General features: G+C 44.8%; 1 protein-coding gene across 1 annotated transcript; it reads left to right on the forward strand.

Annotated features, from left to right (window-relative positions):
• Positions 1–44,622: 44,622 nt before the first annotated feature.
• On the forward strand, positions 44,623–95,017 carry LOC142656403 (lipopolysaccharide-induced tumor necrosis factor-alpha factor homolog). The gene is made up of 6 exons (XM_075831329.1): positions 44,623–44,748; positions 89,012–89,112; positions 92,643–92,732; positions 94,087–94,152; positions 94,241–94,391; positions 94,618–95,017. The coding sequence occupies exons 2-6, from the start codon at positions 89,025–89,027 to the stop codon at positions 94,724–94,726; spliced, it is 504 nt and encodes a 167-aa protein (XP_075687444.1). The 5' UTR covers positions 44,623–44,748; positions 89,012–89,024; the 3' UTR covers positions 94,727–95,017.
• Positions 95,018–115,261: the final 20,244 nt, after the last annotated feature.

Below are 115,261 nucleotides of genomic sequence, written 5' to 3' on the forward strand. Positions count from 1 at the left end.
TGAGTGCTACGGGTAAACAATGCAGCGAAATATGCTTTCTCTGCCTCCCATTGATGTCAAAGGCGTAAACGCCCGAAGATAGGGCATGACGCTTATTTTTACCACGAGACTGTTTTTCCGCTCGCGGTAAAAAAGCGCCTCCAATTGAAATGGGAGGCATTTTCGGCTGTTTTTTGGCGCGGTTTCCGCGTCCACACTAAGTTTGACACGTTTTCGGACAGGGCCTTAATGTCCTTATATTTTTGTTGGCATAAAGATCAGACCTCTTTTACTTGCTTGAACCAATTTTAGTGAGAATTATACAAATAAGGATAGCAGGGGGATAAAAAATGTATGTCCCATTAATACTGCAGGAGCTCCGAGGGACTCATTTCAAGATTTATCTACTTCGAAGGGCAATAATAAAGCATTTCACAGCATCTGCCGCCAAAATGTTTTTGGGGTTTTTTCCCTCTCTGTGGAGCAACCATTATAATATAATTTGATAAATAAATTCTGCTCTGTGATTGTGTTTTTCCTTCCATTAACTTACACCCCAGGTCCTGAGCTGTCTCTTTGTAACTAAACAAAATGGCTGCGGGTAAGTCTTTATGAGGTGTTCTGACATTGACTAGCTGCATTGGAATACAAGATTTAGCAGCTGATTGGTTGATCACATGCTTTGCTGAGGTACACTAAATCTGATTGGTTAGAGCCATAAAGGTATTATGACATGGGCCGTGTAAACGAGCGTTGATTAACGAGACAGCTTGTTGATCGGTGCTCGTTTTCTCCTATCACACAAAATAATGATTGGATATGTATAGGGACGAGCCCTCGTTACTATGATCGCTCGTTCCTATACATTTTCATCATGTCGGCAGTGCATCTCCCTGATTACACCGGTAGGTGTGCTGCTGGCAACAATGATGTTTAATTCTGCATAAAAGAGCAGATAAGCCGATTGAACGAGCGTTTGTTCATTCATCGGATCGTTGCCCATATTACACAGGGCAATAGTAGGGGACGAGAAATCATATATGAACGCTTGTTTGCCTGATCTTTGGCCTGTGTAATAAGGCCTTTACTGCAGCTCAAGCCTTTTCAGGATCATTCAGACACCAGATGACTGTGTTACTTTAATTGGATTATTACACAATTAACAGAGCAATTGTGGGCTACCAGCAAGAGAATTCCAACGTAGTAATCCACTTACTGGCCACAAGGGTCAGCAGAGCTCCGGATCCTCTTTCAAATGAGTGGACCTCATGGGTGCTGGCCGCAGCATCAGCTCCCCCTTCAATAGAATCTAAATGCAAGGCACCGCAGGAACTACCGCTGTAATTTCCAGTCAGCCGGGCTGTAGACACGAAGCCCAATAAGTACACAAATAGAGAGAATAGCCATCGTCAGATGTAATGTTAAGTTCGATACACAAGTAGAAGATCATCCGTGGTCAGATGTAATGCAGTGTTTGGTACACAAGTAGAGAGATCAGCTGTGGTCGGACCAAATGAAGTTTGGTACACAAGTAGAGAAATAGCACAAAAGTGGGATCACTGACAAGCCAGAATATAAAGGCACAAAAAGTACTAGGCTGTGGGTTGATCTAGGGCAGAATTTACTATGATTGGTCACAAGGTAAGTGAAATCCATTAACTAATCACTAGGTGCAGAAAACGCATTTTCTGGCCAAAGGTAGAATGAGAAAGGACTCTTTCTAGCATAGAGGTCAAGGCTGTAAAGCATGATTGCGGAGTCTAGAGATCAAGTGCAGGTAAGTTCAATTCATGACAACTGCTCACACTTGTATTGTAGTATCCGTCTTTATTACAACCGCCATACACAGGATATGGAAACGTGAGTTATACTGCCATTATCTGCTTAAGGTGGGATTCACACGACCGGGTCATTCCCGAGCCCGAGTGTCGGCCGGTAAAATCGGCCATTTTGCCCGGCCGGTTTGCATAAAGTTATGCATCCGTGCCGGGCCGGGCAGATCCGGACAGTGACATCAGCGGCAGCTCCTGAAGGGGAATCCCCATGTGTTCGGGGATTCCGCTTCAGGAGTTTCCCCTGATGTCACTGCCCAGATATGGACAGAGACATCAAGCGCTCTGTCCAGGAGCGGAATCCCCGAAAATACGGGGATTCCGCTCCTTCAAGGAGCTAAAGTGCGGCTAGCACATAGCAGAGCGGGGAGATACCTCCCTGCTCTGCTATAGTGGCGTCGCTGCAGTAGTAGTAGTAGCAGCCGCCGCAGCAGCAGCAGCTGCTGCTACTAGCGGCGCCATCGAAGGTGTCGCCGCGCCAGGGTGCTTTTAACAAGCAGGGGAAGGGAGCCAGCGCAGCGCTCCCTTCCACCTGCTGTACACCCCGGCCCTGCAACACAGTGTACAGCGATGCCATTCATCCGAATGGCATCAACTCCTCCTCCTCACATGCACTCTGCGCTGTGAGGAGGAGGAGATAGAGCGCAAGCGCCGGGAAACCCGGCCATCACCCCGAACACATTCCGGTGATGGCCGTGTAATACCCGGCCCCATAGACTTCTATGGGGGCCGGGTGCCCGGGCAAAGATAGAGCATGTCCTATTTTTTGACGGCTGGATTTCCCGGCCGTCAAAAAATCGGTCGTGTGAATAGCCCCATTAGGGGTCTATCATTCCTAATGCAGCCGGGTGCCGGCCGATTTATGAACGGCCGGCACCCGGCCGGGAAACCCTGCCGTGTGAATGAGGCCTAAAGGTGAATTTGGAACGTCTATATTCCAACAGGACAGCCAAAGTAAAAGATATCATCTTACCGAATATCCAAAAGGGAATAAATAAAAAATGAATACTGATTAAACTCCCAAAATTAGTGACCGATACTTTGACTCGTTAACTGTGCCTCAGCTAGATAAATTGTAAGCAGTGGCTTTAGGTTGTACGCTCCTAATGTAAGGGAACAGAAAAAAAATTCTAAAATCATTGGTGCCTTTTTCTAAGCGGGATCTGCAGATAACCGGTTTACTGCCACATAGACCAGCAATTGTATATACAAAAGTCCCAAATTTTGGTTTTGTTGCACTATGTGCTAGACCCCCCCTAGTGTAAAAAAAAAACAAAACATTTCATACTATTTACGCATAAAAATTGTTTCCTATGGGTACAAAATAGTGAAAGAAAAATCTAAATGTGCTTCCGGTGCTGCCAGTTGAAGTGGTCACGTCTGGTTATCGAACTAAAGGCCCTTTTATACTAGTCAGTTATCGGGCAGACAAGCGTTCATAGAAGTTTCGTTTCTGATAATTGCCCTGTGTAAACAGCAGCGATCAGCAGATGAACGAGCAAACGATCTTCTGATCTTTAAAAAGTAAAAGATTATCGTTGTCGGCAGCACATCTCCCTGTGTAAACAGGGAGACGTGCTGCTGACGTGATGATAATGTATGGGGACGAGCGATCGGAGTAACGAGCACTCGTCCCCATACATAGCTCCTTGTGACAGGAGCAAGTGAGCACCGATCAACGATGTCTCGTTGATCGGCGCTCGCTGCACCGGTCGAGTGTCGGCAGGTGTAAAAGGGCCTTTACTTCCAATGCAATGGCCAGGAACTTACTGTATTTTAATACCTGAAAGTTAACATACGCTCATACATAGACATGGAATATGTACTGTACATAGATAGATCTGCTTGTAGATGTATGTCATGTCAACTGACATGCCTCACGGAGGCAGCATATGGCTGAACATGACCCCCTACACTGCTCCCGCCATCTATTCCTCTGCACTCCATCAGATCAACATATCTAGTACATCTTGTTGCTCCGGCCAAAGTAATCGGTGTAATAGGGTCTTTATAAGAGTCAGTAAACCCCTTTCAAGCCTATTTGTTTGTTATGCAATTGAACTGAAAAAGGCCATACTTACTGATACCAAGTTGACTGGCACCTTATAGAAGCCTTATCTGTGTGCAATTAGAATTTTAGTCAGCCACCCCCCTCCCCCTCCTGAGTGGTAGGTGTGTGAGAGGGGCTGTTCAGGGGTATTTTGCACCTGTGCGACCTCCCTCAGTATGACATTGTGGCTTGCCCACACCCTGCTGAGAAATGCTCTGTATGTATTGCCTTTTTCAGTAATATGTTGTAAATTTTATCCTATTTTCAGTGGCTTCCAATTAACCATTGACCATTATTTCCTTTCTCCAGAACTACATAACTATAAATTTTATTATTCTAGTTAAAGGGGTTGCCCAGGGTTAGAAATAACATGGCTGCTTCCTTCATAAGTGCCACACCCATCCACAGGTTGTGTGTGGTATTGCAGCTTAGCTCCATTCCTTCTTTTTTGCCAGTTTAGGGTTAGCACTAGCAGGGCCCCAGGTTTTCACCAGGGAGAACCGCAAGACAGCAAGGACTTAGCAGGCAGGGACCTGCAGGTTGCTACCCTCTAACGATATCTTTAATGTGGCTATTGGAGATAGATATATAGATAATGCATGAAGAAGCTGGGATCGAAAAGAATAGTCAAACAAAGCTGGGGTCAGAAGCAGAGTCACAAGTCAAGGTCTGGTACTCAAATAGAAAGTCTAAGATACAATGGTTTAGCAGGCTGGAGTCAGGATGGGACCTGATACTCTGGCACCTGTTGGTGCTCAGAAAGAGACTTATAAAGGCAGATGATTTGAATCACACAGAGGGAAGTTTTCTAATTTGAATTTAGTACTGCATGCTCACCACTAGAGGGAGCTCTGTCATGTAGTACGACATTTTAACCACTAGAGGGGGTACCAGCATGTAGTACCGCACGCCGACCACTGGAGGGAGCTCCTTCACTGGAAATGGGTAAAAGATGAGAAGAGGAGACCCTGCTCAGGAGTTATCAGCATCAGATACATAAGCAGGTACTTGGTGCTGCTTTGTTACATCTAGGGACAGGTTTGGCACGGTTTCTGGGAAAAAAAGTAATGTTTTACTAATCCTTGATTCTTGATTTTTAATGTATTTTAAGATTTTTATAGAAGGGTTATCGAATTTATTATTTATCTTACAGTATGAGCACTGAGGCAACAGTTGTGATGCTGCTACCATGAATTACGTTAAAAAGGATCCTAAATGCTTTTCTAGAAAGACATTCTATTCTAATAATTTATCTACATTAAAATGCATGGGATGAGTATTTTTTCCCCCTTAATATGAAGCATTTGTTTGTCCTTCCTTTGGATCAACACTGTAGGATAATAAGTTGGACTTGTTTTTCAGTGTCCACATAACTATTAGAAATAGGAACTATATTAGGCGTCGTTCACATCTGCGTTGGGGTCCCGTTCTGATGTTCCATCGGAGCTTTCCCTCAGAACGGGACCCTGAACAGACACAAACTGACACGAACGGAAACCAGAGGTTTCCGTTTCCATCACCATTGATTTCAATGGTGACGGATCCGGTGCCCATGGTTTCCGTTTGTGTCTGTTGTGCACCGGATCCGTCGTTTTGCCGGACACAATAGCGTAGTCGACTATGCTATTGCTTCCGGCAAAAAGACTGGTCTGGTGCACAACAGACACAAACAGAAACCATGGGCACCGGATCCGTCACCATTGAAATCAATGGTGATGGAAATGGAAACCTCTGGTCAGTTTGTGTCTGTTCAGGGTCCCGTTCTGACGGAAAGCACCGACGGAACGTCCGAACGGGACCCCAACGCAGATGTGAATGAAGCCTTATTAAGCTATTACTCCACATTAATGCATGACCATGGGATTACAGAGCTCGCCCCATTTCGAACCCCTTTTGCTTAACCTTCCATACTCTCCACCCCCTTTTCTGCTTCCAGGCCTTTTCCTTACCTCCCCTGCCACTCTCCCCTCCCCAGTGAGACACACGAGACAGTGGGTTGGAAAATTTCGGCCACAGCAGCCATTTTATTAACAAATTTACATGAACATAAACATAACTTTATAAATAACATTACTAGGAAAGGGGAAGTCCTTGAAGCTCCAAAACTTTGGCGCCTAACTGCCCCTGTATAGCTACTTACCCCCAGCCGTCTCCCTACAGGCTCAGAGGCACCTTTCTGCTCCGCAGTTGGCTTGCCAAGTATGTAAAACCACTCCCCGGGACACCACCCAGCAGGAGTCCAAAATACGCCCATGTCCATGAGCAATTATGTATCTGTTAGGGACCATACTTCTGATGAATCCCCCACTTCAAATTACCACCAACTCCAAGGACCCCCCAATCCGCCAACAATGCCACCGTGACTCCACTCCTACCAGTCACCACCAGCCGACTCCTGTAAAAGAAAAAACACCAGCAGCAACAAAGAATCCACAATGCTAAACAAAACATAACCCTATCTTAAGGGAGGGCGGGCGGGACAAGGCTAACTTCTTTCCTGGGGCGTGAATGGCGCGAACCTGTCTCTCACCCTTCCTATATGCCCTCTGTTAACCTCGCCCCCTCCCCTCCACCTTCCTCCCCCTCCTCCCTTTGAACTTTTGACCTCATTCCTTCTCCCCTGCAACCCTGGTCATGTTTGCCTCCCCCAATCACTTCATGATGTGTCCGGCTATTTCTTGACCATGGGATTACAGAGCTCGCCCCATTTTGAACCCCTTTTGCTTAACCTTCCATACTGTCCACCCCCTTTTTGCTTCCAGGCCTTTTCCTTACCTCCCCTGCCACTCTCCCCTCCCCAGTGAGACACACGAGACAGTGGGTTGGAAAATTTCGGCCACAGCAGCCATTTTATTAACAAATTTACATGAACATAAACATAACTTTATAAATAACATTACTAGGAAAGGGGAAGTCCTTGGAGCTCCAAAACTTTGGCGCCTAACTGCCCCCTGTATAGCTACTTACCCCCAGCCGTCTCCCTACAGGCTCAGAGGCACCTTTCTGCTCCGCAGTTGGCTTGCCAAGTATGTAAAACCACTCCCCGGGACACCACCCAGCAGGAGTCCAAAATACGCCCATATCCATGAGCAATTATGTATTTGTTAGGGACCATACCTCTGATGAATCCCCCACTTCAAATTACCACCAACTCCAAGGACCCCCCAATCCGCCACACGAGCATACTTAGACCACCTTTAAGTATGCAAGCCCCCACCATCCAACATTGCGCGTTCAATCCCTTCCTGAATCCGCAAAGCCCAAAGGTCAATGCCCACCGCATTCAAATGTACTCCATCACCTAGCCAATACTTCCCTTGGCCATCCTCAAAATCGTAGTGCCGCACAAAAAACCCTCCATTCTTTACCACAAAGCTGGAAACCGCCCGATTAACTTTCACCAGGGCCTTGTTTACACGCTCTACCGAACGCGCATTGCACCATACACTCCGCGGCACGATTTCCGACCAAATCACCTTCACCTTCGGAAAACAGGACCAAAGCCGGAGAAGGTCATACTTGACATCCCGAATCAGTTCTCTAAACGGACGAGTACCCAAATCGTTACCCCCCACATGAAGGACCAACAAATCAGGCACCCGATCCAACTAAGCATACTGATGAAAATCCGGCAAAACTCGACTCCACACCATGCCGCGCGTGCCCAGCCACCGTATCACCACCGATGACCTTTGGAACCCCAGTTGCCGACCATCCGGCCGCACATCAGCCCTTAAAGCCCCCCAGTGCACATACGAGTGTCCAAGTATCCACACCAGTGCAGGTGAACCATCTGTAATAGAAGAATAACAACGATGACACCAACCGGAAACAGCATAACAAGATGAGTAATGCAAATCACATAAAGTGGAGACGCACGTATGAATTATACCTCCCAGAATCCCACCGACCTATGCGTTTCACCACATCAGGCCCCAACCCCCATGACGCAGCTTCCGTGGCTGCCCCAATGCGAAAGGAGTGTGGTGAATAAATACACTTATCCAAACCCAACACCTCCAAACACCTACGGAAGACAACTGTAAACTAGCATCGTGACAAGAAGGTACCATCATTATGACATAACAGCGGTCCCCCACTACTCCCTCGCAGTGCGGCGTATCGCGCGTAGCATCATACCTGGCACATCCCTGCCCCAGCCCCCAGAACCACCCGCTTACCTTTACCTCTTTGATCCGATTTTGACCGCCTTACCCAGAATTCCACTCTCTCCCCACCTCTTGTTACATCTTCCGATTGCAAACCCCCCACTCTCTTCTTGCTAGGGGAAATTAACTCACCCACTCTTAAAGCTCAAAAAAACGCCCATGAAAAGGCCCACTGAAACAATGCTACCTCGTAGCCCGAAAAACACACCCTCCCCAATACTTCACCCAATTGCTCTAAAAGCGCGAAAGAAACCGGGCGACGGCCGTCCGGCCGTGCCCTGCCCCCTTTTTCCGAAACCCCTTCAAAGCCTGGACTATCAAGAAATCCTTAGTCAAATCCGCCAACCCCCTCAGTTTAAAACCAAAGGCCAAGGCTGAAATTAAACGATTCACTTTAGACACCGACCAGCCTTCCACTGATACCCATCCCAAAAACCCCAGCACAGCCACCACCTGTTCCTCCATCGACCCGACGTCGGAGGAACCTGTTAACCATGACACCCAGTCCTTCCACGCCGCGTCATACGCCACCCATGTACCAGGCGCTAGAGAGGACTTGATCAAACCTCCTGCCGCTCGCAAACCAAGTCCCAAAGCCATTCCGGGAATGCGACCCCTTCCAGATCCGCCTCCGGTGCCAACAGACGAAACCGCTCCCACTGTAGGCGGGAGAGAGAATCCGCGATGTCAGTCTGCACCCCCGGAACGTGAACCGCAACAATCCACGCATTGAGTGACAAACAACGCAACACCAGACGCCGCAACAACCTAACCACCGGGGGGGGAAGAAGCCGTTACATTATTGATCGCCACCACCACCCCCATATTATCACAGTGGAACCGCACCTTGCTATTACGAAAACGCTCCCCCCAAATTTCAACCGCCACCACAATCGGGAAGAGTTCCAGAAGTACAAGATTACGAACCAGTCCCAAAGATACCCATTCCTCCGGCCACTGCCCCACGCACCATTGTCCTTTACAATAAATACCGAAACCCACACTACCTGCAGCATCTGTACACAATTCTCATCGCACATTATCCACCACCGGCGAGATCAGTAATGACTTCCCATTATACAAGTGTAAAAACTCTCTCCATACTGCCAAGTCATCCCGATGCTCTCGTGTCAACCGCACAAAATGGTGCGGGGCTCTAACCCCCGCCGTTGCTGACGCCAACCTCCTACAAAAAGCTCTGCCCATGGGCATTATCCGACAAGCAAAATTAAGTTTTCCTAACAACGACTGCAAATCCCGCAGCTGAATCTTATGAAGCCGACCCGTCCTGCTCACTTCCAATCGCAGCGCATCCAGCTTGTCACTAGGAAGTCGACACTCCATCGCCACTGAATCCAGAGTAATGCCAAGAAAAACTATACAAGTACTGGGACCAACAGTCTTCTCTGGGGATAACGGAACCCCAAAACGCTGAGCGACCCACTGGATTGCCCCCAGCAAATTGGCGCACACCCCTGGACCCGCTGGGCCCACACACAGGAAGTCATCTAGATAATGTATGACCGACTCTAACCCTGCCACTTCACGAATTAACCACTCCAGGAACGAACTGAACGCCTCGAAGTACGCGCAAGACACTGAACAACCCATCGGGAGACACCGATCCATATAGTAAGCCCCCTCCCAGTAACACCCTAACAGCCGCTGGCTGTCCGGGTGAACCGGCAGAAGCCGGAAAGCCGCTTCCACGTCGGTCTTCGCCATAAGGGCCCCCGCCCCGTACCGTCGCACCCACTCAACTGCTGCATCAAACGACGTATATACCACCGAGCATAGCTCAGGGGCAATGCCATCGTTAACAGACAACCCCCGTGGATGTGACAAATGATGGATAAGCCGGAATTTATTCTGCTCCTTCTTTGGAACAACCCCTAATGGCGATACTACCATGTCCTGAACAGGCCAAGACTGGAACGGCCCCGCCATACGCCCTAACCCCACTTCTTTACGCAACTTCTCTGACACTACCTCCGGATAATCCATTGCCGACTTTAAATTCCGTAGGGAAAGGGGAACCGCGTGAACCGGGGAAGGGATCACAAAACCAAACTGAAAACCATTCAACAACAACTCGCCCTTTACCCTATCCGGGAACCTATTTAAGTACGGCTCCATTTCTTCCCACCTCACCGGAGTCAGCCCCATGACCCCCACCACTCCCCCCTTTTCCTTTACCTTTTTTAAAGCACTTGGCGGACCCGTGCGAAGTCCCGCCGCAAGAGGAGCAAGAATGCTTGAACTTGCATCCCGCCCCGAACTTGCATTGGCCGTCGTTAAACTGCCAGCACAAGCCTGACCTCCCTCCTGTCCATCCCCCCGATTGTCCCGATTGTCCTGAGGGGCCGGCAACCCAAGCCTCCCCCCTTGAAAGGACTGCCCGAACTTAGCGGGGGCCATTACCTTTAACCAGAACCCAATGTCTTTATTATCCCATCTAATGTTGGGACAAACCGCTTTCCTCTGACTAAACTGTTCGTCATACCGCAACCAAGTCTGACCACCATACGAACGGTGCGCCTCACCCATCGCATCCATGTACCCGAAAAAGGCGGAACAATTTTCCGGCGCCTTTTCCCCTATAACACTTGCCAGAATGGCAAACGCCTGTAACCAATTCACAAACGTCTGGGGGATTAAACGATATCGACGCTTCTCCTCCTCCTCCTTTTTACTTTCCCACCTTTTACCCTTGTCTAAATTAAATTTTTCCAACGGAAGAAGCGAGAAAATTTCGACGTATTCATCTTTCCAAATGTTTTCTTTTACTTCAGTCTTTAAATGTGACCCCAACAACCCTTCAAAACAAACGTACACTTCGCCTTTTGCTTTATCATCTAATCTCACCCTATCCACATCCTTATCCTTATCCGTCTGCACCGCAACCGTCACCCCCCCGACCTCCACCACGGGTACCTTCCTCCGGGGTTCCTCCGTTTCTCCGCCCCCCTCCCCGCTGCAGGGACCCACGCTGCGACCGGGGATGTAGCGGGCAACCTACCACCCTCACAACGCGCTAGCAACGCTTTTACACAGCCAAGCAATTCCTGAACATCTCCCCCCCCCCCTAACAGTAGCCATCAAACCACTATTATCAACATTTCCAAATGCCTCCCCTTGGGAACCCCCCCCCCCCCAACCCCTGGGGATCTAAATAACGCTGGAAATGAATGTAACGGTGAGAGTGACTCACCAGACTGCGTGGGCGCGGAGTTCCCACCAGCCGGGGCGACGGGACCCCCACGACGTCCATCCTCGATCGGCACACCTCCGTCTTCGCCCTCCTCCGGACATCTCGGGCCTGACGCCGCTCCGCAGGCCCTGCAGCCGTATGTACCGTCCTGTACTTCGGAGTTACTGCATGACGTCAGGGGCCGCTCCAGCCTCCGCTCACGCTCCACTGCTGCCCCCTCCCTCCGCCTCTGCAGCACCACCGACTGTGGCCTGCGTGACCGACCGGGGACGTCATCCTGCTGACAGGCGGGCCGCCCGACTGGTGCATCGCCAGATCGGCCCACCGCAAAACCACGTGATGCTGACCTGGAGACGGGAGGCTGTCCCTCTGGCCTGGGACCCTGCCCTCCTCTCTCCGGAGGGCCCGACCGGCGACCGGGATTCCTCCCGGACCGGGACCTCCGCCCCCTAGCGGCGGGAGCGGAATCCCGGCCCGATGGGTCCCTCGAGGGGCTCCCAAGCCTGCGTCGAGCCCTAGGCAAATCATCCGGGCTAAGGCGCTCTGGAGGCCACACCCACCGTGACCGCCGGAGGGGGGATATCATCTCCTCTGGTGCTGCCTGCGACCCGGTTGCACTCGTACCCGCTGCCTCCTCAATTCCTGCCGACACCTCCTGCGCCGAGGCCGCCGGACCTGTCCTCCCGAGCTCCTCCTCAAGCCAGGCCATGCCCCGTTCCGCCACAGCCTGCCGCACTCGCTCCATCAGGGCCTGCATCACGCCTCAGGTTAGTCCTGTGTGACAAGGCTAACTGCTTTCCTGGGGCGTGAATGGCGCGAACCTGTCTCTCACCCTTCCTATATGCCCTCTGTTAACCTCGCCCCCTCCCCTCCACCTTCCTCCCCCTCCTCCCTTTGAACTTTTCACCTCATTCCTTCTCCCCTGCAACCCTGGTCATGTTTGCCTCCCCCAATCACTTCATGATGTGTCCGGCTATTTCTTTTTAAAAAATATATATATATTTTACTTTATTTTACCATATATTCAATACATAATCATATAATAAATGTACATATCAAAGAAAGAATACAATCCCTGCCATCCCCCCCCCCCATACCCTACAGTGGAGACACAAAAAAAAATAAATCACAGTTTCTCTTCCTTTTTCTTCCCTTTCCCTTTCCCTTCCCCATTCCCCTCTCTCTTCCCTCCTCCTCCTTTTTACAATAACCCATATATACAATATACATTAGGCCAAAAAAAAAAAAACATTCTCTTTTCAGAGGATAAGGAAAATATCAATTTTTCCCATATTTTTAAACAATCTGAAGTTTTCCCTTTTTCCTGCAATCCATTTTTTCAAACACCAAAATATAATAGATATAGTTACTCCATTGAGTTAAAGTAAGGATGTCCATAGATATCCAATACCTTGTAACCAACTTTCTTGCGGCATATAAAAAACTTTGTATAGATTCATCGTCTATTGAAGGTATCTGTATAATATCTTAGACTCCCAAAATACATAAAGTTCTTTCTGCAAAGATTTTACATCCAAATATCCGGTTAATATTATCAAGAACACTATCCGAAAATCAATATAGCTTCGGGCATCTCCAAAGTAAATGTACCCAATCCGCTTCTTCCAAACGACACATTGGACAACTATTATCTAACCTACAATTCATTTTGAAGAGACGTTTTTGAGTCAAGTACAACTGAAGTACAATATAAATTTGGGATTGTAGGTAAGCCAAACTTGGTGAAAGCTTGGGTATATTTCTAAGACATAATTCCCGTTTCTCATCTGATAGACCTGCCAGGTCTTTTTGCCATTTCAACTTCGATCAATGGGGAATTTTTTCAGATGTTCATTAACCCATTGGTGTAGAATCACGTACATGCATGCCACAGAATGCAGCCATTAGCACATTCCACCGTGCATGTATGTGAAGGAGATCGTGCGAGCACAAAAGCTATGCTTGCACCATCGCCGCGGGAGCCCGGCTGTAACTGACAGCCGGGCTCACGCTGCATCGGCTAGGATTGGTGAAACCTCCAATCCCGACCGTTTAACACCTTAAATGTCGTGGTCAATAGCGACGTGACATTTAAGTTGTTTGACAGAGGGAGGGAGCTCCTTCTGTCACCAATCGACGGTCTGCGAATGCAATCTCCGTGTGCCGACGGGTTGCCATGGCAGCTGGGGCCTAACAAAGGCCCCCAGGCCTGCACTGGCTGCATGCCTTTTAGGCCGTGACAGGCAATATTGCTTTGGTATACTAAGTATACCAAATCATTATATAAGCAATCAGAAGATCACATGGTAAAGTCCCCTAGTGGGACTAATAAATAAAAAGTAAAACCGTTAAATAAAGTGGTTTTATTTACTTGAAGTGCAAAAAAACACAAAACAGACACATATATATGGTATTGACGCATTCGTAAAGACCTGACTAATAAAGTTATTTCATTAATTAAACTTCCCAGTGAACGCGGTACAAAAAAACAAATGGAAGCGTGGCCGGATGCCGAAGGAAGGAGTCGTTTGAGGCAGGAACTCTGTGTAGTGATCATCTTAAGCGGCCCAAACAGCACCTGGTAACCTAACCAGCACATTTAAAAAAAGATCTCAGATACTCACCATCCTGGGGAGATCTACAATCATGACCCGCAGCAAGAAGAATAACATCAGTCCAACGACACTAGAGGCCTTCTTCCTGCCATTCTCCTCCACCCAAGATGGCTCTGGTTCCGGAGCGCGACGGAGACTAGCTCCGTTACAAGCATCAATGGAGGTGAGCAAATCCCCTCCTACACCCAGCCTGGCTCCTTCTTCGACGGCCACAAATAGCAGTAAGTCTGCATGGCATAACCTCTCACCAGAGAACTCCCCCTGGGGCCGTGGCCACGCTGTCTTTTATGCCTCCATCAGATGCTCCCATCTTTTCAGCAGATATGAGACCCTTGCTTCAAGAGCTAAAAGAATCTCTCCATAAAGACCTACATGCAGCCATTTCTCTCATCAATGGTAATATTTCTGAGGTGGGTGAAAGAACCACTCATTTGGAGGAAAAAAATTTAGTAATTTGTTGGGGCTCAAAACTTTTTAGTGGACACTCACAACGACATGGAAGATGATATCTTCATTATAAAGCTGAAACTAGCTGACTTAGAGGACCGCTCTAGAAGAAATAATATTAGATTCAGAAACATTCCCGAATCTGATAGAGCTCACAGAGTTTCCAAGCCCAGAAATCTGCTGGCCAGTGCCTCAAGAGATGTACTTGCACGCCTCCATTTTTATAATTTCAAAGAAGCAGTGATGAAAGTTGTGATTCACAAACAAGAACCACCAGAGAGGTCTCAACAGATCTCTCTACACACAGACCTATCCACTGCTACCCTCTCTAGAAGGAGAGAATTTGCCGTATTCACCAAGATTCTGTGAGAAAACAGTATTGCTATTTGTTTTAGCGGCATTTGTCAGTATATATCATTTTTATTTTTTTCTCTACAGTGGGCAAAAATGGAAAAAAATTCAAGAATTTAGCAATTGCGTCAGTTTATGCCAGCATTTTTCACACATAGTATGGACCACGGACAAAATTAATCTTTCACATTCTTCCACTTCTCCCGTGAATGGGGATACCAAACATGTGTGCTTAATTCACTGTGCGGGCATGTGCCAGGGCTTGGCATAAAAGTGGCTTTTTGGCCTTTTCGGTCCAGGAATTTTGCATTTGATTTTATAGCAGCATACGGTTTTCTGGGGGGCGTAATGCTGCTGAAACATTAGAAACACCCCATAAATGACTTAATTCACACAAGTAGACCCCACAAGGTTTCCTTCAAGGGGTTTATCATATTTTTAGCAAGTCCAGTTTTCTTCTGAAAGTTTCTTGAATAAGATGGAACAAAATAAAATTAGCTTTTTTTTTTAGCAAATGCGTCAGTTTATGCAAGCATTTTTCACACATAGAATGGACCACAGACAAAATTCATCACATTTCACTTTCTTCCACTTCTCCTGTGCATGGGGATACCAAATATGTGTGCCTTATTCACTGTGCGGGCATGTGCCAGGGCTTGGCATAAAAGGAGGCTTTTTGGCCTTTTCGGTCCAGGAATTCTGCACTTGACTTTATAGCAGCATACTGTTTTCTGGGGGGCCAAATGCTGCTGAAAGATTAGAATCACCCTATAAATGACTTCATTCACACAAGTAGACCCCACAAGGTTTCCTTCAAGGGGTTTATCATATTTTTAGACAGTCCAGTTTTCTTCTAAAAGTTTCTTGAATAAGATGGAACAAAATAAAATTAGCAATTTTTTAGCAAATGCGTCAGTTTATGCCAGCATTTTGCACACACGGTATAGACCACGGACAAAATTAATCTCCTTTCACATTCTGCCACTTCTCCTGTGCATGGGGATACCAAATATGTGTGCCTTATTTATCACATAGAGATGTAGGAGGGCGGACGATAGAAGAAGCTTATTTCACAAATCGCCTTTTTTCAAAGCTGGTTTTACACAACTCAACAGAGTTTCTATAACACTTCCAAAATATCTGCTCTTGAAGCAGAGATCCCAAAATATTCATCTAGGGGTATAACGGAAATGTATTTTTTGGGGTTTTCTAAAATAAGAAATTGCAGGTTTATGCAAATGGAGCTATCCAGCAGATGAACTTTAGAAAATATGCAAACATGACATCCACCCCCCCACCCATTCCCTTCCTCACCCTTGGAGTAAAATCATGGGAAAAATAAAAATGTAATGTAGGGCAAATATATTTTCAACTAATTAACAAAAATGTAATAATTCATAAGAGTGCAGTATTTTTTAAAACATGGGTCAATGCACAGGCCTGGTTGTGGGGGACATGATGGACAGAAATATCGGGAATCTTTGCAGTGCCCGTCTTTTCTGCAGACGCGGCACTTTTTCTGGGGGTTGCTTCTAGTTGGTGTTGGGGGAATCCGAGTGATGAAATGTCTTTCAGTCAGTCGCGTGACATCCTCAGACTGGGGGCATTCTCTGGTGTCCTGAACATCAAAAATGAGGCCTTCAATAATTTTCTCCTGGAAATCCAGGTATGTGTCTCTGCCTATGTTTTTTTTGTAGAGCACAAATGAGTTGTGGATGGCCACCTGCAGAAGATAAATGGCCACTTTTTTGTACCAGGTTTTTGTTTTTCGCTTCACTAAATAGGGCTGTAAAACCTGGTCGCTTAAATCCACCCCCCCCCCATGTACTTGTTATATTCTGACACGCACACTGGTTTGTCCTTGTCCGATGTTGCCCCCCTTTCCCTGACTGACACTGTTCCTGCGGTATGAATCGTGCTTAGCACATATACATCTTTACGGTCCCTTTACTTGACCTCCAGCAATTTATCAGATGCATAAGCACAGGAGTCCCCCTTTACCATGCGCTTCCCTACTAATTGCTGCGGAAAACCAATTCGGTTTTTGCGCATTGTACCACATGCCCCAGTCCTTACAGCATGCAAATGCCTAAACAGGGGCACACTAGAATAAAAATTGTCGCAGTACAGGTGGTACCCCTTGTGAAGCAGAGGCTGCATTATCTCCTACACGATCTTACTGCTGGTGGAAAGATCAGGGGGTATCCAGGAACATTTATTGAGCGGTCCCGCCCCTCATAAATCCTGAAGGCGGTTGTTTATCCTGACCCGCTTTCACACAAGGTTTAAAGCTTAACGCCATATCTTGCCCTTTTGGAAGGTAGATATTGGCAAAAGCTAAGTCTGCCATGAAAGTTGAGGAGGGATTCGTCCACGCTTACATTCTGCTCAGGGGTGTAGAGTTGCAGGAATAAATTATTGAGGGAATTTATTAGCGGTCTTATTTTGAACAACCGATCATGGTTTGCATCGGTATTTAGGGGGGGCCTGTGCATTGTCATTGAAGTGGAGGAACCTCATTATTGTCTCATAACGAGACCTGGGCATTACTGCACAATATACTGGGGTGGCTTGGGCGGGTCTTGTTGACCAGTAAGACCTAATGGAGGGCTTTTTGACTACCCATATTTAGGATGAGCCCCAACATTTTTTTTAATTCCTGAAAATTGGTGGGCGTCCAATCTCTGGCATGGGTGGATGAAGGTTTCTGCCTTATATACTGAGCGGCATATAAATTTGTTTCGTGGACAATGATATTTAGGAGGTCGTCTGTAATAAATAAATGGAAGTAATCCATTTGGACAAAATTTGTATTATCCACGGTTATGCCAGGTGTGGCAGTAAATCCGTGGATTCTAGGCCAAAAAGATGGGGCAGGTGCCCATACACGAGCCTGGACTGGAGGGACCAGGCTGTCCCGTGCTACAGCGCTACTTGGCCCTGCGCTTTCATGTTCTGCAGTTTCAACTGCATCAGGGATAACGTCCCCTGAAGATGAACCTGAAGTGACGTTATCATCGTCACTGCCCAAAACAGGTTCCATCTCTGACGCCATCTCTGATGCGGTCTCAGATTCAGACCACAGCATGGCGTTTGCCTCCTCGGCGCTAAAAAAAACTTCCTCGCTATAACGTCACTAACACTAACTAAACAAACTTTTTTTTATTTTTATAAAACACACAAACTAACTGGTATATATATATATATATATATCTATCTACACTACGGCTAACAAAAAAAATAAACCGCTAGTGCTATATATATTATATATATGTGGATATATATAGAATTATATATTCCCTACCTGCCTATTCTAATAGAATAAAATACAGAAAGGTAGATAGATAGAAAAAAAGATAGATGGATAGATTGTATAGATAGATAGAAATCTATCTATACAGAGAATGTTTTATAGTGTAACTGTATTTTTTTGTAACTGTAACTGTATTCTTCTGGCAGAAATTCTCTCGAGTCTCTTCTTCTCCTCACACTGAAACAATGTTTGAGGAGAAGAAAAGAGGCAGGAGATTTACTGCCAGAAATATCAAAATAAAACAAATGTGGTCGCTGTGATAGGTTTTCACAGCGACCACATGTTCAGGGACCATCAGATTGGTCCCTGACATTCTGCCCAGTACCCATGGCTGTTAGCAACAGCCAGGGCACAGAGCTGTGTGCACGCAATCGCGCGTGCACAGTCTCTGAAGTGCCGCCGTAATTAGTCTATACGGCGGACTTCAGAGACCCTGACCGCTGGCCGTAAAAACACAGCCAGCGCTCGGGAACCTGTTAAATCTCCTGACGGTCGTCACTCTCGGGCTACTACCTGAAATCATAATCTTTATACTTCTTGATATCATCTGAGTTACTGCATAGTACTTATTTCAAAATATGTGCCTTATCTCATTATTGCACTTGTTTCCTTTCACTCACCTGCGAGTTCATTTACTATTATCAGTGTTCTTTGATGCATCTCATCCCGGGCGTTGAAGCCCAATTTGCCTTTCATTGGAACTGTTATTTTTCTTTTATATTCGTAACCTCACTCCAATTCAGGTTAGTTCAACTGAAGTTGCCTTGTAGGTTCATCTGAACCTGGACTGTAACTCCTGTTGTGTACTACTGTATACTGTATACTGTTTTAAGTATTAGGCTGGGTTCACACAACCTATTTTCAGGCGTAAACAAGGAGTATTATGCCTCGATTTACGCCTGAAAATACGGCTACAATACGTCGGCAAACATCTGCCCATTCATTTGAATGGGTTTTCCGACGTACTGTGCCGACGACCTGTCATTTACGCGTCGTCATTTGACAGCTGTCAAACGACGACGCGTAAAATGACTGCCTCGTCAAAGAAGTGCAGGACACTTCTTTGAAACGTAATTTGAGCCGTTTTTCATTGAATTCAATGAAGAACAGCTCAAATGTTCGGCCGTCAAAGACGCCTCGCACAATGCGAGGAGGAGCTTTTACGTCTGAAACGACGCAGCTGTTTTCTCCTGAAAACAGTCTGTCTTTTCAGACGTAAAAGCCACTTCTCGTGTGCACATACCCTTATGTTATTTGCTAATGTTTTCCTAGCATTTGTTCACTTAGTTACATCAGTCAATGTGAAAACGTGGTACATTTCATTGTCATGCATATGCACTTCTTGATTCTTGGGCAATGTACCTTGTCTAAAACAATTGTTCTATCTATCTGGGTAACAAATGTGAGGGGCTATACCGTATTCAGAAGGGATAGAAAAGATAAAAAAAAAAAGGTGGAGGGGTTTGTCTGTTTGTAAAATCCAGCCTAAGACCAGTCCTGAATGAAGACATTGGGGGAGACTGTGGCACTGTGGAGTCTTTATGGGTAAATATTCATGGAGCAATTAATAACGGTAAACTGCTAATTGGAGTTTGTTATGAGCCATCGAACATAGCGGGACAGGCAGAGGATGAAATGCTGCAACAAATAGAAAAAGCAGCAAATAATAATGGGGTCCTTATTATAGGGGATTTTATTGAAGGCCCCCAGGTCTGCCATCTTTGTGCTCCTATTAAGTCCTGCCTCTGGCAGGGCTTAATAGAAGCCTGTCAGAAAGACGATGTTCTGCAATACATTAGTATCACTGGTTGAAGTCCACTAGGGACTAATAAAAAAAAAGGAAAAATTCGTAAAATAAAGTTTTTTCTTTTAATGTAATGTAAATTTTCCCCCTAGAGCATTGTAAATAAATAAACATAATTGGTATCGCTGCATCTGTAAAAGTCTGAAATATTACAATATATCATTATTTAACCCGCAAGGTGAACGCCGTAAAAAAATAAAATAAATTAACCGCCAGGAGTATTATGCCTCGATTTACGCCTGAAAATATGGCTACAATAGCCTCTGCTGATCCTCGTAGACCAACTGTCAGAATAACTGTGACGTCACACTGACAGTTGGAATACGTTACACTACCTAGGTAGTGTAATATATTCTAGCAGCAATCAAAGCTGTAGGTCAAAAAAATAAAGTGTAAAAAGTAAAAGAAAAGTTAATAAACAAAAATATAAAGTGTAAAAAGTAAAAAAAAGTTAATAAAAATGTTTTAGAAAAGTGTCAAATAAGTTTTTTTCCCTATAATAAGTCATTTATTATAGGGAAAAAATGAAAACGTAAAAAAAAAGTACACATATTTGATATCACCGTGTTCGTAACGACCCAAACTATGAAACTATAATGTTCATTTTTCCGCACGGTGAACGCCGCAACCAAAATAAACGGAAAACTATGTCAGCATCGCTATTTCTTGGTCACCACCCCTCCCAAGATATAGAATAAAAAGTGATCAAAAAGTCGCATTTACCCCAAAATAGTACCAATAAAAACTACAACCCGTCCCGCAAAAAACAAGACCTCCCACAGCTTTTTTGACGAAAAAATTAAAAAGTTACGGCTCAGAATAGCGTGTCCCAGAAAATAAATTATTTTATAGAAACGTAATTTTATTGTGCAAACGCTGCAAAACTTTAAAAAAAACTATACACATATGGTATCGCCGTAATCGTACCGACCGGCAGAATAAAGTAAAACGTAATTTATTGGGCACGGTGAACGCTGTAAGAAATAAAGAATTTAAAGCGCCAAAGTCACCTTAGCTCTAAAAAAGATCCTGTGGGGTCAAAATGCTAACTGTACCCCTAGAAAAATGCCTTGATTGGTGTAGTTTCCAAAATGGGGTCACTTTTGAGGGGTTTCGACTGTTTAGGTACCACAAGACCTCCTCAAACCTGACATGGTGCCTAAAATATATTCCTAAAAAAAAGGAGGCCCCAAAATCCCCTAGCTGCTCCTTTGCTTCTGAAGCCGATGCTTCAGTCCATTAGGACACTAGGGCCACATGTGGAGTATTTCTAAAATCTGCAGAATCTGGGCAATAAATATTGAGTTGCGTTTCTCAGGTAAAACCGTCTGTGTTACAGATTATTTTTTTTAATTAGAAATGAATTGCGGCAAAAAAAATGAAATTTGTAAATTTCACCTCTACTTTGCCTTAATTCCTGTGAAACGCTTAAAGGGTTAAAATACTTTCTGAATGTGGTTTTGAATACTTTGAGGGGTGCAGTTTTCAAAATGGGGTGATTTATGGGGACTTTCTAATATATAAGGCCCTCAAAACCACTTCAGAACTGAACTGGTCCCTGAAAAAATGGCCTATTGACATTTTCTTGAAAATATGAGAAATTGCTGCTAAAGTTCTAAGCCTTGTAACGTCCTAGAAAAATAAAAGTACGTGAAAAAAAATTATGCAAACATAAAGTAGACATATGGGGGATGTTAACTAGTAACTATTTTGTGTGGTATTACTATCTGTTTTACAAGCGGACACATTTAAATTTAGAAAAATTTTAATTTTTGCAAATTTTTGCTAAAATTTGAAGTTTTTCACAAATAAATATTGAATTTATCGACCAAATTTTTTCACTAACATAAAGTACAATATCAACCAAATATGTAACTCAGCTCTCTACTCACTGAAATATCTCAACAAGGAGATGAACAACCGGAGCAGGTAAAAAAGAGGTGAAATCCTCAACACCACAAAAAACAGAGACAAAATGATTGTTTTTTTTACCGCTCAGACGGTTGTAGATGTACAGTCTGAAGTGTCCATCACTGGGGGAAGGTCAAACCCTTGATGGACACTTCAGACTGTACATCTACAACCGTCTGAGCGGTAAAAAACTATCATTTTATAAAGTACAATATGTCACGAGAAAACAATCTCAGAATTGCTTGGATAGGTAAAAGCGTTCCGGAGTTATTACCACATAAAGTGACACATGTCAGATTTGAAAAAATCGGCTATGCCACAAGGCCAAAACAGGCTGCGTCCTAAAGGGGTTAAAGTAGGTCTGTCACCTCTATCACCTACTTTAGATACCCTAAGTTTATTTCGTACATGGTTATCAGCGACACAACCTTCTCTGAAAGGAATTTCCAGATGTTACCAATTAATAAAACTGGGGGATACTGATCCACTCTCTCAACTGAAAAGCACATGGGAAACTAACTTAAAACGACAAATTTCTGACGAACAGTGGAGATTATCTTTTAGCTACCTCTCTAAAACTTCTAATTGTATTTCACACTTAGAAAAGTCTAGGAAAATATTCTACCACTGGTACTTCACTTCGGTGAAATTACAGAAAATCTTTCATAGATTATCTAATCTCTGTTGGAAATGTAAATCTGGTGGAAATGTAAATCTGATGTTGGAAAATGTATCCAGCTCTGGTGGGAATGCCCTGTGGTGAATAGTTTATGGAATGAGGTATTTGATATGCTGTCTAGGCTATACAGGTTACGGCTTCCACTAGACCCGGCCTTAGTGTTGTTGGGAATAGGCCCTGAAATCTTACCTAATGATCACACCACGATCATCTCTCATGCCTTAATAACCACAAGACTACAAATTGCCCATCACTGGAAAGATGATTGTCATTCAAATTTACAAATGATTATTAACCCCTTAGCGCACCAGGACGCACTGGTACGTCCTGGTGCGGGGGGTGATGTTTGGAGCGCGCTCCATATGCTGCGGGTGTCAGCTGTGTTTTACAGCCGACACCCAGGACTAACAGCCAGGAACAGGAACTGTTACTGACTGTTTAACCCCCAAAATGCTGCGGTCAATCGCTACCGCAGCATCTGAGGCGTTGAAAAGAGGGGGACGGCCCCCTCTGACAGCTCACCCCCCGACGCAACGATATCTGGGTTGACAATGGTTGTTATGGCAGCCCCAGGGATGCCTTCCCTCTGCCTCTGTTAAGCCCTGCCTGTGGCAGCGCTCAACAGATGCCTGTAAAAATTACGATATACTGCAATACATTAGTATTGCAGTATATTGTACCAGAGATCTAAGGATCGGTGGTTCAAGTCCCCTAGGGGGACTAATAAAATGTGTAGAAGAAGGAAGGAAGAAGGGAAATAAAGTTTTTATTCCCTGAGGTAACGTAAAAAATAAAAAAAATTAACAAAATTGGTATTGCTGCGTCCATAAAAGTCTGAACTATTACAATATAGCATTATTTAGCGCGCACGATGAACGCCGTAAAAAATAAAAATTGTAAACCGCCAAAATTTTTTAATAAAAAGTGATCAAAAAGTCATATGTACCAACAAATAGTGCCAATAAAAGCTACAGCTCGTCCCGCAAAAAAATAAGCCCCCACACTGCTCAATGTATGGAAAAATAAAAAAGTTATGGCTCTCAGAATGTGGTGAAACCAACAAATTTTTTTTTTAACAAAAAGTTGTTTTTTGAAAGTAGTAAAATATAAACAAAATCAATATAAATTTGATATCACCGTAACCCTATTGAGCCACAGAATAAAGTTAAGTTGTTGTTTTTACCACACGGTGAAAGACATAAAAACGGAACCCAAAAAATAATGGAGGAATTGCAGTTTGTTTCCAATTTCAGCCCGCAAATAATTTTGTTTCAGCTTCCGAGTACATTATATGGTACTTTAAATGCTACCAATAGAAACTACAACTCCTCCCGAAAAATATAAGCCCTCACAACACTCTATTTACGGAAAAATAAAGACGTTATGGCTCTTAGAAGGCGGGAAGTGAAAAATGAAAAATCTAAAAATGGCTGTGTCCTTAAGGGGTTAAAGGTATCAATAACAGTAAGGTATCAATAACAATAAGGTATCAATAACAATTGTTGGCATGAATTGACCTTTGCAGGAGCCTATTGTAGACGCGCTATCGTATTGACTAAATGGAAGTTGTGGCTTGATCGCTCGTTCAGCTCCTTCCCCTCACCCTTTTTCTAATGGTGACAACCAGTGGCGGATTAAGTAAACCATGGGCCCTGGGCTGTTCCACAAGCTTGGGCCCCCTTCTCCACCACCGCCCTGCCACATCATGTCTATATTAAACACCACCTTTCTGTGTGAGCATTGACAAATGAGTGCACGATTCCCCTTGTCAAAGGGCTGTGTCCCTACACACTGACAGTCTCCAACCATCGCTGATAGTATCACACTGTGTAGGGACACATCCTCCTGACAAGGGGAATGGTAACACGCATTTGTCTATTAGTCCTGGGTGCACAAAGACTTTATGTGGAATACAAGGATTTCCGATAACTGACATGTCAGGAGAGGTGACAGATCTATAAATGCAATGACTCACAGGTGATGTCTTCACTGATGGGTCGTTCTCTTTTCTTCTCCATCTGACACAGACCGTTATGGCGACTTCTCCTGATGACTGCAGAGTTTCCTGATGAGAAATCTCTTCCCCTTGATTCTGTAGCCATTTTCAGCGTCTATAGCAACATAAAAATTCAGAAATAAACACCATAAATTGTCTTATACCCCAGACCCCAAAGCAAATTAAGACCCAGGCCCATACATTAACTCAAACCAATAAATTCAGTCCCCAAGAGGTAACTAAACTTTTAAAAAACATTTGGCGTGTCATAGTGATAGTGATATGTCAGAAGTTTTGATTGATGGGGGTCCCAGCATTGAGACCACCACCGATCACTAAAACAAAGCAGCAGGAGTGCTCTGGTGAGCGCTGTTCCACTTAATTTCTGACTGTCTTTTCTCGGCGCGGTGTACGGACTCATATACTTTCTGTTGTGCCCATAGACCGCATGCTCGGCTATCAGAGGAAAGACGATCAGAAACAAAGTGGCAAAGCACTCACCTGAGCGCTTCTGCCACTTTGTTTCAGCGATTGGTGGGGTCTCAGTGCCCGGACCCCCACCGATTAGAACATTTGACATGTCACTATGACATGTAATTTTTAAAAAAAAGTTTCGTTAGTTACCCTTTAAGCAGTCAGACACCCCTCCCCAGTGCATCTGACTGACTGCTGAGTGCCCTATGGGAGGGTCTAAGTGTCTGACACTTAGGGCGGATTTACACGAGCGTGTGCGTTTTGCGCACGCAAAAAATGTGGCGTTTTGCGTGCGCAAAAGGCACTTAACAGCTCCGTGTGTCATCACCATATGATGCGTGCCATTTCGCGCAGCCGCCATCATTATGACACTCTGTATGTTTGTAGCACCTGGTGCTTTTCTGTTTGCAATCATAGTTATACTGCTGTTGAGCAAATCACGCACGTCCCACGGAGGTGCCTCCGTGTGGCATGCGTGATTTTCACGCACCCATTGACTTCAATGGGTGCGTGATGCGCAAAAAACGCAGAAATATAGGACATGTCATCAGTTTTACGCAGCGGACTCACGCCGCGCAAAAATCACTGACAGTCTGCACTGCCCCATATACTTGCATAGGTCCGTGCGACTCGCGTGAAAAGCACGCGCGTTGCACGGACGTATTACACGTTCGTGTAAATCTGCCCTTATGGCTCTTTGGGGGGGGGGGGAAGGAGGGAAGGAGTTATTCCCCTATAGAACCCTGAACAGTCAATAAAACGCTCTGCCCCCCCCCCCTGCAGTATAATAACTACTGAGGGCTCCATGGGGGAGATTATACTGCAGGGGGGGTTCTGAGCATCTGACTTACTGCAGAGGGCTCTATGGGTGGGAAATTATTTTGCACACAAAAAATGTGAGATTAAACACCCTATATACAATTCACACTAACACCGCACACTATATATTCAAACCACACACACTATATAGACTTACATTATAGACACTATAAACACAGCACACACTATATACACAGCACACACTATATACACAGCACACACTATATACACAGCACACACTATATAGACTTACATTATGACACACACACACACACATAAACACACACACACACACACACACACACACACACACACTACATAGACTTACATTATAGACACTATATACACAGCACACACTATATAGACTTACATTAACTAACACACACACACACACACACACACACACACACACACACACACACACACACTTACTTACCAGTCTCTTCCTCTGCGGTGCTGGTCTCTGGCAGCCTCCAGGACCTTAATCATGTGACTGTGACGTCACCACAGGTCCTTCACCCTCTAGTTTCAGTTTTGTCGTTATCAGGCAGCTGCTGGAGGTTTAGACAGGAGGGACAGTGCACAGCCACACAGAGGAGCAGACTGTCAGGGAGACTCCAGCACCTGCCCATCACAATCTCTGCTCTCTACAGCTGATGTGCTGTGCCCCTGTTCCCTGGCCGCAATTGACTCCCCCTGCACATTCCCCCCGCCTCTTCATCAGCACGTGGGACCGATGATCACTAGAATGCGGCCGGCAGCAGCAGCCCTGTAGAGTTTTGTTTCACTTGTGTGCGGTGTGGGAAGCTATGGGCCCCCTGCAAGCCTTGGGCCCCGGGCGACCGCCCGAAACGCCCATATGGGGATCCGCCACTGGTGAGAACATGTAGAAAAGAAGACAGCACGACACTCACCATTTTCAAAAGGTTTCTCTTTATTCCAAGATTGAGGCAGGCAACACGGGATTCAAAAGACAACAGAGCTTTTTCTAATGGTATCTCTTCTGTAGTTCTCACGTTGATTCTGTTCTTGTATATACCTATACCTTTTATCTCTAAACTTTTAACTGATTACTCAACGGATTTATTCTCTACGGAGTGTATTGTATGTATACTTTTTCCTACTGACAATTACCACACACATGCTGTATATTTTGTTATGATCCCTGTTATTTATCCCCTTCCTTTCTCAATATCAATGTTTTCACAAAGGTGTTCATTATTGGATTATTGACTTGCTTTTGTATTATGAAAAACCTTTAATAAAAACCTAATGGGAAAAAAAAACACAAAAACAATGACGAAAATTCTTTTTTTTCCCATTTCCCACAACAAAAAATGAAATAAAAGTTAATCAATACGTCCCATGTACTCCAAAATAATAAAAAAATTATTTAGGGAAAAGGTAACGAGGGATAAGAGTTGTGGTTCCTATGGAAAATTAAAAATAGTGAAAATAATAAACTTTATTAACAAATTTTATTAAAAAATTGTATAGAAATTTTTTACAATTGTCCAATGTAGGTCAAATTTAATTGCAGTGCAGATGACCCCCTGTCCTACACCATGAGGGCACAATTTTCCCTATGAATAATTGACTATCAATTGTTACTGTCATACAATGACATAGCCAGACCAGCCTGTTATCGTTTGATGAGATTGGTAAGTATATTGCTCTATAATGGGCTATATTGATTGCTCTGTGGTGAGCTATGTGAGAATCTGATAACAGTGGCACAGTGGCCCTTATTCCAAGTGTGCTGTATTGCATGCACTGAGTGTATCGATGCTTGCTGTTAATTAATAGACACTATATCAGTGTCTTAAAGTCCTCACCGCATAAATGCGAGAGACGACAGGCAGTAGCACGATAAGGTATCGGGCTGGAAAAATTGCATTCGCCACTGATAGAACTCAGTGTGCGCCTACCAGCGGGATCACCTGGCAGCCCACACTGAGATGGTATACACCGCTAACCACCGCTACTAAGACCAGCAGCGATGCATTAGCCCGTGTGGAGGTGCACTATGTGAAGTGCCCTGATTGTTGAGTGCTTGCTGTCAGTTCTCACCGCTGATATGGGAAAGACGATAGGCAGAGCACGGTAAGGTATTCGGGCTAAACAGCCTTTGTATTACGCTATAATGACTCAGAGAACGCTGTCAGTGAATTCACCCGGCAGCGTCTACCGAGACACAGGCACCACTCTCCCTGCTAGGAGCAACGGCTACACATGAGAATAGTTGCGAACTAATAGATTGTATTGTAGACAGCAATAGATAGAAACGGGTCCTATTACATTGGTTACATTGGTATGGCTAAACACCCGACGCGCGTTTCGCCGGCATTCCATCTTTACACATGGCGCCGCCCCCCCGCATCGGCGATCGCTGTGATTGGTCCGTCAGTTCAGACCAGCAAATTGCGGCTTTTTGAGGCTATAACCGCAGGGCACAGGTACCGCAGGGCACAGTGATACGTGGGGATTGGTGCTGTCTAGGATGGCACCAATCCCTGCCATGTACTTGTAAGGCAGTAGTGATGGTGCCACCCCCCCCCCCATCGCTACCATTGGTCGGTCTGCATAGGCTGTGTATGAGTCTGTGAACCGAATACTTACCTTTGCTGAGGTCTTCTGTAATGCAATCGTCCTCTTCTGCATCGTGTTGTGTGATCACTGACTGTGATCATCAACATCAACTGTGCTGCTGCTGATTTTTCTTTTTTTTTTTAACAGCAGCACTAGTGATTCCTGAATTTCCCTTTCCCAGTCTGCGGCCACTGAGTGCTGTTGAGAGACCGACATAACTGATCAGCATCTGTGGTAAAAAAAAAATTATGCAGGTTATGATTTTTTCTTTTTCTACCAGCACCATCTCTGTGTGTATGCCTTGCAGCCTCCGAGCGCTGATCATTTTTGCTAATTTTTTGGTACAGTTTTTTTTATTTTCGGCCTGTTTTTACTGCACCATTTTCTTGTGTGCGCCCTGTGGCCACTGAGTGCTGAGTACATAATCAGCCGCAGTGGTAATTTATTGACGAGGGATTTTTGGGCCTTTTTTTTTTCCCATTTTTGTGCCAGCACTGTTTCCGTGTGTGCACTCTGCAGCCCTTGAGCGCTGATCAGTGACCACCATCACTGATCGCATCTGTGCTAATTTTTTGGTGCAGGTTTATTTTTTGGCCTATTTTTACTGCACCATCTTTTTGTGTGCGCCCTGCGGCTACTGAGTGCTGAGTCTATAATCAGCCTCAGTGGTAATATGCTGACACAGTTTTTTTGGGGCCTTTTTTTATATATAAAACTGTAAAAAAAAAAAGTTTAATAAAATATTGTTAGGTGTAGCTAGTACCTGCATAGGTAGGACGTTAGGGTAGCGGTAGTTTAGGGGTAGCTAGTACCTGCATAGGTAGGGCGTTAGGGTAGCGGACGCAGGGCCGGCCTTAGGGTAGATGGCGCCCCGTGCGAAATTATCTTTCATCGCCCCACGCCATTATAAAAAATGCCCCATAAAAAAAGCATAATTCCTCCCCACAGTATAATGCCCTATATAGTGCCCCCACACAGTGTAATGCCCCTTTAGTGCCCCACACACAGTATAATAATATTTAATAACGCCTTCAAGGACACAGTTTTTTGTAAGGCAGAAAAAAAATCTGCTTTTGAATTGACAGCGTTATTTGATGGGGTTTTTTTTGCGTTTTTTTTTAAGCCGTTGAAGCGAATGCAAAAGACGCAGCAAAAAAAGCTCCAAACGAGCGCCACAGCTATTTTCTTCCTACTATTAATTTCAATTGGAGGTCAGAGGTGGAAACCACTTGAAGACCATCAGCCCCCCCACTCACAGTGAAATAACCATAAGGCCCGCCACTCACAGTAAAATGACCATCAGCCCGCCACTCACAGTAAAATAACCATCAGCCCCTCCACTCACAGTAAAATGACCATCTGCCCCCCCCCCCCACTCACAGTAAAATGACCATCAGCCCCTCCACTCACAGTAAAATGAACATCAGCCCCTCCACTCACAGTAAAATGACCATTAGCCCGCCACTAACAGTAAAACAACCATCAGCCCCCCCATCACAGTAAAACGACCATCAGCCCCTACTCACAGGAAAATTACCATCAGCCCCCACTCAGGAAAATTACCATCAGCCCGCCACTCACAGATGCCCCCTGTAGATAGTGCCACACAGCCCTCTTGAAGGTAGTGCCACTCACAGATGCCACCTGCAGATAGTACCACACAGCCCCCTGTAGATAGTGTTACAGAGCCCCCTTGTAGGTCGTGCCACGCAGCCCCCTTGTAGGTCGTGCCGCACAGCCCCCTGTAGGTCGTGCCACACAGCTCCCTTGTAGGTAGTGCCACACAGCACCCCTTGCTGCACAGCCCCCTTGTAGGTAGTGCCACACAGCCCCCTGTAGGTAGTGCCACACAGCCCCCTGTAGGTCGTGCAACACAGCCCCTTTGTAGGTAGTAGGGATGTCACGATACCTGAATTCGGACTTCGATACCGATACTTTGTGTAGTATTTGAGATTTCGATACCAAAAACGATACTTTGCCAACAGTAATAAAATAAAAAAAAGTTCTTCCATTTTCTGATGTGAGGCACGTGATGTGATGCTGAATTTAACCTCCATTTGCCTCACATTAATAGTAATTAACCTCATCATGTTTCTCAGTCATAATGGGTTAATGTGTGAGGTACATGATGGGGCTAATTTCTATTAATGTGAGGCACATGGAGGTTAAATTCATGACACCTCGTGCCTCACATTAATAAGTGAAAGAAGTTTTTATTTTATTTTTTTTACAGCGTACACATCATAAATGACGCAAAAAAATTGTTGTGCAGGTTATTACGGCCGCGCCAATACCGAATATGTGTATATTTTATGTATTGAGACTTATTTTAATGTTTATTGTAAAAAAAAGGCGTATGTGTATTTTTTTAAATTTTAATATTACTTTATGTTTTTACTTTATTTTTAAACATTAATATACTGACATATCTCAGATATATGCCAGTACATTATCCTGTGTATGTATGGTACACAGGCAGTTGTTAGTACATAACTAAGTATGCCCTAACAACAGGAAATATGGTAAGACAGCCCTGGGGTCCTTCAATAGACCCTGGGCTGTCTGCCCATATATGGTATGGCACTCGATCCTGAATGCGGCAGTCAGATGTGATCTCAGCATTCAGGGGAATAGCGGCGGATATGAGAGGTTTCTCTGATCTCCGCCGTTATAGAGCGGGAATGCGGCTGTGTAATACAGACATTGCCCCGCTCCTGACATTAAGTGCACGCGCGGTCAGCATGAGGAGATGCGGCCGGCACTGCACTAATGAGCGGCGGCGCAGACACCGAAGACAGAACACGGGGGTGTTTTGCAGTGCGGCCGCCATGTTCTGTCTTCAGTGCCGCCACTCATTAGTGCAGCGCTGGCCGCATTGCATCATCCTGACGGCGCGCACTTGTCAGGACTCAGGAGCGGGGCAATGGCTGTATTACACAGCCGCAGCCCCGCTCTCATTCATCATGTATTACTATACTTAGCTGTGTGGCCGCACAGCTTAGTATCGAAATACATGAAACAACGGTATCGAACCATTTGGGGATGCACAGTATCGAAGTTTCGATGAATTGTGCATCCCTAGTAAGTAGTGCCACAAATCCCCCCCTTGCCGCACAGCCCCCTTGTAGGTAGTGCCACACAGATCCCTTGTAGTGCCACACACCCGCTTGTAGGTAGTGGCACACAGCCCCCGTGTAGGTAGCACTCCCTTCCTGTAGATAGCGCCACTGTAGCTCCCTGTGGCTGGGAATTCCGCTCCTTGACGGAGTGCTTGATGTCTCTGTCCATATATGAACAGTGACATCAGGGGCAACTAACTCCTGAAGCGGAATCCCTGTCCACAGCGTTGCCGACGCTGTGACCGGGGATTCCACTCCAGGAGGAGCCCCTGACGTCTCTGTCCATTTAGGGGGGGTGCTATCTACAGGGGTTCTGCAAAAAAATCTCCTCCTCCTCACATCCACTTCGCGCTATGAGGAGGAGGAGAGAAAGCACGTCCGTGGTAGTTGTCCAGAGGAGTGTCGCGGCACCCCTGGAGGGTTCTCATGGGAACCTCATGTTGGGAACCACCAGCCTAGTAGATCACAGAGCAGGGAGATACCTCCCTGCTCTGCTATAGTGTTCAATAGTATCTGCGTCTTTAGCAGGGCCGTATTTACAACTCACGCTGCCCTAGGCACTAAGCCTGAATATACCCCCATTAAAGGCCTATTTAGTTTAGCCAATTATCATCATGATTCGCTAGTTTCTGACCAATTATAATGATATTTGGTCAGTGTTACCAAAGGAGAAGATCAATGATAAAAACGTTGCTTATCGTTAATCTCAAATGAGAAAAAAAAAAGTAATACACCCGGCCGTAGTCATAGCGATGTGTATTCTGTTCTGAGCGTAGCCCGGCCTCCAGGGATGACGATTCATCCCATGTGACAGCTGCAGCCAATCAAAGGCTGCAGCGGTCACATGGACTACAGCATCATCGCAGGAGGCCGGGCTACACTCAGAGAGAGAGAGAGGGACTACGGCTGGGAGTATTAGCTTTTTTTTAAATTTATTTCTGCAGTCTTTCCGCCAAAAAAACTGCACCAAAATTTGGTGCAGTTTTTCAGGTGAAATTCCCTGCTGTTCTCAGAACGTATACACTGTGTCGTTTTACGTATCCACCCTATGTGTTCCTACCCTTATAATCAAGTTGTTCTCCCCCACAAATATTATCTCTAAGGGTAAGGCCACACGAAGCGGCCCTGACACGGTCGCAACGCAGCTAACAACCATGCCGGAACCATGTTCGGTGCGGCTGTCAAACAGCCTGTTAGTGGCCGCACGTATTCCGGTTACATTCGCATGCGCACTGCTTCTCCATTTATTCTCTATGGGAGCGCCAGAGATAGCCGAGTACAGTGTTCGGCTTTTTCCGGCGCTCCCATAGAGAATGGATAGGGGGTTAGCTGTTGTAATTTGCAAAATCGTGCTGCCATAAAGGGTGTATTAATTGATGGCCGCACGATTTTGATAAAGGGACGGTTTTCCTCCTCCCTCACACAGCACATCAATAAACAGGGATTAACCTAAAGCTGCTGCTCTTACCTGACACCGGAGCTCCGTGGCGGAGTCTTCACTGTGGCAGCAGCACAGCAGGAAGGAGCTGCGGGAGGCTCTGAGTCTGTGTGACTGTGGAGTACAGGCTGTGCTGATTGGTGGAGCAGACAGAGGCCCCTGCTGCTCCACCAATCAGCGCTCATTTCACACAGCAGGAACATTTCTCCTCTCTGATGTGCGTCTCGTACCCGCTGTAAGGGGGTTACAGCATGGCGGCCGGCGCCCTGTGCGACCGCAGATGTCGCACATAGCTAAGGCCGGCAATGAGCGGACGTATAGGTTAGCGTCCGTTTTATAATAAAAAAAATGACATAGCATTTTAGGTAGTTTTAGCTATACAAATTTTCTAAAGTTAGTGTCAATTTACTGTAGTATATTTCTTATACTACAGTTTTTTTCTAAAATATAATGCTACATTTAGTGTCAGTGGTTACTGTAGCTTTATAGTTTTAGTCTAAATTGACTGCAGTATAATTTTTATATTACAGTTTTCTTTAGCACTGATATATAGCGTTACAGATTTAGCGTCAGTTAGTGACGGACATTTAGTTTTTGTACTGAAGTTAGTTCACAAAATTTTACATAGCGTAGTTTTATAGTTTTAGTCTAAATTTACTGGCGTATAATTTTTATACTACAGTTTTTCTAGCACTAATATATAGCGTTACAGATTTAGCGTCAGTTAGTGACGGACATTCCGTTTTTTTTACCGAAGTTCGTTCACTAAATTTTACATAGCGTAGTTTTATAGTTTTAGCCTAAATTTACTGCAGTAGTTCTTATACCACATTTTTTTTTTTAGAAGATTCAACGTCACTAAATTTTAGTTAGTGTCAGGTAGTCAGGAAATTCTTCAACGTTTTATATTGTCCTAATTGATTTTTTTCTAAACTTTTATTTTCTTTCTTTCTTCTTTTTTTTTTTTTATTCAGCAATTTTGAAATACACGTGTAAGAGCACAACACACACAACCCCCTGTGTAAAAATAAAGCCAGTGTTACACGTGTTCAAGCACTACACCCTCCCCCCTAATAAAAATGTCCCATTCATCCCAAAGGGTTTATTCAGCGTTACAGATTTAGCGTCAGTTAGTGACGGACATTCCATTTTTTTCACTGAAGTTCGTTCACTAAATTTTACATAGCGTAGTTTAAGGCTGGGTTCACACGACCTATTTTCAGACGTAAACGAGGTGTATTATGCCTCGTTTTACGTCTGAAAATAGGGCTCCAATACGTCGGCAAACATCTGCCCATTCATTTTTCATGTGCCGACAACCTGTCATTTACGCGTCGTCGTTTGACAGCTGTCAAACGACGACGAGTAAAATTACTACCTCGGCAAAGAAGTGCAGGACACTTCTTTGCAATGTAATTTGAGCCGTTCTTCATTGATGTCAATGAAGAGCAGCTCAAGATTACGGGCGTCAAAGACGCCTCGAAAATGCGAGGAGGAGCTTTTACGTCTGAAACGACGCAGCTGTTTTCTCCTGAAAACAGTCTATCTTTTCAGACGTAAAAGACAATTCTCGTGTGCACATACCCTTATAGTTTTAGCCTAAATTTACTGCAGTAGTTTTTATACTACATTTTTTTTTTTAGCAGATTCAACGTCACTAAATTTTAGTTAGCATCAGGTAGTCAGGAAATTCTTTACAATTTTATATTGCCATAATTCATTTTTTTCTAAACTTTTATTTTCTTTCTTTCTTCTTTTTTTTTTTTTATTCAGCAATTTTGAAATACACATGTAAAAGCACAACACACACAACCCCCTGTGTAAAAATAAAGTCAGTGTTACTCGTGTTCAAGCACTACACACCCTCCTAATAAAAATGTCCCAATCATTCCAAAGGGTCTATTCAGCATAGGAGGCATACGCCATCCTGACCTCTGACACTGATTCCGCCAGCGAGGGAGAAGAGGAATTTGCCCCATACATCTTGTCATCCTCCTCATCATTATCGGTTGATGAGGAACCCCCGCAAAGGCAACCCAGGACATCAGCTGAGGCAACCCCCCAGATAAGTGATCTCGTGTGGAACCCACCCCCTGAGAATTATGAGCCTCAGATCCCCGAATTCATAGGCAGCTCAGGAACTCATTTTGAGACTGAAGGCCTCACAGATATAGATTTTTTTTTAAGGTTTTCTTCAGTGAGGATTTAGTGAATTTAATGGTGGCCAGCAATTTATTGCCCAGAACCCCATGTCATCATATGCTAGACCCTTCAAATGGACCCCTGTAGATGCAGCGGAGATTCAAAAATTTTGGGGCCTTGTGCTGCATATGGGGCTACTAAAGAAGGGACAGATGAGGCAATACTGGAGTACAGATGTTTTGTACAACACCCCAATTTACCGCATGGCAATGCCCCGGCTCGCTTTGAAGCTATTCTTAAATTTTTGCATTATAATGATAATGCACAGGCACTGCCCCGTGATGACCCCACATATGACCGCCTATTCAAAATCAGGCCAGTAATGAATCATTTCTGCACCAAATTTCAAGAAGCGTATACCCCCAAAAGAACATTGTAATAGACGAGTCCCTTGTACATTTAAGGGTAGGCTAACATTCCACCAATACCTGCCCAGCAAGAGGGCAAGGTATGGGATAAAAATTTACAAACTGTGCGAGAGTAGCTCAGGTTACACCGACAGGTTTCGAGGTTATGAAGGGAAGGACTCCAGGATTTAACTCCCAGAATGCCCCCCCCCCCCCGTCCTGGGAGTTAGTGGGAAAATAGTGTGGGATTTGATGCACCCACGGCTGGATCAGGGTTATCAACTTTACGTGGATAACTTCTACACCAGCATCCCACTATTTAAATACCTCTCCACCAGAAATACTGCAGCATGCGGTATGGTGCGCAAAACACAGAAAGGCCTCCCTAAAACACTGCTTGGCCAACGTGTTAGAAGGGGTGAGAGTGGGGCATTATGCAGCGAGAATGGGTTGTTCATCAAGTATAAGGACAAGAGGGATGTCCTTCTCTTGACCACAATACGTGGGAACAGCAGCGCCCCTGTCCCTGTATGAGGTACCACAACAGTGACCCACAAGCCAGATTGCATCATGAGCTATAAAAAGTACATGGGAGGGGTTGATCTCTCAGATCAAGTGCTAAAGCCCAATAGTGCCATGAGAAAAACAAGGGTGTGGTACAAAAAGGTGGCCGTGCACATGGTACAGATGGCAATGTATAACGCTTACGTGCTATCCAAATGTGCAGGCCGGACAGGGACATTCCTTAATTTTCAGGAGGAGATTATCAAGGTGCTTGTGTTTGAAAACCAGGCAGGGGAGGGCCCAAGCACATCTGCTGAAAGTGAGGGCACCCGTATTGTACCAGGGCAACACTTTGCCAGCATCGTTCCCCAAACTGCAAAAAAGGGAAGATCCCAAAAAAGGTGCAGAGTGTGTAGCAAAAGGGGCATAAGAAGGGACACCACTTATCAGTGTGACACCTGCCCCAAACAACCTGGCCTGTGCATAAAAAATTGCTTCAAGGCTTACCACACATCTATAAATTATTAATTTTAAAATTTATGTACCCTTTTATTATACTCTGATTTGCTCTTCACAACATACACATGCCCCCCACATACATACAGGCCGTCGGCACAGTACGTTGGCAAACCCATTCAAATGAATGGGCAGATGTTTGCCGACATATTGTAGCTGTATTTTCAGACGTAAAACGGGGCATAATACGCCTCGTTTACGTCTGAAAATAGGTCGTGTGAACCCAGCCTAAGCCTTGTAACGTCCTAGAAAATGAAAAGAATGTTAAAAAAACAATGCCAACATAAAGTAGACATATGGGATATGTGAATTAGTAACTATTTAGTGTGGTATTTCTATCTGTCTTACAAGCAGATACATTTAAATTTAGAAAAATGCTAATTTTTACAAATTTTCTCTAAATTTTGGTGTTTTTTTTTTACAAATAAACACTGAATGTATCGACCAAATTGTACCACTACCTTAAAGTTCAATGTGTCACAAGAAAATAAATCTCAGAATCGCTAGGATAGGTGAAAACATTCCGAAGTTATTACCACATAAAGTGACACATGTCAGTTTTGAAAAAAATGGCCTGATCCATAAGGCGAAAACAGGCTTTGTCCTTAAAGAGGCTCTGTCACCAGATTCTCAAATCCCTATCTCCTATTGCATGTGATCGGCGCTGCAATATAGATAACAGTAACGTTTTTTGGCCAAGTTATGAGCTATTTTATATATATATGCAAATGAGGTTTGAAATGGACAACTGTGCGTTTTTTTTTCGTTATGTCCAACTGGGCGTGTATTGTGTTTTTAACTGGGCGTGTTTACGTGTATGATACTGACCAATCAGTGACCAGTCAGCATCATACACTCAACTCCATTGATTTACACAGCAGCGATGTGCAGCCACATAAACAGAGATTAACGTTAATTAAGTGTCCTGATAATGAATACACATGAAATCCAGCCTGGACGTCATGTGTATTCAGAATCCTGACACTTCTGACTCTTTTCTGTGAGATTTCCAGCAAGTGAAACGAAATCTCGTTTACCTCCGTAATCTCGCTAGATTTCGTTTCCCTTGCTAGAAATGTCAAAGAAAAGAGTCAGAAGTGTCAGGATTCTGAATACACATGACGTCCAGGCTGGATTTCATGTGTATTCATTATCAGGACACTTGATTAACGTTAATCTCTGTTTATGTGGCTGCACATCGCTAGTGTGAATGAATGGAGAGGAGTGTATGACGCTGACTGGTCACTGATTGGTCAGCATCATACACGTAAACACGCCCAGTTAAAAACACAATACACGCCCAGTTGGACATAACGAAAAAAAAACGCCCATTTGTCCATTTCAAACCTCATTTGCATATATATAAAATAGCTCATAACTTGGCGAAAAAATTAACGTTTTTAAAAAAAACAAAAACGTTACTGTTATCTACATTGCAGCGCCGATCACATGCAATAGGAGATAGGGGTTTGAGAATCTGGTGACAGAGCCTCTTTAAGGTGTTAATACTCATGGATGACCAGGGGATTTATCAATATTTAATTTGCTCAGACATAGCTGTACTTCCACCTGTGTAAAGCAGGTAATATTTGGTGGGGAACCTTTATTACTGTCCCCCTGTATATCTGGTACTGGCAGCTCATCAGTGATCACCAAGGAAACGTACATGTTTAATATCTCAGCCCTGCCTTTGTCCTCTACAATTATATTCCCATGGTCATCTTTAAGAGGGACAATATTATTAGATTTGTTCTATTTGGCATTAATATATTTATAAAAATTTTGGGGATTTATTTTAATGTCGTTAGCGATTTGTATTTTCTGTAGATAACTTTGCTAACTTGATTTCATTTTTACATTTTCTATTGAGATCTTTGTAAATCTGGAATGCTTTTGCTGAGCCCTCAGCATTTAATGTTTTGAATGCTTTTTGTTTTTGTCTTGCTATATTGATTAACCCCTTAACGCACCAGGACGCACCGGTACGTCCTGCATTGAAGTGCTTTAAGGCACCAGGTCGTACCGGTGCGTCCTGGCTAAAAACTGTCACCATGTCAAAGGACAAGGTGACAGAACTGTGCGGTCAACTGTTTATGACAGTTGACCGGCACAGTAAGAAGGCAGGGGACCAATCACAGCGGTCTCCTGCCGGCGATCGCTGTAATTGGTCAGTCAAAGCAGACTGACCAATCACAGCTCCACACAGCTCCGAAAGGCGAAGCCTAATAGGCTTGCTGTCAGTGAATAGCTGACAGCTCTAATACACTGCACTATGTAGGTAGTGCAGTGTATTAGAATAGCGATCAGGGATTCATGCCTTCAAGTTCCCTAGTGGGACACAAAAAAAGTTAAAACAAGTTAATAAAAATGTTGTAAAAAAGTAAAAAAAAATAAGTTTCATGAAAAAAGTAAGTTTTAAAAAACAGCCTTTTTTTCCTATAATAAGTATTTTATTATAGGAAAAACAAAAAAAACATAAAAAAGTACACATATGTGGTATCCCCGCGTCCATAACGACCCAAACTATAAAAATATCACGCTATTTTACCCGTAAGGTGAATACCGTAAAAAAAAATAATAAAAAACTATTCCAGAATCGCTGTTTGTTAGTCACTACCCCTCGCAAAACAGAATAAAAAAAGAGATCTAAAAGTTGCATGTACCCCAAAATTATACCATGAAAAACTGCAGCCCGTCCCGCAAAAAACAAGCCCTCCCGCAGCTTTTTTGACGGAAAAATAAAAAAGTTATGGCTCTCAGAATATGGTGACACAAAAAAAATAATTATTTGAAACAAAAGTGATTTTATTGTGCAGACGCTGCAAAGCATAAGAGAAACTATATACATATGGTATCGCCGTAATCGTATCGACCCGCAGAATAAAGTAAAATTGTCATTCATAGCGCATGGCGAACGCCGTAAAAAAAAATTATAAAAAACATCAGAATGGCAGGTTTTTGGTCATCTTGCTTGCCAAAAAAAATGAAATACAAAGTGATCAAAAAAATCGCATGTACCCCAAAAAGGTACCAATGAAAACTACAGATTGTCCCGCAACATATAAGCCCTCACCCAGCTCCAGTTTAGAGATAAAAAAGTTCTGCCTCTCAGAATATGGCGATGCAAAATGTGCAGAGTGTTCCAAAAGCGGACAAGATCTGGCACCATTTATCAGTGCGACACTGGCCACATATCTATGAATTATTATTTATTTACCCCCTTATTATACCCTCTTATTATGCCCCTGATGTACTCCGCACAGCTTACATATGACCCCACATCATAAACTGAAATACCAGCAAAACCCCAAACAAAACTACCACTAAGCAAAATCTGCGCTCCAAAAGCCAAATGGCGGTCCCTCCCTTCTGAGCACTGCAGCGTGCCCAACGGGCAGTTTCGTCCACATATGTGGCATCGCAATACCCGGGAGAACCCGCTTAACAGTTTGAGGTATTTGTCTTCAGTGGCATGAACTGGGCACAAAATATTGTGCACTAAAATGGCATATACCTTTGGAAATTTGCAATTTTCACTTTGCACCATCCACTGAGCATTCATTTATTATAGAAAAAAAAACCCTGTGTGGTCAAAATGCTCACTACACCCGTTAATAAAATGCCTTCAGGGGTGCAATTTCCAAAATGGGGGACACTACTTGGGAGTTTGTTTTACTATTTGACCCCAGAGCCCTGCCATTGTGGGCTAATCCTGCGAAAATCACCAAAATAGGTCTCACATGCACCTTTAACTCCTAAGCCCTGTCATATGTCCAGGCAAATGATAAATGCCTTGAGGGGTGTAGTTTACAAAATGGGGTCACTTCTCAGGGTTTTACACTCTACTCTGGTACCTAAGGGAGCTTAGCAAATGCGACATGGCGCCCATACACCAGTCCAGCAAAATCTGTGCTCTAAAAGCCACATGGCACTCCTTCCATTTTGAGCTCTGCCATGTGCCCAAACAGCAGTTTAGGGCCACACATGGGGTATTGCCGTACTCGGGAGAAATTTGGTAACAAATTATGTGTTGTTTTTTCTCCAATTACCCCTTGTGGAAAAAAAAATTGGGTACAAAACGACATATTTTTGGGAAAAAAATTATTTTTCATTTTCACTGCCTAATACACTGCTCTAATACAATCTATGAAACACCTGTGGAATCAAAATGCTCAGTACACCCCTAGATGATTACCCTGAGGGGTATAGTTTCCAAAATGGAGTCACTTCTCAGGGGTTTCTACTGTACGGGTACCTCAGGGGCTCTGCAAATGCGACATGGCGCCCAAAAAACAATCAACCAAAATCTACATGCCAAGTAGCACTCCTGCCATTCTGAGCCCTGTGGTGTATCCAAGCAGCAGTTTATAACCACATGTGGGGTATTACCGTACTCGGGAGAAATTGGTTTACAATTGTTGGAGCGCTTTTTCTCCTTTATTCCTTGTGAAAATGAAAAAAAAATCAACATTTTAGTGGAAAGAATGTAGATTTTCATTTTCACTGCATAATTCCCATTAATTCAGCAAAAACCGTGTAGGGTCAAAATGCTAACTATACCCCTAGAAAAATTCCTTGAGGGGTGTAGTTTCCAAAATGGGGTCACTTTTGGGGAGTTTCAACTGTTATGGTCCCTCCAGGGCTTTGCAAACACGACATGGAACCGAAAACCATTCCAGCAAAATCTGCGCTCCAAAATCCAAATGGCCCTTGTTCCCTTCTGAGCCGTGCCGTGGATCCAAACAGCAGTTTATGACCACATATGGGGTATTGCCATAATCGGGAGAAATTGCTTTACAAATGTTGGGGTGCTTTTTCTCCTTTATTCCTTGTAAAAACTAAAACATCGTATGTTTTTTCAGATTTTCATTTTCACAGACCAGTACCAATAAATTTAGCAAAAAACCTGTGGGCTAAAAATGCTCACTATACCTCTTGAAAAATTCCTTGAGGGGTGTAGTTTCCAAACTGGGGTCACTTTTGGGGGTTTCCACGGTTTTGGCACCACAAGACCTCTTCAAACCTGACATGGTGCCTAAAATATAGTCTAATAAAATAGAAGCCCCAAAATCCACCAGGTGCTCCTTTGCTTCTGAGGCCGGTGTTTCAGTCCATTACTGCACTAGGGCCACATGTGGGATATTTCAAAAAACTGCAGAATCTGGGCAATAAGTATTAAGTTGCGTTTCTCTCGTAGAACCTTCTGTGTTACAGAAAAAATTTATTACATATTAATTTCATTTAAAAAAAAATTGAAATTTGTAAATTTCACCTCTACTTTGATTTATTTCCTGAGAAATGCCTAAAGGGTTAAAATACTTTCTGAATGCTATTTTGAATACTTTGAGGTGTGCAGTTTTTAAAATGTGGTGATTTATGGGGACTTTCTAATATATAAGGCCCTCAAAGCCACTTCACAACTGAACTGGTTCCTGAAAAAATAGCCTTTTGAAATTTTCTTGAAAATGTGAGAAATTCTAGCTAAAGTTCTAAGCCTTGTAACGTCCTAGAAAAATAAAAGGACGTTGAAAAAACGATGCAAACATAAAGTAGACATATAGGAAATGTTAACTATAGTAAATATTTTGTGTGGTATTACAATCTGTTTTACAAGCAGATACATTGCAATTTAGAAAAATGCAGATTTTTGCACATTTTCTCTAAATTTTGTTGTTTTTTTACAAATAAATATTGAATTTAACGGCAAAAATTTTCCAGTATCATAAAGTACAACATGTCACGAGAGAAAGCAATCTCAGAATCGCTTGGATAGGCAAAAGCATTCTGGAGTTATTACCACATAAAGTAAAAAAATCGTCTGTGTCCACAAGGCCAAAACAGGCTTAGACACTAAGGGGTTAATTCCCTATTCATCCATATTGGTCTCCTTTTATTCCTAGACATTTTGTTACCGGTGGTTATAAACTTACAACACGATTTATGCAATAGATCTTTAAAATCTCCCCATTTATCTTTAGTATTCCTATTTACCATTACATGATCCCAGTCAACAAGACTAAGTGCTTCCCTCAGTCAATTGAATTTTACTTTTCTAAAATTCCAGGTTCTTGTTGCTCCCCTTCATATTGATTTATTGAAAATTATATTAAATCTTACCATATTTTGGTCACTATTGCCCAGACCGCCACATCTGATATTGTGTCTGGTCTATTAGATAAGACCAGATTCAGCACATTATCCCCTCTGGTTGGTTTATTAACCAACTGAGTGAAATACTTGTCTTCAATTGTGTATAAAAACTTCCAGCTTTTGGCACATCCAGCAGCCTCTATGTCCCAATTAATCTCATGATAGTTAAAATCCCCCATAATAAGGACCCCATTATTATTTGCTGCCTTTTCTATTTGTTGCAGCATTTCATCCTCAGTCTGTTCCGCTATGTTCGGTGGCTTATAGCAAACTCCAATTAGCAGTTTACCGTTATTAACCGTGCCATGAATATTTACCCATAAAGACTCCACACTGTCACAGTCTCCCCCAATGTCTTCATTCAGGACTGGTCTTAGGCCTCATGCACACTTCCGTCGGCCGTTGTACGGCCGTTAATGACGGATCCGTGAAACACGGACTGTTCACGGGTGGCTTCCGTGTGCAGTCCGTTGTTTCACAGACCAAATCAATGAAAATGCCGAGACTGTTCGGTCAAGAATGGCCAGGAGTAGGACCTGTCTTATTTTTGACAGAACGGCCACACGGTTCCGTTAAAACAATGGAAGTGTGCATGGCCCCATTGAAATGAACGTGTCAGGGTGCTATCTGTTAAAAAACGGATAGCACCCTGACGAAAATAACTGAAGTGGGTATGAGGCTTTAGGTTGGATTTTACAAACAGACAAACCCCTCCACCTTTTTTATCTTTTCTATCCCTTCTGAATACGGTATAGCTCCCCACACTGGTTATTCAGTCATGGCTCTCATCCAGCCAGGTTTCTGTTATACCCACTACATCATAATCCATGTCAGTCATCAGAATCTCCAACTCGTCCATTTTACTTGCAAGACTTCTTGCATTCGCCAGCATATATTTAATCTTACCGACAATATTCTTAGGTCAATATTTATTGCTAGTCACCTCCCTACTCGGCTTGCTAAACCCAGTCCCCACTAAATCCCCATTATCTGTATCCCACTCCCTAGGTACTCTATCTAACCCCACTTGTGTATCCTCATCCCTCCCTCCCCCAGATCCTAGTTTAAAGCTCCTTCAGCCATCTAACCATTCTTTCCCCCAGCACAGCTGCACCCTCCCCATTTAGATGCAGCATGTCCCTACCATAGAGCCTGTAGCTGACAGAGAAGTCAGCCCAGTTCTCCATGAACCCAAACCCTTCCTTCCTGCACCAATTTCTAAGCCCCTTATTGAACTCCCTAATCTCCCGCTGTCTTTCTAGGGACGCTCGTGGCACTGGTAGTATCTCTGAAAACACTACCTTGGAGGTCTTGGACTTTAGCTTCTCTTCTAGTTCTCTAAAATCATTTTTAAGGCCCACATGGGGCTCTATCTCCAGGGACCGCCACAAGGGCACAGGGGGCCTATCTACAGGGAATGCCACATGGGGCCCTATCTCCAGGGACCGCCAAAGGGGGCTCTATCTACAGGGAACGCCACAGGGGGCCCTATCTCCAAGGACCGCCACAGGGGGCTCTATCTACAGGGAACGCCACAGGGGGCTTTATCTACAGGGAACGCCACAGGGGTCTCTCTCTACAGGGAATGCCACAGGGAGCTCTATCTACAGGGAACGCCACAGGGGGCTCTATTTACAGGGAACGACACAGGGGGCTCTATCCACAGGGAACACCTCAGGGGGGCCTATCTACAGGGGGCACTATACAGGGGGCACTATACAGGGAATGCTACAGTGAATGCCACAGGGGGCACTATCTACAGGGAACGCTACAGGGGGCCCTGTCTGCAGGGAACGCTACAGGGGGCACTATCTACAGGGAACGCTACTACCTACAGAGGGGGGAAGAACTATCTATAGAAGTCTCTACTGGGAGCACTATCTACAGAGAGCTCTATGAGGGGCACTATCTACAGGGGGCACTGTGTGTGGTGCATTACTTTACAGTGTTTGACACAATTTTATTCAGGGGCACAGTGTATGTTACTATTAGATTCAGGGGCACAGTGTGTAGCGCTATTATATTTGGGGACACAGTGTATGATACGGAGGCATAGAGTGTGGTACCATAAGCATTTGCTCTTCGTTTATAGGTGCAGAAATGTTGAAAAAGTGAGCTTCCGAAGACATCTGAGCAGCAAATTTACCCATTTCCGCAGAAATAAGTCATGGCCAGGAGGCATCATAGAGTTCTGGACCAGATGGAAAAGTAAAGAGAACGACTACAATAACCGGTGAGTCACTAAATGTAAATGTTTATTCTCCCTGTGACTGCTCAGTACTGTAGTCACTGTATGATCTGCAGCGAGGTGATGTGTGTATCGTTCTTTTTTGTGAAACAGCAACTCCCAGCATATCCTTACCATCATTCTGGCTATACTGGGAGCTGTAGTTTTATGCCGTACAAACTTATATGGCAGGGGTTAAACTAAATTTGCAAATTATCTCTGTACTGAGCTGTATTTGTACTGGTGCTGTATATATGTACCGAGCTTGGTTTTGGTGCTGTATATATATGTACTGAGCTTGGTTCTGGAGTTATATTCATCATAACAACCAAGCTCAATACATATCTATAGCACCAAAGAGAAGCTCAGAACATATATACAGCACCAGAACCAAGCTTAGTACATATGTAAAACATCATAGCCAAGCTTAGTACATCTATACAGCATCAGAACCAAGCTCATACACATATACAATGCCAGAACCAAACTCAGTACATATATCCAGCAATAGAACCAAACTCATACACATATACAACACCAGAACCAAGCTCAGTACATAAATACAACACCAGAACAAAGCTCAGTACTTAAATGCAGCATCAGAACCAAGCTCAGTACATATATACCCACCAGAACAAAGCTCAGTACATAAATACAGCACCAGAACCAAGCTCAGTACATAAATACAGCACCAGAACCAAGCTCAGTACATATATATCAGAACAACCAAGCTCAAAACATATATAATTCAATTCAAAACGTGTCTCTCATATATTCTATAGATTCATTACACACAGGGGGATATATTTCTAGCATTTTTTTCTTTTAATGTTGATGATTATGGGAATAGTTAATGAAAACCCAGAAAATTGGAATATTATATAAGCCCAATTTAAAAAATGATATGATTTTTAACACCGAAATGTTGTCCTACTGAAATGTATGTGCAGTATATGCCCTCAATACTTGGACTGGGCTCCGACTCTGCATGAATTACTGCATCAATGGCGTGGCATGGAGGCGATCAGCCTGTGGCACTGCTGAGGTTTTATCAATTCAGCGTGGCATGGAGGCGATCAGCCTATGGCACTGCTGAGCAGTTATAGAAGTCCAGGTTGCTTCATCACTGACTGTGGAAACTTCACAAAGTAAATTTAGCATTTCATTTGGATCTCGGTCCCAGAGTCTGGAAGAAGAGTGGAGAGGCGTCAATCCAAGTGTCTTGTGGTCCAGTGTGACGTTTCCACAGTCAGTGATGGTTTGGGGGCCATGTCATCTGTTGGTGTAGGTCCACTGTGTTATATCAAGTTCAGAGTCAGCGCAGCGTCTAGCAGGACATTTTCCAGCATTTCATGCTTCCCTCTTCTGACAAGCTTTATGGAGAATGTGATCAAATACTTATTTCCTCCACTGTATATACTGAGCTTTGTTCTGGTGTTGTATATACAGTGAAGGAAATAAGTATTTGATCCCTTTCTGATTTTGTAAGTTTGCCCACTGTCAAAGACATGAACAGTCTAGAATTTTTAGGCTAGGTTAATTTTACCAGTGAGAGATAGATTATATTAAAAAAACAAACAGAAAATCACATAGTCAAAATTATATATATTTATTTGCATTGTGCACAGAGAAATAAGTATTTGATCCCCTACCAACCATTAAGAGTTCAGCCTCCTCCAGACCAGTTACACGCTCCAAATCAACTTTGTGCCTGCATTAAAGACAGCTGTCTTAAATGGTCACCTGTATAAAAGACTCCTGTCCACAGACTCAATTAATCAGTCTGACTCTAATCTCTACAACATGGGCAAGACCAAAGAGCTTTCTAAGGATGTCAGGAACAAGATCATAGACCTGCACAAGGCTGGAATGGGCTACAAAACCATAAGTAAGACGCTGGGAGAGAAGGAGACAACTGTTGGTGCAATAGTAAGAAAATGGAAGACATACAAAATGACTGTAAATCGACATCGATCTGGGGCTCCATGCAAAATCTCACCTCATGGGGTATCCTTGATCCTGAGGAAGGTGAGAGCTCAGCCGAAAACTACACGGGGGGAACTTGTTAATGATCTCAAGGCAGCTGGGACCACAGTCACCAAGAAAACCATTGGTAACACATTACGCCGTAATGGATTAAAATCCTGCAGTGCCCGCAAGGTCCCCCTGCTCAAGAAGGCACATGTACAGGCCCGTCTGAAGTTTGCAAATGAACATCTGGATGATTCTGAGAGTGATTGGGAGAAGGTGCTGTGGTCAGATGAGACTAAAATTGAGCTCTTTGGCATTAACTCAACTCGCCGTGTTTGGAGGAAGAGAAATGCTGCCTATGACCCAAAGAACACAGTCCCCACTGTCAAGCATGGAGGTGGAAACATTATGTTTTGGGGGTGTTTCTCTGCTAAGGGCACAGGACTACTTCACCGCATCTGTTAGGGATCTGCCAGGTACTACGTCTAGGTATACTCCTGGGATTAATCAATCCACACCTGAGGCCAGACCTGTTCGACTGACACCATCTCCCACCAACCAGGGTGGCAGGCTCAGGAGTGGGAGAGCCTATCGCGGCCTGGTCAGTCGGAGTTAGCTCCGCCCCCTGTCCTTTATTACCTGCTGTGTTCTCCTCCTCAGTGCTTGTAATTCTTTTGCATTCCTGGCCCCACTGCTGCTTGCTCCAGCCTGCTTCTGCCGTGCTTCTGCCTTGCTGCTGTTCTGCTTAACCCGCTTTGCTTTGCCTCCGGCTTGCTTCCTCCTCCGTGCTCACTTGGGTATACTCCACTTCATCCTGGTCCTGACAACTCATTCACCGCTCCGTTTCCTCGGCGTTCCGTGGGCTACTGCCCCTTCCCTTGCGTGTTCCCTGTTTGTTCTGCCGTGCACTTAGACAGCGTAGGGACCGCCGCCCAGTTGTACCCCGTCGCCTAGGGCGGGTCGTTGCAAGTAGGCAGGGACAGGGCGGTGGGTAGATTAGGGCTCACTTTCCCTTCACCTCCTTCCTGCCATTACATAATTACAAGCCCGTTACCTAGTCTACCATTTCCCCTACGCTGACGCTATCATGGACCCCCTTGAGACCCTGACCCAGCAGATGCAGGGCCTCTCCCTACAGGTCCAGGCCCTGGCCCAGAGGGTCAACCAGGGTGACGCTGCCGTAGTAGTTCCCCTCACCTCTAGAACCCGACCTCAAGTTACCTGACCGGTTCTCAGGGGACCGTAAGACGTTTCTCTCCTTCCGGGAGAGTTGCAGACTGTATTTCCGCCTTAAACCCCACTCCTCAGGTTCCGAGAACCAGCGGGTGGGTATCATCATATCCCGACTCCAGGAAGGGCCCCAAGAGTGGGCCTTCTCCTTGGCTCCTGACGCCCCTGAACTTTCCTCTGTTGATCGCTTTTTCTCTGCCCTCTGACTCATTTTCGACGAGACTGACAGGACTGCTTTAGCCGAGAGTCAGCTGGTGACCTTACGTCAGGGTAGGAGACCGGTTGAGGAGTACTGTTCTGATTTTAGAAAGTGGTGCGTAGCTTCTCGGTGGAACGATCCGGCCCTAAGGTGCCAGTTTAGGTTAGGATTATCTGACGCCCTGAAGGATCTGCTGGTTAGCTACCCCTCTTCTGACTCCCTTGACCAGGTTATGGCCCTAGCAGTACGACTTGACCGACGTCTCAGGGAACGTCAGCTTGAACGCTTCAATGTGCTCCCCTCTGACTTTTCTGCGATCCCCCCCGAGGTCCCGTCTCCTCGCCCCTCCACGGAGGACTCGGAGGTACCTATGCAACTCGGGGCCTCCATGTCCCCTCGACAACGTAGGGAGTTTCGCAGAATGAATGGTCTCTGCTTCTACTGTGGGGACGACAAGCATCTTCTGAACACCTGTCCCAGGCGCAAGAATAAAAAGCCGGAAAACTTCCGCGCCTAAGTGATCATCGGGGAGGTCACTTGGGCGCACAGGTATTTCCCGTTAATGTGAAACGCAATAAAATTTTGCTTCCCTTTCAGGTCTCGTTTGCTGGCCGGTCTGCCACGGGCAGTGCTTTCGTGGATTCTGGCTCATCTGCTAATATCATGTCTGTGGAATTTGCTATGTCTCTAAAAATGCCTTTTATTGATTTACCTTATCCTATCCCTGTAGTAGGTATCGACTCAACTCCCCTTGCTAATGGTTATTTTACTCAGCATACTCCTGTTTTTGAACTCCTGGTTGGCTCCATGCATTTGGAGTAGCGCTCTGTACTGGTGATGCAGGGATTATGTCATGTCTTTCTGTTAACTCTATTTCTCCCCGGGAGGAGGTAAACACGCTTCCTGAGTTTGTTCAGGACTTCGCCGATGTGTTTTCTAAGGAGGCCCCCGAGGTGTTGCCCCCCCATAGAGATTACGATTGCGCCATCGATTTGGTGCCTGGTGCCAAGCTTCCTAAGGGTAGGATATTTAATCTTTCATGTCCTGAACGTGAAGCTATGAGGGTGTATATCCAAGAATGCCTGGCCAAGGGTTTCATTCGCCCCTCGACTTCTCCTGTAGGTGCTGGCTTCTTCTTTGTGGGGAAGAAGGATGGTGGTCTTAGGCCGTGCATTGACTATCGTAACCTGAATAAGGTCACCGTAAGGAACCAGTACCCACTTCCTTTGATTCCGGATCTTTTTAATCAGGTTCAGGGAGCCCAATGGTTTTCTAAGTTCGATCTACGGGGGGCATATAACCTTATCCGCATCAAAGAGGGGGATGAGTGGAAAACTGCGTTCAACACACCCGAGGGTCATTTCGAATACCTGGTCATGCCCTTTGGGTTGTGTAATGCCCCTGCTGTCTTCCAGAATTTTATTAATGAAATCCTGAGAGATTACCTGGGTAATTTTCTTGTTTTGTACCTTGATGACATACTAGTGTTTTCCAAGGACTGGTCCTCCCACGTGGAGCATGTCAGGAAGGTGCTCCAGGTCCTTCGGGAGAATAATCTGTTTGCTAAGACTGAAAAATGTGTCTTTGGGGTACAGGAGATACCATTTTTAGGGCAAATCCTCACTCCTCATTAATTCCGCATTGGACCCTGCCAAGGTTCAGGCTGTGGCGGAATGGGTCCAACCTGCCTCCCTTAAGGCGTTACAGTGTTTTTTAGGGTTCGCCAACTATTACAGGAGATTTATTGCCAACTTCTAGGTCGTCGCTAAGCCTCTTGCGGACCTTACTCGCAAGGGTGCTGATGTCCTCCATTGGCCCCCTGAGGCCGTCCAGGCCTTTGAGACCCTCAAGAAGTGCTTTATCTCGGCCCCCGTGCTGATTCAGCCCAACCAAGAGGAGCCATTTATTGTGGAGGTTGACGCATCCGAGGTGGGAGTGGGGGCCGTCTTGTCCCAGGGTACCAGCTCCCTCACCCATCTCCGCCCCTGTGCTTACTTCTCTAGGAAGTTTTCGCCCACGGAGAGTAACTATGATATTGGCAACCGCGAACTTCTAGCCATTAAATGGGCTTTTGAAGAGTGGCGGCACTTCCTGGAGGGGGCCAGACACCAGGTAACGGTCCTTACGGATCACAAGAATCTGGTTTTCCTAGAATCGGCCCGGAGGCTTAATCCTAGACAAGCTCGGTGGGCACTATTCTTTACCAGATTTAATTTCTTGGTTACCTATAGGGCTGGGTCCAAGAATATTAAGGCTGATGCCCTGTCACGTAGTTTCATGGCCAATCCTCCTTCCGAGAAGGATCCTGCTTGTATTTTACCCCCTGGTATAATCGTTTCTGCCACGGATTCTGATTTAGCTTCTGATATCGCGGCTGATCAGGGTGCAGCTCCCGGGAACGTCCCTGGGGACAAACTGTTTGTTCCCCTGCAATACCGGCTAAGGGTACTCAGGGAAAACCATGACTCCGCTCTATATGGTCATCCTGGCATCTTGGGCACCAAACACCTCATTACCAGAAACTATTGGTGGCCTGGGTTGCCTAAAGACGTTAGGGCTTACGTCGCCGCTTGTGAGGTTTGCGCTAGGTCCAAAACCCCTAGGTCCCGACCTGCGGGCCTACTACGTTCCTTGCCCATTCCCCAGAGACCTTGGACCCATATCTCCATGGATTTTATCACCGATTTGCCTCCATCTCAGGGCAAGTCGGTGGTGTGGGTGGTAGTAGACCGCTTCAGCAAGATGTGCCACTTTGTGCCCCTTAAGAAGCTACCTAACACCAAGACGTTAGCTTCTTTGTTTGTGAAACACATCCTGCGTCTCCATGGGGCCCCAGTCAATATCGTTTCTGACAGAGGGGTACAATTTGTTTCCTTATTTTGGAGAGCCTTTTGTAAAAAGTTGGAGATTGATCTGTCCTTCTCCTCCGCCTTCCATCCCGAAACTAATGGCCAAACGGAGAGGACTAACCAGTCCCTGGAACAATATTTAAGGTGTTTCATCTCTGACTGTCAATTCGATTGGGTCTCATTCCTTCCCCTTGCTGAATTTTCCCTGAATAACCGGGTCAGTAACTCGTCAGGGGTCTCCCCGTTTTTCTGTAATTTCGGGTTTAACCCAAGGTTCTCCTCCGTCTCCCCTGGTTGTTCCAATAATCCTGAGGTAGAGGAGGTTCATCGGGAACTGTGCACTGTCTGGGCCCAGGTTCAGAAGAACCTAGAGGCGTCCCAGAGCGCACAAAAGATTCAGGCGGATAGTAGGCGTTCTGCTAACCCCCGGTTTGTCGTCGGGGATTTGGTCTGGTTGTCGTCCAGGAACTTGCGCCTTAAGGTCCCGTCCAGGAAGTTTGCTCCCCGATTTATTGGGCCTTATAAGATCATTGAAGTCCTCAACCCTGTATCCTTCCGTCTGGAGCTGCCCCCATCCTTTCGCATACATGACGTCTTCCATGCCTCCCTCCTTAAACGCTGCTCCCCGTCCTGGTCCCCCTCAAGGAAACCTCCTGTTCCCGTTCTCACCCCTGAGGGGGTGGAATTCGAGGTGGCCAAGATTATGGACAGTAGGATGGTCCAGGGCTCCCTCCAGTACCTGGTCCATTGGAGAGGGTACGGGCCGGAGGAGAGGACTTGGGTACCTGCCCGTGATGTTCACGCTGGGGTATTGATCAGGAGGTTCCACCTTCTCTTCCCTACTAAACTGGGTCCTCTTAGTAAGGGTCCGGTGGCCCCTCATAAAAGGGGGAGTACTGTTAGGGATCTGCCAGGTACTACGTCTAGGTATACTCCTGGGATTAATCAATCCACACCTAAGGCCAGACCTGTTCGACTGACACCATCTCCCACCAACCAGGGTGGCAGGCTCAGGAGTGGGAGAGCCTATCGCGGCCTGGTCAGTCGGAGTTAGCTCCGCCCCCTGTCCTTTATTACCTGCTATGTTCTCCTCCTCAGTGCTTGTAATTCTTTTGGATTCCTGGCCCCACTGCTGCTTGCTCCAGCCTGCTTCTGCCGTGCTTCTGCCTTGCTGCTGTTCTGCTTAACCCGCTTTGCTTTGCCTCCGGCTTGCTTCCTCCTCCGTGCTCACTTGGGTATACTCCACTTCATCCTGGTCCTGACAACTCATTCACCGCTCCGTTTCCTCGGCATTCCGTGGGCTACTGCCCCTTCCCTTGCGTGTTCCCTGTTTGTTCTCCCGTGCACTTAGACAGCATTGGGACCGCCGCCCAGTTGTACCCCGTCGCCTAGGGCGGGTCGTTGCAAGTAGGCAGGGACAGGGCGGTGGGTAGATTAGGGCTCACTTTCCCTTCACCTCCTTCCTGCCATTACAGCATCAATGGGAGAATGGATGGGGCCATGTACTGTCAAATCCTGAGTGACAACCTCCTTCCTTCCACCAGGACATTAAAAATGGCTCGTGGCTGGGTCTTCCAGCACGACAATGACCCAAAACATACAGCCAAGGCAACAAAGGAGTGTCTCAAAAAGAAGCACATTAAGGTCATGGAGTGGCCTAGCCAGTCTCCAGACCTTAATCCCATCGAAGCTGAAGATCCGAGTTGCCAACGAGAGCCTCGAAATCTTAATGATTTACAGATGATCTGCAAAGAGGAGTGGGCCAAAATTCCATCTAACATGTGTGCAAACCTCATCATCAACTACAAAAAATGTCTGACTGCTGTGCTTGCCAACAAGGGTTTTGCCACCAAGTATTAAGTCTTGTTTGCCAAAGGGATCAAATACTTATTTCTCTGTGCACAATGCAAATAAATATATATATAATTTTGACAATGTGATTTTCTTTTTTTTTTTTATATATATAATCTATCTCTCACTGGTAAAATTAACCTAGCCTAAAAATTCTAGACTGTTCATGTCTTTGACAGTGGGCAAACTTACAAAATCAGCAAGGGATCAAATATTTATTTCCTTCACTGTATGTACTGAGCTTGGTTCTGGTGTTGTATTTATGTACTGAGCTTTGTTCTGGTGCTGTATATAAGTTCTTTACTTTGTTCTGGTGATGTATATATGTACTGAACTTCTGTTCTGGTGTTGTATTTAGGTACTAAGCTTGGTTTTGATGTTGTATATATTTACTGAGCTTGGTTTTGGTGCTGTATATATGTACTGAGCTTTGTTCTGGCGCTGTATTTATGTACTGAGCTTGGTTCTGGTGTTGTATTTATGTACTGAGCTTGGTTATTGTGTTATATTTATGTACTGAGATTTGTTCTGGTGTTGTACTTATGTACTGAACTTGGTTCTGGTGCTGTATATTTGTACTGAGCTTGCTCCTGGCACCGTATCTGTGCATTAGCTGGGAGAGTTGTCGCAGCTTACTGCGCACTCCGCACTGTACTCCACCCTTCTCATGTGCACAGCCTAACTAAATGGGCTGAGCATGCTTAGGATATTGAATGTGCCCATATAGGCCTATACGTAATGGGTGTGTTTAACATAATGTGTGGGTAGGTCTGTACGCTTATGTAATTATATACATAGTGTGGCAATCTACACTAAAGCATTCTGGACAGGGAATTTCTTTATTTAGAGTCCACTTTAATGTAGGGAATATTTGGAATATTGTAATTGTTTTATTCTATTATTAGATTCATTTTCAATGGCGCGATACACCGCAAAACACTGTGACACCCCCCCTCCTGCGGCGCATATGTCTTCGTCCGAAAAACAGGGAACCTGTTGTTAAAAATTTGAATCCCACCCCTGGTCAAACATATATCAAAAGGGGGTCTTTTGGCCCAAAGAAGCATGTCATAGGATCCGTTCACATTACATGTGTCATATAGCTGATTTATACTTTTGTATACCAAAAACAAGGATAAAATGTTTTATGTAACTTTCCATTCGTTGGGGCAAAGGAATGCCAAAAGATTTTTCATTTTGCGTATATGTCTGACAGGTGTATGCAAAGCAGCCTTCACTTTCTCTTATAGATATTCTGTGCTGCTTGATGTCCAACCATCAGTTCATAAGGGGAATGACTCCTATATTTAGTTTTATTTTGGTCTTATTAATTAAATGTAAGTCTGCAGAAGAGAATTTTGAAAAAAAAAGTAGCTATCTATTTTTTATTTTCTATAAACTTCCCTCGAGCGGCCATATTGGAAATACACACTTCCTCCTTGGACTGTTTGTATAGAAAGATAGTCAATTGACAGAGAAAAGTCATAGATTATTATACTCAATAGGAAGTGATGAAGTGCAGCCCCATTCCCTATAGTGTGACAGTAAAAACGCCGGTAAATACGGGCCGTAACTACGGCCCGTAATTACGGGCCCATAGACTTCTATTGGCCACCGGTAATCTTCCGTTTGCTTACAGAACATGTCTTATTTCAGGCCGTAATTAAGGCATGGGCAGGCCCACAGAAGTCTATGGGGCTCCCGTAATTACGAGTGGCTACGTGTGTGCACCCGTAATTACGGGAGCTTTGCTAGGCGACGTCAGGGGATAGTCACTGTCCTCCAGTCCAGCCTCCTGGGATAACGTTTCAACTGAAATTAATAGGAGGCAGAAAATACCTGCGGCGCTCGTTTGGTGTTTTTTTGCCTGCGTCTTTTGCATTAGCTTCAACGGCTTAAAAAAACGCAAATAAAAGGTCAAACAACGCTGACAATTCGAAATCTGCTTCAAAATTCATATATGGACAGTGACATCAGGGGCAATTCCTAAAGCGGAATCCCCGTCCACAGCTTTGCTTACTCTGTGACCGGGGATTCGACTCCAGGAGAAGCCAGTGACGTCACTGTCCATAAATGGACACAGACGACAGGGGCTTCTCCTGGAGTGGAAACCCCGGTCACAGCATTGGCAACGTTGTGGACGAGGATTCCGCTTCAGGAGTTGCCCCTGTCATCTGTGTCCATTTATGGACAGTGACCTCAAGCCACAGGGGGATTCTGCTCCTTCAGGGAGCTACAGTGATGCTATCTACAGGAAGGGGGTGCTATCTACGAGGTGGCTGTGAGCTGTGTGGCACTACCTACAAGGGGGCTGTGTGGCACTACCTACAAGGGGGCTGTAAATTGAAAGCTGAAGGCATGCCTGGAAAGAAATAAACCAGCCAAAAATGTTTGGTACATAACTTCCCTTGATCAGACAAAGAGAACTGAACTTTATTCAGAACAAAGAAACACACAGAGAAGACACATGCCCCTCCCTATAGATGTGGGACTTGCTTAAATCCCATTGGCTCCTCAGCTGTAAGTTTTCCTGTACATTCTTCCGCACACACAATATCCTGCTGGCCTTTGAAGCAGCTGATTGGCATGCAGTGTCAATCAGCTGCTTCAAAGGCCAGCAGGATATTGTCGTGTATTAAAAGAGGCATGGACTCGCGGGACAGGGATATAATATTACCACTTTACAAAGCATTAGTGAGGCCTCATCTAGAATATGCAGTTCAGTTCTGGGCTCCAGTTCATAGAAAGGATGCCCTGGAGTTGGAAAAAATACAAAGAAGAGCAACGAAGCTAATTAGGGGCATGGAGAATTTAAGTTATGAGGAAAGATTGAAAGAATTAAAACTAATTAAACCTATTTAGCCTTGAAAAAAGACGACTAAGGGGGGACATGATTAACTTATATAAATATATTAATGGCACATACAAAAAATATGGTGAAATCCTGTTCCTTGTAAAACCCCCTCAAAAAACAAGGGGGCACTCCCTCAGTCTGGAGAAAAAAAGGTTCAAGCTGCAGAGGCGACAAGGCTTCTTTACAGTGAGAACTGTGAATCTATGGAATAGCCTACCGCAGGAGCTGGTCACAGCAGGGACAGTAGATGGCTTTAAAAAAGGGTTAGATAATTTCCTAGAACAAAAAAATATTAGCTCCTATGTGTAGAAATTTTTCCTTCCCTTTTCCCTTCCCTTGGTTGAACTTGATGGACATGTGTCTTTTTTCAGCCGTACTAACTATGTAACTATGTAACACTCCTCTTTGCATTCCAGGGGGCGGTGTCTTCCAGAGGCGTGTTATGCAGGCTCTTTGTGCTCCATGAATCCAATATCTTTGTGTAATATACTGAATATATATATATATATATATATATATATATATATATATATATATATATATGTAAGGATAATATTTTTCAAACAATATACATGGTAATGATCCCTGACAGCACTACCTACAAGGGGGCTGTGTCGCACTACAAACCAGGTGGCTGTGTGGCACTACCCACCAGGGGGCTGTGTGGAGTGGCACTACCTACAGGGTGCTGTGTGGCACTACCTACAAGGGGGCTGTGTGGCACTATCTACAGGGGGCTTTGTGGCACTACCTACAAGGCAGCCCCCTTGTAAGTAGTGCCACACAGCCCCCTTGTATGTAGTGCCACACAGCCCCCTTGTAAGTAGTGCAACAAAGCCCCCTGTAGTTGGTGCCACACAGCCCCCTGTAGGTGGTACCACACAGCCCCATGTAGGTAATGCCACACAGCCCCCTTGTAGGTAGTGCCACACAGCACCCTGTAGTTGCCCCTGATGTCACTGTTAATATATGGACAGGGACATAAAGCAGAGAACTCCAGGAGCAGAATCCCTGGCCACAGGGGGATTCTGCCCCTTCAGGGAGCTACAGTGGCACTAGTAGATAACAGAGCAGGGAGATACCGCCCTGCTCTGTTATTGTGGCGTCGTTACCGCTGTAACAGCCACAGCGGCTGCTAGCCGCGCCGCCGGCCATGGGGGGGCTTGTCCCACATGGGCGGCACGGGCGGCCTGATGCCCAGTGTCACTGCTAGCAGCCGCTATGGCTGCTACAGTGGTAACAACACCACTGAATGAATAAGCGCTCGGGCGGAAATGTGGCTGCTGAGTCGCCGGGCCCGGGCGATTCTGAAACAAGCAGGAGAAGGGAACCAGCGCAGCGCCCCCTTCCACCTGCGGGAGTGATGCACCCTGTGTAATAGCACAAATCACAACCCCATAAGGGCAGCCCTGGGTACAGAGGGAGCCCCCTCCCTCTGTCAACCAATTCAATGCGGCGGACGCCATTGACAGCCACATTGAAGGGGTTAAACGGTGGCGATAGGCGGTAACTGCCATCGCCGCCATTGCAGAGGGATGTCAACTGTAAATTACAGCTGTCACCCGCTGAAGATGAAGCGCGCACAGCTCCTGTGCCCGCTTCATCTGCAGGGCATGACTGTACGCCCTATTGCGGGAATGCACTGTAAATCGGGACGTACAGTCACGCCTAATAGCGGGAAGGGGTTAAATCCCCTTCCCTCTGCTGACCCTGCCCCAATCTGCACAGCGAAGCTGACAAGTGAGCAGCAGAAAACCGAAAATGTCAGCCTATTATGTGTGCTCTAGTGTCCAGTGTAAAAACAGGAATATTTAAAAAACAAACAAACAATGTTCTTGCTAGTCACAAAAAAAATATCACCAAAAATGTTAAAAATATGTTAATAATAAAAACCTGATTTAAATAATATGTAATTTTCTGATAATACATTCCTTTTACAGTTAAAGTTTTTTTGCCACTAAAACTGGACATTCAGTAGCAGACATACAATTGGTGCAACCTGTGCAGCTACACACAGGCCCAGTGGGTAAGGGGGCCCAATGTCACCTTAAAGCAGTCTTCTTCTGTATATTAGATTGAATGTAAATTCCTGAGGTCATACATTTTATGGATAACAATTACTGATGTATTATTAGAGTGACATATGTTGGTGATATATGATAAGATAGCCAGGGGCCCATGTACTGTTCTTGCACGGGGACCTCAAGCTGTCTGTGTCCGTCCCTGCAATAAGTATACATTTTAAAACAAATTGTCCCACATTTCTTAATATTAGAGAAGGCGGTTGGTGAGAATTGTGTCTGATTTATGAAAAGGCGCACGTCTTTTAATAAATCTATTGCATTTGGAATTGTCGACTGAATGCCCCTACGTATAATTCCCCCCCATAGCTGGCCCCACAGTATAATGGCCCACCATAGCTGCCCCCCACACAGTATAATGCCCCCCATAGCTCCCCCCACACACAGTATAGTGCCCCCATAGCTGCCCACCACAGTATAATGCTCCCCATAGCTGCCCCCCGTACAGTGTAATGCTCCTATAGCTGCACCCCACACAGTATAATGCCCCCATAGCTGCTCCCACAGTATAATGCCCCCATAGCTGCCCCCCACACATTATAATTCCCCCATAGCTGCTCCCCTCACAGTATATTGCCCCCCCCATAGCTGACCACCACAGTATAATGCTCCCCTTAGCTGCCCCAGACAGTATAATGCCCCCCATAGCTGGCCCCCACAGTATAATGCCTCCATAATTGCCCCCCACAGTATAATGCCCTCATAGCTGCCACACACAGTATAATGCCCCCATACAGTATAATGCCCTCCATAGCTGCCCCCACAGTATAATGCCCCCCATAACTGCCCCATACAGTATAATGCCCCATAGCTGCCCCATACAGTATAATGCCCCCATACAGTATAATGCCCCCCATAGCTGCACCATACAGTATAATGCCCCCATACAGTATAATGCCCCCATAGCTGCCACATACAGTATAATGCCCCACACAGTATAATGTCCCCATAGCTGCCCCATACAGTATAATGCCTCCATACCGTATAATGCCCCCCATAGCTGCATCATACAGTATAATTCCCACCATAGCTGCCCCATGCAGTATAATGCCCTCCATACATTATAATTCCCCAATAGCTGCCCCATACAGTATAATGCCCCCCATACAGTATAATGCCCTCCATAGCTGCCCCATACAGTATAATACCCTCCATAGCTGCCACATAAAGTATAATGCCCCATTCAGTATAATACCCCCCATAGCTGCCCCATACAGTATAATGCCCCCTATACAGTATAATGCCCCCATAGCTGTCCAATACAGTATAATTCCCCCCATACAGTATAATGTCCCCTCAGCAGCTACAATATGATCGCCCCTCCCATACCCAGTATAATGCCCCCATATGTCCCTAATAGAAAAATAATAACAGAACTACTTACCTATCCCCGTTCCCACAACGTGTGGAGGATCCTTCTCCTCCTCTGCACTGTGCTGTCAGTGACTCGGCACAGACAGGCGCGATGATGTCACTGTGCTCGCGGCACAGTGAATGCTGAAGCAAGGCTCCAGCATTGAACCCAACTGAATCTGCGTCCTGCGGATGTAGACTCAGTTGGAAGCGGGACCAGCGCAGTCAGCGCTGTGTGGCAACGGGAGCACTGAGAGCACCTGCCCGGGTTCGCCGGGTGCTGACGCCGGCCCTGAGTTCTGCCATGTCTATAGTTGCATTTTTGGTCAAGGGTACAGTTCTGGCGAAAACTACAATGTGCTACCAGCTGTGGTTTTTAAAAATGTTTTTCAATTCTGTTTCTTTTCTCATTGAATTCAATATAGGAAAGCTTCAGCACATCTGCAACATTAAAAAAATGCAGCATGCATGGAAAACTGTGCAGGTTTTGACTACATTGTATGACGGGTAAATTTAAAAATCCAATTCTCAAGAAAAGCGCTGCAGTGAACTAACACAGCGATCAAAACATGACACAAAGTAACTCAATAAATTGTGTAATACCCAGTCACGCTTTCCATTCGTTATTAAGTCATTTAATTAGTTGGTTAAACTTTGACTGGCCTCTCCCTTGCTTTATGGTATGAAATGTTTGACTCATCTAATCATTCAGAAGCCAGCTTGGATAGAGGATCTGAAATAAAGTAGGTGCAAATCTTTTTGTAATTTATTCATTTAAAGCGATTGTCTTATGTTTTCTTAAATGTAGCAAACAAGTAACAATAGTTATAAATTACTGTAAATAAGTGACTGATGTTATAGGAGACTATAGCTGTCTATAGCCGGTCCACTTTGTTTAGTGGGTCTTTTCCAAAATATAGGTAAACACTGAAAAAATTACTTTAGGTGCAATCTATAGACCCTCCTATATAATTGAGGAGATGGAAGGTCAGCTATATAAACAGATGGAGCGGGCTGCACAGGCGGGTACTGTAGTGATAATGGGAGATTTTAATTATCCAGATATTAATCGGGGTCATGGTTCGGCTACAACTGCCAAGGGGAAACATTTCCTCAACCTGTTGCAGGTACATTTTATGGCACAGACAGAGCAGAGCTTGTTGGGAATGTCAATGTTCGTGAAAACCTTGGTAACAGTGATCACAATATAGTTACATTTTACCTATACTGTAAAAAACAAACGCAGGCTGGGAGGGCAAAAACATTTAATTTTAAGAAAGCCAATTTCCCCAGGATGAGGGCGGCAATTCAGGATATGGACTGGGAAGAACTAATGTCAAATAATGGAACAAATGATATATGGGAGATCTTAAAGCCCACTTTGTATAATTGTAAAAGGGGGTGGGGTGATAGCGGGGTTCACTTACTAGTGTTACCCACTAGTACTACCTCCTTTATATCAGGGTCACTAGGATTATGCCCAGCTTCCCAACCTTTTTCCTGTATTAACGTTAGTCTAATTGCTTTGCTACTAATTAAGGGAAAACTATGGTATTAATAAATATTACCTTTTATTTGCTTACAGTATAGTATCAATGTATCCCAAGACACATAAATAACTTAAAGAGGCTCTGTCACCAGATTATAAGTGCCCTATCTCCTACATAATGTGATCGGTGCTGTAATGTACATAGCAACAGTGTTTTTTATTTTGAAAAACGATAAATTTTGAGCAAGTTATGAGCAATTTTAGATTTATGCTAATTAGTTCTTAATAGACAACTGGGCATCTTTTTACTTTTTTACCAACTGGGCATTGTAGAGAGAAGTGTATGACGCTGACCAATCAGTGACCAATCAGCGTCATACACTTCTCTCCATTCATTTTTAGCAGTACTTGCAACACAGTGTGATCTCACAAGATCACACTGTACTGTCACTGAGAGTGAATAGACATTGCCTCCAGCCAGGACGCGATGTCTATTTACACTCCTGACACTTCAGTAATGTTTCTTGGAGACTTACTCACACAGCACGGCGTGAGCTCACAAGATCACGCTGTGCTGTCATTCATATAAACTTTACCGAAGTGTCGGGAGTGTGAATAGACATTGTGTCCTGGCTGGAGGCAATTTCTATTCACTCTCAAGACACCTTGGTAAAGTTAATGTGGGAGTGTGTGACAGTACAGCATGATCTCGCGAGATCGCGCTGTGTTGCGAGTACTGCTGGAAATGAATGGAGAGAAGTGTATGACGCTGATTGGTCAGCGTCATACTCTTCTCTTTACAACGCTCAGTTGGTGAAAAGTACAAACACGCACAGTTGTATATTAAGAAAGTAATTAGCATAAATCTAAAATTGTGCATAACTTGCTCAAAATTTATAGTTTTTCAAAATAAAATACACTTATCTACATTACAGCACCGATCACATTATTTAGGAGATAGGGCACTTATAATCTGGTGACAGAGCCTCTTTAATATGTAGTGAATAGTTACATAGTTACATAGTTAGTACGGCTGAAAAAAGACACATGTCCATCAAGTCCAACCAAGGGAAGGGAAAAGGGAAGGAAAAATTTCTACACATAGGAGCTAATATTTTTTTGTTCTAGGAAATTATCTAACCCTTTTTTAAAGCCATCTACTGTCCCTGCTGTGACCAGCTCCTGCGGTAGGCTATTCCATAGATTCACAGTTCTTACTGTAAAGAAGCCTTGTCGCCTCTGCAGCTTGAACCTTTTTTTCTCCAGACGGAGGGAGTGCCCCCTTGTTTTTTGAGGGGGTTTTACAAGGAACAGGATATCACCATATTTTTTGTATGTGCCATTAATATATTTATATAAGTTAATCATGTCCCCCCTTAGTCGTCTTTTTTCAAGGCTAAATAGGTTTAATTCTTTCAATCTTTCCTCATAACTTAGATTCTCCATGCCCCTTATTAGCTTCGTTGCTCTTCTTTGTATTTTTTTCAACTCCAGGGCATCCTTTCTATGAACTGGAGCCCAGAACTGAACTGCATATTCTAGATGGGGCCTCACTAATGCTTTGTAAAGTGGCAATATTACATCTCTGTCCCGCGAGTCCATGCCTCTTTTAATACACGACAATATCTTGCTGGCCTTTGAAGCAGCTGATTGACACTGCATGCTGTTATTGAGTTTATGATTTACAAGAACACCCAGATCCTTCTCAACAAGTGAATCCGCCAGTGTAGCTCCCCTAGGACATATGATGCATGCAGGTTGTTGGTACCCAGATGCATAACTTTACATTTATCTACATTAAACTTCATTTGCCAAGTGGACGCCCAAACACTTAGTTTGTTTAAATCTGCCTGCAATTCACAAACATCTTCCATAGTCTGAACTATATTACATAGCTTGGTGTCATCTGCAAAAATAGAAATAGTGCTATTAATCCCATCCTCTATATCATTAATAAATAAGTTGAATAATAGTGGTCCCAGCACTGAACCCTGGGGTACACCACTTATAACCGGTGACCATTCAGAGAAGGAATCATTGACCACAACTCTCTGGATACGGTCCTTGAGCCAATTCTCAATCCAATTACAAACTATATTTTCTAAACCTATAGTCCGTAATTTACCCATTAGGCGTCTATGGGGGACAGTGTCAAATGCCTTTGCAAAGTCCAAAAACACTAAATCCACAGCGGCCCCTCTGTCTAGACTTCTGCTTACCTCTTCATAAAAACAGATTAGGTTAGTTTGACAACTTCTGTCCTTAGTAAAACCATGCTGGCTGTCACTTATAATGCTATTTATTGTCACATAATCCTGTATATAGTCCCTCAATAGCCCCTCAAACATTTTCCCCACGATGGATGTTAAGCTTACTGGTCTATAATTACCCGGGGAAGACCTAGAGCCCTTTTTGAAAATAGGCACCACATTTGCCCTGCGCCAGTCCCTTGGCACTATACCAGTCACTAGAGATTCTCTGAATATTATGAAAAGGGGGACAGAAATAACTGAACTAAGCTCTTTAAGAATTCTAGGGTGTAACCCATCTGGTCCCGGAGCCTTGTGCACATTTATTTTATTTAATTTAGCTTGGACCATCTCTACATTCATCCAATTCAGTATATCAGCCGATATATTAACAGCACTGGCACCGGCTACATCAGCTGCTCTTTCTTCAGTTGTATATACAGAGCTAAAGAACCCATTTAGTAACTCTGCCTTCTCTTGATCCCCTGTGATCAACTCCCCATTACCATTATCTAGGGGTCCTACATGTTCAGACCTTGGCTTTTTTGCATTTATATGCTTGAAGAATTTTTTAGGATTTGTTTTACTATCCTTGGCCACCTGCCTTTCATTTTGTATTTTTGCTAATTTTATTACATTTTTACAGATTTTATTAAGCTCTTTATATTTTACAAAGGCTACAGCTGTACCCTCAGATTTGTATTTTTTAAATGCCCTTTTTTTGTCATGTATTGCCCCTTTCACAGAAGGTGTAAGCCATGTGGGGTTTAATTTGAGTCGTTTATACTTATTACCTGTAGGAATAAATTTTGCACTATAATAACTCAAAGTAGATTTGAAAATCTCCCATTTATCATTTGTTCCATTATTTGACATTAGTTCTTCCCAGTCTATATCCTGAATTGCAGCCCTCATCCTGGGGAAATTGGCTTTCTTAAAATTAAATGTTTTTGCCCTCCCAGCCTGCGTTTGTTTTTTACAGTATAGGTAAAATGTAACTATATTGTGATCACTGTTACCGAGGTTTTCACGAACATTGACATTCCCAACAAGATCTGCATTATTAGAAATGACCAGATCCAACAGAGCTTCACCTCTAGTCGGGTCTTCCACAAACTGGCCCATAAAATTTTCCTGCAACAGGTTGAGGAAATGTCTCCCCTTTGCAGTTGAAGCCGAACCATGACACCAATTAATATCCCGGAAATTAAAATCTCCCATTATCACTACAGTACCCGCCTGTGCAGCCCGCTCCATCTGTTTATATATCTGACCTTCCATCTCCTCAGTTATATTGGGGGGTCTATAGATTACACCAAAAGTAATTTTTTCAGTGTTTACCTCCCTTTCTAGTTCCACCCACAAGGTTTCAACCTCCTCACAGTCTTCACCCACTATTGTCTCTTTCACACTCGCCTTCATATCACTTCTCACATACACTAGCACTACACGTGGTACTGTATAAACAAGGTATTACAATCCTAATCAATACCAAAACCCACTTACCTAAACATATATATATATATATATATATATATATATATGTATATATATATATCACTCCTCCCATTCTGCCCTGAGTGATTTTCATTAGTTCAATGCTGGATCCTACCGTTCCCAGGTATATATGTAGGCTTAGTCCCAGTCCTGGGTGTATGTGCAGCGTAGTTTCCCACCTTACTGAGGTCGCCTTGTTGTGGCAGGTGGGCAAACACTTTTTGATCAAAATGTGCACTAAGAACCTCCCTATTATAAGTAGATTTAGCTTTAGTGCATATTTATTTATATTTAGTGGTTTAGGTGGCATTAGTGTCGCAGTGTGCTGACGCCATTCTTTTTCTGCTGTATATTTTCAGTCACAGGTGTTCCTGCACCTGCATACACATTTTATATCATTTAGTTGGAATGTGCTGTTCAAATTTTTGTTGTGTTTATGTGATCCATATATGTGGGGTTAGTGACTGCCTACATTTTTTGTTCTTTCACTCCTCCCATTCTGCACTGGGTGATTTTCATTAGTTCAATGCTGGATCCTACCATCCCCAGGTATATATGTAGGCTTAGTCCCAGTCCTGGGTATATGTGCAGCGTAGTTTCCCACCTTACAGAGGTCGCCTTGTCGTGGCAGGTGGGCAAACACTTTTTGATCAAAATGTGCACTAAGAACCTCCCTATTATAAGTAGATTTAGCTTTAGTGCATATTTATTTATATTTAGTGGTTTAGGTGGCATTAGTGTCGCAGTGTGCTGACGCCATTCTTTTTCTGCTATATAAATATACATACGTAGCATTACAATACATGCACATAAGTTACGTTGTAATTCCCACACACTCACTATTTCTGTCCCACTACCTTCTAAATAACTGTCCCTGTTCACTAAGGGTTAATAAGGGAGGTGGAGGATAAAGGGTTACAGGGGAAGACAGGTAAAGTGTTAACAATGGGAATGTGCAGGCAGGCAGGAAAAGGTTAACAAAGGATGTGTACCAGGGGATGTGCAGGTAGGAAAAAGGCTTCAGGCAGGTGGTAAAGGGTTAACCAGGGGATATGTATCAGGGGATGTGCAGGTCAGCAAGGGTTACTCAGGGGCAGCAAGGGATAACTAGGGGCAGCAAGAGTTAACTCAGGGGCAGCAAGGGTTAACTAGGGATGTATTCAGGGGATGACACGGAGAGAGAGCGGGTTAAAGTTTAGCTGTGGCTACACTTGGTACTTAGCGTGTAGGCAAGAGACAGGAGCCAGAGACAGGAGCAGGTCGTTGGTGGAGGGTGAGGTCCCACTGGTGAGGTGAGCTCCGTTGGTGGTGTGGGAGGCAGGACTCAGCTGCTCCTCGTTGGTGGAGTGGTGAGGGAGGTTGGCTGCTCTGCTGAACGTACCGACACAGGGCTATTTAAACCCTGTCGGTACACTCGTAAGTGGGGGCGAGTGGCGCTCACCCCAGCTAACATGGGTCGGCACAGTGATAACACATCACCGGCCGACTCATGAGCGCCCACGCGAAATCCCGCGAGAGCGCTTGCGCGCGCAAAAGCCTATGAGAGCGCACACGAGAGCTCCCGCGCGTGCATGAAGTTTAAAATGAAAATAGGAGATCAAAGCAGTATCTCCTGTCTCCATCGCTTCCAAACAAAGCAGGGCAATAACTAATTGTCCTGCTTTGTTGTGAAGCCGTTGCTCATGTCCAGGGCTGTGTCTCTACATATACATATATATATATATATATATATATATATATATATATATACACAACTAGAAATAAGCAGCACTCAACATCAAATTCCAAAATGGTAATGGGTGCAAGCAGGGAATCCCGATCTGTGGATTTTGGGATATAAATAGAAGAAATCCCACAGCACTCCGATGAATCAAGCTTGGAAAAGGTCCTGTAGAAGGATGAAAACATTGCAGTTTTGTTGACTGAATGAAACTACACCTTTTTTGATTCATCGGGGGGGGGGGGATTTCCTCTATTTATATATACATATATATTAGGCGACACTTCCCTTTACAATCCCCCTGTTGTCGGGGAGTCGACAATGCAATTTTGGGGAAGTGTTTGTGGGGTTGTATTTGTCCCTCTCAACCTCCCTGGTTACTGGTAATGGTCTGAGATTGAAGGAAGTGTACTTTTGGACTTAGGTAATTGACATCACTTATCTCCTCAAGGACACCTTCCCGCCAGTTGTCAGACTCAGGAGTCTAGTGTCCAAAGAAACGAAACCTCATAGTCCATACAACGAAGTTGAAATGAAACCTCATACTCCATAGAAACTCAAAGTCTGTAACAAAACTGAAAGTCCGGGATCTTCTTCTTTCTTGGATCTTGATCTTTCTTTATGGATCTTTTCCTCTTTAGCGGCGTCAGCAGGTCTTTCCAGTGGCCGATCCAATTTTAGCATGCCGATCTGTGTAAGGCTACTTGTGCCCTCACATGGTCAGCCTTGGAATGGCTTAGCCTGCCTTTCGACAACATTTGTACGTAATCCGTTACTTTTCCAAATCTTTCCAGCATCTTGATTGAAGATGAAACAATCTTTGAGGGCCTATATCCAGGTCTCTATCATGATAGGTTAACATCCCTGAGGAGAAGGTGATATCTCGATACCTAGGAATCTAATTGTGGGATGGAGCATCGGCTTCCATTTCCCCTCTAACATTCAATCCATCATCGAATGGACCATACCAGTTCCAATGTTGAGGTGGCAATTACCTACAAGGGTGTGTGTGTGTGTGTGTGTGTGTGTGTGTGTACCTTACCTATCCCTAAGGGTTCCTACACACTACCCAATCATACAAAGTGTAAAATAACCAAACATACAAAAATATTCCCCCCCAAACCATAGGTATATGTACATATGGCGATTCATGCTCAAACAGCATCTCTCACTACTCTTCCATAAACATGTGAAAGGTACACATCTAATTGGGGTGACTACAGGCTGTAAATATATGCCCACCTACACGTACACACTCACTCACCGTGGGACAGGCATGTCCCCAATGAGTATGCCTACGTTGTGAACATATATCTACACCTAGAATGTCTATATGTACACCTTGGAAGTTTTTGTACAACCCATTGATTCAGATTTACACTTTACAAATATATATATATATATATATATATATATATATATATATATATACACAATAAACAATTCCAGCTCGCGGGACTGTATCATTATGTCCTTAAAGTGTAGCTAAACATTCGACAAACTTCTGACATGTCAAAGTGACATGTCAGAAGTTTGGATTGGTGGGGGTCCGAGCATGGAGATCCCCACCAATCGCTAGAATGAAGCAGCTGAAGCACTCGTGTGAGCGCTCAGCTGCTTCGTGTCTGCTCGACTTTTTCCGGAAATGAATGTATCGTTGTACGGACTCAATACAAAGTCTATGAGCCCGTACACTGATACATTTATTTCCGGAAAAAGCCGAACAGAAACGAAGCGGCTGAGCGCTTACACTAGTGCCTCTGCTGATTTGTTTTAACGATTGGTGGGGGTCTCAGTTCTCGTACCCCCACCAATCCAAACTTCTGACATGTTACTATGACATGTCAGGAGTTTTTCGAACGTTTAGCTACACTTTAAATCCCGTCTATGAATATATTCATGGCTTTCTGCTTGACCTCGTTGTACTTGGTCAACCAGTCCTTTCATTCGTCTGTACACGAAGAACAATCCAAAGTACATGATTACTACGAGAATGAGAAGGATTATCGCCGGGTGGATGAGCGAGTTAAAGATGGAAGTGGCTTTATCCGAACAAGCTCTCCCACCAAGACACTTCTGAATCAGTCTCAAGGTTGTTTACAATTCCTGTGATCTTCGTTGTGTCATGTTCCAACTGAATGGTGGCTCCATGTTGTAAATCCTTCAGTTTCTACACGACATCCTCTACTTCACTGAAGTCTAGCAGGAGCTTTCTAAGTTCGATGCCAAACCCAAGAGCAATCGTCTGGAGTCTCACAGGGGTGTCTGGACGGATGTCGAGCTTCTTTTCAGGAGTTACCGGAGTTCTTCCCTTCTGATCCGCCACATCAATGCCTAGTACGGGATTAATGGTACAATATGCTCTTGGGAGGAGTATGCCTCTTTCGGTGAAGTTAGTTGCGTAGATGGTATATGAAATATTCTGCATCTGATACCAACACCAATACCCTTGACCCATGTATTTTAAGTTCGAAGAGGGTATTGGGTTGGCCTTCATTTCACAGGACCCCTCGGTATCCCAACACTTGTATCTAAGCACCAGGTCGTAATTACCATGACAGAGGATAGCATCCTCCTTCTTCCAACATCCATCTGTATCAAACAGATATGGATGGCTGCCCTCATACGTTAGGATGTCCGAGGGGAGCTGTGGATGAAGCACCGTATTCTGATTCAAGAGAACATCCAGGTTTGTGGCACTATAACCCTGTCTTACAGTGCCCGATACGGGTGCCAAGGATGAGGCGGTACATGTCAGATTCAGGCACCCATGCCTCTGAATTACCCACCAGTTGGTATGATTCATTGCAAACGAAGATATTAGAGGGCTTACACTTTGCCGACGGTTAAATGGGTAGAGGCTGCTATACAATGACGTCACAATATGTTTCAAGTTGCCTGAGAGTTCCCCCTGAATCTGTGTACATGTCAGAGCGAGTTGTTTACTGTCCTGCTCCTCCAAGAGACTCACAACTAACTTTCTAAACATCTCTCGTAGAGCAGAAGATAGAGAGGTAGTAATGGTAATGCCTTCACATGCGACAAGCCACCATACACTAAGCGCCATTACGCAGGACCCAGGATATTACAGTGCCTGATGAAGGTCAGAGACATGACGAAATGTCGCACTTATACTGGCATAATTACTGATATTAAAAATCTATCTTTGGATAACGACTTTTTGTGTGCATTGTACCTTTTCTTATACTATACGGGTTGGGCCCCTACGCATGCACCCATATGAAAACCTAGTTTGGCCTGAACACCTTCATGTCCATGTGCATATTTTGGTTTCCTATTCATGACCATATAAGAATCCCTTAACATACAGTATGCCTTCAGGGTGCCTATTACAGGTATGGGTCTGTCAAAATATGTCCTTACTCTCAGGCCATTCTGACTACTTGTACTCAGAAAAATGGCTTTAAGGATATACCACCCACTATACTCTGCCCCAGTGACATCTTCAGGACTCTGAACTCCATCCCTGGTGAACAATACTTTTGTTGTATTTGCCGTAGCTTGCCTGTAATGATGCAAGTGTGGATTCTTCGACATCCATCTCAAAGACTTAGTGAGTGTCAGGTCTGAGTCCTGAAAATGTCTATATTCTTTGAGGCATAGAGCATGTAAGTCATGTTGCATGTCGGATATGTTCTCCACCGGGGTATAGTGTTGAACTACACCATTGGCAAAACCCTCTCTCTGGAACCCATACATTTACCACTGCCTTGGTACAAATGTAAGGTTGTATGGTTCCAGAACTCTACCTTCCAAACATTCTACTGCAAGAAGTCTTGGTAAGCCAAGTAAAATCTGACATCTATATCTAATGTGGGTTCAAGACTATCCCCAGAAGAGCCAGGATCCGCCAAAATCATGCTTTCCACTAGCATCACAAACTGGAGACATACCCTTTTCATGTGGTAACTATCTCTCACGATTCTCAGTTCAACAATGTTCCTTCGTCCTGAGATATGCTAAGGGATAATGTGTTTAAAGAGAAACTTTCACCTCCCCATACATGTGCAGCTGAGTGCAGCATGTAATGGGGAGGGCTGCACAAACCCTGGGGCACTTTACATTTTTTTCTGCCTCCCTCCGTTACTTAGATATCAGTGCCGTAATATTTGGCGCCCAATATTTAAATAACCCCCTGAACTGTCAACGGGCGCGTACTGGCAAGAGGGCGTGTTACTATGGCTGTGACACTGTCCAATCAGATATGGATAGTGTTACAGCAAGAGCGAGGAGAGAGAAGATGTGCGCGCGTGCACGCTCTCTCACTCTTCAGCTTTCAAGATCAGTCTTCTGCCGAACTGGCAAGGGGGCATGTCACTGCTACGGACAGTGCAAGAGCTGTGGAGAGGAGAGCGCGCATGCGCGCTCCCATCTCTTCAGCTCTTGTGAGAGATCAGTCTTGTACTTTGTCTGCCGAACTGGCAAGGGGGTGTGTCACTGCTACGGACAGTGTAAGAGCCGGGGAGCGCTTGCACTGTCCGTAGCAGAGACTTGCCCCCTTGCCAGTTCAGCAGACAATGTACAAGACTGATCTCTCGCAAGAGCTGAAGAGATGACAGCGCGTATGCGCACTCTCCTCTTACACTGTCCGTAGTAGTGACACACCCCCTTGCCAGTTCGGCAGAAGACTGATCTTGAAAGCTGAAGAGTGAGAGCATGCGCACACACTCTCTCTCCCCGCTCTTGCTGTAACACTGTCCAGATCTGATTGGACAGTGTCACAGCCATAGTAACACGCCCCCTTGCCAGTACACGCACCTTTGACAGTTCAGGGGGTTATTTAAATATCGGGCACCAAATATAACGGCACCGATATCTAAATAACGGAGGGGAATAGATAAAAATGTAATGTGCTCCAGGTTTTGTGCAGCCCTTCCCATTACATGCTGCACTCAGCTGCACATGTATGGGGAGGTGAAAGGTTCTCTTTAACATGCCTTCCCTTATCAGTCTCAAATGTATATGTAGTGTGTTCTGTCATCCACCTTCGACCTACCATCCTCCCCCTCACCCAACTCCTATATACTGTTGAGTTGGGTAGTTTTGGGTGGCTTTTGCTTAGTCGATCTGGATCCAAAAAAACTGTTTGTCGTCTATTTGACATTTTCTTGGATGTTTTCGGCCTCGTACTTTTAGCATGGTCTCATCCATTACCTCCAGTACCAGGTAGGATCCTTCCCAGTTTGCATCCCAAGGACCAGCCCTGCGGAACACTTTCACAATCACCATGTCACCTACAGAGGAGTCTCCCCCTGTATATACGGTCTGTGCATCCGGATTGCTGTGTGTGGCAGCAATTCCTTCAAGTTCTGCTGAACCTGTTGGAGATACGCATCCTTGGCAATGGCATTCTTTATGGGTTCAGATATCTGAGGCTTGTTTGGAAAACAGAGCGGCATCTTGTGACTCGTCATGATTTAAAATGGGGTGATACTTCTGTGGCTCGAATACCCATAAGCACAGCTGGGAGGGAAGTTACCCATGAGGTACCCTTTTCCAGCAGTGCTTTAGAAAGTCGTGTTTTAATGGCGCGGTTCATTCGCTCCACTATACCTGCGGACTGGGGATTTAAGGTACATGAAATCTTTGCTTTATGTCCAATAGTCCACAAAGTGCTTTCATTACCTTGCCAGTAAAGTGAGTTCCCCAGTCCGATTCTATCACTCTGGGCACTCCCCATCGTGATAGAACCTGCTCCCAAAGAACTCAAGCAGTAGTGGCAGCTGTATCATTTGGTGGGATGGCTACCACCCATTTGGAGAAGACGTCCACAGCCACCAGTGCATAGCGACAATTACGGCTACCTGCCGGTAAAAGTCCTATTTAATAGATTTGTATTGCAGATCATGGTCCCACTGCTGGAGGAACCCGCTTTAGAGCTGGGGCTCTTGGGTTAACTTGGGCACACACCAGGCATGTTGCGTCATTTCCTCTACTGTTTTGGACATTCCTAGCCAGAATAATTTGTCCTTTAAGAGGGACAAGAGTTTATCCCGACCAGCTGATGGTTGAGTCTCGTCAGTTCTGCTTGCAGATGCTGCGGGGCTACTGTTAGGGGAAGTGGGTTTGCACTCGTGCTGTAGCACAGGATACCCTGTCTGATTGACCAAGGATCCTGTGAGGCAGTGATGGGTGTCATTAGAAGAGGATCTTTGGATTGTTCCTCCTCAAAGGACATGGGACCATCCTTAAGGTTACTACTGCGCACTGCGATTTGATATGCGGGAAAATCTTTAGTGCCTGGTTCTCTGAGGACCCCGGACACTGCAGCCAATTTGGCAGATTCATCCACCTTGTTGTTTCCCTGGACCAAGGGATCATCCCCTTTCTGGTGAGCTGGAATTTTTATGATAGCTGACTCCCCAGGATGTGCCATGTACTATTTCCATAACTCCTTCAGGACAGTGACATGGGCTAGTGGTTTGTTCTGGCTATCCACATACTCTAGTTTTTTCCAGGTTTACAGATGAAGTGTGAGGAATCGGACCACATATGAGCTGTCGCTATATATGGTCCGATTCCCTGTGGCTTAAGGAGAAGAGCTTCTCATACAGCCTCCAGTACAGCCCGTTGTGCTGACAGGTGACCTGACCTTTTCTTTTGCTGCAAAATCCGCTATGAACACTCTCATGAAATTTGCTACTCCTAGGAACTTGCGCAAGTCCTGTAGAGTGCCCTGTCTGGGTAGTTTCACCATGGCTTCCACACGGGTCGCCATGATGCCCTTGGCTCCATGAGAGAGCTAGACACCAAGGAAGGTCACTTCTGTCCTAGCAAGGTTTGCCTTGTGAGGGCTCAGTTTGAGCCCCGCCCTGGCCAGGAGTCCCAATAGTTTCCTCAACCGAGCCAAGTGTTCTTCCATGGTCTCTGTTCTGTATGAAGGAGCAAGTCATCGGCATATTGCAGCAGGCAACCCAGCCGTGAGAACACACTTATGGCCGCCAATGTCTGGTGAAAATATGTAGGGCTACTATGGAACCCCTGGGCAAATACACAAAACATGTACTGCTTGTTCCCTACCGTGAAGGTAAACTTGTACCTACAACTTTCAGTTATCTCAATGGAGAAAAACCCATTTTCAACATCAATGGTTGAGAATATGCGACTCTTGCCGTTTATCCTTGCCATTATATCAGGAGTCTGTGCAACCAAAGGTGCAGACATAGCGGTGTATTTATTAAGGACCCGGAGGTCTATTGTTAGCCTCCATACATCGGTGTCCTTTTTCTTAACTAGAGGGTTATTGCATCTTGAATTACCCTCTATGACCACTCCCCTAGATTCTAAATCCTGGACTGTATCCATTATTGACTGTGTGGCTTCGGGTGGAAAATGGTATTGTCGTTGTGGTGGGTCTGGCCCTTGTATGTTCACCTGAACGCCAACCATTCTCTCACAGTCATTCTTGCCCTGAGCCCATAGGTCTGGGTACTCATACACAATAGGCTCAAGGTCTGCGTTGTGTGAAACCTCTGGCCATTTGTGTTCCAGGATGTCCGTTGTGTTGCCAACAATGGGTAGAGGTGGTCCCTGACATTGATGTTGCATGACACATACCTTGGAATGTCTGGGACCACTCCATACAATGCAGTTTGCCAGATCAATGGTCCATCCGTTTTGTGTCATTACATCGGTTCCGATGATGTTGTCGAGCCAGTGTAATACCACACTGGGATTTTCAGCCTGTGGGCTATCACCCCCCCCCCCCTTGTTGGTGATCAAATCCGATCACAACACATTGAGGGCTGCCTGGGTGCAGATCATATTTGACATTGGTAATGGAAATTTCTGCACCAGTGTCAAGCATGATCTTCATGTCCTGATCTTTTATTTTGGCTTTAATGTGGGGTCTCCCTGAAGAATCCAGTATGATATGACATACTGGAGCAAAATCTTTAGGGATCCCCACCCTTCAATCAATTTGTAACAGATTTCCAATGGGTACTTCTGTAGAACAAATCGCCATCTGTGATATATCTTCTGGAACATTCCGTGTAGAATTACGAGATTCTGCACCTAATGTTCCACTGCCAGCATGATCTGGGGCATTTAAAAGTGCCACACGTTTCAGTGTCTGCGCTTGCCAGTGTCTCTGGCTGCTGTCTTCATGTTCCCCAGCCTGTTTGGCATAATTAGGTTTCAACTTTAAACCATTATTATTACCATTCTTGTTGTGGTAGGTACACATTCTGTGGCTGTGTAATACAGAGATGGGTAGATCTTAGCATGATGTCCACGTTTATCTTGTGATGAAACGTTGACATATCTACACTCTCTAACTTTTGTGGACTTCTTATTGTGCAGTATATCCTGTTTATGCTGCTCAATAATCATGTCTGCATCCAATGATGAGGCTGTGGGATGCAAAGATGGATATATCTTAGTGTGATGTCCACGTTCATCTTGCAATGTACCGTTGACATCCACACCTTCCCCCACACTCCCGAATTTTCATGGACTTTTTATTGTGCAGTATATCCTGTTTATGCTGCTCAATAATCATGTCTGTATCCAATGATGAGGCTGTGGGATGCAAAGATGGATATATCTTAGTGTGATGTCCACGTTCATCTTGCAATGTACCGTTGACATCCACACCTTCCCCCACACTCCCGAATTTTCATGGACTTTTTATTGTGCAGTATATCCTGTTTATACTGCTCAATAATCATGTCTGCATCCAATGATGAGGTTGTGGGATGCAGAGATGGATATATCTTAGGCCGGATTTACACGAGCATGTGCGTTTTGTGCGCGCAAAAAAACGCTGTGTTTTGCGCACGCAAAAGGCACTTAACAGCGATGTCAGGGAATTCCAGAGTCCCGGAGCAGAGTCTGTACTAGCGGCTCTGTGTCCCGCGGGCCGCAGATGACAGCCCCAGGGACAGCATTCAGCTCACGGGCGGCGTGCTTGAGACCCCTGTCGCAGATGGAGCTACACTGGGAGAGTCACTTGTTGAGAAGGATCTGGGTGTACTTGTAGATCACAGACTAAATAACAGCATGCAATTTCAATAAGCTGCTTCTAAGGCCAGCAAGATATTGTCATGTATTTAAAGAGGCATGGACTCGAGTGACAGGGATATAATATTACCAATGTACAAAGCATTAGTGAGGCCTCATCTAGAATATGCAGTTCAGTTCTGGGCTCCAGTTCATAGAAAGGATGCCTTGGAGTTGGAAAAAATACAAAGAAGAGCAACTAAAATAATAAGGGGCATGGAGAATTTAAGATATGAGGAAAGATTAAAAGAATTAAAGCTGTTTAGCCTTGAAAAGAGACGACTTTGGAGGCTCATGATTAACTTATATAAATACATGAATGGTCCATACAAGAAATATAGTGAAAACCTGTTCCATGTAAAACCCCCTCAAAAGACAAGAGGCAATCCCTCAGTCTGAAGATAAAAAGGTTCAATCTGCAGAGGCGACAAGCCTTCTCTACTGTGAGAACTGTGAATCTATGGAATAGTCACCGCAGGAGCTGCTCACAGCAGGGACAGGAGATGGATTTAAAAAAGGCTTAGATAATTTCCTAGAAAAAATATCAGCGCCTATGTCAATGTGTAGAATTTTTATTTCATCCCTTACCCTTTTACCCATGTGTCTTTTTTCATCCGTACTATGTAACTATATATATATTTATATATATATATATACTGTATGCCTAAAACCTTTACAGTTCGCAATGATCATATTTGGCAGAACCAACAAAACAATGAGGCAGATTTACTACTGTGTCTTTGTCTAAAATGTGTCTAAAAATTAATCAAATTTTGGCCTGATTTGGAGCATTTCATATAAGACTAATTTTAAAAACAGATATTTGCACCTCCCTTAACTTTTTTTAAACATGTCAAGAAAGTGTGTGTGGCTTAGGGTATGTTCACACGAGCGCGTCCGTAACGGCTGAAATTACGGGGATGTTTCAGCCTGAAAACATCCCCGTAATTTCAGCCGTAACGGCATGTGCAGGCGCTTGAACGCCGCGTCAATTACGGGCGTAATTAGCGCTGCTATTCATTGGAGTCAATGAATAACGGCTCCAATTACGGCCAAAGAAGTGACAGGTCACTTCTTTGACGCGGGCGTCTATTTACGCGCCGTCTTTTGACAGCGGCGCGTAAATTACGCCTCGTGTGAACAGACAAACGTCTGCCCATTGCTTTCAATGGGCAGATGTTTGTCAGCGCTATTTTCGGCGCTATTTTCGGACGTAATTCGGGGCAAAAACGCCCGAATTACGTCCGTAAATAGGCCGTGTGAACATACCCTTACTGGGAAAAAGCATGGCTTCAATTGTGCCAAAACAAAAAAAGGCCAAACAAGAGTTGTTAAAAGGAAGAGAAAATTTGTGATAAATTTGGTACATCTTTAGACAACCTGGTTTAGGTTTATCTGCCTCAATGTATTAATTTATATCCGCCCCAGCTGAGGTTTTTTTTATCTTATGAGTCCAAATTATCTGATGTATATATTTTTAGTATTTTATGCTAGAACTAACACAATACACAGAATTGGTACATGTAAATATTCTTTTGCTAGTAAATTTGCATATAAAAAAAACGAACATACTGCTCATTTTCAACCACTAGCAAAGTCCTATAACTCTGTTCACACACTGCTGATTTTTTTTTTTCATCGATTAATAGGTTTTAATGGGGTTTTCCAAGACAACATATTGACCTATTTTTAGGGCAGGCCATCAAAGTGTGACTGGCGGGGGATCGTCTGTAGGTTTATCTAGGCACAGCAGCGTATCCGTAAGTGCAGCTGTGCTTGATACTGCATCTCAGCCCCATTTACCAGAGTGTAGAAGAAAAAACAAATGGACTAGTGGACGGGTACTGATGGGTTTGAGATTAGATTCAAGAAGAGGTGCAGGTGGCATATTAAACATGATGATGTTTTTTTAGTAACCTATTTCAGGGACGGACTGGTCCATTCATCAGGCGTAGTCAATGTTGTTTTTCCTCTATCTGCTTTGGACATCTGCAATGTTTTGCCCCACCTAATCTGATCTTAAAACAGCATTAAAGGGGTTGTCCGAGAGTTCGGAAAAAAAAAAAGAGAAGCAGAAATGTTCTAAAATAACAAAATAATGAGTACTCACCACTTCAATCCCCCTCCTTTCCTGCTGCTCCAGTGGTCCCCCTGCCGGTCTTTGTTTACAGGCTGCAGTGACGTGAAGTACTGACACGTGACCGCTGCAGCCCATCACTGGCCTCAGTGGTCACGTGCCGCACATACTAGCATCATCGCTGTCACGATCTGTGGGTATGTGGACCCACTGGGCCATACCGCCATAGCGGGATAGCAGCTGGCCAACAGAGTACCAAGTGAATATATAAATAGTCCAAGCACAAGGGTACCTATAGTGGTTCAATCAGTAGCAACAGCTAGTCACAGATGGGACCTTGACAGCAGACACCAGACGTGGTGTAACACAGCAGGCGAAACCGGTGGCACAACATGACTACAACAGGTTTAAGGCACAGGAACAAATAGCACGGGATACAGGGTACAGGTAGCAGGGCACAGGAAACAACGGGAACAGGATAACACTAAGGGACAATTTTCAAGACTAACATAGGAACACACAACATTGCTCAGGCAATGAGCAAAGGGGCAGGGCCCTTCTTATAGTCCAGGGTTTTCATGGGCTAATTAGTGACAATTCCCATGTGCGCGCACTGGCCCTTTTACGCACACCCTACGGGACACAGCGGACCGGAGCAGAAGTGAGCGCTGGCGTCTCCTGGGGAGGAGATGTGGGCCAGTGCTCACAGATCCATGACTGCGGCCGCCGAGGGGTGAGTAATCTCAACAGTCCACGGACATGGATGCTACAGTATCCCCCCTCTTACACCCCCTCTTCTTGGGGCCAGAGTGAGAGAGGAACTTCTTATTGAGGGCAGGAGCATTGAGGTTCTCTTCTGGCTCCCAGGACCTCTCCTCTGGACCAAACCCCTTCCATTTCACCAAATAAAATGTTCTCCCTCCTACTTTTTTTAAGTCCAGGATCTCCTTAACCTCAAATACATTGGAAGAACCGCTGGGAGCAACTGCAGAGTGTAGCAGTTGAGGACCACAGGCTTCAGGAGGGACACATTAAAGGAGTTGGGGATTCTGAGAATAGGAGGCAGCCGAAGCTTGTAGGAGACAGGGTTGATTTGCTGTAGGCTCTCAAAGGGTCAGAGGAACCTGGGAGAAAACGTGTATGAAGGTACCTTTAGATGGATATTCCTTGAGGACAGCCAGACTTTGGTACTCAGAGGATACTGAGGCGGCTCTCTTTTTCTAGTATCCGCCTTTCGCTTCATGCGGTCGACCGCCAGCAGAATAGAGAACCGGGTTCGCTGCCAGATCTGTAGAAAGTCCCTGAATGCAGAGTCAGCTGCAGGCACCTAGGATGTGGCTGAAACAGGAAGAGGAATTCGAGGATGTTGGCCGTAGACAATGAAGAACGGTGTAGAACAGTGGACTCACTTGTGTGGTTGCTGGTTGTTGTACGAGAACTTGGTCCAAGGAAGAAGCTGTACCCAGTCATTATGCTGCATGGAGATGGAGTGTCATAGATAATTCTCCATGATTTGGTTAAACCTCTCGGCTTGACCATTGGACTGGGGATGGTAGGCTGAGGAAAAGTCCAACTTCACATCTAGGAGTTTACAGAGGGCTCTCCAGAATTTCGAGGTAAACTGAACCCACAATCAGACACGAAATGAAGAGGCAAACCATGCAAGCGTAAGATGTGTTGAATGAAGAGGTTAGCCTGTCAAGAAGCAGAAGGTAGGCCGGTCAGCAGAACAAAATGAGCTATTTTCGAGAACCGGTACACCACCACCCAGACCGTATTGTATCCAGCAGAGGAAGGAAGGTCTCTGACAAAGTCCATTGCTATTTGCTGCAGGGAGCATTGGGCATAGGCAGAGTTTGGAGAAGACCAGCAGGCTTGGAGTGAGCAACCTTGTTGGCAGCGCACACAGTACAGGTCAAGTCCACAATATCTTTGGGCAACATGGGCCACCAGAAATGACGGGCAATCAGATCTTGGGTTTTTACGAGCACCAGTGTGCCCAGCCAGTTTGGAGCTGTGCCCCCAGCGAAGCATTCGCCTCCTGTCTGCCAGACGCACAAAAGTCCTCCCCGGAGGGATGTCTCTAATTTACAGAGGATTAACAGAAATAATACAGGACGGATCAATGATACTTTTCGGAGACTCCACGGTGTCCTCTGTCTCGAACGACCTGGACAAGGCATCGGCCCTCATATTTTTGTCAGCAGGACGCTAGTGGAGCACAAACTGGAACCGGGTGAAGAACAGCAACCACCTGGCTTGACGGGGGTTCAACCGTTGGGCCGACTGGAGATAGGTGAGGTTCTTGTGGTTGGTATATATCAGGATGGGGTGAGCTGTGCCCTCTAGTAGATGTCTCCACTCCTCCAGAGCCAATTTGATGGCCAGTAACTCCCGCTTCCCAATAGAGTAATTGCGCTCTGCGGGAGAAAAAAGTCTGGAATAGTAGTCACATACCACTGCCTTCCCTTTGGAACCGCTCTGGAACAGAAGTGCACCTGCACCAACAGAGGAGGCGTCAGACTCCAACGAAAACTGATGAGATACATCAGGATGATGGAGGGTTGAGACTGACGTGGAGGCACTCTTAAGGCTGTTAAATGAATATTCTTCCTCTGGAGTCCACACCTTGGCGTTCATACCTTTTTTGGTGAGGGTAGAGATGGGAGCTGTCAGTGAAGAGAATTTTGGGATAAACTGCCGGTAGAAGTTGGCGAATCCCAAAAAACCCTGTATGGACCTCAAGCCTTGGGGACGTGGCAATTCCAGGATGGACTTTACCTTCTAAGGATCCATCTTGAGGCCTTGATCCGAGATGTTGTAGCCTAGGAAGGATAGAGAATTCTTCTCAAACACACACTTCTCCAGCTTGGCATACAGGGAATTCTCCATTAATCGCAGCAGAACTTGACGGACATGTCTCCGATGAGTCGTCGGATCTGGAGAAAAAATCTAAATATCATCGAGATAGACCAAAATGCAGATATAGAGGAGATCTCGGAAGATGTCATTGACGAACTCTTGGAAGACCGCGGGCATTACCAGTTATTCATAGTGCCCGCCTTGGGTGTGGAATGTCGTCTTCCATTTGTCAAACCAGCGGATCCGGATCAAGTTGTAAGCCCCACGCAAGTCTAGTTTAGAGAAAATCTTGGCTCCTCGTATGCGGTCAAATAGTTCGGAAATGAGTGGCAACGGATATTTGTTCTTGACCGTGATTTGATTGAGGCCCTGGTAGTCGATGCAAGGCCGAAGAGATCCATATCTCTTCTTGACAAAAAAGAATCCGGCCCTGGCCGGGGAGGAGGATTTTTTTTAATGAAGCCCCTCTCCAGATTCTACTTGATATAGGTCAACATAGACTGAGTCTCTGGCAAGGAGAGAGAGTATACCCGTCCACGTGGAGGGGATTCATTAGGAACCAGTTCAATAGGGCAGTCATAAGCCCGATGTGGGGGCAGCGTCTCAGCCTCCTTCTTGCTGAAGACTTCTGTGTAACGTCTATGGCCGGAGGTCATCGTTCAGACTTACCCCTTGACGGCCCTAGCCATGGACACGAGACGCCGGCACTCACTTCCGGGTCCTCGAACTGATTCCCACATGGCGTGCGCGCCCGCGCATGCATGGCCTTAATGGCCCACTACGCGTCCTGCTGTCACCCATCAATTATTAGCCCGAATGGCTGCTGGACTATAAAAAGGGGCTCTGCCCACTGGTTCCTTGCCTGAGCGTTGTTGTATACCTAAGTTTGTCTTGCAAATGGTCTCCCAGTGTTTTCCAGATCCCAGTGTTACCCGTTCCTGCTACCTGTACCCTGTATCCCGTGCTATCGTATCTACAGTGAAAGTCAAGTCGAGTCTTCCGCTGCATCCACGGTGCTACCTGCTGAGAAAGTCAAGTCGTGCCTTCCGCTGCACCCACGGTGCCACCTGCTGTGAAAGTCAAGTCCTGCTTCCGCTACTATCTACATTTAGCTAACCGAGCAATAACCCTGAATATACCAATGGTCCTCGTGACTGATAGATTAAACCAAAGAAGAAAAAACGGTCACGACCATATAATTGAAAAAATACAAAAATTCCTTTATTAATGTCAATTTAGACAAATGCAAATAGACAACATTAGACACAATAAAATAGCATAACCCTCACAGGATAAAAAACGGAATCGGACCAATAGCGCAGCAGGACAACCAGATGGTAAACCGGTCAAAAGATCCTGAGAAAGTCAAGTCGTGCCTTCCGCTGCACCCACGGTGCCACCTGCTGTGAAAGTCAAGTCCTGCTTCCGCTACTATCTACATTGCCTCAGGTACCCGTTCCGAACTATAGACATTGTTTTGTATTTTGTTGGCCAGCTGCTACCCCACTACGCGGTACGGCGCAGTGGGTCCACACCCCTCGCCGTGACAGTACGCTCAGGCCATGGACCCCGCTGGCCAATTCAAGAGCCTGTCATCCTCACAAGCCATGCAGGCGGACCTGCAGGATCTGCAAGCACAACAGGACCAACTCTATGTGGCACTAGACTCCATGGCACAGCAGCTAGGTGCGCTAGTTACTTCCGTCACCACTCCTATTCAAGCTCCTCCGATTGACATTCCTGGTACACTTCCTCGCAGTCCCAGTTCGGACCCTCGGTTCTCGCTGCCATTGCCACCTCAGTTCCATGGAGACGCATGTTCGTGCAGGGGGTTTCTGAATCAATGCCAAATCCACTTCACTCTGCACGCCCGAGCATTTCTTTCAGACGGAGCCAGGATCGCCTTCATTATTTCTCTACTCGCCGGCAAGGCCCTGGCATGGGCGAATCTAATCCGGGAATGACAGGGACCCGAGACCCGGGACTTCCAGGGGTTCGTGCGGTTGTTCCGTTCCGTATTTGAGGAGCCTGGACGAGCTTTGTCGGCAGCCACTGCTATCTTGAACCTGCGTCAGGAGGACGCTTCCGTGGGCGAATACACCATCCAGTTCCGGACTCTGGCAGGAAAATTGTCCTGGAACAATGAGGCCTTGGTAGCATCCTTCCGGCATGGCCTATCGCCTGAGATCAAGGACGAACTGGCTGCTCGAGATCTCCCAGCTGCCCTGGATGACCTGATTCTACTGGCTACCCGTATGGACATAAGGCTCAGAGAGAGATTGTAATGTCAGGATAGGGAGACAGACAGATGAGCCCTAATCGACCCACCACTCAGTCCCTGCTTACTTGCACAGCTCGTCCTAGGCGACGGCGTACAACTGGGCGACGGTCCCTACGCTCAATATGTGCACGGCAGACAAACAAGACAAGGGAACACAAAAGCAAAGGAATGTGGGGCAGATGCCCATGGCAACACCGTGAGCAACAGAGTAGTGAACGAGCCGAGTCAAGCCAGGAGTATACGTGGTAACAAATGCAGAGCAGGAGCATAGTCAGTCAAGACAGGGTCAATATGAAGCAGAGGTCATTGGTAACAGCAGGAACAGCAGAGCCAGGAAACAAGAGAATCACAGGCAAAGGACAAGCAGCAATTGAAGCTATAAGTAGACCAAGGGCGGGAGCTAGAACAGCCTGGCCAGGCTGCGATAGGCTCTCCCACTCCTCAGCCTACCAGCCTGAGTGGTAGCAGATCGAGTCACTCTAGCAGACCTAGGAACAGATGCAGGCTGATTAACCACGGGCGTCGACACAGATGCTGTGTCAGGCAAATCCTTCACAGAGCTCTCAAGAGATTCTACAGAAGAAACGGCTTCCTAGACTGGCGCCAAACTTCCACCAACCCCTCTTGCCTTGTTCTCCTGCTGTGCCCGATTTTCCAATGCAGGTGGATCGGCTTAAACTGTCTGTTCAAGAAAAACAGCGCAGGCGCACCTCTGGACTCTGTCTTATTGCGGCCTCGCTGGCCATGTTGTGCGTCTGTGTTCCCAGAGGCCTGAGAAACCCCAATGCCTGGGATTGGTTGGTGAGACAACCCTGAGCGCCACTGCACTTAAAAGAGAACTCTCGTCCAAACTGTTTATTCCTGTGACCATCGCCGCTGGCAAGAGACCTCATCCAGTCTCTGCCTACCTGGACTCTGGCTCTGCAGCCAATTTCATCTTCCAAGACCTTGTGGATCTTCTTCTATTGCCTACTGTTTTGCTGGAGAGACCGTTGATCATTGCCTCGGTAGATGGACTGCCTTTGACCGACCCACTATTGTCTGTGACCAAGCCATTAAGACTTAAAGTGGGAGCTCTTCATTCTGAGCTCATCTCCCTGTATGTCCTGTCCAAGGCCGTTAACCCTGTGCTGCTGGGCTTGCCTTGGCTCCGTCTTCACGCCCCAGTCCTGGAGTGGAACTCCGGAGAGGTTCTCCAGTGGGGCCCCAAGTGTCTCGACCGCTGTCTGGGGCATGTCCATCCATCCCAGACTTCTCCGCATGAGTCATTGGCAGGGCAGCCTCCTTGTTACTCTCGGGTTGCTGATGTCTTCAACAAAAAGGAGGGAGACATTGCCACCACATCAAGAATATGATTGTCCTATCGACTTGGTTTCTGACTCGTCCCCTCCTCGCGGTAGAGTATACCCTCTCTCCTTGCCAGAGACCCAGTCTATGTCAGCCTACATTAAGAAGAATCTGGAGAGGGGCTTCATACAAAAGCATTCATCCCCGGCCGGAGGCGGGTTTATCTTTGTCAAACAGAAGGATGGATCCCTTCGACCCTGCATTGAATACCGACGCCTCAACCAGATCACGGTGAAGAACAGGTACCCTTTGCCGTTGATTTCGGAATTCTTTGACCGTATACAGGGGGCGAAAAAAAATTCAAAGCTTGAACTGCGGGGGGCTTACAATCTAACCCGGATCCCTCAGGGTGACAAATGGAAGACTGCATTTAACACACTGATGGACACTACGAATATTTGGTCATGCCCTTCGGCCTGTGTAACGCTCCCGCAGTATTTCAAGAATTTGTGAATGACATTTTTCGTGACCTCCTCTATGTCTGTGTTGTGGTGTATCTCGATGATATATTGATTTTTTTCCCCAGATCTTGTGACTCATCAGGGCCATGTCCGCCAGGTGTTGCTTAGATTAAGGGAGAATCAACTTTACGCCAAGTTGGAGAAGTGCGTGTTCCAAGGGAAGTCTCTACCCTTCCTGGGCTATATCATCTCTGATCAGGGTCTCAAGATGGACCGTGAAAAAGTCAAGGCTGTCCTGTAGTGGCCACGTCCCCAAGGCTTAAGGGCCATACAACGCTTCCTGGGATTCGCCAAGTACTACAGATCAATCCTGTGTCGTACAAGCTTCGACTGCCTCCTACCCTCAAGATCCCTAACTCCTTCCACGTCTCCTTGCTAAAACCCGTGGTCCTGAACCGCTACTCCAGGACTCCTAGTTCCACAGTGGCTCCTGGTGGTTCATCTGGAACTTTCGAAGTGAGGGAGAGCCTGGCCACCAAGAAAGTGGGAGGAAGGACGTTTTATTTGGTGGATTGGAGGGGATTTGGTCCAGAGGAGAGGTCGTTGGAGCCAGAGGAGAACATCGATGCTCGTGCACGGCCTTAATGGCCCACTACGCGTCCTGCTGTCACCCATCAATTATTAGCCCGAATGGCTGCTGGACTATAAAAAGGGGCTCTGCCCACTGGTTCCTTGCCTGAGCATTGTTGCATACCTAAGTTTGTCTTGCAAATGGTCTCCCAGTGTTTTCCAGTTCCCAGTGTTACCCGTTCCTGCTGCCTGTACCCTGTATCCTGTGCTATCGTATCTACAGTGAAAGTCAAGTCGAGTCTTCCGCTGCATCCACGGTGCTACCTGCTGAGAAAGTCAAATTGTGCCTTCCGCTGCACCCACAGTGCCACCTGCTGTGAAAGTCAATTCCTGCTTCCGCTACTATTTACATTGCCTCAGGTACCCGTTCCGAACTATAGACATTGTTTTGTACCTTGTTGGCCAGCTGCTACCCCGCTACGCGGTACAGCCCAGTGGGTTCACACCCTGCGCCGTGACAATCTGCAAATTGAGAGTAATGAGGGGGGTTGGCAGGGGGGTGACTGTGTGGCACTACCAGGGAGGGGGGCTGTGTGGCATGAACAGGGAGGGCGGCTGTGTGGCAGTACAAGGGAGGGGGGGTGTGGCACTACTTGGGGGGCTGTGTGGCACTTCATGGGAGGAGGGGCTGTGTAGCACAACCTGGGAGGGGGGCTGTTTGGCACTATCTACACAGGGCACTAAATTTATGGGGGTACAAACTGTGGGCCTAATTTCTATAGGGGGCATAAACAGGGCCTAACATCTATATGGTGGCACAAAGTGATGTTTTCTGCCATTTTACTGCCGACGTGAGTTCCCCCTCAAAGGGGCCTACTAAGTCTATGTCACCCAAGGGCCCACATAAACCTGGAGCCGGCCCTGAGTACTTCTCTATATATGCCCTGCATGATCCTGGGGCTGATTCTGAGTGAGAGAGAAGGTTATGGAGCAGATTCTCCTCTTCTTACTGGGTGTAGTATATGGCATCTAGTCTCCACCCCCCAGATCAGAGAGATGTGCAAACTACAGCTATAGCGTGCAAAGGGGAAAACTGCTAAAAACTGTACAAAGTCATAAAATGGCCAGAAATAGTGCTACACCACATGTACAAACACATGGTAGCTTATCCTGAAAAGTCAAATGAAATGACAGGTAACCTCTAATCTAAGCGTTATGTTCCCTACTTATGACACCCCAGCTGTTGGCAAATACAGATACTATTGTGCACAAAAAAACACCATGGAGGTCCCAGCGTTGTTAAACCTTGGCACCAAGGTGACAGATCATACCAAGATAAGAAACATACCACTGTTATCTGACTCTTGGGTCAGGATCATGACAGGTACTTGGCAGTATGTCCAGCATGGTTACATTATACTACAGACCAGAATAATATCTCTGCCATCTTCTGATTGGTAATTTTATTTAAATGTATTAGTCCCTGGCAGATTTTTATTTTATTTTATGTTAATACCTAATGCGGCTGAACACAATCTGCTAAGCATAATTTATTTAACAACATTTCAGTTTATATCTACATCAAAGCTTGAGTAACTCAGCAAATAATATGCTTTTCTTTGGTTGTACAAGGTTTGGGTCAGTTCACACTGAGTTTTGGAAACCACGTCGGAAAACGCGCCAAACAAACGGCCGAAAATACCTCCCATTGATTTCAATGGGAGGCGGAGACGTTTTTTCTACTGCGAGCGCAAAAAACGTCTCGCGGGAAAAAGAAGCGACATGCCAAATCTTCGGGAGTTTACATCTCTGACCTCCCATTGACATCAATGGGAGGCAGAGAAAGTGTATTTCAGATGCGGCGCTGAATGAGCTCCCTCTCATCCCACTGACACCCCGCGATAAGATCATGGAGTGTCTGTGTCTCCGATGGCAGCCGGGGGCCTGATAAAGGCCCCCAAGTCTGCCTTTAGTAAATGCCTGCCAGAGGCATGGCCTAGCAGATGCCTGTCCGTTTTAAACAGACAGGCAGTAATACACTGCAATACAAAAGCATTGCAGTGTATTATAGAAGCAATCGGAGGATCGCATATTAAAGTCCCCTAGTATGACTAGTAAAAAAAAGTTACAAAAAACGTTTAATAAAGTTAATAAAAAAAATGTGAAAAACCCACTTTTTCCCCTTACAAAATGCTTTACTATTAAAAAAATAAATAAAATTAAATTAAAAAATTACATATATTTGGCATTGCCGCTTCCGTAACGACCCCAAATATAAAGCTATTACATTATTTAACCCGCACGGTGAACGCCGTAAAAAAATCAAATAAAAAACTGCTGTTTTCTGTGAATCGTGCCTTAAAAAAAATGTGATATAAAGGGATCAAAAAGTTGCATCTACTCCAAAATGGTACCAATAAAAACTACAAGTCGTCCCGCAAAAAAAAAGCCCTCATACAACTTCATCGGCGGAAAAATAAAAAAGTTATCTTCAAATATGGAGCCACAAAAACAAATAATTTTGAAAAAGTGTTTTTACTGTGTAAAAGTAGTAAAACATACAAAATCTATACAAATTTGGTATCACTGCAATCGAAACAACCCGCTGAATAAAGTTATTGTGTTATTTATACCACACAGTAAACTGCGTAGATTTAGGAGCGTAGGCTCTGAGGAAGTCACGTGGTGGCGAAACGCGTCAGCGCACGCCTCTTTCCTGACGTCACAGATTGAGATTGAGTAGTGTGTGAATCCATCTGTGGAGTCACCTGCCCTGCCACACATGCCCGATAGAATCGTACGGCATTCATGCCGATGTAGCCCAGACGGAATAAGACTTTTCCGGCCGATGCAGATGTGCCTTGCTCTTCTATACCCTGCTTGGATTTTGGTGCTACGTATTGCTTGCTAAACAAAGGAAGCCTGCTGGGACGGATAGTTTCTCTTAAATCGCTGCTATTATCTTCTGTCCTCTTTTGGCTCAATTATGGGCTGCCAGCTACAACGTGGACTGCTGAAAAGGCATGGACTTGGCGAATTAACAAAAAGGAACTTAGCGACTATTCTGTGATTGATTTCCTGGAAGCTATACCACTGACGCTAAGTATACGATCTGATACACGCTATTGGATAAATCTTTCAGCTCTATCCTTTTGCCTTCATTGTGTCCACGTGACTGTTTGATGTTCCTTTCTGACTTAGCAACATATACTGGTTATAGATGTTGATTCATGAATATATGTGCATTAAGAGGTCAAAATTACCTCATTACCTCATGCTAATTATTCCAGCCTTGGTATGGCATAAACCAACCAATTGAATGATCGACACACTACTCTTCACCTGAACGGGTTTAATTTTTGATTCAATTTCATGTATGTTCAAATTTGAGAGTGTAAATTTTATGCTACATTTCTCCTATCATATACGCAAACAAACATGAATGTGAGATAAATATTTATATGAATGCATCACTAGATACCCGGCCGGGTGTGTGACGTTTTCTCTGCTTGTTTATTTTTAGTATCTGTGTTATGTTTGTCAATTTTGACATAGTGTTGCACTTTGTGCTACCTTGTCATATTTTATTAATTGTTCAATAAAATTTCATACACTTTTATAACACATGCTGAGCCGGGTGCCTAATTGCCAGTGGTAACCCTTGCCTATTTTCCCATTTTCCTTCCCTCTCCCTTCCCTTTCCCCTTCTTTCCCGTCCCATTCTTTATAATATATGTTGTATATCAGTTACTCAATTGGAGGTCAACTGTACAAGGTATTTTTTTATTCTTATCTGAAAAAATAGGTAGATAAACTATGTGTCATAAGGACATGTGCTTCACTTGTAGATAAGTATATCATCCCCTATCACCCCTCCCTTCTTGGGTGGTGTATACAGTGTCAAGATCCTGGTGTCCCTTCAGCGTGATCTATGGGTGTGGAAGTACATTTGTAGGTGCCTTCATGTGGAGGTAACCTCAAAACTTTTCGACCCCTTCAAGTACCTGCTTCACATAATAATTTTTGCATGATCATTCTTATATATGGCCACAAGTGTCAAAAGTCACTATAAATGTAGGAAAGGTAGTCCATCCTCGGTGCACGCTATTTGCCTGCTTTTTAGCTTTGCACATTTGGTACGCAGCTTTGATCCATGATCCCAGTTTAGTTGCTTTGTATTTTTGGAATCAGAGGCAGTCTAAACATCACCTCCTGTCTCATGAGAGGGTCCGACTGCTGCTCCTTACCTTCTCCTTTACACACATCTGATAATTGTTGTAAAATTCCTTTCCGTTTGATAGGTCATTGCTTGGTTAACCTTTAGAAAAGTGTCTTCTGTTTTAATAATTACATTTTGTCCCCAGTAACCTCGTAAATATGTCTGCAGTGGAAAAGCAAGCCACAGTTTCAGAATATCCAGCCACAACCATTAATATGGGTTACCCATCCCAAGTCCCAGGAACAGGTATTTGTATGAGTTGCATATATTGTTTCTTATGTCTTCTATGTAAAAGGCGTCCCATACTGTAACATTACACATCTATAAGTGTCTAACGTATTGAACTTAATATAAAGTATTCACCTTTAAAACATTAGTGTAATGTATTGTAACAAAACCTGGTAAAGCCACTTTGTTCAGTTTAACATTGTCTGTACCTATGATCTAGAATGGGCAACCTTCTGGACTTCAGTACTAGTCTAAACTACACGTGATTATTACGCTGCATATTTTCTGTATAGGATATTTACCATAGAAAACTTGCATACTGTAATAGGATTTTATGTGAGTCTTCTGTGCTGACAAATATATTTTTCCTGAAACCATACTATAGTTCTGTTCCAAGCTTCAACATTGTTTGCTATATGTACGGAAGTAGTACAAAGTTGCTTCACAGAATAGGGGTGTTCAGAAACAGGTGGCTCCTGAAAGGCCCTATCAGTATTCCTGGGGATTAGGTTGGGTGGTCTACAAAATAAGTCATGATAGTGTCACGCTTGTGGGGTATGTGGACCCACTAGGCCGCTCCGCCATAGCGGAGTAGCAGCTGGCCAAACTGTCAATAACAGTCTCTGGGGTAAGAGTACCTGGGAAGATGATCTGGCAGATACTATGAGAAGCAGACACGTGGTGTAGCAGATACTTGGAACAGATGTTGCTTGGCGTAGTAGATGCCACTGGACGTGGCAGATGACACGGAACATGGCAGATGGAACAACACGACTCCAACACTAGAAACAGCTCAGGAACAAACACAGTTACAGGATACAGGAAGCAGGATACGGGAACACTGGGAGCAGGATACAACTAAGGGACCATTTGCTTAGACTAATAGAGGAATACAACAACAACAACGGTCAGGCAAGGAGTGGAGGGGCAGGACCCTTTATATAATCCAGGATGTAAGGGGACAGGTAGGGTACACATTGTTGGTGCGCGTGCTGGTCCTTTAAGGCCGGGGACGAGCGAGCGCGCACCATAGAGGCAGGAGAGTGCAGCCGCAAGTGTTAGTGTCTCATGGGAGCGAGACGGCGACAAGCCTTCAATGTCCCACAGTCATGGCTGCCAGCGAGTACAGCGTGCCGGCGGTCAGCGGCCGCGGACACAACAGATAGAGACCAGTCACCTGTGTCAAATAGGTTGTAATGGCCCCATTAACGCCTCCCAGCCCATATTGGGTAAGTAGTAAGTGGCCAAAGATAGGCACTGAAAACTTGAGAGAGAACTGCCCATCCCCAGATGCTGTAGCCTACCCATGGGTTTTTATGGGTACTTTCGGAATATATTCGACAGGTAAACAACTAGAATTTTTTCTTTCTTTTGCTGTATAAGTAATGAAAGTTGCTACCCTACAGTACATGTTTTTGGCTCTTTTTTTTACAATAAAATACAATAAAAGTTGACACATAGTAGCATACATTTTTTCATACAGTTTAGTATACACATTTATTGGGGGAAAATCTATTTCTCAACTATATGCCCCAAAACACGATTAGCAAAAATTTGCAACATAGATAGGAACTTTTTTTTTTTTTACATTTGTGTCAAATCAATGATCACTAGCTGGATCCTATGAGGCATATAAACGAACAAATTACAGAATTGAAAATGTAAAGTTACAGAATTGGAATTTGGTTACACTATAGCTTAGTCCTAAATGGTTACAGGAGTTTACTGACCATTGTTATTTTTCTAATTTAAGGCAGATCTGTCACTTCTTATACTGCCCTGTCTGAGGGCAGCATAGAAGTGACAGGCTAGCTGATTTCAGCGTACTATCACTTACTATCACTATAGCGATTCAGCTAATGAGTCTAAAGCCCAGTTCACACTGAGGTTTTTTTCCGCCAATTTTGTCAGAATCAGCGCAAAAAAACTGCTTAACTCGCTTCCCATTTCAATGGGAGACGGAGGCGTTTTTGTTTCCCGAGCAGTTTCTAGCCGCTTGCAGGGAAAAAAGCGGCATGTCCGTTTTTGCTGCGGTTCTGCCTCTGACCTCCCATTGAAATCAATGGGTGGCAGAAAAAGCAGTTTTAGCTCCGTCTTTTTTGCCCGCGGTGTTCAATGGCCTGGGCCAAAAACGGCGTAAGACAGTGCAGGAAGGTCAAAATAATCCTGAAGGAAGTTTGAGGCAGATTTTTTCTGCCTGCAAAATACACTGTGTGGAATAGGCCTAAGTATATTGGTATATTCATACTCCCGCCAAACACCCCCCCCCCCCCCGTCTCCCAGCCGCTGTTTGATACTGTTAATCAGCATCTAGAGGGCGGGGGGAGCGTGAATATGTGCATGTACTTGGACTCGTCGGCTGCATCGCTGGCCGAGCACCGTAAGTATAAAATCTAAATACTCAGAAAGGACCTAACATTACTAAAAAGTGATAGTACACTAACATCACTGCTTTATGCTGCCCTGTCAGAAGTGACAGATCCACTTAAATGATAATTATAGAACTGCCTACATATATCGGTAAATCTTTATGGGAGCTGCTCTGTCCATTCATATGCCTCATAGACTAGTATATCTCTCTACTGCACCTATAGTTTATCTTGGAATGTACTAACCGGCTGACTGCATTCATTTCTTGTGATGATTACAGTATGGGGCCTTGTTCATGATCGCTCTAGTGTTTATGCAGGTTCAGTAACCTTAACATCAAGTGTACAAAGTCTAACTACAGACTCTGATGGCTCACAAATAAAGTATTCTTTAAGGCTTCACCTTTTATTTACATTGGCCAACTGTAATCCAATGTAAAATATTTTGCCTTTAAAGTATATATATTTTTTTCAGATTTATTATATTATTTTTAGGTTTGAGTTAATTACGTGAAAAGTGTGTATATATATATATATATATATATATATATATATATATGTATATTAAAAAAATCTCGTATTGGTACCTGCACACTATCAGCAAGCAGACTAGCGGATGTTGGTTTATTATACTTAAATTATTATTAACACATAGTAAAGCAAGGAAACCTTTCCCCAAAGCTATCCTTGGTATTCACATGTTACATAGTAAGGATAACTTAGAGTATCGTGTTATTAACAAAAAAGCCAATCTGACAAAGAGCTTATTTAGTGCGGTATATATATATATATATATATATATATATATATATATGTGTGTGTAATATAGGCACTTATAAAATAAGATCCATGTGGCAGGGGGTGAGGACTGGAAGGATTTACTAGGAGTAATTTGTCTTTTAAATAAAAAAAAGTCCATCAACAGCAACCAGCCTGTTTATTGATTTTTCCAGGTAGCATTTTTTCCCTTAAACTGTAAACAGTAAAAACATACTGATGCTATATTTTTCATTTGCTAACTATATATACAATGCAAATTAAATGTGGAGCTCCACCTTAAATATTCACAATATTTTTCTGTACTGAAAGATGATAAACCTATTTAATGACGTGTTCTGAAGAATATATACAAACAATCAGTATTTCCTGATGAACAATTATTTTTTTCACTATACATAGGCACAGCCGATGCTCCAGGATACAGTTTAAATTTCACAGCTCCGCCATATAATGTCAACGCTGAGGGACACCACCTGTATCAAGCAGCAGGTATGATATAAAAAAACCAAAACCTGAATATAATTTTAATAATGAAATGCAATTGTTAATTCTAGTCTTGTGTTAGTATAGCTTAGATGTTGTTTCATGAAATGTTATAAACTTTCTAATAAACTTTATCAGGGGTGTAGCTAAAGGCTCATGGGCCCCCGATGCAAAAGTTCTTCTTGTGTGATACTGTCTCATTGCGCCCTGTATCTAAGCCTGCCACATGGTAGTCTTAAAAGGGTTCTCCAGCCCCTAAACATTGATGGCTTATCCTCAGGATAGGCCATCAATAACTGATGGGTCAGGGTCCGACTCCCGGACCCCCACCAATCAAATGTTTTGAAGGGGCTGCAGCACTCATACGAGCGCTGCATCCCCTTAATTTCCCTTACTTGCTCACACTGTGAATCGCCGACACAAAGTGACTAGAATGAAGAGGAAGTATCGCTCGTACGAGCGCTTGGGCCCCTTCAAAACAGCTGATTTGCGGGGGTCCCTGGAGTCGGACCCCGACCTATTATCTCCAGCAGACACTGACATCTCCGGCCGCAGTGGAGGTCCTGACTCCATCCAGGGTCGGGATATTTTGCGCGGCACACGGCGTTGTGACGTCAGGACCTCCGCTGTAGAGGGTGAGTACTGTGAGTTACTATAGTAACAGGGGCTCGTGTAGTTTATTACATAGGCCCCAGTTAATATAGTAACTTTTTATTGATGTGGTGCGGGGGGGCCGCGGGCCCCCTGGCTTCGGGGCCCGGTCGCGACGCCTATAGTTACGCCACTGAACTTTATCACAGTAGCACACACAACATTGAGCACAGCAGCAGCACAGATCTCGGTCTTGGACGCTGCACTTATCTCTTACATACACTGATACATTGTAATGAGCTGCAGGTGCATAAGCAGCACTCAGGCTCCATTCACACGAGCGTTAAGCTCCGTTTATCTCTCTTAGGTCAGAGGAAGAGATGAACAAGATTCCAAATGGAAAGCAACGATTCCTTTAGAATTGCCATTGATTTCAATGGTAATTCTTTTGTTTAAGAAAATAATTACCATTAAAATCAGTGCTTTGCATCAGTATTTGGCAGCCAAAACCAGGAGCAAATCTTTCCATTATACTTTTTCTTTTGCGTTTTCACTACTGGTTTTGACTTATAAATCCTGATGCAAAATATTGACCAAAATACATCTAAAAGTGACCTTAGACTGGATTGATGAAGTTTTGACGCAGTTTTTTTAGTCAAAGCCAGGAGTGGATACAAAAGAAAGGAAATGCATAGAGGAAAGTTTTATGCTGGAACTCCTTTAGCAATGATTCTAACAATATAATTGACATTTTGTATCTCCGTCAAAGGCTGGAATCCAGCGATTTATCCTTCACCTCCTCCATACAATGAAATAGGAAACCAACCGCAACCATGTAAGTCTGCACAGCACAAATATAACCGCCCAATTTAAACAGGGTAAATGTCACTAAATTACGATTTTAATGTTTATGTCCTAAATAGTTCTTGTGCCTCAAGTCATTTTGAAGACTGATTTGACATATAACCCCGGACTGGCTGTGTGCCCTGCTTGCAACCTGCCATGTACAACCAACATCAAATACAAATCTGGGTGCTTAACCACCCTCTTATGCTGCCTTTTATTCTTCTTTGGGTAAGTAGAATAGTTCGTATGCATTTAAAAATGTAATGCCATATAGACAATGATGGCATCCCATATGTCACTTCATAGTTGTCAGGATTGGTGACTGTTGAGTTTTTATAAAAGGAACCTTATTAAAGGAACGTATTATTGCTTTGTCAGATAACATTAGAAATGTCCTTAGGTTCAAGAAAATAAAAATGTTTCAAGATTATTTTCTTTTCTTTTTTTCTTACAGATGTGTTCTTGGTTGCTTCCTAATACCTTGTTGTGTCAAAAGTTGCAAAGATGTGAACCACTACTGTCCCAACTGTAAACATCTTATCTACAGATACAAGCGACTATAGGCAATAGTATATGTTTTCATCTGTGTCACAGATTCCGCACAAAATAGCGCAGCATGACGGAAACTGTATCGGACACCAGACGGAACCCATTAAAATCAATAGATTTAATCAGCGCTGTTGGTATCCACCATGTGACGAATCCATCACTGCCATAATTTTCGTTGTTCTGCTACTATAACGGAGCAGAACAACAGAAATGATCAACGCAGATGTGAAAAGAGCCTTACAAAAATTCCATATTGGTATTCTTGCACATTATGAGAACCAAAATTGCAATGGATTAAATAAATGTTATATGATATTGCATTAGAATGCATCTAAAATTAAAGTGTGTACTATTAAATGGAAGAGCTCTTTAAATTGAGGTGTCTATAAGATGGCTCGAAACAACTGAAGTGGGTAAAGGCAAAGCAGGGCTTCTCTTCACTCAGAGATCGCTCTAACTTAAAGAGGCTCTGTCACCACATTATATGTGCCCTATCTCCTACATAAGGAGATCGGCGCTATAATGTAGATGACAGCAGTGCTTTCTATTTAATAAAACGATCTATTTTCACCACTTTATTAGCGATTTTAGATTTATGCTAATGAGTTGCTTAATGCCCAAGTGGGCGTATTTTTACTTTAGACCAAGTGGGCGTATTTTTACTTTAGACCAAGTGGGCGTTGTACAGAGGAGTGTATGACGCTGACCAATCAGCGTCATGCACTCCTCTCCATTCATTTAGTCAGCGTATAGGGATCCTTTTAGATCGCTATGTGCTGTCTTATACTAACACATTAACAATACAGAAGTGTTTAGACAGTGAATAGACATTCCACGGGATGTCTATTCACAATCTCTGCACTTCGTTACTCTGTCTGTGGTAGTCACAGCAGAGGAAGCGTAATCTCGCGAGATTACGCCGTAAATGACAGGTTACAGCGAGATTACGCTTTGCTCTGCTGTAACTACCATAAAAACAGTAACGAAGTGCAGAGATTGTGAATAGACATCCCGTGGAATATCTATTCACTGTCTAAACACTTCAGTATCGTTAATGTGTTAGTATAAGACAGAACATAGCGATCTAAAAGGATCCCTATGCGCTGCCTAAATGAATGGAGAGGAGTGTATGACGCTGATTGGTCAGCATCATACACTCCTCTGTACAACGCCCACTTGGTCTAAAGTAAAAATACGCCCACTTGGGCATTAAGCAACTCATTAGAATAAATCTAAAATCGCTAATAAAGTGGTGAAATCCCGACAATACAGCACAGCGAGCGTAATCTCTTTGAAATGACACTTTACAGCGTAATCTCGCGAGATTGTGTTTGCTGTGCTGTAGCTTTGGGATTGCGTTAGCGAAGTGTCAGAATTCTGAATAAACATCACGTCCTGGCTGGAGGTAATGTATATTCATTGTCAGGACACTGCAGTAACGTTGTAGTGTGTTTATATGGCTGCACATAGCGATATAGCTATATCGCTATGTGCTATGTAAATGAATCGGGAGAAGTGTATGACGCTGATTGGTCACTGATTGGTCACTGATTGGTCAGTGTCATACACTCCTCTGTACAACGCCCACTTGGCCAAAAAGTAAAACACGCCCAGTTGTTCATTAAGAAACTCATTAGCATAAAGATATAGGTCATAACTCCGTCAAAAATGATCGTTTTTCTAAATAAAAAACGCTGCTGTAATCTACATTACAGCGCCGATCACATCATGTACAATATAGGCCACTTATAATGTGGTGATAGAGCCTCTTTAATCAAGGCTTAATGCAACCATGGACAAAGAGGTGGGACGGGGACCAGGCAACCACCCATCTCCATGCCACTGTAAACGCTGCCGGTGTGTCCGAGAGAAGAGAACACGCCATCTGAGTGTACGACTCCCACCAATACTTCAACCACTCCAGAATCCTGTACACCCTCTCACTGGTGTGTTTCCTAGAAGTATCTGTTCCTGAAACCAGATAGTGTGCTGAAAGAAGTTCCTAATATCCGTCCTAACTCTCTGTGGAAGTAGGGAGATGAAGGTTTCTCATGTGGCAAAGAACTGCTCCACTTGGAAATCTTTATGGAGAGACGCCTCCATCTAATCCATCTTAAATAAGCATAAGAGTTTATCCAGGAAAAGCGTAAATGGTGGGGTCTGGTCATGTAGCAAGGCTTGTAAAATGCCCTTCACAACGGCTGCTGCCACATAATGTAATAATCTACATGCCCCCTGGGAACCATCTGTGCTTGTCCAGGTCTATATAGCCAAAAATTGTCCAGAGTGCTGTATCAGAAGTGTAGTTCTTTAGGTTCTGAGTTGTGTATGATCGAATACGGGACCAAAAGGTCAGAATATTAGGGCAGGCCCAGAGACAATGATGGAAATTGGCCTCCATGGTGTGGCATTTAAAGCATTGAGAGGTGGGATATAAACCTATTTTGTGGGCTAAAAGTGGAGTTAGATAGGATCTGTGTGCTATTTTAAGTCTCATCTCTAAAAATCGGGCCGAGGGTAGAAATTTATGAGCTTGGTCCAAAGATTTCAAAATGACGGAGTAAGTGAGGTCATCAATCTGCTATTTAGTCAGTGGTGTTTGAGTTGCGGCATAGTCTAGTGGTAGGTGTAAGAACTGGTAGTTCCTGGATATTTGACCTTTGTGTATGTTTTGTCTAGAGAAGCCTTGGAGAAGATAGGGGTTTCAATCCCGCTCTGGCAATTGTTTAAAAACATTTGTGATATAGCTATTGGCTTGTGAATAATGGAAGGGATCAATGGGTATGGTCGGGAACTTCAACCCGCATCTCAGACAGCCTAAGCATCCTCCTCTCCAATATGTGAAAAGAGTGTCAGACCCAATGCACACCACCTACGAAAGATACCATGGGGGTTGCCATCCTGGAAGTTAGGGTTTGCATATCAATGGCAGGTGGAGGGACAGCGAAGGGGAGAGCTGAAAATGCATTCTGATTTTTTGCCAGGCCCGCCAGTTGTTAAAGAGTAAAGGGTTGTTTCTAGTGTCAATTGATGACTGAGAGTAAGGAAGGTTTAGAAAAGCTGCAAATGCCCGAACCAGGAAGAAAGCAGAGTCAATAGGGGTAGACGTGTAACATGAGGTGTCATGGAACCAGTCAGAGACAAAACGAAGCAATGCCGCCAGGTTATATTGTTTGATATTGGGGAAATTAATCCCCCCATTAGCCTTCAGCTGCTGCAGGATGTGGAAGGCTATGCGTGTCTTTTTCCCTCCCTATATAAAAGTCCTATAAAGGAAGTTATTCTGTTCTTCATCCGCCGGTGTAAGGTAAATTGGAAGTGTGTGTAGGAGATAGAGGAGTCTAGGAAATTCCGACATCTTAAGCAGATTCGCCCTCCCCAAATAGGAGAGAGTGAAGTGTTTCCAAGTGCTTAATCTCTTCTCTAATTGGGAGATATATTGGGACATGCTAAGCCTATATAATTTACCCGGGTGTTTGGAGATTTGTATCCCCAAATATGAGAACACTGAAGATTTCCACCAGAACGGGAAAGCCGAGGACCATAGTGGTACAGAAGGTCCCTTTAGTAAAAGAGATTCTGTTTTTTCCACGTTCAACACATAGCAATCTCCCCAGTCTATCCAGGTCCTGAAGGAGTGGGGCCAGCACCTGCTTAGGATCCGACACCACTAAGAAGATATCATCCACGAATGTGGCTACCTTTAATTCTATATTATGTGAGTCAATTCTCTTAAAAATCAGAGTTTGCACTAGATGACGTAACAAGGGATCGATGGAGAGATTAAAAAGTAAAGGGAAAGAGGGTAGCCCTAATTTGTGCCCCTTAATATATCTATAAGGGGAGAAGGCAGCCCATTGACACTTTGTCGCATCAAAGCGCAGAAACTGTACAATCGAGAGAAAACTGTGCCAAATTGTAATTTGGAGAGTACCGTGTCTAAAAAAGGCCATGCCACTGTGTCAAAGGTCTTCTGGGCATCCAGGCTCATGAGCATGGTGACCGGTTGTGTCGGATCCTGTGCCAAAACAGTCGGAGCCACCGCCGTTCTAATATTTTTTATGCTGGTCCTACCCTTTGTGAATCCAGTCTGGGCCTCACAGAGAAGACTGGGGAGAAAGCGTTGGAGTCTGTCCGTCAATATTTTAGCCAAAAGTTTATAATCTTGATTTAGGAGTGATATCGGGAGATAAGATTGGGGTAAGGATGGGTCCTTATCTGGTTTCGGTATAAGGACCGTGCGAGTTTCTGTGAAGCGGTCAATGAGCTTATTATGTATGAAAGTGTCATTATATAGACTCGACAGAAGTGGTACAATTTGGCAGCCTAGCATTTTGTAATATTCTGCTGAAAATCCGTCTGTACCCGGCGTTTTCCCATTTGAGGTCAAAGAAATTGCCTGTCTCACCTCATCCTCCTGTATCTCAGAGTTTAACAAAATCTGCTGTTCTGAAGAGAGAGCAGACAAACGAACCGAGTCCAGAAAGGAATCTATGTCAGAAAGAAAAGTTGGGGTGGCCCTATATAGATCCTCGTAGTATGCTGTGAAAATTTGTGCTATCTCAGTAGGGCCTGTGGAAATAGTTTTCGTGGAGGGGTTAGGCAAGGAGAGGATAGGTTTAAAGGGCTGTCTCTATTTAGTAAGTGCGTCCAGGAGTTTGCCTGTCTTATTGCCCCATCTATAAAACCTATTATCTGTATTTCTCACCTGCCAGTGAGATTCATCATGGACAGTGGCGTAACTACCGCCGTAGCAGCCATAGCGACTGCTACGGGGCCCGCGGCATAAGGGGGCCCGCGGCATGAGGGGGCCCGTGTAGCCCGCCGGCACGGGTCCCCACCATGGCCGCAGGCTCCGCTAGCAGCTGCTATGGCTGCTACAGCGGGACGCCACTGAACACTACGGCAGAGCAGGGAGGTATCTCCCCGCTCTGCCATTAAAGAAAAGACATGTATCCCCTATCCACAGGATAGGGGATACATGTGTGATCGCTGGCATTGATAGGGAGAACGGGGGACCGAAAGTCCCCTGAAGTTCTCCATCACAAACCTCGGACTTCCGGGGTCTGTGTCGGCAGCTCTGTAGAAATGAATGGAGTGCCGGTCGCGCTTGTGCGCATGCGTGACCAGCGCTCCTTTAATTTTTATTGAGCTGCCGACACAGACCCCGGAAGTCAGAGGTTAGTCATGGAGAACTTCAGGGGACTTTCAGTCCCCCGTTCTCCCTATCAATGCCAGCGATCACACATGTATCCCCTATCCTGTGGATAGGGGATGCATGTTATTTGTAGGACACACCATAGGTCGCATTTTTTTTGGGGGGGGGGGGCTGTATGGCGTCCCCTACAGGGGGGCACTGTATAGCGTTCCCTGCAGGGGGGGCTGTATGGTGTTCCCTGCAGGGGGGCTGTATGACTTTCCCTGCAGGGGGTGCGCTGTATGGCATTCCCTGCAGGGGGGGCTGTATGGCGTTCCCTGCAGGGGGGGGGCGCTTTATGGCATTCCGTACAGGGGGGGGCTGTATGCCGTTCTCTACAGGAGGGGCTGTAAGGTGTTCTCTACAGTGGGGGCTGTATGGCATTAGCGCCATACAGCCCCCTCTGTAGAGAACGCCATACAGTCCCCCTGTAGATAACGCCATACAGTCCCCCTGTAGATAACGCCATACAGTCCCCCCTGTAGATAACGCCACACAGTCCCCCTGTAGATAACGCCATACAGTCGCCCCTGTAGATAACGCCATACAGTCTACAGGGGGGGCTGTATGGCGTTATCTACAGGGGGGGGGGCTGTATGGCGTTATCTACAGGGGGGGCGCTGTATGGTGTTATCTACAGGGGGGACTGTATGGCGTTATCTACAGGGGGGGCTGTAAAAAAGGCACTATCTACAAGGGGGGGTTGTGTGACACCCAGGGGAGGGGGGGCCCCAGTCAAAAGTTTGCTATGGGGCCCAGTCTTTCCTAGTTATGCCCCTGATCATGGATAAATGTGTCCAAGAGGTGCTTAGCTGTCCGATACGCTAGAGAACTTTCCGGGGTAGGATCATTAGCACGGGTCCTTTGAGTCGATAATAGAGAGTTATGTAAGGCAGTGAAATGATCTCTTCGTAATTTCCACCTCCGAGACACATAACTGATGACATGTCCCCGCATCACAGCCTTCGATGCAGCCCGCAATAAAGGGATATCATCTGACTGAGATATGTTGTCATCCAAGTAATTACCCCAGTGCATTTGAAGGTATTGTTGGAAATCAGAGGAATCTGTCAGGTAGGCAGGAAACCTCCAAAATTTAGATCTCGCAGTTGGGAGAACAAAGCCATAGTCAAGGTAACCGGGGCATGGTCCGAAGTAGTAATCGGGTAAATTCGGGAGTTATTTTGGGGAATCAAACAATGAGTTGGAGATTAGGAAATAGTCTATTCTTGAAAATGTGCCATGTGAACTCGAGTGACACGTATATTCCCTAGCTCCAGTGCCAACTACTCTCCAGGGGTCACACAAATTAAGAGAGTCAACGAAAAACTTTAAGGAAGAAGCAGCCATTTGGAATTGAGGGTTTGGTGGGGAGCGATCCATAGAGACATTTTGGACTAGAATAAAGTCCCCGCCAATCATTAAGTCACAGCGCGGAAGACCCAGAAGTATCTGAAGAACCTCCGTGTAAAATACGTGTTGGTCCTGATTAGGGGCGTATACGTTAACCAATAAATAGGGAGTGCCCTCCACCGTGATGCGCAAGATAATGTATCTGCCTTGGGGGTCACTAATGGATTGTTCTAGCTTGAATCGTAGGGTTTTTCTAAAAAGAATCGCCACCCCCTTGAAGAAGAAGAGTGCAAGGCGGAATGACATTCGCCCAACCAGGGGAGTGTCAATTTCCCTTGGGTGCCCAGTCTCCAGTGAACAACTAATTGCCCACAGGCAAGAAAGCCCTATTTCCCAACAACCATATAACTAAATTGGTATAAAATGTATTTCTTTATTAGGCTACATGAAGCAAACAGACAGACCACACATATAAGATTAAAATTGTCAATGCATGACGCTAGCCAGAGATCGTAGGTGATTGCTGCAATGTGCACGGGTATGGAGCACCTATTGAGCTAGATGTCCGGACTGAGTATGAGGGCTGCAGAGTATAGCAGTCAATTCATGGATTTATCCTACAGTGTGCCTAGCAGCCAAGCATGAAATTAAAATGAGAAAAGCCCCCTGACATGTTTCGCTACTGCTGTCGCGTCCTCAGGGGTTATCGGGGCTAATGACGGCGCGCCAAAAAATCCAATGACATACGTAGGAGATGTGTCGCTGCGGCTGACCAATGACAGCAAGCACAGCAGAACCAATCCTCATTTGCAAGGAGAGACAAGTGAGGCTACGAATGAAATATCATCAAAGTCAGCCTATAGAAGAAGAGAGTCCGCGCATGCGCATACGCCCTATCAGGGACATAGCGCAAGACCACATCGGAGCCGGAGGGAAAGGTAAACTGTGCATGCTCAGGGACTTAGCCTGAGATTCAAGGGATAAGACTATAATTCTAAAGCTTATTAGTAGCCTCCCTTACCCATGCACAAATGAAATCCCCAGATATGTAAAAAGTATACTATCCTAGGTGACTGTGAATGTAACATAGAAAACTCTTTGTAATACAATTAATGATGGACAATTAATTAAAAGAGAAAATGGGGCCGTCAGATATGAGTGGTACTGAAATTAAGTAGACTATAATGTTTACAATATTAAAAAAATCTAAATTTATAGCAAGGTCAGGACTATTATCCAGTCCAAAAAACGCTGAAAATGTCCAACATAGTATATTGTAAGGCAGAGAATTTAGAGAAAAGCTGCAAAAGTGAATCCCTCATTTAGACCCAAGGGATTCAGAGTGCTCAGGCGATGAATCCACCGTGCTTCTTCCTGCAGAAGTTTATGATCTAAATTACTGGCCCTGGGGCCCAATTTGATTTGGACAACACCCCAAAATTGGAGTGATCAAGTGTTGCCACAGTGTAGACTGTGAATTTGTCTAGACAGAACTGTGTCTTCTTTTTTATTGATCGTGCTTAGATGTTTGGAAATTCTTCTCCTCAATTCTTGAATCGTCTTGCCCACGTAAAATTTAGGGCACGGGCATTTGGCTATATATATCACTCCACTACTTTGACAGTTAATAAATTGTTTGATCTCATATGATTTACCATCAACTGGGTTCATGAAATTCTTGACCGTTGACATGAAGGGGCAGAAAGAACATCTACCACAGGGATAGGATTCCTTGATTGATGATTTATGCCAAGTTTGTAGCGGAACAGATTGTGTAGAATAGTGACTATGCATCAAAAATTCCTGCAAATTTTTCCCCCTCCGGTAAGTAACACTTGGAGCTGCTGAAATCGCATCATTCAAGTCAGGGTCTGCGGTAAGTATAGGCCAGAGGGCTCAAGCACGCGGCCCGCATGCAGCCCCTGGGGCTATCATCTGCGGCCCGCGGGACACAGCCGCTAGTACAGACTTTGTTCCGGGACTCTGGAATTCCCTGACATCGCTGTCCACATATGGACAGCAATGTCTGGGGCTTCCCCAGAGCCGGAGTCCCGTACAGAGCGCTAGTATAGGCTCTGCTCCGGGACTCTGTGGAATTCCCTGACATCGCTGTCCATACATGGACAGTGTGTCAGGGTCTTCCCCAGAGCGGAGTCCCGGGCAGAGCGATAGTATCGGCTCTGCTCCGGGACTCTGTGGAATTCCCTGACATCGCTGTCCATATATGGACTGTGTGTCAGGGTCTTCCCCAGAGCGGAGTCCCGGGCAGAGCGCTAGTATAGGCTCTGCTCCGGGACCCTGTGGAATCTTCTGACATCGCTGTCCACATATGGACAGCAATGTCTGGGGCTTCCCCAGAGATGGAATCACGGGCAGTGCGCTAGTATGGGCTCTGCTCTGGGGAAGCCTCTGACATCGCTGTCCATACATCGACAGTGATGTCAGGGGCATCCCCAGAGCAGGAGTCCCAGGAAGAGCCTACTAGCGCTCTGCCCGGGACTCCAGCTCTGGGGTTGCCGCTGACATCCATTTCCATATATGGCAGTGATGTCAGCAGCAGAGCTGGAATCCCAGACAGAGTGCTAGAAGCGGTTAATGGACACTGATGTTAATGGCTTCCCCAGAGTTCCGGCGCAGAGCCTATACTAGTGCTCTTCTCTCGGACTCTGGCTCTGGGGTTGCCCCTGATATCACATTCTGGTCAAGGAGGATCCCCTGACATCACTATGTATGGAGAGTGACATCAGGGGCTCCAATAGTAGAGGAATCCCCAGCCAAAGCATCGGCAACGCTCTGGCTGGGGATTCCACTCCTAGAGGGAGCCCCAATGGAACTATCTACTTGGGGTGTGTGTGGCATTATCTGCGGAGGGCACTGTGGCAGCATCTACAGAGGGCACTGTGGCAGCATCTACAGAGGGCACTGTGGCAGCATCTACAGAGAGCACTGTGGCAGCATCCACAGAGGGCACTGTGGCACTATCTAAAAAGGGGCTGCCCAATCTTGACATGTGTGTCTGCCAAACACTGTCAACTGAGCCGCCTGACTGCATTTAGCGACACTTAAACTGGAAAACTGGATTGTTGAAATAAGCACTTGGAGAAATATCTCACATTTTAAACCTAGCGGTATTATTATAGTAATGTAGTCTTATTATTATTATAGTAATATAGTGTTATAGTAGATCAAATAACTAATTGATTAACAATAATTTTGTATTGTATCAAATTTGAAAGTAATGCGGCCCGTCAACTTCCCATTTTTTCTATATGTGGCCCACTTACCCAGCCGAGTTTGAGACCCCTGGTATAGCCCAATGTTTTTGTAAAATATCAACTACCTGGGAAGAACATACATCAAAGGTGCCAATGCAACGGATGCCACTGGATGATTTAGGTTCAACAGATTTAATGTCCTTCTTCAGAAAAAGATTTTTACTATCGGTCGCCCTAGCCCTGGCATAAGCCCTATGTAGATTACTGTTAAGTATATACATGAAATCGGTGAATATATTGAGATCCCCATCCCAAAGAATGAGAATGTCATCAATATACCTCCCCGAAAATAAAATGTGATCATTACACCATGATTCATAGGTACAATATGCTAAGTTCACCATATTTCCATTATATCAATTGTCTATGTTGACATTATTTTTTCTCTAAGATTATGGATATGAATGTACCAAAAATCACAAGTTGTGATGAGGTTACTACCAAATATTTAAAAATCCAATAATGGTTGATGGTGATCATTGGTACATCTATGTGTGAAACTATTTATTTCACATATGATTCAGACATCTATATAGATGCAGCTGTCATATTTTTGTATCTATGGTATCTTTGTAGCATTTATCTATTCTAATATTATCCACGGCTTCTTCCTACTTGATGCTTTACATTTTCTAAATAAAAATATTTTAATTGTATTATCTTCGTAGTCCGCGCATGCTCAGTATGCTTGGAACCTTTGCGTGTAGGATGCCTTTGCGCATGTGCATGTGCGGTATTGATCTTCCGGCTATGTGCGTTCCACATGGCCGAACTTCCGATTGGGCGCCATCTTTGAACATGCATAGTGGATGTACGCGAACTCTGTGCTTTGAACACATGTGAGACCAGGAACTGTACCATGCTTTGGCAAGTTTTGTATGAATATAAATATTTTCCTGTTAGTGGCATCTGCCTGCTTATAATTTAGCCTAATTGCTATTTAAGTCACTGTTTGCTATTTGATATGATATGTATTGATATTTTGTGTACTTTGTACACATATCTGGTTGAGTGGGCCTCAACATCTTGAGCCATCTAGCTAGTGAGGCTTTGCTGGCTTTTTTCCCCTTATTTGGCCCCTGAAATTGGAGAAACAGCCCTTCGGATTGTCTAAAGGGGGCCGTTATTTCTAGATAAGCAAGTAGGGACCTCCTTACGTCTAAGCATTGAGAATCAATAGGGGTATCAGAGGCTGAGTCTACTGATAGGACTGGCAAAACTATCTCTTGATTTAAGTTGGAGCTAGACGGTACTTTTGGTAAGAACCCTGGCATTGTTCTGAGGATAACGCACTCGGGCAAAATCCTAAGATAAGGCTCTTTACAGGACAGAGCTTTCAACTCGCCAACCCGCCTTGCATAGGTAATAGCTATCAAGAATAAGGTTTTATATGAGAGAAGCTTAAGGTTTATACTATGAAGCGGCTCAAACGTGGCACCGCTGACGTGCTTCAAAACAATGGGCAACTCCCAAGAGGGCAGAGGATTGTGATAGTACGGCCTTAATTTTTGAACTGCTTTCAGGAATCTGGTTATCAGAGGATGTTGGAGAACCTCCCCTCTAAATTAGCATTAACCGGTTAAGGACTAGGCTGTTTTACAGCTAAATGACCAGAGCAAATTTCACAATTTAGCTATGCGCTTCTTTAGATGACTATAACTCTGCAGGTGAATAAAGTTCATCTTTGAATTTGACACTCTTTTTAAAGGACAGATAGGGCTTTGTTTTAGTGGCATTTGTCAGTATATTTTATTTTATTTTTTTTCTCTAAAGTGGGCAAAATTGGAAAAAAATGCAAGAATTTAGCAATTGCATCAGTTTATGCCAGCATTTTTCACACATAGTAATGGGGCGTAATGCTGCTGAAACATTAGAAACACCCCATAAATGACTTCATTCACAGAAGTAGACTCCACAAGGTTTCCTTCAAGTGGTTTATTATATTTTTAGCAAGTCCAGTTTTCTTCTGAAAGTGTCTTGAATAAGATGGAACAAAATAAAATTAGCTTTTTTTTAGCAAATGCATCAGTTTAGGCTAGCATTTTTCACACACGGTATAGACCACGGACAAAATTAATCTCCTTTCACATTCTTCCACTTCTCCCGTGCATGGGGATACCAAATATGTGTGCCTTAGTCACTGTGCGGGCATGTGCCAGGGCTTGGCATAAAAGGAGGCTTTTTGGCCTTTTCGGTCCAGGAATTTTGCATTTGATTTTATAGCAGCATACTGTTTTCTGGGGGGCGTAATGCTGCTGAAACATTAGAAACACCCCATAAATTACTTCATTCACACAAGTAGACCCCACAAGGTTTCCTTCAAGGGGTTTATCATATTTTTAGCAAGTCCAGTTTTCTTCTGAAAGTTTCTTGAATAAGATGGAACAAAATAAAATTAGCTTTTTTTTTAGCAAATGCGTCAGTTTAGGCTAGCATTTTTCACACATAGAATAGACCACGGACAAAATTCATCCCATTTCACATTTTTCCACTTCTCCCGTGCATGGGGATACCAAGTATGTGTGCTTTATTCATAGGCATGTGCCAGGGCTTGGTATAAAAGGAGGCTTTTTGGCCTTTTCGGTCCAGGAATTCTGCACTTGATTTTATAGCCGCATACTGTTTTCTGGGGGGCGTAATGCTGCTGAAAGATTAGAATCACCCCATAAATTACTTCATTCACACAAGTAGACCCCACAAGGTTTTCTTCAAGGGGTTTATCATATTTTTAGACAGTCCAGTTTTCTTCTGAAAGTTTCTTGAATAAGATGTAACAAAATAAAATTAGCAATTTTTTAGCAAATGCGTCAGTTTATGCTGGCATTTTTCACACACAGAATGGACCACGGACAAAATTCATCTCCTTTCACATTCTGCCACTTCTCCTGTGCATGGGGATACCAAATATGTGTGCTTTATTTATCACATAGAGATGTAGGAGGGCGGACGATAGAAGAAATTTATTTCACAAATAGCCTTTTTTCAAAGCTGGTTTTACAAAACTCAACAGAGTTTCTATAACACTTCCAAAATATCTGCTCTTGAAGCAGAAATCCCAAAATATTCATCTAGGGGTATAATGGGAATTTATTTTTTTGAGTTTTCTAAAACAAGAAATTGCAGGTTTATGCAAATGGAGCTCTCCAGCAGATGAACTTTAGAAAACATGCAAACATGACATCCACTCCCCACCCATTCCCTCCCTCACCCTTGGAGTAAAATCAGGGGAAAAATAAACATGTAATGTAGGGCAAATATATGTTCAACTAATTAACTAAAATCTAATAATGCAGAACAGTGTGGTATTTTTTAAAACATGGCTCAATGCACAGGCCTGGTTGTGAGGGACATGATGGACAGAAATATCGGGAATCTTTGCGGTGCCCGTCTTTTCTGCAGATGCAACACTTTTTCTGGGGGTTGCTTCTAGTTGGTGTTGGGGGAATGCGAGTGGCCTTCAATAATTTTCTCCTGGAAATCCAGGTATGTGTCTCTGCCACTTTTTTGTACCAGGTTTTTGTTTTTCGCTTCACTAAATAGGGCTGTAAAACCTGGTCGCTTAAATCCACCCCCCCCCCCCATGTACTTGTTATATTCGGACACGCTCACTGGTTTGTGCTTGTCCGACGTTGCCCCTCTTTCCCTCACTGCCACTGTTCCTGCGGTATGTATTGTGCTTAGTAGATACACATCTTTGCGATCCCTGTACTTGACCGCCAGGAATTCCTCAGATGCATAAGCACAGGAGTCCCTCTTTACCATGCGCTTCCCCACTAATTGCTGCGGAAAACCAAATGCCTAAACAGGGGCACACTAGAATAAAAATGATCGCAGTACAGGTGGTACCCCTTGTGAAGCAGAGGCTGCATTATCTCCCACACGATCATACTGCTGGTGGAAAGATCAGGGGGGCATCCAGGAACATTTATTGAGGGGTCCCGCCCTTCATAAATACTGAAGGCGGTGGTATATCCTGACCCGCTTTCACACAATTTGTAGAGCTTAACGCCATATCTTGCCCTTTTGGAAGGTAGATATTGGCGAAAGCTAAGTCTTCCATGATAGTTGAGGAGGGATTCGTCCACGCTTACATTCTGCTCAGGGGTGTAGAGTTGCAGGAATAAATTATTGAGGGAATTTATCAGTGGTCTTATTTTGAACAACCGATCCACGTTTGCATCGGTACTTGGGGGGGCCTGTGCGTCGTCGTTGAAGTGGAGGAACCTCATTATTGTCTCATAAGGAGACCTGGGCATTACTGCAGAATACACTGGGGTGGCTTGGGCAGGTCTTGTTGACCAGTAAGACCTAATGGAGGGCTTTTTGACAATACCCATATTCAGGCCTCATTTACACTAGCGTGTGCGTTTTGCGCGCGCAAAAAACGCAGCGTTTTGCATGCGCAAAAGGCACTTGACAGCTCCGTGTGTCATCCGTTTATGATGCGCGGCTGCGTGATTTTCGCGCAGCCGCCATCATAGAGATGAGGCTAGTCGACGTCAGTCACTATCCATGGTGCTGAAAGAGTTAACTGATCGGCAGTAACTCTTTCAGCACCCTCGACAGTGCATTCCGATCACCATATCGAGCAACCTGTTTAAAAAAAAAGAGGTTCGTACTTACCGAGAACTTCCCGGCCGTTGCCTTGGTGACGCGTCCTTGGTGACGCGCCTCTCTTGACATCTGGCCCCACCTCCCTGGATGACGCGGCAGTCCATGTGACTGCTGCAGCCTGTGCTTGGCTTGTGATTGGCTGCAGCTGTCACTTGGACTGAATTGTCATCCCGGGAGGTCAGACTGGAGGAAGAAGCCGGGTGTTATCGGTAAGTCAGAACTTTTTTTTTTTTTTACACGTTCACGTATATTGGAATCGGAAGTCACTGTCCAGGGTGCTGAACCAGTTTAAACTCTTTCAGCACCCTGCACAGTGACTGTCTCCTGCCGGGTTCGGTCAAAACGAGTTCGGCCGAACCCGGTAAAGTTCGGTTCGCTCATGTCTAAGACACTCCGTTCGGATGTTTGTAAACAGAAAAGCACGTGGTGCTTTTCTGTTTACATTCAGTTTGACAGCTCTTGCGCGAATCACGCAGTTCGCACGGCAGTGCTTCCGTGCGACCTTCGTGGTTTTCACGCACCCATTGACTTCAATGGGTGCGTGATGCGCAAAAAACGCACGATTATAGAACATGTCGTGAGTTTTACGCAACGCACTCGCGCTGCGCAAAATTCACGCATCGTCTGCACTGCCCCATAGAGTAATATAGGTGCGTACGATACGCGTGAAAAGCACGCGCGTCGCATTCGCGTATATTACGCTCGTGTTTTTTCATTCCTGCAAATTGGTGGGCATCCAATCTCTGGCATGGGTGGATGAAGGTTTCTGCCTTATATACTGAGCGCCATATAAATTTCTTTCGTGGACAATGATATTTAGGATGTCGTCAGTTATAAATAAATGGAAGTAATCCATTTGGACAAAATTTGTATTGTCCACGGTTATGCCAGGAGTGGCAGTAAATTAGTGGATTCTAGGCCCAAAAGATGGGGCAGGTGCCCATACAAGAGCCTGAACTGGAGGGACCAGGCTGTCCCGTGCTACAGCGCTACTTGGCCCTGCGCTTCCATGTTCTGCAGTTTCAACTAAAGATGAAGATGAACCTGAAGTGACGCTATCATCGTCAATGCCCAAAACAGGTTCCATCTCTGACGCCATCTCTGATGCGGTCTCAGACTCAGACCACAGCATGGCGTATGCCTCCTCGGCGCTAAACAACTTCCTCTCCATAACGTCACTAACAATAACACAACAAACTTTTTTTTTTTATAAAACACACAAACTAACTGGTATATATATATATATATATATATATATATATATATATATATATCTACACTACCGCTAACAAAAAAATAAACCGCTATTGCTATATATATCATATATATATATATATATATATATATATATATAATTATATATTCCCTACCTGCCTATTCTAATAGAATAAAAGATAGAAAGGTAGATAGAAAGAAAAAAAGATAGATGGATAGATAGATTGTATAGATAGATAGAAATCTATCTATACAGAGAATGTTTTATAGTGTAACTGTATTTTTTTTGTAACTGTAACTGTAATCTTCTGGCAGCAATTCTCTTGAGTCTCTTCTTCTCCTCACACTGAAAAAATGTTTGAGGAGAAGAAAAGAGGCAGGAGATTTGCTGCCAGAAATATCAAAATAAAACAAATGTGGTCGCTGTGATAGGTTTTCACAGCGACCACATGTTCAGGGACCATCAGATTGGTCCCTGATACTCTGCCCAGTGCCCAGAGCTGTTGGTAACAGCGTGGGCACAGGGCTGTGTGCACGCGATCGCGTGCACACTGTATTATACGTACAAATGCATGTGATCACTGTTATTGGTTGTCACAGCGATCACATGTTCAGGGGCCAACAGCCAGGGCACAGAGCTGTGTGCACGCGATCGCGCGTGCACAGTCTCTGAAGTGCCGCCGTAATTAGTCTATATGGCGGACTTCAGAGACCCTGACCGCTGGCCGTAAAAATACAGCCAGCGGTCGGGAACCTGTTAATGGCCGTTAAATGCACTTTTAATGTATTGGGCTTGAGGCATTTCTGGTATCCCTCTTGCAGAAACTGCAATACTGTGGACACTGTATCTGGTGACCTGTCATTATCCTGACACCATTTTGAAAATATAAGTCATATCCGAGAATAATTTTTCGTTGGATTGGGTTTCCTGGAGGCTAATAGGGTATTAACTACTTCATCAGAGAAGCCCTTATATTTTAGAGACTGTCGTTCAGTTTCCATGCCGTCAACTGTAACCTGTCTAACATGGGATGAAACCACTCCTCTTGTAGCAGGACATCTGGACGTAATGGGAGTCTCCAGAAGTTGCCGTTCGAGAGTTTTAACACGAGCGGAAACCATGCCCTTCTGGGCCAATGAGGAATGATCGCTATGGCCTTCACTTTCTCGTCCCTTATATATGAAGGTCTTCTCCCAACTCAATGACGGACTGTCTATGGCATATGGGTGATCCAACCTGTTGAGTGAGCAAACTTCCCTTCCTTAACTTGGCATTCTTTGCGGTCGCCATGACAACTATAGATGGTTGGCCCATCTTGCTGGTGATTTGGAGGAAAACTTCCGGATTCAAGCTCCATTCTCTCGGGTGAATCCGTTTCCTGCTCAGCTAATCTGCTTTCAGATTCAATATCCCCCGAATGTGGACTGCGGAGACTGATCAAAGATTGTGTTCTGCCCACCGCATAATCTGACTGCATTCTCTGCTGAGGGAATTGCTTCTGGTGCCCCCCTGATTGTTTACATAAAACACTGCAGGGAGGTTGTCCGACTGAATTTGTACATCGTGATGATGGAGTACAGCCTGAAAGTGTAATAGGGCTAGTTTGATCGCCCTGAGCTCCTTCATGTTGGATGAAAGGCAGCTGTCGTGTTTGGACCATTTCTTTAGCACCCATGATGTTCCCACATGTGCACCCCAGCCTGAGCCTGAGGCATCCGTAGTGAGGAGTATCCGATGAACTGGTCTCAGAGATCTGCCTTGATCGAGATGGTACGGTACCAGCCACCACTGGAGGTCCCCGTTTCACATCCGGAGGCACTGATATTAAGGTGTCGAGTGACACTAATCTCTTGTCCCAGCCTTTCAGTATTTTGGATTGCAAAATTCGGATGTGTGCCCTTGCCCAGGGTACCGCCTCGATAGCCGATGTTAGAAGGCCTAACACTTTCATGGCCTGACGGATGGAGCAGTGACTGATCAAAGTTAGTTGCTGAACACCCTGACGGATATAACATATCCGGTCGTTGGACAGAGTCAGTGACATTTTCTGTGTGTCTATCATGAAGCCTAAGTACTTTAACTTGGTGCATGGTGTTAGATGAGACTTCTGGAGGTTTATGATGAAACCGTGCGATCTGAGCATGTCTAGAGTGACCTTCAGGTGTTTTATGAGCATCTCTTCTGACGGAGCTCTCACCAGCCAATCGTCCAGGTACGGACATACGAAGATCCCTTTCATTCGTATGCAGTACTGCAGATAGTACCACCACTACCTGCATAAACAATCGGGTGCTGATGTTATCCCAAAGGGTAGGCAGGTGAACTGAAGATGTAGGACTTGATGTTGAACAAGAACTGCTACCAAAAGAAACTTCCTGTGTTTCTTCAGGACCGGGATATGAAGGTATGCATCTTGCAGATCGATAGTGGCTAGAAAATCTCCTTCTTGGACGATATTTATGACTGATTGTACAGATTCCATTTTGAACTTTTTCTTTACAAAGAACTGGTTCAGATATGTTAAATCTATCACTAATCGCCACTTGTCTCCTTTTTTTTGGAACGGCAAAGATAGGGGAGTACGCTCCCCGACCTTGCTGATGATACGGGACTTCCTCCAATGCTCCCTTCCTTATGAAGTCCTGAATAAGGCTGAGAACAATAGGATTTCTTCCTCTATTTATACAGAATCTGTTCTTTGGAACGGTGTTTAGTTCCAGTGAGTAACCATTTTGGATGGTGGATCTGACCCAGGCGTCTGTGGACGTTTTTAGCCATAGGTGAACAAACTTTCCCAGTCTTCTACCTACTGGACACTCCTCTCTCTTGGCGTCATAAGTTAGAATTTTTCCGAAAGGGTGATTTCTTTCTGATGGAGGGGTTACTCTCTTGCTTGCGTTTGAATCTACGCTGTCCACCCCCCCTCGAAAATATTTTCGACTCTTAGGGGACCTTTTGGAACGGCTTTGAAAGGTCTTAAATGGCGGCCTCATTGGAGGACGTGGGAAAGAAATCCCTTTCTCATCATTAATTAATTTAAGGATGTTTTCCAGCTGAGGGCCAAAGAGAGAGGAGGGATGGAATGGCAGGGAGCAGAAATTATTTTTGGATGACACGTCCCCAGACCATTGCTTGATCCAGAGGGTTCTACGCGCCATATTAGACAAAGCCAGGGATCTGGAAGAAAACTTCAAGACATCCAGAGGCTCATCACACAAAAAATTCTGCAGCTGTCTTCACGAGAGGGATATTTTGCAAGATCTTCTCTCTCGATACGCCTTCCCCTAGATCCTGAGAGAGCTGACTCAGCCATGTACAAAGGACTCTGGCAACCGCGATGGAAGCTGATGCCACTTTACACGCCGCAGCCGACGATGAGTAGGCTTTTTTTAATATGGAATCAGCGCTGCGATCCACTGGATCTTTTAAGAGCGAAGACTCCTCTGAAGGAAACACAGATTTCTTTGACAATCTGGCGACAGCAAGATCAACTTTGGGCAGAACATCCCAGTTAGAACTGAACTTGGGATCTGTTTTGTAGGTGTGTTTAAACCTCGCCACTTGATCGATGTGCCTCTCCGGCTTATCCCAATCTTTCTGGATCCAGTCTGTAATAACAGGATGGGAGGGAGGACTCTGTCCTTATTGGCCGGAAAATAATAAAGTTGTTCCTTTTTAGGTTTATGAGACACGTCTTTATCAGTCTCCACGGTCAGTTTGACTGCTTTTAGCAAGTGCGGGACCTTGTCTTTATCTAACAGATAAATATTATCTGAAGGTTCCCCATCAGAGTTCTCTGTATCCAGATCCTCCTCCGATAGATCATATCCGGAAGAGGATTGCGGAGAGGGCGACCGCTTTTTACCTTTAGATTTTTTCGGCATAGCAGCCAACTTAATCTCCTGAAATCTATCTGCAAGCTGATCTTTAAACCAGGACAGAAAACCCCACGGCTTCAGTATGGAAGGATTGTTCAGGAGGTCTGGAAGATAAGCAGAAACTCTGGTCCCAATCCCCTGGCAACGGTTGCTGACAACCTTTACACATATTGTGTTTTGACTTCCGTTTACGTTTCCCTCTAGATGCAGGACTTGCCATCTGGGAAAAAAGGCATGCAATAACACTCTGTGGATGATACTTCTCATCAGAACGCCCAGCTAGTAAAAGTATTAAAAACGCCCTGATGTACGCACATAATACACGCCCACTTGGACTTTTACTTTTAAACACACCCACTTGGACTTTTGCAAGCCTCATTTGCATAACTACAAAAATGGTCATAACTTAAAAATAAAAACGTTACTGTAATCTACATTGCAGCGCCTATCTGCTGCAATAGCAGATAGGGGTTGCAAAATCTGGTGACAGAGCCTCTTTAAGGAAGCAAACAAACCCTTCTTACATTAACACAATGAAAGTTTTGAGTACCTTAATCTCCAGGGTCGAGCAGCTGCACAAGCGTCATAGCCCTGGATTCGCGGTCCTTTATTGAACCGCCGGGATCCCGCGAGACTTCCGTTTCGGAATCCAGCGTACACCTTGCCTCGGCTATCTTGGGACACCCGTCTGGAGGTGTATGGGATCCACGTCTAGGAGCCGAGGGACAGGTAAGACCTGTATGCCGATCCAGACTGGAAGCGTAGCTTCTCATTACCTCCAGGTAAGATTTTTAGAAGCCAGGCTGAGGGACCGAGGAAACTCCCAGTATACAGCCCCCCCCCCCATGTCCTCATGGGTCGCAGCTTAGGGACAGAGGAATCCCCTGTTTAAGCATTTTGGTATAGGTGTCTTCTGTCTTCAACTATCCATGTTCATAGAAGAGAGAAAATACGCTTTCTGAAGGGCTTTGGGCTCTATTTAAGGTTACCTGGGACCTTCTAATTGTTTAATTGAT

Source organism: Rhinoderma darwinii, chromosome 6 (assembly GCF_050947455.1).
Source record: "Rhinoderma darwinii isolate aRhiDar2 chromosome 6, aRhiDar2.hap1, whole genome shotgun sequence".
Lineage (NCBI taxonomy): Eukaryota > Metazoa > Chordata > Amphibia > Anura > Rhinodermatidae > Rhinoderma > Rhinoderma darwinii.

Bases quoted from the DNA above. Each gene is read 5' to 3' on its own strand.
- LOC142656403 (XM_075831329.1), top strand. From the start codon at position 89,025: ATGTCTGCAGTGGAAAAGCAAGCCACAGTTTCAGAATATCCAGCCACA. The intron at 94,153-94,240 runs GTAAGTCTGCAC...TGTCCTAAATAG, and splicing joins AGGAAACCAACCGCAACCAT to TTCTTGTGCCTCAAGTCATT. The intron at 94,392-94,617 runs GTAAGTAGAATA...TTTTTCTTACAG, and splicing joins TGCCTTTTATTCTTCTTTGG to ATGTGTTCTTGGTTGCTTCC.